At 50.7% G+C, this 140,292-nt stretch overlaps 4 protein-coding genes, 1 long non-coding RNA gene and 1 other non-coding gene across 13 annotated transcripts; 2 read left to right on the forward strand and 4 right to left on the reverse strand.

The window, feature by feature from the left end:
• Positions 1-3,502: 3,502 nt before the first annotated feature.
• On the forward strand, positions 3,503-6,837 carry LOC132332965 (uncharacterized). Its single transcript, XR_009488025.1, has 3 exons — positions 3,503-3,726; positions 5,628-5,888; positions 6,534-6,837. It is a non-coding gene; the product is annotated as an uncharacterized LOC132332965 (long non-coding RNA).
• A 6,004-nt stretch (positions 6,838-12,841) lies between these two features.
• KIAA0513 (KIAA0513 ortholog) lies at positions 12,842-36,817 on the reverse strand. Of its 7 annotated transcripts, none has more exons than XM_059857485.1 (13): positions 36,708-36,817; positions 22,732-23,236; positions 21,985-22,084; positions 21,492-21,565; positions 21,307-21,377; positions 20,621-20,828; positions 20,162-20,202; positions 19,626-19,704; positions 19,103-19,180; positions 17,571-17,600; positions 15,156-15,236; positions 14,802-14,896; positions 12,842-14,692 (listed from the first exon to the last, which is right to left on the reverse strand). In XM_059857485.1, the coding sequence occupies exons 2-13, from the start codon at positions 23,091-23,093 to the stop codon at positions 14,643-14,645; spliced, it is 1,269 nt and encodes a 422-aa protein (XP_059713468.1). In that variant the 5' UTR covers positions 23,094-23,236; positions 36,708-36,817; the 3' UTR covers positions 12,842-14,642. The 7 variants fall into 7 exon arrangements, with proteins under 7 accessions (XP_059713468.1, XP_059713464.1, XP_059713462.1 ...); XM_059857481.1 differs by lacking the exon at positions 36,708-36,817 and adding an exon at positions 35,829-36,320; XM_059857479.1 differs by lacking the exon at positions 36,708-36,817 and adding an exon at positions 34,858-35,093.
• A 4,767-nt stretch (positions 36,818-41,584) lies between these two features.
• On the reverse strand, positions 41,585-66,056 carry FBXO31 (F-box protein 31). 2 transcript variants are annotated; one of them, XM_059857487.1, is made up of 10 exons: positions 65,662-66,056; positions 58,280-58,351; positions 56,451-56,537; positions 52,952-53,028; positions 51,417-51,584; positions 50,681-50,755; positions 49,243-49,352; positions 48,430-48,583; positions 47,508-47,869; positions 41,585-46,281 (listed from the first exon to the last, which is right to left on the reverse strand). In XM_059857487.1, the coding sequence occupies exons 1-10, from the start codon at positions 66,038-66,040 to the stop codon at positions 46,059-46,061; spliced, it is 1,707 nt and encodes a 568-aa protein (XP_059713470.1). In that variant the 5' UTR covers positions 66,041-66,056; the 3' UTR covers positions 41,585-46,058. The 2 variants fall into 2 exon arrangements, with proteins under 2 accessions (XP_059713470.1, XP_059713471.1); XM_059857488.1 differs by lacking the exon at positions 56,451-56,537 and having other exon boundaries at positions 65,662-66,055.
• A 417-nt stretch (positions 66,057-66,473) lies between these two features.
• TRNAM-CAU (transfer RNA methionine (anticodon CAU)) lies at positions 66,474-66,546 on the reverse strand. The gene has a single exon. It is a non-coding gene; the product is annotated as a tRNA-Met (tRNA).
• Positions 66,547-75,643: 9,097 nt separating this feature from the next.
• MAP1LC3B (microtubule associated protein 1 light chain 3 beta) lies at positions 75,644-84,142 on the forward strand. The gene is made up of 4 exons (XM_059857501.1): positions 75,644-75,776; positions 78,286-78,341; positions 80,634-80,740; positions 82,628-84,142. The coding sequence occupies exons 1-4, from the start codon at positions 75,737-75,739 to the stop codon at positions 82,800-82,802; spliced, it is 378 nt and encodes a 125-aa protein (XP_059713484.1). The 5' UTR covers positions 75,644-75,736; the 3' UTR covers positions 82,803-84,142.
• A 138-nt stretch (positions 84,143-84,280) lies between these two features.
• On the reverse strand, positions 84,281-133,895 carry ZCCHC14 (zinc finger CCHC-type containing 14). The gene is made up of 13 exons (XM_059857489.1): positions 133,253-133,895; positions 119,705-119,828; positions 99,918-99,991; positions 96,883-96,954; positions 96,567-96,676; positions 94,538-94,632; positions 94,397-94,451; positions 93,650-93,923; positions 92,307-92,398; positions 91,254-91,381; positions 90,817-90,957; positions 89,281-90,747; positions 84,281-88,386 (listed from the first exon to the last, which is right to left on the reverse strand). The coding sequence occupies exons 1-13, from the start codon at positions 133,814-133,816 to the stop codon at positions 88,331-88,333; spliced, it is 3,252 nt and encodes a 1,083-aa protein (XP_059713472.1). The 5' UTR covers positions 133,817-133,895; the 3' UTR covers positions 84,281-88,330.
• Between the last annotated feature and the right edge of the window lie 6,397 nt (positions 133,896-140,292).

Here is a 140,292-nt window from a genome sequence, read left to right on the forward strand (position 1 = left end):
TTGCACAGCATTGAAACCAAAATAAATCCACGGAGGGAACTCAGAGCCAAGCCTTGCTCCTGACCACGGGTAAGAGGCAGACAAATTATAGCAATTAAAAAGAAGAAAGAGGCATGTGGACTTTCATATCCACAAACCTCAGGATGCAGCCGGTGGGGGAGAGAGCATTTCCCAGTCACACACAGGCAGCAAAGCCGACGCACATCACAAAATACTCCGTGTCCTCAGAGGCACAAGCTGTCCCTCCAGGCACCGGTGCCACCAGCGTGAGCACGAGGCTGGGACAGCCTGTCCCTGCACAGGATGGCTGTCAGCAGCAGGACACAGGCTGTATTGTCCCCAGAGCTGGAGATTGAATTGCAGGTTGGCCCTCCCCGCTGTGCACAAGCGCTGCCCTGATGGGAAACGAGAGTTCAGCCGAGATCTTCCGCTTTTTCCCTGCAGCTGCGGGCGGACAGGCAGGAAAACCACAGAGCTCTGCTCAAACGCTCACACCGAGCAGCTTTCCAGCCAGAGAAACGCTGCTGCTTCACCACAGGCTTAAATTGCATGTTGGGAGGGAGGAAATTGGCCACTATTTTCACCCCGAAGCTGTGGTGGAGCCAGGAGGTGAAGCCTGTCACACTGACGGTGAAATGGCTACAGCATCCCCAGGCTGTTTGTTCAACAGGAGCATCCCAAGTGGGAACAAGGCTGGATTGCACTCAGCATCCCCAGGAAAGGGAGGGAAGGGGGAGCAGAACCAGCAGGGGCAACCCAAAATCCCAGACACCCCCTTGCTGCTGCCTCTCCATCCCTCCTGGGGCTGTCCCAGCCCACCTGGGGGTATCCCCAGCACCCCTGGAGATCTGCAAAGATTCCTGGCTGCCAGCAGGGCTGTGGGAACACTCTCCTCTGCCTGCCATGCTGCAGGGACAGGGACATTTGGCAGCTGCCTGCCGGGAAGGTGTCTGGAGTGCAGTGGGAACATGAGTCAGAGCTCCCTGCTCTCCCTGACGTCTCCCTCCTGCTCATTTATTCAGCACATCAAATATTTGCCCTGTGGAGACCCGCGTTATCCAGGAGGGTTTTTTTTCCTTTCTGCTGGCAGTGACAGCTTCAAAAAAGCCACCACAGTGCCATCTTGGGAAACTTGACCTCCCAGCTAAGCAGTTCCAGCATCCTTTTCCTCGCCTGCTTCAGGGACCAGCTCCTCTTCAAGCAGCCATTGCCTCTGTGAGGGATGGAGGGGCTGGATGCCAAAACCCACAGGCTAAAGCAACAACCCATGGGGCTGCAGCAGGGAAAGGTCATTTCAGACCCACTTCCAGCACGGCCTGAGTGACAGCAAAGCTGGGAGCCTGCGGGAAGCAAGCAGTGGCCCTGCTGTCCCCTCATGTCCCCAAGCATCCTGCCTGGAAGCGGCACACGCAGTGGCAGGAGAGGCCAGCCAAGGAAAACTGCTCAATTTTGCCTCCCCTCGGCAGGGAAGTAGCTTTGCTGGCTGCCAGCCCCACAGCAATCCCCTGAGGACCTCAGCCTTTTCCTTTTTTTGAGCCACATCCCTGGATTTCTTGCTGAAAGGGGTGCTCACACCCTGAATTCCCAATCCCCAGGGAGAAGGAAAGGTGTTCATCTTTTATTAAAAGCTAAAGGCTGGAGAAGGTGACCTTGAGCAGAGGTAACACAAGAGAATCCGTGTTCCACCTGGCCCCACGGGATTTTTATCCCAGTGTTGCAGCCAAAAATGTCCCATTTCATGGAGAAAGTGCAGAAATGGCTCATAAAGCACAAGCTTGGGGATGCAGCTGAGCAGATCAGCTGCCAGATGAAGACAGCGTGCTCTGGGGGAAAACACACCTGCCTCCATCCTGGCTGGAAAAGGAGGAGGAAAATCTCCCTTCAGCCTCCATTCCCAGCAAGGACACACACAAGGCTTTCTTTCACCTTTTGCAAGAGCTGCCCAGGATCAGGGCTGGCATTTCTTGCTGGTGGGGGCTCCAGAGCTTTCTGGTCCCAAGCCAGCCAGCTCAGCATTCCTCCTCTTCCTTGGGAAGTCACAATGCATGGAAAAGCCTTAGGGCTGGAATAAAACTACAAAAGGCTTCTGCAGTGCTGTCAGAAATAGCACCAGGAGAGAAGGGAACTGCCTGGTGGGTTTGGCCCCCTCAGTCCTGCATCCTGCTGCATCCCTGAGCTCCATACCCAGCCAGCTCCAGAGGCAGAGGAATCATGCTGATTTCCTGGGATTTTCCAGCTTATCCAGTGTTTACAGAGCTGTCCATCCCTCTTTGCTTGTGGAGGGGCAAATATGGCTGAGCCCACGGCAAGGACTGCTGGCAGATGAGCTCAGAGTCCTTTGGGGAAACCAGCAGGGGAAAATCCAGCTCAGCCAAGACACCCCCTGTGTCTCCCAGCTGGACAAGGAGCTGCAGTGACCTTGTCCAAACATGGCCTGGAGTTGGAAGCGAGGAAGGAGAGGATGTGACTCACATCTGGGATGTGGCCACAGAGGACAGATGTGTTTTATTACTGTCCAGCTCCTCTCTGCAGCTCTGTCTCAGTGACTCAGCCTTGCCTTCGGGCCCTTCCTAAAGGAGCCACAGCACAGCCCTTCCCAGCAGCTTCCCTCTGCTGCAGTAAAACTGATTTGGGAAGTTCAGGCTCCTGTGAAGGGGAAAAAAATAAATTAAAACAAATCAAACTTATGTTTCTGCATGGGAATCTTCCAATTTCAGTGGTAAATCATTCAGAGAAGGATGAAATCAAATGTTTTAGTGGCAGGATTCATCTCTTTCGAGACTTTAAAGCTAAACGTGCCCCAATTCCAGTGGGAAGGACAGTGAGGACTCCCCTGGGTTTTCTTGGACGCATCCCACAGGGCAAGAGGAAACATCTGGAGATGTTCCATGTCTGGAGGGAGGTAAGGGGATTTCAGCAAGTCTCCTTCCTGCAATCCCGAGGAAACTCAGCAGCATTTAGTGGAGAGAGCCCCAAAGCCCTGAGACCAGGCAGAGCCACCATGTGTTAGACATCAGAGAATCTAAAGAGGGGAGCTCTGCAGCCAGCTGGGCTCAGCTCATCGTTTCTGGCCCTTCCTGGGAATCCCGACACAGCTCCCCCACCTTGGGAAGGGCTTCCCTTGCCACACCAACCCCCAGAGAGCCTTTGGCACACTCCTCTGCACTATTTACCCACCGCTGCCACCAGGTCCCGAGGGACACACGGGGTGACAGCCCTGCCCAGACCTCCCCTTCCCAGCTGTGCTTTTCCCGGAGGGAGAGCAGCTGGAGCACATCAGCCGGGCTTTTCCAGCCACATCCCGGCCTCGACGGCACCGGGAGCCAAAGCTCCGTGAGCCCCCCGGGGCCAGCGCTGCCCGGCCCGGGAGCCAGCGGTGCAGTTCGCCTGGCAGACACTGGATGGGGCTGCGACACCGGTCACCGGCACAGCTGGCACGGCCGGGGGGCACAGCGGCCCCTGCCAGATGTTTTGGGGTCCGTCTTTGCGGGTGCCAGGCTGGCCGGGTCACAGCTGCCACCACTCACTGCGCCGGGCACCAGGTGGCTTCAATCTGGGCTCCACCTCTCCTGGATGCTGAGTGAGTATCCGGCAGCACCTGGGGAGAGCTGGAGGCGTCACCTCCCGAAACTTTTCCATGTTCTGAGCACGATGATGGGAAGGGAGAGCGGGAGTCGCTGCCTTGCAAAGTTCTGATGAAGATTTCTGCTGCAGTGGCAAGATGAGGTGAGTTTCCTCCTTCCCACCTGCCCGAATCCCAGCTCTTTGAGGGACTTTGGACAAGGGCGCAGAGTGGCAGGACCGGAGGGAATGGTTTCACATTGTCACAGGGCAGGGTGAGATGGAATATCGGGGAGAAACTCTCCCCTGTGAGGGTGGGGTGGCCCCACAGAGCAGCTGTGGCTTTCCTGGATCCCTGCAAGTGTCTGAGGCCAGGCTGGATGCCTGTGTGCTTATCTCTGGCACTTCCACCTGGTTTTCCAGCACTTTCTTTGCTGTGCTGTGCTTTGCTCATCCCTCCTTGCTTAGTGCCAGCTGTAATGTGCCGAGGGGATGGGTGAGGGCCAGAACCTGGGTGTTGGGGAGTTCTGAGCTGGCTGATCCTGCCTGTTGGGGCCTTTGCTGTGGCAGAAGGGCTGCTGGCTGCACTTTGGCATCACGCCACCACAAACCCACTCCAAACAAAGAGCATTTTGTGGGCATGGAGCTGCCCTTTGAAGTCTCAGTGGTGGCTGTTACCAGGCAGGTGTTCTCGAGGGAGATGTTGATGCAATCACTTCCTGTCCCCAAGCTGGGCTGGCTCTGTTGCTTGGGGACAGACTGCTGTCCCCTCTACAGGGCCGTGTGCCAGCCCAGGGCATGCAGAGCCCCCTTTGCTTTGGCAGGGATGGTGGCAGTGACACTCCCAGCCTTGCTGTGATGCCATCCTTGTCTCTGCTCTGCCCAGCTGGGGCTGCTCTGCTCCCAGTCCTTGGGAAGCTGCTCCGTGCCCTGTTCTGGATCATTAACCATTTCCTTTCCATCCTCTCTGCAGCAGGGCCAGCAGCTCCATTGCTGCTGAGGGCAGCTGGGCTGGGAGGAAGGGGGTGTAGGGATGGGCAAGTGTCACAATACAACACAAATGAACGACACTCACATGCTGAGATGTCTGAGGCAAAAATGTGCGTTTATTTCTGGACCTCGATATTTATAGAATTCTAAAAGTGACTATGGATTGGAGGATGAAATTGCCACTTCTCTAACTACACTGATCAAACGAACAGTCTGTCAATTCTCTCTTCCTCCAGAAAGGAATGCAAAACAATCATTATTTACATGAAAAGTGTGTGAGAAACTCCATTACAAAAATGTAAACATCAGAAGGCTTAAAAGAACTTTAGAGGAACAGGGTGACAGGCAAGCTCTGCTGCCGGGGGTGCCTTGGGTGGGCAGAGCTGGGCAGGGAGCAGAGCAGCAGCCAGGGGAAGCCTTGGCAATGCTGCAGGGATGGCTTTGACTGCTGGGTTCCTGCTGGGGCAGCAGGATCAGAGCTTGTGGAGTGTTCTGGGAGACCTGGCTGTGCCGTGCTGGTCAGGGACGTGCTGCCTCCCCACGGTGTCCTGGGGACACAGCCGGTGCGGGCACCACGTGTCTTGCTTTGTCCCCTCTTTGGGAGCAGGATCAGCGGCCCGAGCCCCTGGGCTCGCTGTGGGTGCTGAGAGCGGAGTGGCAGCGAGCTGTCACTGCTGCTGGGCTGGGACACGATGTCTAGGGGACACTGGCACAGGACATGGCTCTGCCCCACAGCTTTTGGGGGACAGGCTGTGCTTGGACAGCCCGTTCTTCCCCATCCTCCCTGCCTCCAACAGCAAATTCTGTCTGCCTTGGCTCCCCTGGTCTGGACTGGTGGTGTTTGATCCATTACACCAAAGTGCCTGTTCTCGTTTGGCTCATAATTATTAACCCCTGTATTGTCTTTTGATCAATTATCAGAGCCTCAAATGCCCACAAAGACCCCCTGTGACATCAAGTAACCCCTCTCTGGGACTTAGGAAAGGGAGGAATTAACTCATCACCTACATCACTAACTGGGGATTCTTGTCTGTCATTCTAATTTGCTAAAAATACAAAATTGTAAATATTTACAGGGCGTGTTTTCATTCAGTGTGTCGTGCACGTAAGGATCCTTCTCGAGGGAACCCCTTTTTATCACCTAACCCAGTCTGGCTCACAATTTTAGCACCAGGGAAAAGTCACTGGTTCCTGGTGACTCCAGCAGGACTTGTGACACAGCTGCTTGGACTGGGCACCACCCTGCCCCCACCAGCCATCATTTTAAGATAAATTGTGGGTTCTTCATGGTGCTCCAGGAAACTCCAGGAGTTCCAGAACCCAGCCCAGGAATAGAGGTACAATAAAAGGCATTTTGTTACACCCATTTGTGGGTTTGCATTTGGGGTATTTTGGGTGGGAAAGGGGCAGAGGAGGTGTCCATAGGGGGGGTTTTGTTCTTCCCTCAGTGTTGGAATGCCAGCCTGTCCGAGTTCCTCAGGGAGAGAGATGAATGCAGGGGTTGAATTAAAGCCTTCAGAGAAATTAAGATGTATTAAGCCACACATATATGAAGTAGAAGTGTAAGTTTAAGTTTGAAGTTAGTGGAAGTTACAGTTTTAAGTAAGTAGAAATGCAATTTAAGTGCCTTAAGAACTAACTAAGGACTAGTTTAAAATTCTATAACTTAGTTCCAGACTTAACAAAGACGTGGCAGAACTTTGCTTGTGTCTCTAGAACAGATAGAACTGTATGTGTCAATAGATAGAACTGTTCCTGTGAGTGGATAAACTGATAGATGTGAATTTTAAGTAAGAAAACAGACAGTATATTTGTGTAAATAGATAATATTTTATATGTAGGTTTTAGGTAAGGACTGACACTACTTTTGCACATTAGAATTAATTTAGATTGGTTTAGTAAGAATGTTTTCGAATCGTGCTTTTAGATGATTGGATGATTTATGAATAAAAAAATAAATTATGTTTGTTATGTGTGTTGAGGTGTCTGCCATGGAGGAAGAAAAAGAATAAAAGAAGAAAGAAGAAGAAAAGGCTGTGGTTTCTGCTGCTGCTGCTGGGAACATTGGATTTTGTGCAGGGAACAACTTCTGCTGCTGTTCCTCACAGAGCCTGGGACTCTGTACCAGGGAGCAGCTCTGCAGCTGCTGCTGGGGACTCCAGCCAGAAAGATTTCAGCATGCAGTTTAATACTTCAGCATGGACTTTTAAACTTAGAACTCTTTGTCTTCGAGACTGATGTATTCATATATACTAAATATAGAATAGATTAAATTGTATAATAGAATAAAGAATAAATAATATAGAATTATATATTATATAAAAGATAAAATATAAAAATAAAATTATATATAAACAGAAAAATCTTTATATAAAGCAATTTTAATATAAAATATAAAAATTATATAAAATTACATATAAGCATATATTACATTATAATTTAAATATTATATAATAAATTATATATATGGAAATTCATTATATAATCGATAATAATATAGAGATGTATTATTGTATTATTTATTAATATATAATATATATAGAGATGTATTATTGTATTATTTATTAATAATATATAACATATATTTATATAATATAACATAATAATACATAACATATATTTACAAATATATATTATTATAAATAATAATATATAAAAATAATTATTATAAAAATAATATATAAAAATAATTGTAAATAATAAATAATATCTATTATAAATAATAATATATTATAAATAATAATACATAACATATTATAAATAATATATAACATATATTATTAAATATAATATATCATACATATAATATATGCAATATTTTATGTAGAGATAAATTTATAATATACATTAAATATGTATATTAAAATAAAAATAATTGTTAATAAACATACAAATATATGTATATTAATGTTTTATTTATTATATAATATATATTGTTATATATTATACATATTATATAGGTAATATTTTAATATGTATAAATAGATATAATAGATGAAAATATATATGTATATTAAAATAAATTTTAAAAAAATAAATATATTTATGAAATTAATAAAAACAACTTTATAGCAGCAAACAACTGCTCGTTTCTCCTTGAAGAGCCCAGACCCAAGCCCAGCTCAGCCTGAGGCCAGGGTTAACTGTTCCTCCTTGCACTGTGCCTGCATTTCCAGGAGTTGGGGTTTTTTTGTCTGATACTTGCAAGGTTTTTTTTTTAAATCTATTTAAAAAATAAAAAATGAGTGAAAATAAAGAATGGGTTCTGAGCTGGGTTGTGGAGTTTGCTCCCACAAGCAGAAGGGTTTGTGCTACTCCCTGCATCCCAGAGATTCAAGTCCCAGTCCTGTCAGACAAGGTTTTTCCTCACTGTTTTCCCAGCTCACTCCTGGTGCTGCCCCTGCCTGTTGAGGGGTGGCCCAGGGCAGAGTGAGCCCTCCCTGGGAGTGCAGAACCTGAGCACAAACCCCCCAGGACTCAGTGGCTGCCAACTCTGCTGCCAGCAGCTTTTTCCTGCTTATACATGGAAACATGCATCTGCAGAAAGTAAAGATCCCCCACATCTCCCCATTCCATTGAATAATAAAGCTTTGGTGCATCCTAACAGATAAAAAACTTATTTTATCATGGAAGAACTGCTTTGGGAATTCTGCACTGGTGTGCTCCATGCAGAAGTTGGAGAAAGGAGGGACCTGGCCTCCCTGTGGCAGCTTGGGAAGTGACTTTGTGCCAGAATTCTCATGGAGCCTCCCTCAGCAACAGCACTGGAATGGGAGTTTGTGCACTGAGCTCTTCCTTCCATTCTCCTGAGGTCACAGAGGTAACCTGGGGTCATTGGAATCCCTGATTGGGGTTACTTGAGGTCACAGGGGTCATTTGAGGTCACAATCGGGGTTACTTGAGGTCACAGGGGTCATTTGAGGTCATGATCGGGGTTACTTGAGGTCATTGGGGTCATTTGAGGTCACAATCGGGGTTACTTGAGGTCACAGGGGTCATTTGAGGTCATGATCGGGGTTACTTGAGGTCATTGGGGTCATTTGGGGTCATGATCAGGGTTACTTGAGGTCATTGGGGTCATTTGAGGTCATGGGGTTACTTGAGGTCATTGGAATCTTTTTTCATTCATCCAGGGGTTACTTGAGGTCATTTTGAGACCCTCTTTGGGGTTACTTGAGGTCATTTGAGGCCCTGATCGGGGTTACTTGAGGTCATTGGGGTCATTTGGGGTCACGATCAGGGTTACTTGAGGTCATTGGGGTCATTTGAGGTCATGGGGTTACTTGAGGTCATTGGAATCTTTTTTCATTCATCCAGGGGTTACTTGAGGTCATTTTGAGACCCTCTTTGGGGTTACTTGAGGTCATTTGAGGCCCTGATCGGGGTTACTTGAGGTCACAGGGGTCATTTGGGGTCACAATCAGGGTTACTTGAGGTCATTGGGGTCATTTGAGGTCATGGGGTTACTTGAGGTCATTGGAATCTTTTTTCATTCATCCAGGGGTTACTTGAGGTCATTTTGAGACCCTCTTTGGGGTTACTTGAGGTCATTTGAGGCCCTGATCGGGGTTACTTGAGGTCACAGGGGTCATTTGAGGTCATGATTGGGGTTACTTCAGGTCACAGGGGTCATTTGAGGTCATGATCAGGGTTACTTCAGGTCACAGGGGTCATTTGAGGTCACAGTCGGGGTTACTTCAGGTCGCAGAGGTCATTTGAGGTCACTGGAGTCTTTAAATTGATCTGGGGGTAACTTGAGGTCGTTTGTGTCTCCATTAATTGATTGTGGGGTCAAATGTGGACACAGGGGTTCCTCGGGGTCATTTGTGTCCCCATTAATTGATCAGGGGGTCAGGTGGGGACGCAGGGGTTAATTCTAATGAGCTGTGGCCAAACAAGAACAGGCACTTTGGTGTACTGCATCAAACAGTGCCAGTCCAGTCCAGGGGAGCCCAAGGCCTCAGGTGACACCAGTGCCCTGTGGTGTCACCCATCCTTTGCCCTCTGTCCTCTCTGCAGAGTGGCAGAGGCTGGTTATTAGCTTTATTGATATTTATTATTAATTTGTAGTGTTTGCTAATTTTATTAGCATTTATTATCATCTCCTGTAAGCAGCAGCATCTATGGAATTGGTGTTAGCTATTATACAATCATCAATAAATTCTACTGTTGGGAATGCATTATCAGTTAAATTATCTATTAATCTATTATCTAAAAATTATCTATTAAATCTATTAAATTCTATTTACAATATTGTCTTTTAGGATCCAGAAGTACAATCACCTATTACGACCTAAAACTATGATTCTTTCTTATAATAAACAGTAGATTTATTAATATTGGCAATTTAGCAATGTATTATTAGCTGCCACAGGGGTATAAATGCATCCTGTTGGAACCTCCATGGGATTATGGAATTCCTTTCCCACCCTTCTGTTTGTGGGAGCAAATTCCTCAACTCAGCTTTGAATCTTTATTTTCACACAGAAGGAAAAAAAAAAAAAAAAAAGCCTTGCAAGTATCAGACCAAAAAATTCCCAACTCCTGGAAATGTTCACACAATCCAACAAATTTATCCCAGACAAAGCTTTTGCTGGGACACCAGGTGTGGCAGGGGGACAGCTCCCCTCTGTCAGGGCTGTGCTGGGGACAGCACTGGACACCCAGGGGACAGAGAGCAGAGCTCCCAGGGTGTCACTGAGAGGGGTGGGACAGGACCTCAGGGCAGGCTCCTGCTCCTGTCCCCTCCCCACTGCAGGGCCAGGGAGGGGTTTGACCTGGGGCTGGCAATACCTGAGCACAAAACCCCTGGGGTGTCACTGACTGCTCTGCCTAATCTTGATTCTAAATGTGTGGGAGCTGCTGTGCAGTGTCCCTAAAATAAACCCAGAGGGGAGAGGGGAGCCCTGCCCCTCCCACCAGCACAGCTCCAAACCAGACATCCTAAATCTTTCCTGCTGGAAGAGCAGTGCTGGCTCCCAAAATCATCCCAGGGAACACAAAAACACAGCCTGGCCTCCCCAGCTCCAGCACCTCACAATTCCTCATCCTGTCCCTTATTCCTTGAGAGACCATCCCCACCTGGCTCCAGCCTTCCAGGAGGGTGCAGAGAGTGAGAAGGTCTCTCTAAATATCATCTCAGATCTCCAGAAATTCCCCTCAGGCTGCCAGAGCAGGCAGGGAGCCCTTGATTTGCAGCCTGATGAACCAGCCCCCCCAAGCCTACCCCTCAATATCAGCCAGCCAGCAAATCTTCAAGTTCCCTTCCCACCCAAACCACTCCAGGACTCTTTGCCAGCTGCATCTGTGGGATTTTCCCATGTTTCGTCCCCAAACCCGGGGAGGATGGGAAGATGCAGCCCCAAAGCAGAGGCTGAGCCCAGCGGGAGGCACAGCCCCGCACTGCAGATCCTGGCCAGCCCCAAATTCCCTGCAAGCTGCTGCCAGCCCTCCCAGCAGGGCTCTGAATCCACCCGGACTTCCCTGGCTCCAGCTGGCTGAACAAGCTGGCAGCAGCAGAAAGAGAGGCAAAGCCTCTTCTACTCAGGGAAAAAAAAAAAGATTGGGAGAAGTCTCCATAAATCCTGAGGCAGTTACTGGTGGAGAGGACTCCCCTCCTCCTGCTCCACGCTGCAGCACAAATTATGGCCCCAGCTTCTCTGTTGCTCAGTGATGAACATCTGAAAGGGCTGTGACAGATGAGAGGAGGGATGATTTAACAGCCATAAATCCAGCCAGCTTAGAGGTGTTTTTACAACCAAACCCATCTTGAATCCCCTCTGTTATGAATACTTATCACTCCCAGACACTGCCACAATGGAAAGATTTTTAACAGCTTTAATAGAGATGCAATAAAACCCCCAGAGCCGGGCGAGCAGCCGTCCTTTGATCCCTCCCGAGGGAGGGAGAGGGGCTGCGAGCTGCTGGCTGTGCTCAGCCTTGAAGGAGCAGAGCTGCAGCAGCCTCTGGGCTGACCCTGGCTTTAATGGATGGCTGGAATCACCCCGGAGCTGGATCAGCTTTCCTAAAGCTGCTGCATGGTGTAATTAACACCGGGCAGGGAAGGGGGACAGGGGACAGGCTGTGCCTGTGACATCCAGTACCTTCTCCAGGGCTCCTCCTGCAGTCTCCACCTGCCCTGGCCCACCCGCAGGGATTTAAACCGAGGCTGCTTCCAGCTGCGTTAATGACCCTCCTGGGTGTGGTGACACCACTTTTTAACTTTTTAGCAGTAATGACTAAATTGGCTCAATGGCCACCACCTGAGGATCAGGACAGGGACGCTGTCCCTTGGCACTTCCCAAGCAGGACAGAGACACTGTCCCTTGGCACTTCCTGGAGCTCAGGAGATCTCCCAGCTCCAGGGTAACTGGTCATGGATCTCACACCCTCCCAGGCTGGGATTAAGCAGCCCCAAATCTCGTCCCCACTTCCTAAAGTGCCCCTGCAGCCTCACAAAACAATTCTGAGCACCCAGCCAGAAAAACCAGGAAAAGGGAAGTGCCAGGGGGCACCTGCTGCAAAGGGCACCTGGAGCTGGGCAAATACCTCAGGAATAAGCCCCTCCCTTCCTATACACACAAACTTATCAGGCACAGCCGGCTGATAAGGAATTCAGCAGGTGGAGGGAACAAAACTGATCCCAGGCTCTTTGTTTTCCACAGCTGAGCAGTCCACACCCAGGGAAAACACCAGGGAAAACATCCAAGCTTTGGGGCTGGTGGGTTTCCCTCCTGCATGGGGGGGAATTCAATAAAAACGAGGACCAGGGAAAGCTCCTTCCTCAGAGAAGTGTGGCTACCAAGAGAGATGTTGGGCTAGCAAGAGAGAAACCAGTCCTGCAGGACAAGGAACAGGCTCAGCTTGGCCACACAGAGACCTGAGGGGACGTGGACTCTGAATCCTGGGTGGAATGTGACATTCCCAGCCTGCTAACCTAAGGGAACCTCTTTTCTTTTAATAAGATAATACTGAGTAATTGATTTTTAAATACACTGAAATCAAATGTCCCGAGGCCAGAGCAGGATCCCAGCTCTGCCATCAGCTCCGAGGCCGCTGGCAGAGATGGAAAGCACAAGGGAAAAGAAAATAAAAATGAAATCTCCTTCAAGTGCCTCTCTGGCTCCGGGGCAAATGTGAATATCTCTGTAAAAGGTACAACAATTTTTCTCTATTAAAAAATAGATTATCAAAAGGGAGAAGCTGGTGGAGGCACCAGGGACCAGTGAGGTCGAACAATGTGGAGAAAATCCATCTGCTTAAAAAACACAACAACAATTGAGAGAAAATATTCATTTCTAAGATAATTTATTCCAATCTCTCTCTCACACAAATCCCATCCTTCACACAGCCCCAGTCAATGAGGGTTTATGGCTATTTTTTATTGGATTTTAGTTGTTTTTATAGAAAAATACACATGCAAATAATATATATACTTCAGCACTGAACATTTCTTTTCATGTTGGAAAAAAAATAATAATAATAAAGAAATGAAGGAGGATTTGGGAAAGACCTGAGTGGAGACAGAGACAGGGATGGGATGCTCCAGGATGCTGAGTTGCTCATGGTGCAGCACATTTTATCCAGCAGGAAGGGTTTTTTTGGGATGAGCCCCTGACCCCAACAAAAACCCTTCTCCAGTGACTCTGCCCAGGTTTGGGAATGGCCAAGGAAAAATTGGTGCTGGATTTGTCCTTCCTACGAGACCCAGCACGGATCCCATCCCCAACAGCAAGGGAAGCCCAGCTTAGGTAAAAGCATCACTTTGATGCTTGAAAATGACACCAGAAGCCAAGAGCTACATGGAAAAATTATCCTTTTATGCTATTTCCTATGGGAATACAGCAGCACAGGGAAAATGGATTGATTGAAACCTGGACTCGTGTTTCAGGATGATTTTCTTGGGCTGAGACTGTTGGACCCTTGGCTGTGCAGGGCTGGGGGTTTCTGCCCCTGTGGGCTGCTCCTTGCAGAGGGGAGCAGCAATGTCCCCATGTCCCCAGAGATGTCCCTGTGTCCCCAGAGATGTCCCTGTGTCCCCAGCCTCTCTGCAGACACTGTGCCAAGGTCCAAGGGATAAAACAGAGCTGCTGCCCCTGGAGCAGAACAGGAGGTGTCCTTTGGACAGGGCTGTTTCAGGTTTGATGGATGAGCAGCTGGAGCAAAGGAGGGGGCAGAGAGGAACAGCCTGGGGAAGGAGGACATTGATCTACTGCCACAGGATGCCAGGAGGCTTTGGGAAATGTCACAATCCAGCAGCATCCCGACACTAACAGGGCAGCAGGGAGAGGGACGAGGTTTTATCATCTCCTCCCAAGTCAAGCAGAGCTCCTCTGCCTCTGCCTGCAATCCTGCCCAAGGCCATGGCTTTTTTCCTACTGATCCAGGCTAATGATATGGAGCAAACTGCTGTCCCTTTGCCCAGAGGTACAAACCCACACAGGCAGCACAGTGAAGGTTTCCCAAGGGAAGGATTTCCCTCCAGCTCCCAGGGAGGGTGGCAGCAGCGCTCTGCCAGCCCCACTTCTGCCCCCAGCGAGGCCCCACCCTGGCCACGTCCCCAGGCAGTGGTGACACCCTGGAGACAGCACAGACCCTGACTGAGTGGTGGCTGGGTGCAGCCCCAGCTCCTGGCTGTGGTCCCTGCCATCACCTCCTGCATCCCAGTGCAGCTCCAGCATCAGCGAGGGGACTCCAGCAGGGAAAGGCAGCCCTGGATCCCTCTGGATTTACCACCAGAGACCTCATCATGGGGGGGCTGCAGACACAGCACCTGGGGGCTGTACAGCCACGCTTTTCCTGCTTTGCCCTTGTGTTCTGTCTTGCTTTTTAACCAAATTCACTTTCGGGGCTGTCTACTCCGACAGTAGAGGCGGGAGGGTCTGGCAAGGGCAGGGGCTGTTTGGCTCCTATGTCTACAGGCTGCCCTGGGGCAGCTCTAGAGTTTGATGGACGATCATGCAGGTTTTATTGCAGCTCGTGTGTGTGGTTTGGTTTGTAGGTAGCCCAGCTGCAGTCTCAGGTAGCCCCGGGGTGGGCTCCTCTCCCCTCCCCACCTGTCCGGCCGCCGTCTCTCCGCCTCTGCCCGGCGGCTACTCCGTGGCCATCTGCTCGATGTGGTCACTGAGCAGCTTGTATTGCTCTGGGAAGGAGAGAGAGAAGGGCTCAGCGAGGCTGCTGAACCATCCCCTCCACACTCCATCCCCCAGAATCCCAGAAAGGGGCTGCACATCCCCCGGGCTCTCCCCTACCTTCGTCCAAGTTGCCGATGGTCGCCTGCTTCTTCAGGAAGTCACTGCAGAGCTTCTTGTTGAGGCCAAAGGCCAGCATGTTGTGGATGAAGGTGCTGAGGGAGGACAGAGATGCTCTGGGTGAGAAAATGGCCAGGCTGCCCCTTCTTGCCCCCACCTTCCTCTCCCTCTCCACAGCCCCTTGCAGCAGGCACTGGGATGATGCTCAGCTCGATCCCTTTGGATATTTAACAGAAGGGGGAGGAGCAGGTCCCAGGGAGAAGCATCAAAGATGCTCTGCACCATCAGGGATGTCCCCAGAGGGGGAACAGCTGGGAGGTGTCCCCAGGGGGGTGGTGCCCGTGCCCTACTCACCCCAGCTGCCCAAAGGTGATGTTCTCGTTGAAGCGCAGGCTGTCGTCACGCTCCTCCTGCGTCATGTGGCACCACTTCTCCCTGCAAGGAACAAGCCAGTCTGGCACCACTCTGTCACCACTGTCACCTCAGGACCCCCTGCCTGCTTCCTCTCACCCTGGGCCATGTTGCTGGAGGACAGGAAGGCACCAAGAGCCCCTTGGAGCACAGGAAGGCACCCAGAGCCCCTGGGTGTGGTGCTGGGTGTTGGATGAGCCCACAACATGGATCCAGCTGCAGAGCTCTTGCCCTGGAGCAATGCAAGAGATGCCCCAGGAAAAAACCTTACTCAGCTTTGGCTTTGCCTGGAAAGGCCCTGATTAAGAGCTAAAAATAGCATCGATCCCTCCAGCACAGAGCTCACCTTCAGTGCCACTATGGGCACAAGGAGGAAGCCGGGGATGGCCATCCCAGCAGGGCTCTGCTGAAGCCTCCCAGCCTGGGAGGGTGACACGGGGACACCAGGCAGCTGTCCCTCATCTGCAGCAAGGCTCCAAGTCCCCAAATCCCGAGCAAGGTGCTCCCCAAACGTACCTGCCCCTCGGACAGGGCGGGAGCTCCCACACCCCTCCCCGCGGGCCAAAATGCCAGCGGTGCCCTGAGGGTGCCCTGGCTCCACTCGGGCTCCCTGCAGCTCCAGCAGCACCTTCAGGGCTGGAGGGGTCTAAGCTCTGGGTGTTGGCAACCAGCTCTAGGCACGGGCAGAGTCCCCACCCCAGGAATGAAGCCTGTGCCACAGGGGTGTCACTCGGGGTGGTGGCAGCAGGGCTTGGTGCATGCATGCCAGGGAAACTCCAGCTCCAGGGTGAAGCCAGCCCCTTCCCAAGAACCAGGTGAGGTTACAGCCAAGGATAAGAGGAGGAGAAGCGAGGAAAAACAGGGATAGGCAGAAGAAAAATGGAGGAGAAAGAAGAAGAGAACACCAGGAGAAGAAGGGATGCTTGTAGCTGGCCAGAATACCGAGCAGGAGGGGGGAGCTGTGCTGGGGGGAAACTGGGATAGAGGGGATGGCACCCGAAATTCAGAGAGGCTGGCACAGCCCCAGGGTGGCTGGAACTGGAAGAGGATGGGTGCTCAGCCAGGCTGACCCCCCAAAAGGAGCCAGTCCCCACAAAATCACCCCAAATGTGCAAAGCTGCTGAGCTGAGCCTGCAGCCATCAGCTCATTGTTTACAGGGCTCTGGAAATGCACACAACATGTTTCAGGGGATTTTTTTAAAGAAAAGAAGGTGTAATTTCTCTCAGATAAAGCTTGGGATAGCAAATAAAACCCACAGCCAAATGTAGAGGCTGAAAGGAGAGGGGAAGAATCGAATTAAGGGGCTTTGAAATCTGGAAGCAAAACTTCACAGACCCCACTGGCTCACTTACAGAAGAGGCATGTTTGTAACTCTTTTCTTCCTGCCTTTTTATGATTTGGAGGGAGGAAGAAGGGAGAAAAAACATTATCAAAGTGCCCCCCCAAAAAATCTGGCCATGTTTCTGGCTTATTACTGGAGAGTAACATGCCTGGGAAGGGAGAAAACCCACATGTGGCTCCACTCAAAGCCTTTGATCTTCACCAGCAGGACAGGCCCAGGGGTGAGGAACCCCCTGGGCTGTGGGGTTGTATTTTGGGGTATCCAGGGAAGACTTGCTGTGCCTGGAAGTGCTGAGAACTCCCCATCAACTCTCTCCTCTTCCAGCAGCAGCGTTTCCCCCTGCACAGCAAACCCCAGCAGCGATACCTACACCACCCCTCAGCCAGGACATTCCTCAGCCACACAGAAAATTCATTGCCAGCCTTCCAAAATTCCTCATCCTCTTGCTAATGCCATCACCTGGAGGGATTTGCCCCCAGATCTCACACTCCAAGAGAGCAGTGACCGTTCCCAGCTTGTGGCCCCAAGGACACGCTCCCAATTGTGACATGCAGCCCTCCCCGTTTGCAATTTTAATTTTGTTAAGGGATGGCAGCAGAAAAGTGCATTAAAAATGGAAAAGGACCAGCTTTTCCAGCTGGCAAAGGATCCCCAGCACCTCTAAGTGGCAGCAGAAGCCAGGAGCGAGCAGGAAGGGCAGGAGAGGGGGATGCTTTCTGCACAAAGAGACTCAGTTCATGCCCAAAACCTGCCCAGAGGGATGTTCCCAGCGAAATATCACAGCTTGAAACCATTCAGGCTCCTTTTTAGGAGCCACATGAAAGAGGAGCCGGTGTAAACCCCTCAGGCCCTGGGGAGGGTGATGCTCACACTCAAACCTCCAGCAGCTCCTCCTCCATGCAGAAAGGGCCTTGCAGAGCCCCCCAAAACACATCCCCCCCGTCCCCAGGGCAGGATCTGGAGCTGAAGGGAGCACCAGCCTGTGGGCACTAAGGAAGGACAGGGACAGACACACCTCTTCTCCTCTTCCTCCCCAGTGTTCCCTCTGGAGCGGCGGCAGAAACGGGGCCCACAAAAGTGGCGCGTGAAAAGGTCATGCAAGACAGAGGGATGGAGGGGAACGGAGAGAGGAAGAGATGGAAGAAGGTTGTTAGAGGCAGAGAGAGAGGAAAGAGAGAGAAAAAGAGGAGTTTAGTTCTGATTCCTTCCCCCCCTCCCCTGCCCTCCCCACCCAGAGGAGGAAAAATCCTCCCCAGGTCTCGCAAAGGACAAAGCCCGGCCACCCCAGAGATGTCCTGGTCACCCCATCACAGAGGTGGCCTCAGCCCCATCCTCATGGATCTTCTGGGCATCTGCCATGGCCAAGGACAGACCTGGAATTCCAAACCCAGCCCCAGGCACATCCTCCCTGCAGGGATTTCAATCCTCAGCCAGGCATCCCAGCTCACTGTAAGGATTCTGCATCCTCTCCAGAGGACTCGGGGGGGTCACCACCAGCTCCCAACCCCCTGAGACACTCAGGATTCTCCAGGCTCCAGCCCCAAAAGCTCCTTTGGCAGCCAGGCTTGCTCCTGCAGCCGAGGCAGGCTCAGCCATCAGATTAATTGGGAGAGGCACTGGGAGCAGGGAGCAGCTGCCGGTGGCGTCTGTCCTTGTGAGGCACTCGCTGCTGCTAATTTGGGGCTTAATCAAGGCAAATGCAGTTATGGCTCCACTGCTGCTCTGTAGGCTCTTCCCGTGCTTGCTGGGAGAAAAAAGGAAAGCAATAAAGGGGAAGACAGGGATTGATCCTAGAGCTGAGCCTGGCACAGCGTCCCAGGGTGTGAGCCAGGGCGGCTGCGCTCAGCTCAGGGTTGGGGGGACACAGAGGGGGCTGGCAGAGCTCTGGAATGGGGAAAAGGGGCAGCTCGAGGGCTCCAAGGAGAGCTCAGAGCCTCAGGCACTGCACAGAGAGCAGGGGGGGCCGGCTGGGAGGGGGAAACTGCTGCCAGGAGAGGAGGGAGAGGCTGCAGCCCTCACACAGCTCCGGGCGCAGCAAGAGATGGGCACAAGCTTGGTGAGTGTCCCACCCACTTCTGCACCCCCCAGCGCAAGCAGCCCCTTCCCTGGCAGGTTTATCCCAATTTTGGGGGCTGGAAGTGCCACCATCCCCAGCTTCTCTCCTTGCTGGCTGCTCCTGGGGACAGCTGGGACATCCCCTCCATCCAGTACACCTCCCTGGTGGCTGCACCAAGCACCTCCCAGACCCGCTGGCAAACTCAGCACCAGCAGCCTGAGCCCTGGCTGGGATTTCTGGGCACGTCTCTAGGGTTTGGTTCCCCCAAAAATGCTGCACAAGAAGCAAGAAACCCTTCCTGCTGCCAAAGCCCTGCCAGGCTGTAGATCTCACCAGCACACCCCGCTGCCCAGTGCTCCCGGCAGGATTCCAGTGGGGATGGAAAGCACAGCATCTCCCCAGGGCTGGACGAGCTCAGGGCTGTTGGGAGGAGCTCTCTGGGGGACTGGAGGGGACACAGAGTCTCCTTTTCCCACAGGGACGTGTCCTACCTGGTGGTGGGGGACCTCTTCCTGCGCTCACAGTGCACGGCGTCGAAGAAGGCGGCGTTCCAGAAGCGGAGGTTGTGCCTGCAGGGAGGGAGGGAATGTTGGGAGAGGCTAATTGGGATTTGTAATTAGGTAGCACAGGGTGCCCAGAACAGCTGTGGCTGCCCCTGGATCCCTGGAAGTGGCCAAGGCCAGGTTGGACAGGACTTGGAGCAACCTGGGACAGTGGCAGGTGTCCCTGCCATGGCAGGGATGGGATTTAAGGTCCCTTTCAACCCAGACCACTCCAGGATTCCTCAATCTCACCCAGCCTGTCCCTGAGTCCTCCCAAGAGCCAGGGTGGGCCAAGCAAACCTGGCAGATTTCTGGAGCAGCCCTTTGGTGGCTGCAAACGCACTCTCATTAGCACAAGGGACGTGCCAAAGCCAAGGCCAGCTCTGTAAGGGACACTTGTGAACATCTGGGGACATGTGGCCAGCAGGACAAACCCTCCCCAGGCAGGAGCCAGCTCGCCCCGGGGCTTTACCAGATCGGCTGCTGCTTGAGGTGCATGTACAGGTAGATCTTCTCCCCTTTCTTCTCCTCCTCTGGGCTCTGCAGGGACACTGTGGGGACACACAGTCACACACCAGCCCCTGCGGGACCCCCAGCTTCCCAGCCACAGGTGGATTTTGTGTCCCCTCCCAGTCTGGTGGCTGAGCAGCCGGCGTGGATTGCAAACCAAACACATCCACAGCAATGGGAGGAGGAGCTCTGAGTGCCCTTGGAGGGCAGGGGTCAGCCCTGATGAAGGCAGGGATGTCCCAGGATTATCCTGGAGGGCCTGGGCTGCTGCTCTGGGAGCACACAGAGGTGCTGGGGCAGACTGGTGCACCACCAAAGCTCAAGGCAGTGGGTGCCCAAACCTCTGAGCCTGTGACACTGAGGACAAGATCCTCTCAGGACGAGAGTTGTGATGGGAATTTCAAACCCAACCCCAAGGAATTCCAGCATTTCCACCCCTCTCTCCTTCCCCAGGGGTGCCTTGGCCGTGCCTGTTTCACCAGTGCTGGCTGCACTCACCTGTCTTCTTCAGCTTCTCCTTTGGTTTGTCTTCACCTTCTCTGTGGCACAAGAAATCAATGTCAGCTCCACAAATCCTGTTCCCCCAACAGCCCATGGCCCCCTGGCAGAGGGAACCTCATTGGAGAGACCCCCTGATCCCATGCCACTGTCCCCAGGGCCAGAAAGGTGACAAAGAGCCAGTGGAACAGTGACATCCCTCCCCTCAGACCCAGCACAGAGATGATGCAGGAGATCACCAGCTTGGAACCACGTAACTCCGTGGCTGTCTCAGTTTTGAGACAAATCAGGAGGAATTAGGACAATGGCCAAGGGAAACAGGACTCCCAGACCACGAGGTGACAGTGACTAAAGCACGGGACCAGGCTCTGGTGGCCATGGCAGCCCCGTGGTGGCCACACACCCCTGGCTCGGTCATGGCACGGTGCCTGCCCAGCCCCCCAGGGGAGCGGTACCCACTCGCTCTTTTTGCTGCCAGGACCCTTCAGTTTGGTCTCCAGGCCCCCAAAGAAGCCCTTGACGTTCTCTGTCCTGGCTGAGGTGTTTTTCAGCAGCCTCTCTGCAATGTCCTTCTTCTCAGCCAGCCAGGTGTTCGCCGACTTCAGGTACGAGTCGATGCTGCCCGTGGGCTTCTCCTTGGCCTCCAGGGGCAGGGCCTGAGGTTTCCCTGGGGAAAATGTGCCAGGAGCTCAGTGGGCCCACAGCCCTGAGTGCTGCCAGCTCTGGGGACCTGCCTCCAGCTCCACGAGGCACCACCAAGAGATGGAAACACCCCAGATCCCATCCCACTTCCCAGAGGTTTTTATTTTTATCCTCCCCACTCCCATTTTGGATAGAAAATCCAGCCCCCCGTGGAGGAGCAGCCATTGCACACCAAACAATAAACCAGGGTGCTCCTGGGCTGGGGTGTTCACATCCCACCCTGGGGGCTGGGATCACCTGGGCGTTGTCACACACAAATATTCCTGGCTGGAAGGGAGCACAAAGCAGCATCACCAGCCCAGCAGGAGTTCTGCCAGGCTTGCATGGATTCTGGGCTCTTTTCCACCTGAGACACCCCTCCAACACCTTTCCCATGCACAGGACACATTTCACAGCAGCCCCCAGCACCAGCAGAGCCTCCCCAGGGGTGCAGGCTCCCTTACCTATGTAGTAATAGGTGAAACACATGGTCATGAGGTTCTTGGCAGGGCTGAAATCGTCCATCTGGTGACACCTGGCACAGAGGCAGGACTCGGTGAGCACACCCCGTGATGGGAGCCCAACAGAGCTCTGCCCTCAGGGCCTTTTGGGGGTTCCCACCAAGCCCCAGAGGGCCCCCAGAACTTACTCAAAGAGCACGAGGGCGAAGGACTGCATCAGGCGGTAGAAGGTCTGCTCTGAGACACACTTGGAGTTGCAGCGCTGCAGGGACAGAGCCCAGGGTTCAGCACAGCAGCAGGAGCAGCCTCAGCCCCCCAGGACCCCCACCACGGGCAGGGAAAAAGAGCACTCATGGCTGGGACTCCCCTCAGAGGCAGCGTTGTGTCTGTCTGGGTTTGGGTTTTTTTTTTTTTTTTTTTAGGGAACAGGATGTGTCTGAGTGCTGGTGGGATTTAATTTTAAATAAAACGAGTGAATTCTCTCCCACGTTGCACCAAGGGTGTATTTAACTGCTCAAAATGCATTTATTCGCTCCTGTACCTCCCTCTGCTGTGGTTCCTTGCTTTCCTTGAGTTCCTGCCTTCCAAAAATACTTCTCTGGGGTAAAACTCAATCCCCCAGACCCGAGGCTGTTGCAGAGCCCACGCAGGACCCCGCTGCCTCCCCAGCACTGCCCTTACCTGGGCGCTCACGTATCTCGCGAACCACTCCCTGCCCTTCCCGTCCTCGCTGCTGCACAGCTCCCCAAACCTGGCCTTCTCCTCTTGGTCCAAATCCTCTCTGCAACAGGGAAAAAAAAACAAACATCATTAAAGCCAAGGATGTGACCTGCACCCCCCCCCTTGGCATCAGCATCCTGGTGCTGGAGGAAGGCAGAGGAAGAGGAGGAGAGGAGCATCCATTTTGTCATCCCTCGCCTTGCGCTGCTCTTTTCTCCCTCCCTGGCAGGAGGGAAAGCACAGGCAGAGGGAGAAGGGAAGAGCCAAGGACAGTGTGAGCCGAAACTGAGCTCCAGAGACAGGCAGGGAGCCCCAGAGCAAAACCAAGCCCTGTTGCTGCTCCTCACGCTCCATTTGCTGCATCCAGCCTGACACGGAGCCGCAGAGTCCCAGAGAGCTGGGGGATGCAGGGCTGGGGGCACAACCAGGGGCTGCCACAGGGTCCCTGGGCATGTGTGAGCCACTGGCACTTCCCTGAGCATCACTGGGGAGAGGGGATGGGGACAGTGAGCCCCTGGCATGGGAATGGGGAGGGAAGGGAGGGAAGCCAGGGGTGGAAGATGGGGCCAGGAGAGGAGCGCAAGGCAAAAGCCACATCCCCGTCAGCACCAGCACCGTGCAGGGGAAGGACAAACTGCTGCTCCGGGGGTGGGACAGCAGCCAGATCCAGCCCCATCCCGTGGGATGTCCCTGGCCCTGCTCGCTCACCCCCCAGTGAAGATCTTCTCCACGTAGCCCCGGATGAACTCCCGGCGCTCGGCCGCGGCCTCGTCCCGCGGCGCCGACTCCGTGCTCTGGCTGGAGGAGAAGGACTCGTTGGAGGAGGAGCGGCGGGGGCCGCCCCAGTGCTGGGGAGAGTCCCCCATGTCATTCTCGCTGTCTGCTGACTCGGTGGCATCGCTCTCCTCGGCGGCCACGTCCCCTGTGTCCCCCACGAGGCTGTTGCCATCCCCCAGGTGGCCACTGTCGCTGGGGGCAGCAGGAGGAGCAGGCTCTGAGGGGTCACAGACGGGTGTTTCACTGTCAAAGTCAATGAGGTTCCCGACAGGCACATCCAGAGGGGCCTCCATGGCTCTCCCAGGGGATGTGGCAGTGTTGGGCACACTCTCTCCTCGTCCTTTTGTCCCTCACTGGGTTGTTGAGGCCATGGCTGGCAGGATGCTGGCTAAGGCAGGCAGGATCTCCTGGGGGGACACGGGTCACCACAGGACATCTGAAAGACACAAGGAGGACAGAAGTGAGGACAGGACCCCAGGGAGCCACCACCATGGAGCTTGGGCAAGGCCACCACCCACGATGTCCCCAAATGGCTGTCCACAATGCAGGGACAGACACAGCTGGCTCCTCTCCAGCAGCCACGTGAATCAGCAATCCCATGGGATGCTCACATTCTGTCAGCACTGCTCGAGAGGGTTTTCCATCCTTCAGCCCAGAAAAGGGACAGCCAGAGCCTCAGCTCCATATGTCACATTTGGGATGTGACATCTCGTGGCCTGATGGGCAAAACTGGGCTGGCAGGAGCCAGCAGCTGGCAGGACACTGGTGGCTCTCCAGGGCAGCCCTGACATCCTCCTGTCCCCGGCCTCTCTCTGCTCACAGCTCTGTCTGACCCCGTTGGGAAATGGGATCATCTCCGGGGTGGAGCATCCTGGAGTTTAACACATCCACTGAGCTGGGAATGGAAAGGGAATGCAGGACACCACAGGAGCTGGAATGGGATGAGGATGCAGAGCTCTGGACTGCAGTGACGGGGTTTGGCACCCCAGATTGCAAAGGTCCTGCAAAGGGATGGGGATGGACTGGGATGCTCCAGCATGTGCCCATCCTGGGCCGTGCTGCAGCAAAGAGGCAAAGACAGGGCCTCCCTGAGGCTGCCCCTGGGTCAGTCACTGCTGTACTCACTGAGGGTGTTTCTGACCCAGGAGGGGGCGAATTTTAGTGTCTGAAACCCAGCACACACTGCAGCATCCAGGCACAGGTGGGACAGGAGCAGGGACAGCAGCACAGGTGACAGTGACAAACCCAGGGCAGCATGACAGCAACACTGCCACAGCCCCGCTGCCTTCCAGGGAACCAATCCCAGGACACAGAGCAAAAATCCCCCCGAGGGCCGATGTCCCGTTCATCAGGCAAACAGGAGATCAAGCTGAAACCAAATCTGACGTGTTTCACCAAGCACAGCACAGTGGGAAAACAACCCCTGGGCTGCAGGAGCAGCTGCTCTTCAGCAGCATCATCCCCCTCCTCCTCCTCCTCCTCCTGCCCTCTAGGGACCATTTAGGGCACTGGACAGTGAGAGAAACACAGTTCCTTGAGTGGCTGGGACACTGTCCCCCAGGGACAGCAGGGACAGAGAGAAAAGTCACCTCGGGTGGCAGAACCCCTGCAGCCACCTCTGCTGGCAGCCTTCTGTGCCAGCTTCCCTCACACAGCCCCTGGCACACACCTAGAGCTGGCTACCAGCAGCTGCAGGGACACTGCTGAGCTCCAGGGGCTGGGCAGAGTTTGGCTCCTGGGAGAGGAGCAGCCCAAGGCTGCAGCACAGCAGGGGCTGGCAGTGTTCCCAAGGGGATCCAGCTGCAGCCTGGCTCTGTGCCCCTGGCAGTGTGACCCATCCCAAACCAGCCCTCCAGCTGCAGGGACCTCCATCCCTCCATCCATCCATCCATCCATCCATCCCTCCATCCATCCCTCCATCCCTCCCTCCATCCCTTCCCACTCCTATAGCAGCTGCAAATCCCTTTGGCACTGATGGAGAGAAGATTCTAGGGAGAGCTCAGAGCCCCTTCCAGTACCTAAAGAGGCTCCAGGAGAGCTGGAGAGGGACTTTGGATGGAGGCATGGAGTGACAGGACACAGGGAATGGCTTCCACTGCCAGAGGACAGGGATGGATGGGACATCGGGAGGGAATTCTTCCCCATCAGGGTGGTGAGGCCATGGCACATGGGAAGGAGGACCTGGAGTTCAGCCCATGAGCCCCAGCTCACAGGGGGATGGGAAAGATTTAATCCCTCACTGACCAGCTCATGGTAAGCCCTGCCCTTAAGTGAAGGCCACCAGAGGTGTCCCAAGGGGTTGGCAGCTGCTGGGGGTGCCCAGGCTCCCCCAGATGTTCTCAGCACGGAGCCCAGAAGAGCTTCAAACTCAAAACCAGCTGCAAAACCAGCCCCATCCCCACTCCCCATCGCTCCAGCAGGACAAATCCAGGGAAGGAGTAGCCAAAATTCCAAAGGAGAGCCTCAGGTCCCACAGCTGGCCCCATCCACTCATGGACTCAGCACAGCTGCACATCCCAGGCACGGCCCAGGGGGGTCCCATGCCTGGCTGGGTCCAGTCTGACAGTAAATGAGGGTTCTGCAATAAAAAGAGACTTTTAGGCTCATGATACAACATTATGAGCTTCAGCATCATCCTGAAATTCAGCAGATCTGGCTTTAACCACGAAACTCAACCAGACAAGTGGAGACACCAGCCCAGGAATAAAATCCATGGATGTGCTGAAGCCGTGCTGGGAATGCCACTGGAAGCCCATGGTGCCCTGAAACTTTGGAAAATGCCTGGTTTTACTAAAAAGAAATGCTGAGGTAGATGTGAATGATTCACCTACAGCTGCACATGTGTGCAAGCAGCTTTTATCCATGACCTGCCCTTGAATCCAGCATTCCTGGCTGGATCTCCCAGCATCCCTAAGCCCTGCATGGAGTTTCCCCTCAGGGCCTTTACCAGGTGCTGAGGTCAGATTTGCTGAGGGGCCTCAGAATTCACACCTGGGAAGTGAGATCCAATCCAATGGAAATCCCAGTGGGGAGCAGGATTTGGCCAAGCTGTGTCCCAGCTCTCCTCTGCTCCCAGCCTGTCCCCAGAGCTGGATGACAAACTGAGATAATCCCTGTTATCAGCTCAGGCTGCGGGTGACATCCCACATGGTGACACTGCTCCAACCCACACACTGCATCCTGCACGGAGACAGTGCTCCAGCCTGGAGCTGTCAGGGATGACTAAAAACTGTAATTAAAGCAAAGAAACCTCTGGCTGCCTCCTCCTGGCCCCATCCCTGCAGTCTGGCACCCAGACACGGAGTGCAGGAGCTCTGAGAGCCCCGGGGGCACTCAGCTCCGGGAGAGGGGAAAAGCCACAACCGATGTTCCTGCAGGGCTCGTCTTGGCAGCCCAGAGGGGACAGCTCTGCTCCTTTGGACAGAGCCAGAGCTCTGCAGAGAGCCCTGGCACCGTGTCCGTGCCAAGGGCTGCCTGCACCCGTGCCAGGGGCTGCCTGCATCCCGCTGCTGTGCGGGGGCGAGGGATGCTCACGTGGGCAGCACCTGGCCCCGGCCAGGGCAGGTTTGTGCCCCGTGCTGCAGCACAGGTGATCCCAGCACATCCCACTCCTCTCTGCCAGCTGTGCCAGGGCACGAATCCTTCCCAGCTTGCAGGAAAGGGGGCAGAGCGCTGCTGCCTCCTCCCAGCCCACGTGCTGGTGCCCTGCAGAGGAGACAGCCCCGGGGACACGCTGGGAGGAATTTTTGGGACACGCATAGAGAGTCACCGCTGCTCGGGGGCTGGCAAAGCGCCACTGCCCGGTGCTGGCACTTCTCCACGCTGCGGCCCTCGCTGGAAATCCTCCCTCGTCCCATCCACCTGGGGGCTTGCGGTGCCCCGGCACGGGTCTGACACGGGAGTGCCACCCGCTCCCGGTGCTGGCACTGCCCGGGGACACCGCCCAGCCACGCACCCGCACCCGCTGTGCCACCGCGGGCACGGAGCCAGCCCGGCCGGGCTCTGCAGGGGCACCCTGAGTTCCTGCCAAGGAAAACTCCCTGTGCCGGCAGGGAACAGCCTGTTTGCTCCCGGGAACTGGTCAGTCTTGTTCCCTGGGTCCCTCCCCCGGGGAGAACACGCCGGCAGCCGGGTCACGGCTCCGGGCTGCAGACCCGTTGAGTGCCAGATCCCCAAACGCGCCCTAAATCCGCGCTTACCCCCCTCCCAAGCACCCCGCGGATTTTAAACGCACAAACCTCCTTGTTTAAACACATCCTGGCACTTTGGAGAGCCGAATTCCCCCTGGCTGGGCTGGCCCGTCCCCGCCGCAGATCCGCTCTGCTCCCGGGGCCGGGACGCTCTCCCGGCTTGATCGGGGAGGCTCCGGCTGTGCCCTGGCCGAGGCACAGCCCTGCTGCAGCCCTGCCCACAGCTCTGCGACTCCCTAAAATCCTTCCCTGGATGCCGGGGCATACCTAAGAGCGGTGCCCAGCTGGGCTGGCACAGGCGGGGCAGAGACCGCACACGCTCGGTGCATGCCAGAGTCAGCTCCCAGAGCCAGCTCCCAGCCCATCCTAAGCCGCCACCGGGATCCCAGTCCCTGACGAGGGAGGATTTTTGGCGTGTGATATGTGTAGGTTTAGAGGATCTTTTCCCCAGCATCACCTCCTCTCCCGGCCCCAGTGCTGGGGCGCTGCTGCCTTCCAGGTGGGTCCTGCTCCTTCCCAAGCCCGGCTTTAGCTCACACGGGGCACTCATAAACCATCACCCAGCCCTCAAACCGGAGCCATTTCCCAGGAATCTGAAGCCCGGCGAGCTCCCAGCTTGCCCTGCTTCCCGGAGAGCCTTTTCCTTTCCCCCCGCTGCCATCAGACACCAGATGGCAGCTCCCCATTCGCCTGGGCTTGCGAGGAGAATTAAACGTCTCTTGAATAGACCAGAGCTGCGTAAGCCGGGCTTTTGTGCGAGCAGCGGTTTCTCCTTTCACACTTCCCAGCCGCACAGCTCCCACACACCCCCTCGGCCGCGGCCACATCCCCAGGGAGCCCCAAAACGGAGCTATTTATTCTGCAATTCCCATTTTTACCTGGCAAAAATTCCTTCCGGGGGCCGTACCGGGCTGTGTTTTGGAAATGAACCCCCCGGAAAGCCCACGCCGGGGGGGGGGGGGGGGGAGGTCCCTGCCCCGACCACCCCCAACCCCCCATTCCCACGGGAAATGCTGCTGCCAGCCCCCGCGGGGGGTCCGGGATGCAGCCGGCGCTGGGGACACCGGGAGCACACGGGGACCCTGCCCGGGGAGGATGGGGCAGGATGGCTGCATCCCCCGGGATGTGCTGAGCCCACAACCAGCTGGAAAAAAAAGCGGGGTTTCCCCTCCCGAGCGGGATATGGGGACAGAGGACGGATTAAAGCCCAGCCGAGCGCAGGCCTGTCCCCAGGCGGGGTCACGGCGCCATCCTCATCCTCCCTCCTCCCTCCTCCTTTACCTGCAGCCGGGAGCCTCGCAGCGCCTCGGCTCGACGCTGTTCCGGCAGCATCCGGCCCGGGGGTGGCCGGCAGGCCGGGGAACAGGCGATGGAGGGACGCGGGGACGCTGCTGTCCCTCCTTCCTTCCCTCCTTCCCTCCCTCCGTGCGGAGCTCCGGCGCTCCCGGTGCCCACGCGCGGCTGCGCGCACAGCGCCGGCTCCGGGAAAGCGCCGAGGAAAAAGCTCCCGGTGTCACCCGGCCACGCTGTGGTGGCTCCCCAGAGCCCTTCCCGCGGCACACAGCCAGCGTTTCACCCGGGGAGGGATCCCCAGCCGGGGAGGGATCCCCAGCCTCCCCCCAAACCAGCCCCCGTGTGCCCTATATTAAGAAATATTAAGAAGAATTAGGCGGGATCCCCGTCAGAGGGGAGATCTCCAGCCTAGAGTAGCTGCACGGGCAAATATGCAAAATATTGACCAAAATGATGTGGGGTCCCCATCAAAAGGAGGACAAATCATCTTAAGTCCCTGCACGTGCAGGTAGCCAAAATATCAAGGAAAATGAGGTGGGGTTTCCATCAAAGAGGGATTCAACCAGCCTACGTCCTGGCACATGCAGATATCCCAAATATTAACCAGAACGAGGTGGGGTCCCCATCAAAGAGGGATTCTCCAGCCCAGAGCAGCCCATCCAAGCCCCTGTGCACCCTGATATCTGGGACATTCAGCAAAATTATGCATGAGTCACATCAAAGACAAATTCTCCAGTCCCAACCAGCCCGAGTCCCACCACTTGCAGATATCCCAAATATTGATTCAAATAAGGTGGGGTCCCCATTAAAGAGAGATTCTCCAGCCCAAAACAGCCCAACTACCTGCACATGCAGTCATCCCAAATATTAACCAGAAGAAGGTGAAGTTCCCATAAAAGGGGGATTCTCCAGCCCAGAACTCCTTGTCCAAGCCCCTCTGCACCCTGACATCTGGAATATTAAACAAAACTAAGCAGGATCCCCCCCAAAGGGTAATTCTTCAGCATTTTCCTCACCTTTAGGTGGTTTTCAGGCCTCCCAGCACTCAGCCCCCTGAGGACTGTGAATTATCTGCCCTGCTCCTCCCCAGCTGAGCCACTCTGGGGGAAAAGGTGTCAGGTGAGATCAGAGGTGGGAAAGCCCCAGGTGGGGAGGAGGAACTGGGTGGGAGCAGCGCCAGGACAGGGGCAAAGCTCGGGGGAATTGCTGCCCCCTCACAGGGCACTGCTGGGCTCTGGATTCTCCCTGAGCCTTGGGAGAAAACTCCAGGGGTTTCATGGCAAGAGATGGGGAACAGGGCAGGGCTGAGCCCCTGGGAGGGGGGATGTCCCAGAGGGGGGTGTTACACACCTGGGGGGCAGCTTTGGGGTGCTCTCACCAAAGGGGAGTCTCTGACACAGAGAGAAGCAAACGAGCTTGGAGAGAAGGCCAGCAAGGCCTCCAGCTCTGTCCTTGCCAGCCTGTGCCAGGGCCCCTCAGCCCTCCCAAAGGACCCAGGCACTGCCTGCATTAACCCAGAGGAGTTTCCCTGAGGATTAGGCTGGAAACCCCCATATCAGCACGGCATCCCTGCTCCTGCTTATCCTCCCCACCCCAGCATCACCCCAACCCCGAGCAGAGCCCCTTTCTGTGCATCAGAGCCTCCCCCAGGGACAGGAGACAGGAGCTGCTGCCCCTGCAGGACCTGCAGTCCCACTCTGGTCCCCAGGAAGGGCAAAAAGCAGTCAGAGCCTCATCCTCCCCCTCTGGAGCAGCAGAGATCCCAGGGACACAGTGCTGGGGTGGGAAATGCAGCATCCCTGGCACAGCCTGGCCAAAGCTGAGCTCTGCTGCTCCAGGGCAGCCCTGGACAAGACCCCAGAGCCTCAGCTGTGTGGTTTGCAGTGCTCTGGAGGCAGGCAGGGGTGAGGGAGATGGGTGAGTCACTCCTGCCACGGAGCATCCTCATCAGGAGAGCTCCAACGATGGCAATTAGCGTGAAACTGCTCATTGTCCCCTCCATCCCACACAGCCAGATGGGATGCTGCACAGCCATCATCATCATCAGCCCACGGCTGGCCTGTGACACAGCCCTTGAGCTCAGCAGAAACCCAGGAGCATCCCTGACTGCCTGCCCAGTGTGATTGTTGTAATCAAGGCAGGCTTCAGGAATTGCAAGTGGCAGGAAACCCCCCCAGCTCCCCAGTTCTGACAAGGCACCCTGGGGAAGGTTTTGGTGCCTCCCCCTCACCAGTTCTTGGCTGGGTTTTCACGTGGATGCCTGGTCTTTGTTTATCTGGTTTTATCTGTTTATTCTGCTCTTGACCTGGGTTTGGAGCATGGCAGGTGGAAATCCTGGGAGTGCACACATCCCTGGCACCTGGAGATGTTCCAGGCCAGGTTGGATAGGGCTTGGAGCAGCCTGGGACAGTGGAAGGTGCTCCTGCCCATGGCAGGGGCTGAAACGGAGTGAGCTTTAAGGCTGAGTGAGCTTTAAAGTCCCTTCCAACCCAAACCCCAAATTCCCATGGCTCTGAGAAGTTTTGTGCCTCCTCCACCTGAGCTCACAGCCCTGCCTGGGAATTCTTCACCTTAGCAAGGAGAGGAGAGGCCCCAGGGAGAGGGGAGAGCATCCATGCCCTGCCTGCCACAGCAGAACCCAGGCTCAGGTTGGGTTATTCACCCTCCAGCACCCTCAGGAGACACCCAAGACTTCCCAAGAGGAAATCTCTCCATGGTGGTGCCCCCACAAACACCCTCCTGGGAGAGTGACCCCCTCCCAGCTCCGTGCCCAGCCCAGAACCATCTCCCAGTGCTCCCCTGGCACCTCCACACTGCCCTGCTCCCTCCTGAGAATGCTCCAGGGACACCCACAGCCCCCCTGGCACCTCCACACTGCCCTGCTCCCTCCTGGGAATGCTCCAGGGACACCCACAGCCCCCCTGGCACCTCCACACTGCCCTGCTCCCTCCTGGGAATGCTCCAGGGACACCCACAGCCCCCCTGGCAGCAGGGCCCAGCTGCAGCTGGCACAGGGACAGCTGCTGGTGACATGGGTGTCCCTCCCCGTGCTCCCATCCTGCAGACAAAGGCTCTGGGGGTGCCTGTGGCTGTCACACACCACGAGTGCCCTCTTTTCCATCCTTTGCCTTCCCATCCTGCACAGCCACAGTCACATCTGCCAGGGGTGGGTGCTGAGCACAGGGTGACACCCCCACCAGGGACAGGGTGACACACCCAACAGGGACAGGGTGACACCCCCACCAGGGACAGGGTGACACACCCACCAGCACAGGGTGACACCCCCACCAGGGACAGGGTGACACACCCATCAGCACAGGGTGACACACCCATCAGGGACAGGGTGACACCCCCAACAGGGACAGGGTGACACCCCCAACAGGGACAGGGCGATGTCCCCATCAGCACAGGGTGACACCCCCACCAGGGACAGGGTGACACCCCCAACAGGGACAGGGTGACACCCCCAACAGCACAGGGTGACACCCCCAACAGGGACAGGGTGACACCCCCAACAGCACAGGGTGACACCCCCAACAGGGACAGGGTGACACCCCCACCAGGGACAGGGTGGCACACCCACCAGGGACAGGGTGACACCCCCACCAGGGACAGGGTGACACCCCCACCAGGGACAGGGTGGCACACCCACCAGGGACAGGGCGATGTCCCCATCAGGGACAGGGTGACGTCCCCACCAGGGTGACACCCCCAGAACTCAGGGGAAGCAGATTTTGTGGAAGTTCCTGAAGCATTGGGTAATTTTTTGCCTCACAGCCCAGAGCAGCAGGGTCAGGCCCAAGGGCCAGGGGAGGAGCTGGCAGACCCAGGAAGGAGCCAGAGCTTTGATGGCAGAAGGACCCCAGAGTCACAGAATGTCTGAGCTGGAAATGACCCCCAGGGATCATCCAGCCCTGCCCAGACCCCCCAACAACCCCACCCTGTGCCTGGCAGTGTCCAAACCCTCCTGGAGCTCTGGCATTCCCGGGGCCGTGCCCATCCCCTGGGGAGCCTGGGCAGTGCCAGCACCTCTGGGGGAAGAGCTTTCCCTGAGATCCACCCTGAACCTGCCTGGCACAGCTCTGTGTCACTCAGGTCCTGTCCCTGGTCACCACAGGGGTGTCAGAGCTGCCCCTGCACTTCCCACTGGGATGTCAAATCCTGCTGTGAGGACAGAGATGACAGCTCTGATCAAAACCCCAAAGCTCTGAGAAAACCCCAAAACTCTGAGAAAACCCCAAAACTCTGAGAAAACCCCAAAGCTCTGATCAAAACCCCCAAAGCTCTGAGAAAACCCCAAAACTCTGAGAAAACCCCAAAGCTCTGATCAAAACCCCCAAAGCTCTGATAAAACCCCAAAGCTCTGAGAAAACCCCAAAGCTCTGCTGAAAACCCCAAAGCTCTGCTGAAAACCCCAAAGCTCTGCTGAAAACCCCAGAACTCTGCTAAAACCCCAAAGCTCTGATAAAACCCCAGAACTCTGATAAACCCCCAAAGCTCTGATAAAACCCCAAGCCCAGGCCCTGTAAGACCCCACCAGGGCCAGGCTGCCCTGTGCCAAAAGAGGGGCAGCTCCTCTGGGCAGGGCTGTGCCAGCAGAGCCAAGGCACCTGGAGAGGGACAGGGACCAGAGGCTTCCACAGCACCCAGCCACAGCACCAGGATGAATTAATTTGCATTCTGAAGCCCCCCAGCAGGAAACCAGCCCAGCCCCAAAGCACACTCACCCTCCAGCGTCTCAGGGCTCAGAGGTTTGGCTCAGCCTCCCAAGAGGAGGAAGATGCCGGTTCCTGGTGCTGAGCTGGGCTCTCTCCCAGCCCAGGAGCTCCTGGCTGCTCCCTGGGCCCTCCAACCCAGCAGCCCAGAGCAGCACAGCGCAACGGAGCGTTGCCACACCACGGCTGGTTGTGACACAGCTGCTCCAAACCCCAGTAAGCTGCTCTTCCAGACTGACCCTCTGCAAATCCCTCCTAATCCAATCTTGTTTGTGGCATTCAGCTGCACCCTCCCAGACTGGACACCCCTGGTTGCTCCACAGTGGGGAAAATCCTGGGCTTTTCTCAGTCCTGGGTGAAGATCTGATGAAGTCACCAGAGCTTCCTTCTCCTCATGTGTGGAGGTGTTTGGGGACAGGGAGCTGCACTGCCAGCTCCACATCCCCTGTGTGCCACCTGGGCATGGAAACCTCCCTCTGTGCCAGCCTGACACAGCCAGGACTTCTCCTTTGCTGGGTTCTTGTAGTTTAAAACTGAGATTTCTCCACCTTATCCCCACACAAGGGAGGAACAGGAGGAGATAAACCCTGCTCTGACCTCCAGCTGCCCCCACAAATCCCAGCTGGGGTCCAGGTCAGGAAACCAGCCCCACACCACCTCAGTTTGGTGTGCTCTTCCCACAGAAGGTGCCAGAGCCACGTTCCCCACCACAGCTCAGGGCTCTGCCCTCCCGAGGCCATCCCAGGATGGATCCCAGGTGAGGAGACACCGCCCTGGGGGTTTGCCCCAGGCTGTCCCAGCCCCACACCCCTGTGCTGCTGATGGCTTCAGGGAGGAGAACACCCTGCCCCTGTGTGCCCTGTGGGCTGCTCTGGGCCAGCAGACACCTGCCAGCACACCGTGGCAGAGCAGAGCAGCTCAGCCAGGAGGATGGAAGTGTTAGAATTACCCTCAGCCTCCCTGGAACCTGCAGGAAAGTGGTGACACAGAGAAGGAAATCTGTTCCAGCTTTCCTGAAAGGAAAGCCAAACCTGTTTATAAAGGGAGGCACAGGGGGAGAGGCTGGCACAGGCTGGAGCAGTGGGAACAGAGCTCCTTTCCCTCTGCTTCCCCTCCAAACAAGCCTGGAAGATGGGATGGGATGGGATGGGATGGGATGGGATGGGATGGGATGGGATGGGATGGGATGGGATGGGATGGGATGGGATGGGATGGGATGGGATGGGATGGGGATGCCAGTGCCAGCCACCCCCAGGTGACTATTTTCTAACACACACACACACCAAAATTTACCCAAACCAAGCTCTTTTTGAGATGAGGGGTGGAACGAGATGCTCTTTGAGGTCCCTTCTAACCCAAACTATTCCATGATTCTCTGATTTTACCCTCCCAAGCTGCTTCCCTGGCCAGGCCCCTGGGCTCTCTGGACGTGCCTTGTGTGTTGTAACTTCCCTTCCAGCCCCAGCAGTGACTCCTGGCTCTCAGTGTGTGCAAAGCTCCACCACGTGCCGGGGAACAGCCCAGCTAGGAATTCACAAATTCGTCTCTGGAGGCAGCAATTGCCACCGCAGCCATCTGTCAGAGCAGGAGCCAGGCAGTGCAGGGACAGTCCAGGGGATGGATGTGTCACTCAGTGCCACGGATGAGCCCCTGGGGGGGAGCAGCAGAGATGCCACAATTTGGGATCTCTGCTCACTAAGGCTTGCCCTCCTCACCACCCAAAATAATGCAAAAAGTTTCCAAACTACACCAAATTTCCCAACTTTTGCCATTCTCCCCCTCTCTGCTGCAGGCCAGCCCCCGATATTCCCTCCCAGCAGCTCAGCCTGCTCCCAGGGAACCCCAAATCCCCTTTTTACCTCCTGCCCCTGGGGCTGCTCCTTCCAGCGGCGATGCCCAGCCCGGGCGGGCACAGCCTTGCGGGACAGCGACAGGGACAGGGACACTCCCGCCGTCCCCTGCCGCCGGGCAATGATTAATTCCAGCTCCGGGTGACAAAGTGAAAGCCAAACAAGGCGAGGCCGGGATGCGCCCGCTGCTTTTCCCTGTCCCCGGGTGCCGCCCGCCGCTGGCAGCTCCCGGCGGCTCCGGCGGGACTGGAAAGACCTGTCGGTGCTCCTGCCGGGGCCACCGGGCACGGCACCGGCAGCAGAGGTGTGGCAGAGGCCAGCAGGGCTGCTGTCACCGCCTCTGGGGCTGTCACCCACACCCCGAGCCTGGCCAAGGGCTGGGGACACGTTGGGTGCATCCCACAGCCCAGAGAGGAACCCGAACCGGTTTCGGCTGGGCCTGCCCCGGGAGGGAACACGTTTAATCTGTCCTCGAGCCAGGCTGGGCCTGGAGGCTCCTGACTTGTGGTTGGGACCCTGAAATGCCCGAGGAGTAACCCCAGGGATGCCCCATCCCAAATCCAGAACCCTTGGGATGCCCCGAGGCAGCAGCTCCCAGTGCCCATCTCCCAGGGCAGCACGAACAGCACAGCCAGGGGGAGAAAACAGGGAAGAAAGTGGGGGAAATGGAGCTTTACTTCTCCCTGACATTTAATAACCTTTCTTGTCCTCTGAGCAGCAGTTTTTCGGCAGCACGGCTGGTTTTCCTCCAGGCTGGAAAAGCTGTGGAGCCTGGCAGCTGCCCCATCCCCTCACCCTGCACCAGGAACCCCAAAAGGTCCCAAACCAGGAGGAAAAGCTGCGGGATGCCGGGGTCGGGGTGGCCCTTCCAGAGCTCCCTGGGATCCCTGCTGCATTCCCAGGCTGCTGGGGGAGATCTTCCAGCACAGAAGATTCCGGGGATGCAGCAGAGCATCGGAGCCAGAGGATGAGGCACTTACCAGGCACGGGGGAGAGGCGCTGACAACTCGCAGGAGGCGAAAGGAGGAGTTAATGGTGCTGCAATTCCCGCTGCCTCCATCGTTAGGGGAGGAAAACGCATCCGAGCAGCCTCGCTCGAATGCACAAGGTAATTTGTTTCGGATTTAATGTCATCCTGCTTCCTGGAGATGGGCTGGAGCTGGGAAAAGCCTCTGCTTGTATCGGCCGTGCCCCGGGGAAGGTGGGAGCCAAGGAGGGGGTTCGAGGAGTTTTGTGGAGGGAAAAGCTCGGCTGGACCTGGGCAGGGCTGCTGCTGAGAGTACCCAAGTGAGACATCACCCCCAGGAGGTGCTGGCTAAAAAACGCCTCAAATCACCTTCCTATGGAACATCAGTGTTTTAGGAAGGGTCTCAGCCAGGTTTTCTCCTGCCAGCAAAAGCAGCATCAGCATGCCCTGCACGGGGCAGTGGCACCCCCTCACCCAGAACCAGGAGTTTGGGGGCAGGGCAGCAGAGGGAGGGGGAAGCCCAGTTTTCTCTGGGATTTAATCCTCTCTTGGAGCCCTGAGCTTTGCAGGAGGAGGTCAGGATTTCCCCCAGCCTGATGTGCTTCCTCCTCGGGGCCTCTTGTTTGTGCAGGCGGCTGGGAACGTTTCCTCCTCCCGGAAAAGCCCCGGAGGCAGCAGCCAGGATGGGCACTCCCATCCCTGACTTCCCCAGCCTCCAAAACACCTCTAATTCAGGAATCAAATCCCCTCAGCTCTCCCCTCCCTAAAACCTGCAGAGCTCCCCTGCACCTCCTGCTCCTGGCTTTTAATCCTGAGCCCTGCCAGGGCTGGGAATTCCAGTCCAATCTCCAGGTGCTGCTGCTGCAAGAGAGGAAAATAATCAAATACAGACCTGGGGGGGTCCCACAGCAGTGAAATCGCTGGGTTTTTCCTGCAGGGCTGGAACAAGGAAGAGATAAATCACGTTTGCTCCAGAGCACAGGCAAACAACTGCTTATCACCACGTTGGCAGCCCCAAGGCTATTGCAGGGTGTCAGAGAAGTGTAATTCCTCTCCTCTCCCGGGAAAGGTTCTATTTTTGGCCCCTCTGTCACAGGGAGCTGCTGCCTGCACCCGCCTGGGGCTGGAGGGGAGCCAGCCCTGCAGAGCCCCTTCCCTCCCCTGCCACCCTCCCAGGGAAGGGATGGACTTTGGGAAACAGAGGTCCAAGCTGCAGGATCACCCTGGCCTGGCTCACAGAGAAAGCTCCAGGGAGAGCTCAGAGCCCTGGCAGGGCCTGAAGGGGCTCCAGGAGAGCTGGGGAGGGACTGGGGACAAGGATGGAGGGACAGGACACAGGGAATGGCTCCCAGTGCCAGAGGGCAGGGATGGGTGGGATATTGGGAATTGGGAATTGCTCCCTGGCAGGGTGGGCAGGCCCTGGCTGTGGCTGCTCCATCCCTGGAAGTGTCCCCAGGACAGGGCTTGGAGCAGCCTGGACAGGGGAGGTGTCCCTGCCATGGGATGAGCTTTGAGGTCCCTCCCAACCCAAACCATTCCAGGGCTCTGGGATAACCCAAAGCTCAGCTGCAAAGGGGCAGAGCCAGACTTTGTGCTGGGTTCTCCAGTGACATTTTAGGGGTCACTGGTCATTTTCAGGCTGGAAAATGATGAATCCTGAGTCCCTGGCTGGGGGGTGGGACAGAAAAAGCCCCAGCTGGCCTGACCCAGTGCTGGTGAGAGACCACCGGGTCCTTCTGCCAGCACACTGGTGACACTCCCTGCACCACAATCCCTTGGCCAGAGAGGACAGACCCACCCATTCCTCCCTCCCTCCCTGGCTCCACTCCCCAGCCCTCACCAGCTCACCCCGGTGAGCTCCACCACTCCCCTGCACCAACCCCAGCAGCCACCACATGGACAAAGCCCATTTCGGATGATTCCCCTCTGCCCAAGTGTGAGATCGCTAATTGAGGGTAAAATTCCATCCAGGGTCCTGAAAATAGCCCGATAAATGAGCTCAGCTCTTTGCTGCTTGACTCAGCTAATCCTTCAGCTGCCGCCAGACAGCTTTGATTGTATCTTCTCTCCTTGGGCTCCCTTTAATGCCAAGGCCGAGCCGTGGCAGCTGCAGCAGCTCCCTGCAATTCATAATCTGCCTTTATTCCTGGCTGCACCACTGAACAGAGGTCGGCTCCCGCTCCTGCCTTGATTTATGAATATGGATTTTGTTGGTTAAGCCATTAGGAGCGGTGATGGAGCAATTCCCGGCACATCCTGCACCGCCGGTGCCTCATTTGCAGCCCGCCCCGCAGAACGCTCCCCCTGCAACGCTGCTCCTCATGCAGGGAAGATTATATTAAGGCTTTGTCTGTAATGCTGTAATTCCACCTCGCCTCCCTGAGCCCTCTCCAATGGGAAACAGCCCCGCTGCGGGCAGGGAAGCGCTGGGGAGAGGAGGGAACTCGTGCCCAGCGGGAGGAGCTGATGTCCCGTCCCAAAAGGCTTAAGGGAAAGTGTTAAACCGGCTGCCAGCCCAGTGGGGACCCCGCTCTGGCTGCTTGTGGTGCTGACCCGGTGCCTCCATCCATCCCTCCCTCCCTCCATCCATCCATCCGTCCGTCCCTCCTTCCCTTAATCCATCCATCCCTCCCTCCATCCATCGGGATGCTCCATCCGGAATAACCGGGGTGAGGGGGGGCTGATCCTGCTCTGCCCCCCTGGCAGCAGCCCAGCCCTGCAGGGCAGAGCCACCACCCCGGCTGGGGGCCGAGCAGGGCTCCAGGGAAGCCCGGAGGGGTCGGATCCCGCTCCCGAGGTGGCATTCCCGGTGCCGGGTCAGCCCGTCCCCGCCCCGCTCCGCAGAGCTTTGCGGCGCTGCGGAGGAAGAAACAGGCTGTGCCCGGTGGCCTGGCTGTGCAATTAGAGAAAACAAAGAGGGAGAAGGGAATTGTGTGAGCAGGGGCCGGGATACAGCTCCTGCTTCCTGGCTCCCAGCCGTGGCTTTTTCCCATCGCTTGTTTTGGAGAGGAGGAGGTTTCCCCTGCAGCTGCCCCCCCGGCAGGCAGCGCCCAGCACAGGGATATTTTGGCACCTTCTCCCTAAAAAAATAGCAGCAGCGGGGATGTGGTCATGGGTGAAACAAGCACAATGTCCATGTGGGAATCTTTGGGAAAGGTCCCAAGCAGAGCCAAGTTTTCCCTTCACAGCAGAAACGCTTGGAAAGGTGCACGAGTAATATCCAAGGCTTCTCTTTTCCAGAGCAGCAGAAAATTAAATTTCCATGTTATTTATCCAAGAACTCCTAAATGGAGCAGATCCACCCAGCTCATCACTCACCAGCATCCCCTGGCTTGGTTCTAATTAGCTGGAGCAGGCAGGGGCTGAGCCAGGCAGGTGACAGAGCTCAGGATCCTGGGAGTGCAGGAAAATCACCCCGACAGGCTGGGAGCAGGGCTAGGATCAAGGCACTGGAGCAGGGAACGAGGGGACACTGGCTCTGAGGGCTCAGGGGTGGTGCAAGCCAGGACTGAGGGACAGGGGACACACCAGGCTGCCGGGACTGCAGCTCTGGCTGGGCAGCCCTGGTGTCCCAGGGCAGGAATAATTTGGGTCCCTGGAGGTGAGGAGAGGGATGACAAGGTGACAGAAAGCCCCAGGGAGAAGTGACCCATGGAGGAAAATGCTTCCCAGAGAGGTAAGATATGAAGGGAGAGAGGGAGGAGAGGGAATTTGGGGTTGTCCCCCAGGTACTGGAGATGGGATGATGGGAACAGGTTCATTTGGGATCAGCTGGAGAGGGGTGGGATGTGGGACAGTGGATTGGGGCAGGAGCAGGGAAGGAGGGGCCGAGTGCCACAGAGGGGCCCCAGGGGTGCCAAGTCCCACAGGTACCTCCAGGAGTCCCGGTTTCAGCAGGTGGCCTCACCCAAGAGCCTCGGGGGGCAACATTTCACACGTCTGTGTGGCTCCCAGCCCCACGAGTGTCCACGTGGATCCTGATCCCGTGAGTGTCCATGTCCACATGGATCCTGGTCCCATAATTGTCAGCATCCATTTGATCCTCATCTCTCGAGTGTCCGTGTGGATCTCAGTCCCACAAGTGTCGGTGTCCATGTGAACTCCTGTCTGACACATGGACATATCCACGTGGATCCCCATCCCACGAGTGTCTGTGTCCATGTGAACCCCTGTCTGACACATGGACATATCCACGTGGATCCCCATCCCACGAGTGCCCATGTCCGTGCAGATCCTGATCCCACGAGTGTCTGTGTCCATGTGGATCCTGATCCCATGACTGTCCATATCCATGCAGATCCCAGTCCCACGAGTGTCCATTCCGATCCCAATCCCACTCGTCTCCGTGTCCGTGTCCATGTGGATCCCAATCCCAATCCCGCTCGTGTCCGTGTCCATGTGGATCCCCATCCCACGAGTGGCCGTGTCCGGTCTCCAGGCGCCCCCTGGCGGACACGGCGCGGCCCAGCCTCGCCCGGCAGCGGCTGCTCGGGGAGAATCCCTCGGGATGGATCCCACGGGACTGAACCCCCCGGGATGGATCCCGCGGGACTGAACCCCTCGGGATGGATCCCACGGGACTGAACCCCCCGGGATGGATCCCGCGGGACTGAACCCCTCGGGATGGATCCCGCGGGACTGAACCCCCCGGGACGGATCCCGCGGGACTGAAACCCCCGGGACGGATCCCACGGGACTGAACCCCTCGGGATGGATCCCGCGGGACTGAACCCCCCGGGATGGATCCCACGGGACTGAACCCCTCGGGATGGATCCCGCGGGACTGAACCCCCCGGGATGGATCCCGCGGGACTGAACCCCTCGGGATGGATCCCACGGGACTGAACCCCTCGGGACTGAACCCCACAGGATAAAATCCCACGGGACCGACTCCACGGGGGCTCTGGAGGGACAAGGTGACATTAAACCAGGAGCCAGGAGCAGAGCCCAGCACTCACAGAGGTTAAGGACGGCTGGGTCATGGCACGGGGCAAGGATTAGGAGTTCGTGCCTGAACCTGGGGAGTTCAGAGCTCCACGGCCAGGGTTTGTTCTCAAAAACAATCAGCAGCCAAGGAACTTACCAGCAAAACTGGGCTGCAAAACTCAAAGCACGACATTCCCTCCAGGAAAGGCAGGACAGGGAACACGGGGCTGGCACAGGACCTGCAGCAGGAGGAGGAAAAGCTCCTTGGTGGCAGCTGAGCTCATGCCACAAGTTCTCCCATTTCCACAGAGTCCCTTGGAAAAGCAGTGCAGAGCTGGAGTGGGTGTGAATTTGAAGTGTAGGAAACAGACAACTCTCAGTCTGATCCCACAGAGAAGGGGCTGACACCACCACCTCCCCCTCCTCATCCCTCGTGCTGGTTTGGTGCCAGCTGATCCCTTTCAGACCAAGTGGAAGGAAGAAGGGGGAAAAAAAATACCCAGGATTACCTCAGGCTTCCTTTCAGGAAGGGCAGGAGGCTCTGTCAGGGCTCAGGGTGCCTCTTCTGCCCCCCCAAATCTGCTGGGGGAGGGAGCCAGGCACCCCAGGAGGAGAGGACAGAAAACAGGGATAAGGCAAGAATTGGGATTTCACAGCATGAGGTGTGGGATGTGTCTGACATCTTCAGGAAATCAGAACTGCTCACCCAGTGCCCAAACAAGGGAGAAGGATTTCCTATCCCACGCTGAAGACAGGCAGCTGCACATCAGGAGGGTGGAACTGGCCCAACATTTTCCTTTGGGACAAAGGGGAAAAAAAAAAAAAAAAGGAAGCAAACAGAACTAAGTTCACAAAACTTTGCTTTTTATTATTTGAAACTGGAAAAGGCTCCTTGGGTAACAATGATCAGGTGTAAAAGTAACACACAGGGCTTGCTCAGCTTTCCAAAACCTGCAGTGAAGTAGGCCAGGTGTTGACATCCCATTCCTCTCAAAGCCACCAAGAAAAGAACAGGCAAAACCCCAGCCCTTGGGCAGGTGAGGTGGTTAAAATGCAATTTATCATGTTCCACATGGATATCTGTGGTGGTGGATGTCCAGTGGTTTCCCCCCACTGCCCTCTGTACAAAGCAGGGATTTAAGTTTCACCTTCATTTTTAATACTTTTATAGAGACTTCTCCACACTCAAAACCTACAGGAAATGCCCAGATTAATCCATCAGTGTCATGTTAAAGTGGTGAGTGCAAAATACACATGGGAAGGGGGAAGGGGGAGTAAATCAATGACAAAACCAAAGTGCAGATTGCTTTAATTAAGCTAATGAACACAGTCGAGCCAAGTGCTCTTTGCCTCAGAAGTTCCAAGGACTGCAATCCAAACAAAAACCAGAACCACACATTTCAGTTCAGCACCCAAAGGTCAGTGGCAATCACAGTCTGGTACCTCTTTCCTCCACTGCACATCCCAAATAATTCCCTGTCCCACTGGTAAGGGCAGCAGGAGCCTTTGGAGGCTGAACAGCACAGAGGATTAGTGGCTACGTGAGCAGCCAGCTACAAGACAGAGTTAACACATTATCATTCCCTAAACTAGCAAGTTGAGCCTAAACAACCCATTTCCACACAACACCCAACACTCCCATCAAGTTCCACTAGGTTTAAATTAATAAAAAGCAAGAAAAAGTCATCCTTGTTGAAAAGTGAACACGGAGCCAGCTGTGGTTGGGCTTTTCCTGGGAGCTGACACCTCCAGGCACGTTTGCACAGAATTCCCTTTTTCCCCAGCACACATTTCCTAAGGAGCTGCCCTCCCACTGCTGCTGTCCCATCCCAGGGCAGCTGTAGCAGCTCCACCATGGAGCTGACACCCAAACTCACAAACAATTCCATCCTTTTTCCTCCTCCTCACTAAACTCCAGCCTGACAAAGCCCCGTGGAGGGCAGTGAGTCCCCCACAGCCACCACACCCAGCACAGCACATTCACAGCTCTCAAACCAGGCCAAAAAAGGCAAAGTGGAGCTTTGATCTTCCTGTTTCCCAGCTGGCCAATCCATGTGTTCTGACAACACAGGCAGCAGGATGGAGGAGCAGAACCCATCCCCAGCACACGAACCAGACACTTGTCCCCAAGCTGTCCCCGAGCCAGAACTCGGCCCCAGGTCTTGCAGCGGCCACTGGGGCTCTGCAACCTCCCTGCAAAGGCTTTGTTCAATCCAAAAGGCTCCTGCCAAGAGTATTCCTACCCCTGACAAGTTGTTTTTAAATCCTCACCAGCACTTTCCACCCATCTGGGCTGAAGAAACCCAGCCAATTGTCCCCAAGATTTCCTGCAGAGCCACAAGGACGGGGAGATGGCAGCAGAGATTTCTCACCATCTGCAGGGCCCAGCACACATTATCCCTGTCAACAGCTCTCACAAAGATCCCAGGGGCTGCAAAACTGGGATCTGGGGAAGCAGAGGGGACTGCAGAGCTGTGCAGGGCTGGTACAGCCTGTACCCAGCACAGCCAAGCCCTGGCCTGGCAGCACTGGGAAAGCAGGAGCATCCCCCCCACCATGGGGGAGCAGATCCAAACTGCCTCCTCCTAATCTGTCTCCCCTTTCCCAAAGGTTCCAGAGCTGGGAGTTTTAACTCCATGTTATCCTGCCTTGCTCTGGGAGCAGTGACAGAGCCATGCACAAAGGAACAGGCACAGGAGCATCCCAGCATTCCCAAATCCATCTGCACTGGATGCTTTCCTCAGCTTTCCTCACCCTCAGCCAAACCAGAGGGAATTCTCTTCTGAAATGCCACAAAAGCCTGCCAGGCTTGGAGCAGCAGCAGGTGAGAAAAGGCATCAGAGGAATATTAATACAAAATTTGCTGTTTTCTTTGCTCCAGACAGAATGAAGCCAGGGGGACCAGCAGTTTTCCCTTTAATCAGGAATTATCCTGACATTTTGAGGCCAGCCAGGTGAGTTATAAATAAAAAGATGCCACTACAGGGGCAAGGCAGAGCTGGGAAAATTCCCACAGGGCATCAGCCTCCACCTTCTCTCCAGCCAGCCAAGCAGGTTTGGCCATCAGGAGACCCTTGGCACTGCCACTGGAAAGGTTCAGGAGAGCAGATGCACAAACTGTGCCAACAACAAACAGGTGACACCTTGCCCAGGTGACAAAGGACAGAGGCTACAGACAGGTCAGTACCTGGGAGAGTGACTCAAGCCTCAGGTACTTGCAGGGCAATCAATGCAATCTGGATTTTAATCTCCATTTTAAAAATCTGAATTGTAATTTAAAAGCTAAAAGCAAAAATTATCAAGTCAGTTGAGTAAAACTTCAGGATTTTTTTTTTTTTGGTGGGGATATTGAAGTGGTGAAGAATCTGCAATCAGAGCTACAGATGCAGCTGAAGAGCAGCTGGTTTTAGGGACAGACAATGGGAACAGCTGCCCAAGGGGACATCTCCCATCCCTTTGGGCTGTCAGGGAGAACACAAGGCAGAACTGCAGCAGCCTAACAGCAAGTTCCAAGACAAACAGGCCACTGAGATCCCAAATAAAGTCCTAATCATAAAATCATTTAGGTTGGAAAAGATCTCTGAGATTGAGCCCAACCATTAACCCAGCACTGAACATCTCCAGCTGTCCCAGAAACCTGCACCAAGCTGGAAACCTCTGCCTGCAGAGCGGGCAGGAGCTCTGCACAGAGCTCAGCAGCTGCAGCACAAGGCTCAGATGCCCAATTTCAGCTCCAGGTCCTCTCTCTGCCCACTCAAGGCACAGAGAGCAGCCCATCCCTCTCTCCCACACTGAGGGAGGCTTGCCACTCCTCACAAAGCTGCAGGAAACAAAGCAAAAAGTGCCCTAAATCACCTTGAGATTCCCAGAGGTTTGGAGAACTCCATCCAGACAGACAGGAATTAATCCTGTGAGTGACATGAGCTGCTGCTGGTTCTCTCTGCTGGAGCCTGGCCTCTCACACAGCTGAGGGAACACATGAGAGCCAGAAATGGCAAAAAGCCCTTGTGAGAGTGAGAATAAAAGCTGCTCACAGGCACTGGAACCAGGCAGGGACTGAAACTTCTCCACAGAAGGGGCCTGAAACCTCCCAGCACAGGTCCAGACCCATTTACAGACCTAAAACTGCAGAGCTGTAACAGCAGGGGTTTGTTAGACACTGATCTGGGGAGAAGAGACCTGGAGTTTGTCATCACAGCCAGAGGGCAGCCCCAACAAAGGGCTGAGTTAGTGCTGATGGTTTCCAGCACAAATCACAGCCTGGAGATGAGCACTGGCCAGGATTTTCCTGCACAGCTAAAGGGAATCTGCTCCCTGCCTGCAGCACACAGTTCCCACTGGAGCTCAGATCTGCCACAAAACCATCTGGGATCAAACAAGTGCAACTAGAAGGGGAAAAAAGGGTTCTTCTCTGAGAGGGGCAGCAGCACCCACCACTCCAGGAGCCACAAGAAGCCACACAATACAAGGACAACCCCTTGTCACTCTGCACTCTGAAGGGCAAACCTGAGCAGGAATGGCAGCCCTGGGGTCACACAGGACCAGGGGCACCTTGTGCTGCCCAGCTGGAGCCTACTGGGCTCATCTCACAGCTGGGTTTCTTTTGGCTCCTTCCTGTGCCTTTTCAGACCCACTCTACAAGAGAAACCTGGTACAAACCAGTCTGAACACATCAGAGCCTCTGCAGTTTACACCCATCTCCAGCTCCACAACCAGCTCCTGCAAGGAGAAAAAAATCATCTCTGGTCTCAGGGAGACACCCAAGCCTGGAGATCCAGGGACAGCACTTCCATCAAGCTCCAGAAGCCAGGCCAATGCTGCACACATTCATCTGCAGCAGGGATCCTGCCCTGGCTGAGGGAATTCTCCAGAGGAAACCACACACTGCAATTAGCAAGGATGCAGGTATCACACCAGCCTCTCCTGGCAGTGCTGCACCCACAAAAAGGTTCTGGAGAGGAGGATGTGCTTTGTCACTGCCTGTTCCTCTGTCCAGCTCTGACCAGAAGTTGGTTTTGTCCCAATACATTCCTTTTTTGCACTAAGGAAGGTCTGTTCCCTCCTCTGCAGGATCCTTCCACTCTCCAAAGCACAGCCTGGGAAACAAGAACTGCTGGGAAGCAGCGTGGAGTGGCACAGAGGAAAGGGCAGTCAGGGATGGCTGAAGTGGGATGTGTGTACATTTGGGGTAAAAAGGCTTTATTCAAAGTGCATGCTTCTATCCAGAGGTACCGAGAGCGAGGATCCCCGGCCAGCCCGGCTGGGCAGCGCAGCAGCCTTGGCCACCCCGAGCCCTGTCCTTCACCACCAACACCCATCAAGTAGCCAGGGACTGAATGTTCTTGAGCATCTCATCAAAGGCCTCCCGGGAGGGTGCCTGGGCGTTCTGGAAGGAGACCTTGATGCGGCTGTAGAGGCTGAAGGATTTCAGCTCCAGCCAGATGAAGCCGAAGCGGTCGTCGTCGAACAGGACGAACACCCCCGGCGTCCTCTCGGGGCTGGTGAAGCCATGGCCAGCAATGAGGCCTGTCCCGTAAAAACTGCCAGGGGATGAGGACAAAACAGGTGTGAGAACAGCCAGGATCACCCAGTGTCTAGTTAAAAATCAGCACAAAACTCTGGTGAAGGCACTCTGACAGAAGAGCGAGATTTACACTCGGTTTTGCTATTAACACAAGGAACTCCCCGTTGCTATTTGCAGGTTCCTGCTTTGGGTTATCCTACTTAGGATCTGCACACCAAAGCTGGGTTTTTCAGTAGTTCAGCCCCCAAACCCATCTGAGATTAACCTGAGCAACTCAAGGATCAGCACAGGTTCAGTCCTCCCAGGCATGTTGAGAGCACGACCAGAGAGGCAAAATTCAAGGGAGAGAAAAATCTAAAAAGCAGAAAAATCTACCAGGACCTGAGGAGGAATAAAGGTCAGTCAAAGCTCTGAGCAAGCAGCAGGGGGAGCAGGGCCTTATCCAAATACAACTGAGCTGTGACAGCAGGAGCCTTCTGGGATTAACCAGCTCTGGGTAGGTTTTTCCATGAGCACAGATGTTTGGCTGAAGGTCACCTGTCTAAGCCTCAGCTTTTGGGCTCTTTTTCCACACTTCATTTAGTGTGCTGCTTCACCAACTCCAGCTCCCATTCAGCACAGCTCTATGCATGCCTGCATCTCCTGCTTGGGGTGCTCAGCACCTGCCAGGGCTGCCCCAAGGCACCAGAGGCCAGGGAAAGGTGGGAGAGAGCACTGTGTTCCCACAGCCAAGGAACACAAATGACACACATGGGAATGGGAAGCAGCTTGAACAGTTCTAAATATATGAGCTGAGCAGCTCTAGGACATAAAACAGACCAAAAAAAAAAAAAAAAAAGGGGGTGTGTAGAATTCAGGAGAGGTGCCAGCTTCTGAAGTAAATCTAGCAAGGAAGTGGGATGGCAGATGACAGCGTGGTGAGAGAGGGAACAAACCAAAGCATGGGAAATTAGGCAGCAATGGCAAGAACCAGAGATGGTGGATTCCTGGAAATGTTCAAGGTCAGGTTGGACAGGGCTTGGAGCCACCAGGTCTAGTAGAAGGTGTCTCTGCCCCTGGCAGGGCTGGAACAAAAAGGGATTTTAGGTCCCTTTCAACCCAAACCATTCTGGGATTCTGTGAAATTTGAGCCCAAGGGGCTGGGAGATCCACAGGCAGGTAAAGGGCACACAAATACAGGACACACCTCAAAGATTTCCCCTTCCCTTTCAAAAATGAATCAGCCACAAAAGCAGCAGTTACCAGACTCGGCAGGTCCGGGGATAATCCTCATTCCTCGATATCACTCCCATGGGCAGCACGAAGGGCTGGGAAGCTGGGGCCTTGTCCTGGGTCCTCCCCTCTGCCCCAGCTGCAGTCTCTTCCCCCTCAGCACCTTCTCCTCCCAGGGGGCTGGCAGGCTGGGAGGCAGCCTGCTGGGAATGCTCCTCCTCCTCCTGCCTCTGCTCCCGCTCCTGCTCCTCCCGCCGGACCTGCTCCTGCACCTCCAGCACGATGCGGGAGAGCTCGCTGAAGTCACGCAGGGTCTCGATGTCAGGCAGCTGCAGGGGATGTGCCAGGTCTATCTCCACAGTCTGCTGTCCAGCTGGGATGTTGGGATCTCCCTAGGGACAGCAAGGAACAGCACAGCTGCAGACACCAGTGCTACAGAGCCACCACCTGAACTTGTTAATAGCTCACCCTGTTCTACAATCAGCAAGCTGGCAATAAAAAAAAGCCCTGCTTGGACCTTTTTTGCCATCTCTGTTTTCCCCTTCCCTGAATCAGAATTTTAAATCAAAAGCTGTACTTGCAAAGGTGAAAGAAAGTCAAAGCTGCAGCTGCAGAATCCCTCCCTGCAGGGACGAAAGGAGCTCCCCTGCCTGACTTCAGTGAAGAGCTGCCAACATTTGGTACCTGCTCCTCACACACACACAGGGGATCTCCAGTGACCTGCCAGCAGCTGCTCACAGAAACAGCTGGAAGGGAGAGGAAAGGAAGGGGGAGCCAGGAGCAACTCTGCAGGGCAGGTCCTGGTCACTGTGTGTGTGCTGAGATTCAGCCAGTGCCACCAATCCCCAGGGGGAACAGGGTTTGGGCAGCCAGCTCCCAAACAGAAACCTCTCTTGCACATCCACTGAGAACACCTTCACAAAGCACTTGAGAGACAGGAAAATGTACTCACAGTGATCTTGGTGCCCTTGGCTTTCTTCCCATGGAAGCTCAGCATGACAATCTCCAGCCCGTGGCTCCCATAGGTGCCTTTGAAGAGGCCAGGCTGGATGAGGTCCTCGGGGCTGCTGGGGGGGAGGTAGATGCGCCGGTACGTCAGGCAGTTGCTGTGTGAGACAAAAACATCACACAAGTCAGGGAAAAAACCCTCCCCAGCAGCAGTGTGTTTGCATTCTGCTCCTCCAGCAGCTTGGGGATGTTGTCAAGACAGGCAGGATCTGTGTTTGCAGCAAGCTCAGGATTTGATTTAGAGCTCTGCAAGCACTTCCTCCCTCCCTGTGCTGCTCTCCCCACCATCCTCGTGAGCACACCAGGAGATTCCTGCAGCAAGGAAACTTCCTCAGCCCTTGAGATTCCCTGAGAACCTGAGACTGAAGCATATTTAAACATCTGCTACAGTGAGGTGGCTGCTAATAGAAGCTTGGAGAGCTGGTTAAAACGCCCAGTTTCTCAGGAACTCTCTAATTCCTGCACTACAGAGCACACTGACTAATATGGATAATAACCAGACACTCCTTGGGATCACAGGTATTTGCTCTGCCTTCAAATTAAACAGAGTTAAATGACTCAAAAGCACCTTAGTGTGCACAGTTATTGTGTAGAACTTGGAATCCTATCCCTACTGTTGCCATTCCACCTCATCTCCCTGTACAGCTGGGAAGCACTGCAGAGACACATCATTCCTCTGGCTGTGAAAGCCCATGGAAAACCCCATCTTGGGGAAAAATGCTCCAGAGTGTGCTTGGGAATTTGCAGCAGCCCTTACTCATATTGGCTGGTGTAGATGAACTTCATCAGGATGAGCTCCTGCATGTGTTCATGGAAAATGTCTTCCAGAGTCCGACCCCACTCCTCCCTCAGCCACGTCCGGAATTCCTGCAGCACCAGGAGAAAAGGGGGAGGATGAGGTCACTTCAGTGATGTGCCCCAGGATGGCTTCAGTGGGTGACTCTATGACAGCACCTTTCACTGGCAGAGCCACAGACGGGGCACATCCTCTGCCAAGGACAGGGAAACGTGGCTGGATTAGGGAACAAGCACGTGTTGGCTTGGAAAGATGCTGAACAAAGAGTGATTATGGTGATCACACAATAAACAGGCTCCCCTCCAAATCAATCCCAGGTAGAAGCATAAACCTCCTCAGAACAAAGGCATGAGCATGGCCTGTCACTGCAAAGTAGCTCATCTACTTTCTCTCACAGTAACTCATTTGTGTGCCCACAAGCTGACTCCTGTGCCCTGTCCTGACATGCTCAACATAAAAGAAAAAAGCTTTTGAAAAGCACTGAGGGTTTAGGAGGTTAAATCCTGCTGATTTAATACTGATGCATCTAAATCCAAAGGGTGCTTTGAAAGCATCTCCTGAAGTACCCCAACTGCAGCTCTGACAAGTTAATACCCTGCCATGAGTTGGTGTGATAACAGCTTACACTGAGATAGCAGCCTGCCAAGTGATATTCCAAACCTGCCTCCTTTATCTTCCCAAGCCAGATCCTCCAATTTCCATAAAGCCACGCACACTCTACGCGGTGCTTTGAAAGTATTAAAGCATTTCTCATCTGCTCCAGCACCAGAAAACACTTAACTAAACCTTTCACCCAGCTGTTTCCCATTAGCAGACAGACATTTTACAGCATTCCTCAGAAAGCAGCTGAAACATCAGATTTGTCACGTGGAACCAGCTGGAAGCAAACAGCAGTACCTGGCACAGGTATTCATCCTGCAATTTATACCTGCATTTAAACACAGCTATTTCAGTCAGGAATCTGCCTTGCTGGGTAGGGCTGACACACACAGGAGAAACAACCAAATGCAGCCTTTAATCCCTCGAGCAAGGCGAGCAGTGGGAAGGTGCCTTGCTGACCAGCAGGCATCCAAGTGCAGCTGGTGCTCACTGTGTTTGAAAGATCTTAATTATACAGACAGCAATGGCTCTGAGATCAGAGCCTGGAGTGCTGCTGATGGCCAAGATGTGCTGCTGACCCTCCCTGGACAGGCCTGCTACCAAAACAGGAGGAAGGTGCTGGGGCTCAAAGAGCACTTTGACACAAAACTGCCTGAAACAGGGAATGAGCCAAAAGCTCCCAGCCTGGGGGTTCATACATGCCCAATCCCACAGAAATCAGAAGGGCAGCAGCTGAGAGCTGATCTCGGGAAGGGGACACACACAGGGGCTCAGTGCAGAGCCCTGGCAGAGCACTCACCTCCTGCCTGCCCCCTGACATCCGGTGGTGATCTGTCTGGTTGCACTTGGTGGAGAACTCGTCCTTCTTTACAATCTGTAGTTAGCAGGGAGGAGAATTGAACAGGTTACACACCTGTCTAGAGATGCTTGGGATGATGTAGCTAAGACTGCTCCCAGTAAATGCTTGGCAAAACAAACATTACTGGATTTACTACAAAAGAGAAATCATTCACTGCCACCCAGTGCAGCAGCTACAGAACAGAGAAATAAAAGCCATAAAACCTCAATGCACTCTAATGAAAATAAATAGTTTTAAGCTGCTTCCCTATTTCAGCTTCCTCCTTTAAAGAAAATCTGTCAGGAAGCTTTTCAAAACATCCAATGGATGCTGCATCCCCTTCTCCAGGTCTCACCCTGGAGAGAGCTGCAGAACAGGTCTGTGTCTGCCTGGGCACACTCAGCAGCTGCCCAAGGCTAGCTTACACATCCTCTCCCCTGCCTGTGCACATCCTGGTGCTCCCAGCCCAACAGAAAGCAGCACAACAGCCAGGCTGTGCCACTGCCAGGGAACAAATTCAGAGCAGGGAACAGCCCACACGACTTGTCAGACACATAATGAGTGTAAAGCTGCTGCCCACACACACAGCAGGGTGGTGAAAGCCATATCTCTGAAATAAAATTCCCCCAGCTTCCTGATGGATCCATTTCCAGAGCCAGAGTGCACACACAGTGCTGAGGGAGGCAGAGCAGCTCACCTGGATGTGGCCATTATGAGGTCCCTTGTGGCCATACATGCACTCCACCGTGGCACATTTCCTCTCCATGAGGTGGATCCTGAAGAGGGGCTTGAATCTCATGGGATCATCCACATGAGGGTCGTGAGGGGGCAGGTACATCCAGCCAATGATGAACAAACCATCCACCTGCAGAGGGACAGGACAGAGCCCAGGGGATCAGCTTTGCAGGATTCCTTAGGAGTCTCTCTGAGGCCTCTGATGGCCCAGGAGCTGCAGAACAGTTTGCTGCATTCCCAAGCAGCTTTCCAGCCATTAACCCAGACCATATGCACTCCCAGGGTGAGGAGGGTTTCTTTACAAGGCTTCCTGCACCACTGGAAAAAGCTCAGGCCTTTATTGCTGCAAATGACTTGCCTGGAGTGCAGGATCCACAGGGAAAGACCACACAGCAAGTCAGGCTCTAATTGGTTTGAGAGCTCCTGCTGGCAGATATTCTGCTTCCCATGACTAGCCCTGCTTTTTGGATGAGGCATTATTTGGTTTCATTACTCAGAGAACACAGGAAGCAACTCTCCTCTGCTGAGAGGCAGAAGGGGCAGCCCCCTTCCTGCACACCTACCAGAATCCTTTCCCTCAGGGCCTGCAATTCCAGGGGCAGGATATTCTCCAAAGAGAGAGACCTGAGACAAAGTCTTTATAAGGTCACAGGGGAAGCACTGATGCAGCTGGATGCCCTCTTACATCAGCTCATGCAACAGAATCTTGCAAAACCCAAAGGCCTGGTGATTTGTTCTGCTTCAGGCTGGCAGTTGGTGAACCCTGGTGCAGAGAGCTCCAGGGGCTCCAGGCAAACTCCTGGCTCAGCTCTCACACTTCAAAGTCAAAGGTTGTTCATTAACTGCTCTCCCAGCAGCACCAGAGCTGCCAGGCTCCACAGATCTTGCACCAGTGTCACTCCACACCTGCTGCACGAGTCCTAGGGCTGGGGTAAAGGTTTGCCAACCACACAACTGCAAAGCCCTTTGCAAAAGCTTCAGCTGCAGGCAAAGAAAATGAAGTAAATGAAGAGATTCCTGTGCCAGCCCCTGGAATATCAGTGTCAAACTCTAAATCAAGCCTTTCCCTCAAACACTGATCATGTTTTCCACCTGCTCCTGGGGCTGTTTGGTGTGGAGCTGAAATATAAAAACTGTCTGGAGAAAGGTGGTGATGATGAGAGTCCCAGAACCATTCAGGCTGGAAAAGAGCTCCAGGACCATGGAGTCCAGCCTGTGAGCAATCCCCACCCACAGCAATGAGTGCCACATGCACTCCAGGGATGGGGACTCCTCCCTGAGCAGCCCCCTCCTGTGTTTAACCTTTCCTGTGAAGCAATTCCTCCCAATGCCTAAGAGAAACCAGGAAAGAACCACAGAGCACCCTCTGCACCCAAATCACCCACTCAAGGGCTGACTGTTCAGACTGTTTAGTGGTCTGGGAATGGCTGCCAGGTGTGCAAAGTGTAAAGAAGCAGCTCCCAGCCCCAAGAGCCCCGGGATGAGGCCCTGACTCACCACCACGTTGAGCAGTCCCCCGTAGGGCCCGATGTCCGGCTGCCACAGTCCCAGGATGTGCCGGTAGCGGTGCAGCACTGGGGAACAGGAGACACTCCGTGAGCACATCCAGCCCAGAAATGGGATCTGGGGAATGAAATCCCTGCTGCCAGGCTGCACACAGCACCCACAACTGCATTCACTCAGGAAAAGTGATGGTGTGCAAGCTGAGCCCTCCCCCAAGCTCACACACATTTATGTTCTTTATTCCTGGCCCTGTGGAAGGGCAGAACCACCTACCTCAGCAGGAATTCCCAAAAAACTTTTGCAACACAGGCCCATTAATGCAAACCACACAATATAACCAGAGCTAAAAACAAATAAAAGCATCTGCTGCCTCCAGTTACCAAAAATGCACTCAATGCTTCACACTGCAAAGCAAAGGAAAATCAGGAAGGGCAGGAAGGAACAGGGAAATTGGAGGATTTTGAAAGCATTTCACTGCCTTGTGTAGACAAACTTGGCTCCAGAGTTAAGCATCCTTAGAAACAGCCACTGGGAGCACGGGCAAAGCACATGGATCACTCCACCTTGGGAATCTGGTGGTGTGGCCACATCAGTCACGGCCTTAAAAATTCTACAGAAGCAGCTGCACCTCAGCAGTGCCCAAAAGCTGCTTCCAAAACCCAGTCAAAATCTTCTCCAGCAGTTGAGGCTTCCCTGTTTCTCATCTGAGAGCCAGCTCTCCCTCCAATTCCACCCAAGCAGAGGAATATTTTCAGCAAGCAGGAAAAAAGGGTTTTTACAGAATGATCTTAAACCTCCTGTGGTGAGGAAAGTTTAGAGATGGGACCCACCTCCAGTCCTTACACAGCCATTCCTCCTGTCCATCTAATTCCCTTTTGTCCATCTGGTTTCCTCACAGGACCAGTAACCTTCACAAGAAGGGATTTTGGGCAGGAACAGCAGCATGCACATTGTTTGCACAAAGATATTTCACATGTCCATGGCCAACTCAGAAGCCACAGTAACTCATTGTAACCTCCAGGACTGGCTTGAATAACAGGGTTGGGTTTGCATTAATTTAAAAGAGGAATTGTGTTTCAGTGCAGCTGCTCCAGCAGCTTTGTTGCATTAATTACTTCAGACAGCAAGAACTGCAGGAGTGGCTTTATTCCACCCAAAGCAAGAAGTTTCACAGGAGTTAGGATGGCAGGGAGGGATGTCCAGAGCTGCTGCCAACTGGCCTGGAGGAGCCTTTTTCCTGGGCAGTAAACAATTTCAAACTGGCCTGGTTTCACCAGGGAACCAAGTGCAGCACAAACAACACTAAGGCAAGCAGGCAAACCCCATTCCCAGCTCAGTAATTACACATTAATTAATGGCATGAGCTGCTCCACCCACCACACTCTGCCTGCCACAGAGCTGATAAAACCCAGCCTTTTTTAACGCATTATTATTTTTTAGGACAGAAAACTAAGCTATCCCAGGGGGATGAGAATGTCCCTCCTAGCCCAGCTCCTGTTAGGAGCAATTTCAGAAACAGAGCTGAGTTCTGAACACAGCAGGCCAAAAAAAAAAAAAGCCATTCACTCCCAGAACTTACTGGGGAAAATGCTGGTGCTTGGCCAAAGGCCCAAACAAGTCTCAAAACACAGCTCAGTTTTCAAGCCTGGGCTGTCTCTGAGCTCCAGCAAAACAGCAGCTAATATTAATTGCAGGAAAACCTGATGAATTCCAGCTCTGGCTCCTCCTGGTAGGAGACAGGATGGATCTGGCAGCTGTTTCCCTTCCTGATCCTTGAAAGAAAACAGCACTTGGGTCTTTCTCCAAGCTTTTCCACTGCCTGTGCTCAGTCCTGGAGAAGCCTCTTGCCTATCCAAATTTCTGAGTCCACATCCTGCCAAATGGAGCAAAACCACATCCACTGGATGCTCCAGGACAGCCTTCACCCAGGCTGGATATTCCCCACGTTCCACAAGCAGCCCTGCACACCCTCCAGATGGGAAGGGGGCTTGAATCCAGCTGGGAATGGCCTTGAGAAAGCAGGGAATGCCAAGCTCCCCCTGACAAAAGGCTGCCTGGGGCATGTCCTGACCAGGAAAGACCAAATCCACTGCAATTCCCCCAGATTCCTGGGATGCAGGAAGGTCTCCAGAAGCAAAATGAGCTGGAGCAATGAAAGCAGCGCCCTGGTTGGTGACACCTGACCTGCTCGTGGGAAGAGCTCAGAGTAATCCAGGTAAGCTTAAACTCCTGGGGGTTTAATCCAGGTGAGTTTAAACCCCTGGGGAAAGTGATCTGAGCTCACCTGGCTGACCCTGCATGAACAGGAACTAGGGAAGAGTTCCATGGAAAATCCTGACAGCACAGGAGGGGAAAAAGGGGAAATGGGCCATTGCATCTTAAACCTCATGGGCTCAGAATCACAGAATAATTTAGGCTGGAAAAGACCTCTAAGATCACCAAGTCCAACCATCCAAGCTTTTCCCCAAGAGAAAAGGGGCACATCAGAAATTTGGGGATGCAGCTAAAGAAATAACAATGGAGGGAACAGCACTAAATGCCATTTAAGTTTGGAGCAAACATCCAGCCTCCAAAGGAATCCATCTTGCAGCTTGGATTTGCTTCTCCTTCCCATCCAGCTCCAGAACAGGCATCCCAGGTTGCCAGACCCCAAACTGTGTCCCACTTCCTGCTGCTGGCCTGTCCTGACTGGCATTAAAGCCACCACCTCCCCTGCATGGCCCCTGCTGGGATGCTTCCCTCAGCACAGGGAATTCTGCAGCATCCACTCACTGATTATTAATGTGTGAAAAACTCCATTCCCAAGCAGTGGGTTAGGAACTGGAGTCTGCCAAACTCTGCAGACCCAAAGGAGCATCAGAGACAGCTCAACACCCCCTCTAAATAAACACCAAACAGTCCTGGCTTCCTTAATTGATGTAAACTAATCAGTTCTTCCCCCTCAATTCCTGCTGAACACTAAACTCCAAGGGTTGAACTATTCCTCCCTCAACACAACACGAGGAGGGGAAAAAAGGTTATCCACAGTGAGGAAGGCAAATCACAATGTTTAAAACATTAGCAGAACGTTTCCTAGAGACAGAGATGGTGCTTAAAGGGATTGAGTGTGCAGGGAGGGAATTACTATGGGAACACTCAGCATTTTCCACTGGAAAGGGCTGTGGATTTCACTGTGGCTCACAAAGCTCTTGGCCAGTCCAGAGGGAGGCCTCACCTGGGTTTCTGAATTCTCTCCTCAAAGAAAGGAGCAATTCCCAAGGGGCAGAGTGAGAGATGCTCCAAGAAGCACCCCAAGAAAACCCAGCACCCCTCAGGGCCCGCCCTGCCGTCGCTGCCACCCCGCAGGGTCCCAGCGCTCCTGTGACACACTCCAGCCACCCCTGGTGGCACGTCCCTGCTGTCCCAGGGTCAGCCCAGTGCTTTGCCCCAAGGCAGGGCACAGTCCATGCAGCAGCCTGGCGTGCTGGGGGCAGCAGCAGCAGCGGGTACGTACGGCAGGTGTAAACATCTCTGTACTCCATGTGCTCGTAGTCGGGCAGGATTCTCATGAACCGCCCCGACTTCACCCGGGGGTTTATACCTGAACAGACAGAGCAGGGTGAGTGCCAGCAAACTCTGCTCCACTGGCACCAGCACACACCTCCATGGGTCTGCACCAACCACACAGGCAAGTCCAGCTCTCTCCTGACTCTGCTTCCAGTTGTTCCTGTCAGCCTCAGTCTCACTGGGCAGGATGTCTCACACAGAGCTGTTCCAGGTTCCCACAGACATTATTTACAAATGGCACCCAGGGAACTCCAAGTGGAATCAAAGTCCTTCCTCAAACTCTGCACTGCTGCCTCAAGAAGACCAAGTCACTCCATGGGCCTTGGATTAATTCTGCTTTTAGGCACTTGAGCTCAGTTCCCTTTCTTCCCCAGCATTTCTCACAGAAACACATTCAGGGAATGCAGTAATCCCAAATTAACTCCTCTGCAATTAAAGAGGTTTGTGGGACAGTAGAGAAAATGGGGTGACACCAGCAGGAAACTGCTCCTGGCACAGGGCAAAGTGCAGAGTCTGAGCAGAGGAGCTGAGATGGGGCATGCTGAAAGCCAGGAACAGCTTCCAAGCATTCCCACTCTGGAGTTACCATCCCTGCCTGGGATTGCTGAGTGGGTACAAACACTGACCTCACACAGAAGGGCAGGAAAAGCCACCTCAGGGGTGTGACCCTTTGCTAATGGATGCCATGGATTTGAAAACTACTCATGGAAACTTATGTGTGAGACAGATTCATTGCAGGTTATTAAATAAATAACCTGATTACACTCTAGAAAGCTGGAAACAGTGGGAATGTTTAGGAAAATATCCCAGAGGCTCACCCTCTCCTCAGCCTCCCTGCCCACAGCCACAGCTGGGAGATACTGGGCTGGAGAGTCACCACTGTGCTGAGCCAGTAAGGCCATTTTCACCACAACTTGTGCATAAAAAGCACTAAATATCACTTTAGTATCTCTGAACCATGGAAGATATGTAGTGAGAAGGACTACAGGTGATGAAGAGGTGTTGTGCCACTTTAAAAATGGCAATGAAGAGCCGAGATCTGACCTGGTATGTGTTGTGTGGCTGTCACCACAACAAGATATGGGATTAAATGGGAATTTAGGGAGGCCTCAAGGGTTAATGGGACTCCTTTGGGGACAGCTGTGTGCTGGCTCAGCATCACTCAGCCCTCCCAGGAAGGAAAATGAGCAGTTCTATCCCTAGTGTAGTGAAATAAGGAAAGAGAGATATTAGTGATGAAATAATTTTCCTGTGGATGCTCAGCAAGTCTGTTAAAGAGGGGATTAAAGCCCTTCTACCTCTTCTCTTCCCAGCTTTAAGATCAATGGGTCATTGCTATTTCAGGGCTCTAAAGGGTCCCACACCCACAGACATTCCCAAAACACACAGACACCTCCTGCCAGGCTCTCTCTTCCTTCAGGGAATGCTCATCCCTTTCCCACTCTCCTACAGCTATTTCCTTTCACTGAGATCAAGGCTTAGAAAAAACTACCTGTTAATTCCTTAGCAAGATCTGAAAATGGCAAAACAGGATGAAAACCCCTCAATAAACTTCATTTAAAAATGAAATTCCATCCTCTTTTCCCACCAAAGGACTGGGAGGCACAGAAATCTCAACTCCTGGTATTAAATAAAGCTCCAAACATGTCAACTTCCCAATGAAACCCCTTCAAGTCAGTCTGAACAACTTCTGCCATCAAAGTTGAATAAATATTCATCCTTTCTGTGCTCTCAAAATTGGTACTAAGCAAGATTTGGATTGGATTTATCACTTACGTTTGGCGTAAACATCTCGACAGGACACTCCTGTGATCTCCAGCTTCCTCAGGTTCTCACACACTCCATATTCTGCAACAACACAGCAAAAAAGGGTCACCTCTGGCACAAAAAGGTCTGGAGCCTTGACATCAACTACTGAGATCTGACCTGTGCTTTCCTGAAGCTGCCAAAGCAGACCAAGAATCTGATTTTTGCTTTAAAAACCGGATGCGATTCCCCTGCAGATTCAAAGACATTTCACAAGCAATGCCTGCCACAAACACACCATAAGGCACAAACACAGCCAGCAAAGTGCCAGCTGCTCACATCTCAGCCAGGAGGAGTGTGAAATGTGGGAGACATCCCCATTCCAGCTGGGATTGTGTGCCTGCTCCCAGCAAACCACTGCTGTGTGCAGCAATTATCTTCCCTCACTGAGGTACCCGAGAGGGAAAACTGCTTATTAGGATCCTGAAGGAAAGGTCACAGGCTGGAAAAAGAATGAAACACAGACATAAAACAGGCCCCAGCATGTACAAATATGGTTACACTGAAAGCAGATCAGATTGAGACAGGGCTGCTGTGCAGTCAGATGCCTTTGATTGCTTCCAGAACCCCCCAAAAACAAAGGGAGCTGGAGATCTGGGAGCAGCTTTGAAGCAGAAAATGAGATTCTATTCTTTCATTTTCAGGAAGTCAATGTCAAACTTCTAAAAAACTTCAAAAAAAAAAAAAAAAAGAAAAGCAAGTACTAATTTCTCTACGGCAGGAATTCTCAGAAGAGCAGAGGGAGGAGATGAGAGGAGGGAGATCCCAAAAAATCAGCAGTGACAATGCCACCCTGCTGCAGTGACCCCGACAGATCTGAGTACAGAGAAGCGCCCTGCTTGACATCAAAGACATGAACAGCACAGATCAAACAGCAGCTTTCCTCAGCAGCACAAACACCTGCCAGATATTTGACACAAAACTGTATCTCTGCAAACCCTCATCAAGCCATTAAATACAAAATTTATCCTCAGCCGAGCATCCTTGAATCAACAACTGTGGCTGTGAAGCACCACCTAATGCTGGAAACCTGCTGCAGGAGAGAACTCAGGTTTCAAATATGAGAAAAGCAGGAGTTTCCCTGAATTAATTCAGCCTCCTCCTGTCTATAAATGCAAGCAAAGGATGAGAGAGGTTTCCTGGCAGCCTGTCTCCAGGGAACACACATCCTGCACACCCTGGCTAAGCAGCAAGGGTGAGGGGGGCACAGGGCACCACAAACACACTGCCCTCCATCAAAAAATGCCAAGGGCAGTGGCAGAATTCCTGCTGACCTGTAGGCAAAGGCAGAGGAAGCTCTGAGGGCTCACAGCCCCAAGGTGGGCTGGGGAAGCACAAGGAGCAGAGCTGAGCTCACAGGAAGAACAGCCCAGCACAAACAAAGCACTCAGTGCTGGGGCTCTGCCAGCTGAGTGCTGCAGAGCCGTGGAACCACAGCTCCAGGGGAGCCTGGCAATGCAGAGCCACCCTGGCAGAGCCCTCCAGGCTTCCCTGCCCCCCTCTGCACGTGAGAGAGTGAGGGGTAAACACACCCAAGGGATGTAAACACATCCAAGGGATGCAGGAACAGTGTGGAATGTCCCCAGCTGACTGGAAAGTCCTTGGAAAAGGGCAGGAACAGCAGGGCTTGGGAGCAGGCAGCTCTTGTGCTCCTGAACAAATCTCATCTGGCCCCAGGGGTGCCTCAGGTTTTGGCTTTTCTATCTTTCACACTTGGTGCTGCTTTAGTGTGTGGGGCTGGGTTCACATCAGGGCATGGTGAGCTCTGTGCACAGAGCAGGGAGACAAAACAATTCCTGCTCCAGCTGGGCACCAAGGACAAATGATCCAAATCTCAGCCCAGGAGCACAAACCCCGTGGGCTGGAGAGAGAAAAACAAGGGTGGGACTGCCTGGGCTAAAGCTGGGCTGGGACAATGAACTGCAAGGTGCAAATGGAGCAGAGCTGATCCAGGGAGAGACCCCGGGAGCGCTCGTGCATTTTGGGGCCATTTTAGTTCATCTTGGGTTCATTTTGGGGCCATTTTGGTTCATCTTGGGTTCATTTTGGGGCCATTTTGGTTCATCTTGGGTTCATTTTGGGGCCATTTTGGTTCATCTTGGGCTCATTTTGGGGCCATTTTGGTTCATCTTGGGCTCATTTTGGGGCCATTTTGGTTCATCCTGGGTTCATTTTGGGACCATTTTGGTTCACCTTGTGTTCAGCCCTGGCTGGGCTCTTGTGCTGCCCAAGGTGGATCCATTGAGGAGATCCTTTCAATAAATCCCTGCTTTATTCTGTAGCTCTGTCCAGCCTTCCCAAGGCATCAGCAGGACAGGTGAGCCAAGCCCTGGGCACTGCAGGCAGAGAAGGGATTTGTACTGCCTGGCAAAGGGAGGAGACACCTGGAGGATCCTTCCCAAATGGAATCTCCAACAGGACCAAGAGTGACATTCCCTCTTCCCACAGTTCCCCAAAGCCTTCTCCCTAATCCATAAATCCCTCAAGTGAGTGCCATGGGAGATCCACCAGCAGCAGTTACCTCCAGATAACAGGCTGGGAAGGGATTGGATGTCACAGCTTCATGCAAGGGCCCCTGACAACCTGCAGTGAAATTTTATTAAAGGCAAACTGTTATTAAAGTGCTTGTAATTCCAATCTCACCTGGAAAGATTCAAATAAACTCCTTTAAATAATACAAGAATTGAGGATTTCTATATTGCTACACATGATTTTTCACTATATATTCAAAAGAGCATTATTAACGAAAAAAAATCTCATCCTAATGTGCTTTAAGACTCATTTTATAACTAATTCTTATCCTGTTTTGGTCAGCAAACAGCTACAGAGAGTGAAAATGCCACAGTGATGGCTGAGCTCCCTAAGTGCATTACTGCAGCTCTTCTGACCCAGCTGCTCACACCAGCATGGCCATTTTATGGGAAAAAAAATCAATCTTTTGGCTCACAGTGCCTAAAAATCCCCTCCAAATATCATAAGCAAGAAAGGCCACCTCCTTTGAACCCAGAAGTCAAGAGGGACATAAATTAACAGCAAGTAGGGCTTCAAGATAATGAGAGAAAAATAAATCTGGTAAGGTTTTCTTTACAGAGAACAGAAATCCCTTTCCAAGAAAGCTCTGAAGGGCTCGAGCTTCCTGGAAAATTCCATTTCAGTGCAATTAAATCTATTTTAAGGAAATGTATCTCAGTGCAAGAGCTCACTGAGTAAAGTATTTTTATTTTAAGGAGTTAATAGTCACCAAATTCACACCCTTGGAGAATGGCTACTTAATCCTGCTTCCAAAGCAAGGATGGAAATTGGTTTCCAGGTTCCCACTGACCAGCTGGAAAGGCTGCTGGTTCAGGAGGAGTGCTGATCTCCCAAACACAGGGACATGCTGCTGTTTCCATGGTCACATGCATGGGATTTGAAGGACTTGGAAAAGCAGTCTCCATTTGCTAGGAGCTGCACCAACACTTCTGCAAGGGGCATTTATGGCATTTATCCCCTGCCCTGCTCCCAGCACTCCCAGGCCTCACATTCCCTGCTCCTCCCCAAGAGAAGCTGTGTCCCCTTCACCCTGCAAGGACTAGTCTGGAGTTTAAAAACAAGCCAGGCTCTTCCATCCCAGGTTGGGAATAGCCCCTGTGCTCACATCAAAGCCCAATTCCTGCTTTTCTGCTGCCTTTTCCAGCACAGCAACCCCAGGGAGCTGCTGGAAGCTGCGTGTGCACATCCACAATTCTGAGGAAATGAGGATGTCTGGCAGAGCTTGATTCCCTTCACCATTACTGAACTTCCACTGTGTCCTGGCTAATCAAATCTTGCAATTATCCCTGCAAAAATGCACGTTGACAAGGCTGGACATAGAACAGAGAGGATAAAAACTTGCTGGATTATTCTAGGTACCACAAAAATGGGGGATTCTCAGGTTAGCAGCTCTGAAGTACCAGGTGGACAAATCTGGAATTGGCTTCTTGTTTCCAAAGGTTAAGCAACCACAATAAAACACACCCAGTCCTCTCCCAAACACTTCTTCCAGGGGAAGGCCTGGGGCTACCATCAAGGATCAGGAGATTTGATCTGCAATAAATGCACCCATTTATGGAAACCCTAAAGCTAAGGAGGGGCAGTTTCAGCTGCAGACAGGTCTGAGACTCTCTGAAGGGTGGCTGAGAGTGCTGAGCACCTGCCTGGCAGTGAGGAACAGCCAAACTCGGCCAAGCTGGGGTTTAAAAGCCAGAAAGGTCATCAGAGATGAAGAAAAGCCACAGACTAACACACCACACAGTGTTTCCACATTATACCAAGGGAGGTTGGAGCCTTGGGGCTCATGAAAGCCACCTTCACTAGGGCACAGCTCTGCAAGAAATGGGTCCTGTTGTGGCAGCATTTGTGCATAAAACTCCAGCACGGATGCCTTGCAGTCTTTCAAGAGCTGAACCCCACCCAAAATTCTCCTCACTGAGAGTACAAACCACATTTCCCACCCTTCTTTCCACACAACCTGAAGGTCACAAACTTCAGCACCTTGGCTGACATTTTCCAGCAGGCCCAAAAGCTGCTGGAGGTTGTTTTCACAAACAAAAGCCTTTTCTTCCAAAGCTCTAGAACTGGTTATTCTGCATTGCTGGTCTGTTCCAGGTGTTCTGCTGCACTTTACCTCTTCTGGTCAAAGATGAAAGAAATGAAAGATTAAAAATGGACTATGAGGTGGTAATCAAGGTAGGTCAGGCCACCAGCCAGGGTGACACGAGCTTTAATTCTGCTCCTGCTGCAGAGATCAGCAATCTCCTATTTATAGAAAACATGGAAGTGACTGCAACCCTCCCCTTGCCAAGGAAACAATCCAGAGACATTGTTTACCCCAAACAGTTGCAATGATAAAAGGACAACAGCTCTGCCAGCGTCATACAATTCCCCCTGCTTCATCCCAGTGCTCCACCAGCAGCAAAAGGCACCCCCTTTCAGGCAGACAAGTGCTCTGGACACTTGGAATAATCACAGCATGTTTTCAGACCAATCTACAGCTGGGCTGGCCCAGGGCAGGGCAGAGCAAGACATCAACACTGCAAGGACTGAGGGTTCCATCCAGTTTGGGGCACAGCCAGGCTGCTCCTGTCCAAGGGGAAGGGAAAAAATGGCCAAAACAAAGCACTGCAACAACAGCTTCTCCCAGAGAAGCTTCTCTCCGTTCTGATTATTTCAGGATTCTTGCCTGCCTCTGCACTGCTGTGCACTCCTAAAAACAGAAGTGGTTTTGCACATGCAGCTGACAGCAAGATGAAGTTTCCCAGTTACTCCTGGAACATCGTGCTGGGTTCGGATGATCCTTGTGGATCCCTTCCAACTCAGGATATTCTGTGATTCCATGATCATCAGGAGGCTACAGAGTGAATAAACCAGCAAGGCACACGTGCTCTTGTTCTGTTTTTAGGACATGCAGCCTCACAACAAGGCTCAGGCAGACACAAACACACACACTCAAACACTGAGCTCAGAGGGGAATTGGTTTTGGAAAACATTACAAAAAACAATGACATTTTATGTTTGACTACACAGTCACCAGTGTATGGCTGTGCAGAAACACAGCACAGGATATTTTAAGTTTTAAATGTGTATTTATTTACCAACACCTGACATTTACCTATAAAATAATGCTCATTTTTATCCTCGTGTGTACAACCATTCAAAGTTACAGCCCTTCCTCAGCAGAGAATGCAAAGCACCACAAACAGCTGAGAAACTGCTTGGAAAGCCAGAGCTGTTAAAAGGTTCAGAATTACTTTCACCATGGCCAGGAACTGCCCCTTATCTGTTCAGCACAGCTTGGGTACCTGCCTTTGGAACAGGACCCTCCTCAGCCACAGCTGCAGCCACCAAAGCACTCTCTGACACTGCTTGGAATGGATATGTTGGGAAACTGGAGAAATTACATGCAAAAAGAATCAAAATTTGGTTTATACACCTCTCACCTGGCAGTTAGCTAAGGGTCATAGACAAAAGTGTTGTCTTGAAACCTTCCCTTCCTGTCCAGGTTAGTTTTAGCCATAAAAATTCCACTGTTTCCTTTATTTCCTTAAATTTCAGCTGAGCTTTATCCATTGGAAAGAAAATCCACAGAGCAGACATGAATTTGATAAATAAATGTAAATCCCCATCAGACCTAATTCAGTAGGTCTTTTTTACAAGCCAACCTAGCCTAGAGTTAGAAGTGACATAAATTTCTATATACACATTTTGCCAGGATCATAACCTATTAAAATAATTAATCAGTGAAATTTTGCAAACCATTCATCAAACACACGAATCTCCACATCACTAGAGAAGTATAAGGAAAGAATTAACACCATTTCATTAGCCTGTCTCACAAAACCAGGGTTAAATTATTGGGGCAATGCTGAACTCTGGAATAATGCTTTGGTTTACATTTTCCAGGTGCAGCCTTTGTGCTGTCCAAAGGTTCTTGGATAATGCTGATAAGGCACAATTTCATTCCTGCAAGGTTTCAGGCATTCCACCAGATCCCACTGCAGGCAGCCACTGACATTCCCAAATCTCTCATCCCCGTGCCCTCACTGCTATTAAAACCAGAAAGCAAACAGGAAAATACACATGACTTCATGTGCTGGCAGCAGGAGCCCCCGGCAGGATGGCAGCGTTTGGAGACAGGATGAGCACAGCAAGGCAGACCTTGGGAGGTGGGACACGACTGAAATAACAAACAGAGGACACAGAGCCACGGTGGAAGGAGGAGGATGAGGAGTAAGGAGGGAGAACCGCAGCCTCACGGAGGAACAAACACCTCCCAGGCCTTCACATTACTGCAGCGCAGCACCCTGGCACCAGAGCATTCCTGGAAAACGCACAGCCGAACCTGGATGTGTACACACTGGCTCTGTACTTCCCCAAAGGATGCCCCTACCCAGGCCCGGCCTCCTCCGGACCCAGCTCCCGGTGTCTCCCCCCGAGGCTCCAGGAATCCCAAGGTCCCCCCTTTCCTCCTCGGTGCAGGAGCTGAGCATTCCCAATCCTCGGGATTCCCCAAGGCCATGCTACATGGAGGCATCACCTCCCATCTCATTCCTCCGGGGACACCCCCTGTGCCTCAGTCAAGCGCCACCACCAAGGGCCCGTGTCCCAGGGGACCCGAGACGTGCCCAGGTCTCCTCCCCACACACGTGGAGCCCTGCGAGCCAGGCCCCACAGCCCGCACCCCAAATCTGCGTTCTGCCCTGCACCTCCAGGCCCCAGCCCTTGAGGACCCGCAGCCCATCCCCTCGGGCACCCTCGGAGCGCTCCCGCACCCTCACGGCCGCTGCCGCGCTCCCCCGCAGCCCCGGGCCCAGCGGCCCTCGGGCGGGCGGTACCTTCGCGGCAGCGCCGCCGCCAGATCGTGTCGGTGCGGAGGATGCGGCGGAAGGTGGTGCAGACTCGGGCCAGGCTGGGTAGGTCGGTACCGGGCAGGGAGCCGAAGATCTGCACCAGGAGCTCCGGGGGCAGCTCCAACAAGGACAGAGGGGCCCGCCCGGCCGGGCCGGCCTCGACAGAAGGCGGCAGGGGCCGCCCGCCTTCAATGCGTTCTGCGGCTTCATCGTCCTCCGTGACGCCCCCACCTCCCGCTTCCTCGGGGTCCGTATCGGTGTCGGGCTCGCTGTCGGCGGCGCCGCGGCGTTGCTCCCTGGCGGCGCCGCGCCGGCGGCAGCCGCGGGCGGGCCCCACGCCGCACAACCGGGCACACACAGCCATGGCCGCCGCCGCTCTGACCGCGGCTCCGGGGCGCGCCACCGTGCCGGCCGCCGGCAGTGCCCGCCGCTGGCTCCGCCCACAGCAGCGCCCCGCCAATCAGCGCCGCCCACCCCGCCGCTAGGCCGCGCCTACCGCGCGGCTCCTCCAATCAGCGCCTCCTCATCTAGCCGCGCCACGCCCCTTCAGGTAGCGGACGCCTGGTCTATAACCGACACAACCAGAGCGCTCGCCCCCTAGCGGGCAGAGGGACCGTGCGCATGGCGGGGCCGGTGCCCGGTAACGGGGCGCGCTGCGGGCCGGTGCGGGGCAGGAGCCGCGTTCTCCGCGTCCCGTCACGCTTCCTGCTCCAATTCCATGAAAAAAACAGACACTCCCTTCCCTTCGAAGGTCTGGCTGCGGGAGAGAGGAGGAAAAAAAAGGAGGGAACCATATTTGCCCCGTGTGAGGATCGAACTCACGACCTTCAGATTATGAGACTGACGCGCTACCTACTGCGCTAACGAGGCTCCTCTATAACCGTTCCCGCGCGCACCGCTCTTGTTCCTGCGCCACCGCCTCCTGGGCCTTTCCTGGTGCTCATGTCTTCACCGCCATTCCCGGCATGCTGCCTGAGAAACCTCTTTCCTTACAAAAATCTCCTTTTCTGCACCTCTTTTGATCGCTTCGTTGTTTTTCCCCCCCATTCCTTCTTTTCCCTGCTTTTCTGCTAGCTAGACCTCTGATTTTTTGCAAATGGCTCCTCTTTCCCACAGTGTTCTGCAAGAAACATCTTGGCTTATGTCTTTTTTTGTATTTTTTTTTTAATTTTGAAAATGGCTCCTTTTTATTCCATGTTGTTCTGCAAAACAGCTGCAGAGTCCTTTGGGGTTCTTAAGCATCCTCATCCTGCTGGCCAGGAATAGACTGTGAGGGCTGTGCTGACAACAGGCTCACGAGGAAATCAAGTTGCTTCCACATAATTAACAAAAATCAGAGCCAGCCTCGTTTGCTGTGAAGAGACGCTGTTCTACTGGGATTTCTGCACTGGAATGAGCTCCCTGCTCTCAGAGAGTGCTCAGCACAAGAGGGTCCCCAGTGATGCTGGCTGAAGTGCTGCCCTGAATCCTAATGGAGGGGCCTCACCCTCAGCGAGGGTCCCATGGATGCAGTCGCCATGACAATCGAGCAACAAATCCCCAAACTGGCAGAAGACGGGAAAACGGAGATTTAATTGATGCAGAAAGTCTGAGAGCATCGCCCACGAGAATCGCTGCAGGGAGGCTGCTCTGCAGAGCAAGGAGCTGGCAGAGGATGGAGGAGGAACACCCCTTTGGACACTGTAGAATCCCAAAATGGTTTGGGTTGGAAAGGACCTTAAAATCATCCCATTCCACCCCCTGCCATGGCAGGGACACCATCCACTAGCCCTGTCCAACCTGGCCTTGGGCACTGCCAGGGATCCAGGGGCAGCCACAGCTGCTCTGGGCACCTCCCCACCCTCCCAGGCAACAATTCCTGATTCCCAATATCCCATCCAGCCCTGCCCTCTGGCAGTGGGAGCCATTCCCTGTGTCCTGTCCCTCCATCCCTTGTCCCCAGTCCCTCTCCAGCTCTCCTGGAGCCCCTTCAGGCCCTGCAAGGGGCTCTGAGCTCTCCCTGGTGCTTCTCCTCTCCAGGTGAGCACCCCCAGCTCTCCCAGCCTGGCTCCAGAGCAGTTTTCCCAGCTTTTGGAGCAGCTCCCTGGCTCCTCTGGGCTCTCTCCAGCAGCTCCACGCCCTCCTTACGCTGAGGGCTCCAGGGCTGGACACAGAGCTCCAGTGGGATTTCATGAGAGCAGACAGAGAAGAGGGGAGCATCACCCTCCTTGTCCTACTGCTCACAGTCCTTGAGTCTCACCAGACCAGATGAGATGCTTGAGCTGCCCACAGATTTTGCCAAGGGTCTGATGGGCAGTTCTTGTTGTCGGGGTCAGGACACCCTGATTCCAAGGATCTGGATATGGGATGATGACATGATGAGTCCAGGCTGCCTGGCTCATGGTACAAACAACACTGCTCCAGCCCTGGGATGAGTAAATTCTCAGCTTCTCCCAGGCTGAACCGCTGCATTCCACCCCCTGACTCTGCCCACGGGCAGGATGAGGTGTCATTTTCAGTGCTGTGCTCATCCTTTGGGGCCTCAGTGATGGACAAATGGAGTGCCCCCAGTTCTGATTACATTACAAAAAGCTGCTCCAAGCATCTAAACGGAGGCACATGGGCAGTGAGTCATGTAAAGCAAACATCAAAGCTTTGGAAAGAGGGCCGGAGCTGTTTTCCACCTGTAGGGAATCACGTGGCTTTTCCCACATTACATTCTGCTCAGCTGGTACTTAAAGGTTCTGACACAGCTTTCATGGCCTTGTCATGTCTGTTTGTTTAGGAAGTGATGGGTTCATGGAGGGGACAGGGGAAAGTACTGGTGGCAAGGATTTTCGTGTGAATGAAACAAAAGATGTCTTGGGTGACATTGCCTGGAGCAGAACCATGGCAGAATACAGCACGCACATGTTTTCCCCTCTTTTGCTTTTATATTTATATCTGAACTTCGTTTTTTTTCTCCTTTCCCGATGAATGCTCCTGCTGCCTAATCACCCTAGAACCTTCTCTCCTTTCCCTCACCCACCTGACCCCTATAACCTGACACCACAGTCTTGGCTCCGTGGGTGCTGAGCCACACTTCCCATCCATCAGACTTCCCTTGGCCCACTGACCCCCTTCCCAGTCCAAGCCAGCAGAAGGCAGGACTGGGAAGGGCTGTGATGGACAGCCCATCACAAATCCATGCCAATTCCCACGGAGCTCCATTGCCCCGTGCTGATTTCCTGCAGATGGGGAAGGGCAAAGGGAGAAGGCAGCGCCCACCTCCATCCCACACTGATGTCAGCCAGAGCCCAGCAAAGCCTGAGGCAAAGCTCCCAGTGCTCCAAGTGACTATATTTCCCCTTCTAACAGGACAGAGTGAGGGAATCCCAGCCCTTCATCACATCAGAGAGGAGAAACAATTGCTGTCTCCAATTTCCAGTGCTGTTCTTGTGGAGCATCACACAATAGCTTTGGAGCCTGGGCACGTCCAAGGTCACTGAGGCCCAGAAGGTGGAGACCTGGTGCACAACAGGAAGGTTATAACTGAGTATCACCTTCAACTTCAGTCATCAAAGTCTAAAAGTGCTGCTTTCTCCCCTGTCTTCCCAGATCCATTATCCGAATCAAGCAGCTTTGTTTGTGACAGTAGGGAAAACAGGAAAAGTGTGTTATCATCATCTCCCATCCTCTGTGGCACTGTCTGAGCACCTTCCTTGGAAAACATTCCCGAGTAATGGCCCGGAGCTCTCCAGTGCTGCTGTCTGAGGCAGGCAGCTCACAGCCCTTACCACAGGGCTCTTGGAAAAGGATGTAGAGAAAGGGGAAATGTTATTGTTTCATTTCCCCTCAGCAATTAAGGAGCTGATGCAGCTCTCACTGTAGTCAATTAGTCTTCACGCTCACTAAAGGGCTTTGGATGGGTCCCAAAGTTAGTGTCCTCATTTTCTGCAATCCTGGAAGTGTTTATGCCTTCCCAGGCTCTGAGCAGGGATGAGCCAGCTGATGGCATATCCAGCCAATTATAACCAGAACAGAGAGGGGAGAAGGATTTATTTTCCATTTGGCAAGAGGGACAGAAAAATATGGCAAGGCAGGCCGAGACAGATGAACAAACCCTGTCTGCAAGCCCTGTTTGCCACAGAGAGTATTTGCAGCATGTTTTCTTGGCGTGAGCCTACACTGAGATTTCTGCTTTGTAATAAAAAACAAAGACTGCTCCTGCCTCCTAAAAAACTGCTCCCATCCTTGGAGGGAGAACACATCAAAGAAAGAATATCCCAATAGAAAGGCTGAAGAGTTTTGCCTTGGTTTTTGTCATGTGTGTATTTTAAGCTGGAAAACAGCTCTTCTTGTCCTGGGACTATGATTTCTCACTTCCTTGCTTTGTGGACATTGATCTCACCAGATTTGCAGGATAAACAGCATTGGACAGGCTGGGCTCTTCAGGGAAAATCCAGAGCACTACAGAAAAGCTGCTGATGGCTCAGGAAATGGCCACCTCCTTCTGCTTTAGAGCAGAGCTCCATGCCCTCTCTTTAACTGGCTCCCCACTGCCAGAGGGCAGGGATAGATGGGATATTGGGAAGGAATTCTTCCCTGGGAGGGTGGTGAGACCCTGAACAGGTTCCCAGAGAAGCTGTGAGAGCCTCATGCCTGGAAGTGTCCCCTGGACAGGGCTTGGAGCTACCTGGGATAGTGGGAGGTGTCCCTGCCCATGGCAGGGGGTGGCACTGGATGAGCTTTACAGTCCCTTCCAAGCCAAACCTTTAAGATCACTTCCAATGCCAAACATCCCATGATTCTATGACTTATGGAGAAGGGTATGATCTTTATTCACCGTGCTGTCCTTGCTTCCATGAGGAATCAGTCAAAGGCCATGAGTGCCTGGAGTCACCCAGGACATCAATGCACCTGTACCACAAGCAGTTCTCGTCCCTCCAGCTTTGGCCCCAGTCCAGCCTGAACAATTTAGTTCTATTCAACACCTGGAGCAGCTCAGCTGGCAGAAGGATTCTCCTGCTCTAGAGGGCTCAGGTGTTGGGGGTGCTACTCCTGGCTGCTGATCCATGGTTGTGCAACCCCAGGCAGCTCATGGAACCTCTCAATGTCAACAAGGAGAGTGTTTCCTGAACCAGAGGCAACGTAGTGCTCACTTAATATCTGAACACGTGGGGGATTGCTTCAGTCCTAGGAGGAAGAATAGCCAGGGGAAGACCTTGTTCCATGCCGTGTTATTCCATAGTTTCCCTGCTCTGCCTCCTGCGCTCACGCTGTCGCTGCTGCTTGCCAAGATGTTATGGATTTTGTGAGTGAAATCAGTACACAAACACAGCTCAGTGCTGCTTACACCAACTGATTCACCGTGTTCCATCAAGCAACATCTCCCATTTCAAACCTGATCCTGGAGCCAAGAGCTGTTTGCTGGAACAGCAGGAACAGCAGGAACTGACGTCAGTTATGGTACCCAGCAATGATGTCTTGGGCAATCCTTCTTGCAGGGGGAGTGCAGGGAGTTTTTAGCCAAAGATTCTATGAAAATGATGTTTTTGTGATGACATTGCACACATCTGGGTGATAGCTTGGATTAACCATCCAAAAAAAGCGTGTCTAATAGTCTAGAACATGTGATATTCCAAAAAACAGTGTTGTGCTCCCACTGAGAGACGGGCTCAGCTGTTGTCAGACCTCAGAGAAAACCCACCCAGGCAAAATGTGGGGTTCCTCTCTAGCTTCACTTCTCTCAAATTACACTTTTCTACCCCTCAAAATAGATATCTGGCCATTCTCACCACTTCTTCCTTAAGTTCTCCTAATGCAGAAGGTGAAATTTGAAGTGTGGGAATTTGTTCTTAAGGGTAGCCACCATCTTGAGGCAAATTTAAGATGAAAACTTCCCAGAAGAGTTATTTTAAGGCACTGCAAACAATTCTCTACAGTCAGATTCTGCCTGAAAATCTCCAATAGCAGCTGGGTAATGGCTGCACACTTATAAAGAAACCAAACCCACATTAATCTTGAGTTGAGCTGGATCGATAAGAACAATTTGTGAGCAAAGAACTGAGGGGAGGTATTTTAATTCAGGTTGAAATGCAAGTTATTATCAGCACAGTATCCTTCCTTTTATTTTATGGGGCTTTTCTCTCTGTGTTCCTGGTGAATTTAATACTGCTGACAGCTGCTGAGCTCCCAGCCCCACACACTGAGTGCTGTCTTCCAGGAAGGGTGCAGCACTGCAGAGGAACAGCTTTGTCTGTTCCTTGGGAAAAAAAAAAAAAAAGCCTTTTCAGTCCTGTTGTACCAGAAAAATGAGGGGATGATTTATTATTCTGAATGTGAAATACACTTGTTTCATTGTGAAGCAGCTCATGTGGGAAAAAAATAGGAAAAGTGGGAGTTTTTCCCAAGGGAAATGCTGTGAATATCAGCCATCGTTTGAAGTCACTGTTCATACTGGATTTTTAACAAAAAAACTCCAACCTTGTGGAAGACAGAACAGCTGGGAAAACCTGTGTTGCTTTTTTTTTTTTACTTAGTATTTAGTCTGGTGTACTAGGTGCAGACAGGAGGATCTGAGCTGGAATCCAAACCCAGCCTGTGCTCTAACCTGCCTGGTAAATTTGGGAAATCACATTTCCCTTGCATCACGCAAAACTAGGGCTGACAGGGATTGCAGGGGATTATTTCCCCCATCCTTCTCCCTGAGATCAGAACGATTCTCCCTCAACTCTTCAGAGCAGATGTTTTACTAATTTCTCGTTAAATAAAAACATCCAAAGGTGATTATTCCATTTCTTTCCTAGGGAATTTCTTCTGGTGCTCAACAATTCTTACCCTTATTCCAGTCCCTAATTTCTGTGGCCTTTTCCAAGCCATAAGCTCATTATTTCTCATCCTGGTCCCACAGCAGGCAGGGAAGAGCTAATTCCCTCCTGCTCTGCAGAAACCTTTTGCATATTTGAAGACCATGTAATGTCCCCTTTGGGTTAAGTCTCCTCTTCCTCAGCCTAAATGCTTTGTAAAGTGTTCTAAGGCCAGGATAAAAACGAGGGCTCTGTTCCAGCACCATCACCGAGCCTGAAGCCAAAGCATTTTCCAAAGCAGAGTTTTCTCAGCAGGGCTGGGGAGCTGTGCTGAGGCAGAGCTGATCCCAAAGGCTATGTCCATGCTGTCATTCCAACTGCTCCTAACACCTTCCTCAAATCCAGACTCGCCAACTGTCTGTGCTGTCGACACGCAGACACGGGCGAGGGCTGAGCTGAGGAGAGAAAGGTCAGGCGAGTCTCGGTGTGGATCTAAGTTTCCTTCTCACAGTCTCTGCAGATTATTTATGAGAGGAGCATGTGATAGCCCAGCCTGTCAGCAGATACTCTGATTGTGGCTCTCCCCAAGCACCATATGGATGCTTTCAGCCGGAGCTGCAGCCCTGCTAACAGTCGGCTTGTGGATGCAAACCACACGGCACACACAGCCCGGGATTTCAGCCCTGACACCAGGACACCAGCACCTGCACGCCCCAAAAATAACATTATGTGGTTTCATCCTCCTGCCTTCAGCCCTCAGACACAATTCTGAGAGCATGGTGGATTTTCCTCAGCCTGGAAATTGTTTTTTTTTTTTAAAGGCAGGCATTTAAATAAAGAAGACTCCTGTTGACACAGAAATTTGGGATTGGTGTTTTAAGCTGCAGATGTATGTGTTCTGCTGGTCATCCATGTCTCACCTGCTATCCCTGCACAGTGATGTGATGGACAGAGCAAACACACACCTCAGGGCTGTATTTCCTTGTTAGTCACATCTTTAATGGCCTCATAATGACAGGCCACCGGAACTGCGTGACCCTGAATCACAAAATCAGGTCATGAACCCTCATTCCTTTGTGTGACTGCAGATTCACTCCAACTTCAATGCATCTCTCCACCCCTGCAATGCAAAAACACTGACAATCTCTAAGATGGTTGGAGAGCTGTCCTTCTCCCTGTTCCCCTAAGGACAATCCTGGTCACAGCTCCCTGTCCCTTGGATTGTTCAGTGAGATTTTGCCCTATTGATGCAAAATCATCCTTAAATTCAAACCATGGTGCCAGGAACGTATGTGAGAGAAAGAGAGAGAAAGAGAGATGCAGCTGAAAGGCTCCAGCCAACAGCTTGTGTCAGAAAGCTGCTAAGCAGGAAACAGTTGGGCAGTTTTACTCACAACGTGGTATCTGTGACTGAAGTTGTGATTTAATCAATTCCTCACAAACCGCATGAGACCGGGGGGTGGCTTCCAAGAGAATCGGAGCACCTGCTCCTGAAATTTTGTTCTTCCAATGTAAACTCTACCCATATCCATGACAACGTGAAGGCAAACTGGTGACAGATCATTGAACTTGCGCTTTTGCATGGAGAAAAGTGCTTAAGTGTTCATGTTGAAGGGGGCATTGTGGGCCACTCCAAGGTGGCCATCCTGCGAGTTCATGGAACAATGGAATAATGGAATACCTGGCTGGAGGGGACCTCAAGGATCAGCTGGCCCAACCCTTCTTGGCAAAAGCACCATCAAGACAAGATGGCTGAATCTTAAAAATGCCCAATATTGGGGAATCCACCACTTTCCTGGGGAGATTGTTCTTTTTTGTTGCTCAAGGGGAACATGGCATGGCACCAAGGTGGCCATGGCCGTGTCACTGAGGAGAACACGGCCTGGCACAGAGGTGGCCATGGCCATGTGTCACTAAAGAGAACATGGCCTGGCACAGAGGAGGCCATGGCCGTGTGTCACTAAAGAGAACATGGCCTGGCACAGAGGCGGCCATGGCCGTGTCACTAAAGAGAAGAGTCTGACACCGAGGTAGCCATGGCCGTGTCACTAAAGAGAACATGGCCTGGCACAGAGGCAGCCATGGCTGTGTCACTGAGAACACTGCCTGGCACAGAGGTGGCCATGGCCGTGTGTCACTAAAGAGAACATGGCCTGGCACAGAGGAGGCCATGGCCGTGTGTCACTAAAGAGAACACTGCCTGGCACCGAGGCGGCCATGGCCGTGTCACTAAAGAGAACACTGCTTGGCACAGAGGCGGCCATGGCCATGTCACTAAAGAGAACATGGCCTGGTACAGAGGAGGCCATGGCCGTGTCACTAAAGAGAACACTGCCTGGCACAGAGGCAGCCATGACTGTGTCACTGAGGAGAACACTGCCTGGCACAGAGGCGGGCATGGCTGTGTCACTGAGGAGAACACTGCCTGGCACAGAGGTAGCCATGGCCGTGTGTCACTAAAGAGAACACTGCTTGGCACAGAGGCGGCCATGGCCGTGTCACTAAAGAGAACATGGCCTGGCACAGAGGCGGCCATGGCCGTGTCACTAAAGAGAACAGTCTGGCACCGAGGTAGCCATGGCCGTGTCACTAAAGAGAACATGGCCTGGCACAGAGGCGGCCATGGCTGTGTCACTGAGGAGAACACTGCCTGGCACAGAGGAGGCCATGGCCGTGTCACTGAGAACATGGCCTGGCACCAAGGAGGCCATGGCCATGTCACTAAAGAGAACACTGCCTGGCACAGAGGCGGCCATGGCCGTGTGTCACTAAAGAGAACATGGCCTGGCACAGAGGAGGCCATGGCCGTGTCACTGAGAACACTGCCAGGCACAGAGGCGGCCATGGCTGTGTTACTAAAGAGAACACTGTATGGCACAGAGGCGGGCATGGCCGTGTCACTGAGGAGAACACTGCCTGGCACCGAGGCGGCCATGGCCGTGTCACTGAGGAGAACATAGCCTGGCACAGAGGCGGCGATGGCTGTGTCACTAAAGAGAACACTGCCTGGCACAGAGGCGGCCATGGCTGTGTGTCGCAGAGCAAGAACACCGCCAGGGCACCGTGACATTCCCCCAGCACGCCGGCTGTGTGTCACCGAGCGCCACGGCGGCCATGCCGGCGCTGCCCGTGCCACACTCAAGATGCCGGCGGGCCGAGGCGGAGCCCGGCTGACGCGCTGTCAGCTGACGGCCGAGCGGCCGCGGCGGCGCGGGGGGCGGGCGCCGGCACTCGGAGGTGTCCGCTGCCGCCGCGCAGAGCCGCCGCCGGGCCCGGGCCGAGCGAACGCCGCCATGCCCTCGGAGAAGAGCTTCAAGCAGCGCCGCACCTTCGGTGAGCGCCCCGGGGAGGGACGCGGCGGGGTGCGGCCCGCCGGAGCTGCCGGTGCCGCCGGGCTGCGGGGGGATCGCCGCGGTGGGGAGGGGAGGGGGCCGATGGCGGTGGGAGCAGCGAGGATCCGCGGGCGGCTCCTGCTGACAGCGGGGACCCGCGGGCGGAGCGGGCCCGGGGCCGTCCCGGTGTCCCGGCCTGCTCGGGTCTGCGGCGGAGTCCAAGCCCGGCCCGTCCTCCGGGGTTGTTTACCCGGGCGGTTCGGGACATGGGGGTTTGTGGTGTCGCGAGGCGTGCGGTGGCAGCTGTGCCGTGCCCGGCTGAGGAGATCTGCGCTTGGGGTGGGGAGATCTCTTGGTGGCATCGTCTGTTATCGACTGCAAAACTCCCAGGAGCCTGGAAACATCCTCGGTGTGTGTGCCAGGAGCTGGGCCTGCCCTTCCCTCCGGTGTCTGCTCAGTGTCCGGCGGCCTCTGCGCCAGTGGCAGCGGAATTAAAGCTCCGCTGGCAGCCGGTGCCTGGCGCGGGGAGAGGAATTCTCCACCCGGGCAGCCGCGACTGCACCGGGGCGTGTGGCTCCTGTCTCTGTTTGGCTCAGAAAACAAGCAGGGCATCGAAAAGAGCTGTGTAATGATGGCTGGGAAAATGAGATTAGTGCCTTCCGAGAAGGAGCAGCCTCGGTAGAGCCGCGGCACGCTTCTGTGTGTGCGCTCAGGATGGGACCGGAGCAATCAGAGGGCTCGGGATCTGCCCGTGTGTGTCAGGGAGGGAGGCTGAAGCGCTGCGAGGGTAACGCGAACTGGCAGCGTAACCTATTTCTGCATGAACTATAAAATCCTGTACGTGAGATGGAATTGGTGGAAGTAATTGATCCAGATTTTCCTTTCTTCCTGCCTTTGGGTTAAAGTCAAGCTGCTTAAGAGAGCTTTGTGATGTGCCCACCCTTGCCTTTGCTGTTGTGCTAGATGTGAGCTGCTCCCTGCAAGGAAGCGGGGAGGATGTGGGTCTGACAGAAGTCTGTGTTTATGCCACCCCTTTTCTCAGAGCCTTCCAAAACTGCTGTTGACCCCATGGCCTGTCAGCAGCCTCTGTTGCAGGTATTAAGTTCAGCTAGGATGGCAGCCAAGCAGTTGCCACTGCAACTACTGTCGTCAGAGAACAGTGTTTATCTGTGGCTGACTGGGGCCTGATTTTGAACACACCACACACAATAATCTCCATGATTTGCCCGGTTTATGTTCCTTCTACTCCGGGGAGTTCTGCTGAATAACATTGCTGTGAACAAACCTGTTCCAGCAGAAAAGTTAGTGCTTGCCAGGTGGATGGTTGGTCTCACTCTCTCCACGTATCTTTTGTGTTTTTGGTTAATCTTAAAAAGTATTTTAACGAGGTGGAACTCAATGCCCTTGAAGTGCTCCTGCTGGGCTGTGGGAATGTGGCTGGGGATGTGGGGTGGCTTTCAGGTGAAGGCTTTGCATGCTCCTTGCCTGAGTTCTGCTTGATTCACCTGCAGCTCCAAACGGTGATTCAGGGAGCTGCATTCCTAGGCGGGCTCCTGAGGAGGATGTGCTCCATGGGCACAAACACGGACTGAGGAGACCGAGGGATGTTACTGCTGAGTGTCCTGCCATTAGCATTCCAACGGGGAGCTGGCCTGAGTGCTTCTCTCCCTAGGCAGGTGTGTGTTCAGGCCGTGATGCAACACTAAATCATCTCTCTCGGAGCTGTCTGGAGCCTGAAAACAGCCTGGAAAGCCCCGTCCTGCTGAAGAACAGAGGCTTAAAATTGAGTTCACTGAATCTGAAAGTAGGCAGGGGACAGACAGATGAGGCAGCCCCTGAAAGCAGCCGGGCTGTTTACTCTGCCTCGTGTACTTTAGCCAGGTTCATGATATCTGTTCTATTAATATTTCTGTCTGAGGAGAGGTGAACTTTATCCTGAAAACTGGCACGGAGAGTGGTAAAATGTGTAGGTCCAGCAGAGCCTCCAGCAGTTCCTGCAACAGTGGGTGAGGCTGAGTCAAAATAAAACCTGGAATTCGGTAACAGGAGAGCACACAAGGAAAGCTGATGCTGCCAGCCTTGGGCCAGTCCCGGGGCTCAAATAATTGTTGACCATTTCCTCTTCTGGGACCTGACAGAAATAGCACAGGGTATTTAGTTGTTCGTTTGGGTGGTGTAATTTGAGGCCTTAACTGTGTGAGGTTAAATGTGTGCTTCAGTGGGCAGAAAGTGAGGGGTGTGGGGAGGGAAGGATCTCCTTTAACACTTTCTAGGAGTGCCAGGCAGGTGCACACAGCGCTTGTCACCTTGGGTTAAGGAGCAGGGGATCAGCTGTCACAGGAGAGGCTGTACTCCTGATAGCGCTGGCCCATTTGGAAATTGCTTTGCCTGAATTTCCTCTTCTGGCTTTTCCTGACACATGGTCCCTCTGCTCACTGGTGGAGAAATAAGGAAATAACAGCATTAACTGTGAATGTTTAAACAGATTTTTTTTTTTTAATCCCTTGCAGAACAAAGAGTGGAAGATGTACGACTGATTCGGGATCAGCATCCCACTAAAATACCAGTGAGTGCAGTTCTTTTAATTTTTTTACTTCAGTTTCCAGCCTCATGGTCTTTTTAGCAGTTGGAAAGCTGTGAAAGAGCTGTCCTGAGGGGACCAAATGAAAACCTGGCTGTTCAGGGTGGCTAAGCCTGGATTTCAGGAGCAATTCTCACGGTTGGTGTGGTGCAGCAAGGTGCTCACAGGAGCTGGAGGAAGTGGCATTTCCGGAGTTTTGCACTTGTGTTTTGTAACTTGGAAGAAAACCACACCCCAGCTGAGCTCTGAGATCCTCCTGAGCACTCAGCTCTTCTCTCTGTGGTTTTCTTCTCCGAATTAAGAGTCTTCAGAGGCTCACCAAGAAGAGTAGACAGGAGTGCAGAGGCAGATATGGATTTGCTCATCAGCCTGTGCTGGGAAGGACAGAAATGCTTTTTTCCTGGGATGGGCCAGTGCTTAGGTCTCCAGGAATGCTGCTGGGCTGTCCAGCTCACATTGGATATCACCCCTCACCCTGTCACTCCTCAGCTGCTCAGCTCCAAACGCTGCCCAAGTTTGTGTTTTATTTTACTTACATCCTCAAAGTGAAAATACAGAGAATATCCTGCAAGCAAAAGGCATGGATTGTGTTCTGTCACTGATGAGTTCTTCAGCAGAGGGGACTGGATGGGACCCTCAGCCTTTGGCTCTGTGATTTGGTGACCCCAGTGTGTGGAAATTTTGCTGTGAACCAACTGCTGCAAACTGTCCCCGCTCCCTGAGCAAGCTCACTGACAGAAGCTGCTGTAGAAACAGAAACTGAAAGGTTTTCAGCTTTTCTTGAGCTTTAAACTCCTTCCTTCACTTTGGGGCTGCCACTGCTGTTTCTCTGTGCAGTTGGGCAGAGGAACAAGGAATACTTCACAGCAGAGATTTTCTGAGTTTTTTGAAATGTTTCATTTTCCCAAAAGGTGCTTTCCTTGCACATCTGTTTCCTGACAAATATTGCTTTTTCCCCTCACCTTTCAGAGACCACTTAGCCATAGTCCCCAAGCTCTGTGACCACAGATTGAAAGCCAGGGATTTATGGCAAAACCCTCACTTTAAGTTAGTCATGGACAGGTTCCAACCAAAAATTCAGAGGTACCTAAGGAACTTGCTGGAGATGTGGTGATGCAAACTCCCAGCTATCCCTGCTGGGATCCCTGGAGTCCTGCTGGGCCAGTCACTGCCTCGTTATTGTCATTAGCAGTTCTGGATGAGATAAGGTGGCAATGTCACACCAGATAATAAATCCCTCCTGTGCTGTCAACATCCTCCTTTCTGCCGTGTAGAAATATCTACTGCTTAAAAATAGTGGGGCTTTGTTACCCAGAATGAGCCAGCATTTATTTCAACTGATGTAAGGCTCTTTCTCTGGTAGAATTCAATCAGCATCTCTTCACCTGTGCAGCTTTTTAGGATCAACACAGCCAGACCCCGTGAGCATGGAGAGGATCCAAGGCACTGGTGTCACGTAGCTCCTGGTGACTGGAAATCAACAAACCCCACATGGCCCTGGAAAAGGGAGCACACGAGTTCTGAGATCACTTCTCAAAAGCAGGAACTAGCCTCAGTTGCTGGGCAGGGTGTTCCTTAAATTGGGAAATCTGCAGTTTCTCTGTGAATTAAGTGGTTATTACACAGCAGTTCTGGCAGAGTTACCGGTTCCTGAGCATGCTTGAGGAAAGTTTCTCCTTAATTTGGAAATTGGAGGGTTTATACCCTTCCAAAGTAGCTTTTTCTCATGTATTGGAAGGAACCATGGGAGGTGAATGGAACAGCAGAGTCCTCTGGAGTGGTGGTTCTTAAAGAGATGGCCTGAAACTGGAGAAATTCCAGTGACAGCTGCTTGATCTGGCTGACTTGTACAGCAGCACAAACCCCTGGTCAGCCACTGCAGTGAGTCAGAGGGAAGTGGGCTTGATCTTTCCTTGGATTTCCGTGTTGCTGGGTAATTCAGTGCTGGGTTAAATGACTGCAGCAAAGGAACTCTCTTGAAATTGCACTGAAGCTGTGGAAGTGTGCTGTAAACTCCCCGTGTGTTACCCCTCTGTGCACTGGCTCTTGTAGGCAGAACAGAGGAGCACGTGAAGGTAATTAATTCTCATGGAAACACAGAATTGTTTGGGTTGGAAAAGACCTTTAGGATAACTGAGCCCAACCATGAATTGCTGCTTTTCAGACTGGAGATGCTGCATTCACAGATGAAGGGAAATGGAGCTGGGAGGGGAGAGATGAGGGCACCAGACACTGTTCCTGCCCTTCACATCTTCTGCTTTTTCTGTTTCTTCTCAGGTGATCATTGAAAGGTACAAGGGGGAGAAACAGCTTCCAGTTTTGGATAAGACCAAGTTCCTCGTGCCAGATCATGTCAACATGAGCGAGCTAATCAAAATTATCAGGTAGTATTGCTGGGATTCCAGTGTGAACTGATCAGCCTCAGACTGTGATGCTCTGTTAGTTCCTCCTCTGGTGCACTTGGGAGATCTAAGTGGAACATTTATCTCATGAGCACTAGGAAAAATCCAGGAGAAGGATTTCCTTTTGCTTTGCTGGAAAAACCCCACTCTGAAGAGAGCTGGTAGTCTGCCTCCAAGAGAAATAACATTCCCAGAGCTGTAGGAGGAGTGTGGGGCTGTGAATCCCTCTCTGGCTGCCAGGGGTCCTTCTGCCCAGCACTTCCTGCTTGGCTATTTTGGGATGCCTCCTCTCTTCTGCCACGGAGTCCCCTCGGGAGTGGCTGCCTCTTCCCACCCACTGGGAAGGGGAGTTTGGGCTCAGAGCCAGAGCTCTGCTCTGGCTGCTGCTTGGGGATGCTCCTGGGATCCTTTGGGAATTGAGGTTTCCCTTAGTGACAGCACTGAGGCCTGGGAAACACCAGCTCAGGCCAGAGTGTTTCTGCCCTGGCTGCTTGCTCAGCTTACAGGAAAGGCAGAGGGGAACAGCCCCGAGTGGAAGTTGTGTGGTCAGAAATTCTGCTAGAAGTGCATCTGCTGGCTCAGCAGCAGTGTTTGATTGGGAAGGGTTCTCCAGAAGTGAGCAGCAAACCAGAGCTTGTTTCGTGCTGGTCACGCTGCAGCAGGAGCTGGTTTGTGGAGGCCACGGGCTGTGGGACTTGTCCAGGGTATCCAAACAAAAACTGTCACAGGCAAATCCCAGCTCCTGCAGGAGGAAGAAAGGCAGAGAGGGCTCTGGAGACAGGAACCAGGTTGCTCAAGTCTTCCAGAGTTTCTCAGGAACATGAAAGCCCCTGGGCAGAGAGGTTAACTGCAGGCTGAAGGATTTTCTCACCTTTTTTCTCTGGCCTTACTGTTAATAAATAACTTGGTACTGGCCAGACTTGGGCCTCAGCCAGCTCCAGTGATGCACAGCAAAGCCCATCCTTCCCAAACCTTGGAGAGCTGCTGCCTTCCCTCAGCCTGCTGTCTCTGGAGTGATTAGGCTGCCTTTGGAAGGGTCTCTGTCTGGGCCTGTGGTTGGGAGCCAAATAAATCCTTGTTTCCAGCTTCTGCTGCCCCTCAGCAGCGAGTGGAAGCAGCAGGAAGCTCTTCTACCTATTCTTTCCTTGCTTTGGTGGCAGCTCCACACTCCTGACCTGCTGTAGCTCACTTGGTTTATCCAGTGGGAAGAGCTGCTCTCTGCAGACCTGCTCTGCAGGAGGCAGTTTAGCAGGAACACCCATTTCCCTGGAGCTGGAATGATCCAGGGGAAATCAGAAATCAGCTGTTTCCTGTGCCAGGCAGTTTGTGCAGCCTGTGGCTCCCTGCCCTTCCCACCATGCTTCTCCTGGGAGGGAGGGAGGGAGGGAGCAAGATGCTCCAAGGTTAAGCCCAGGCCATTACAGAGCTGGTGACAAAGTGAGTTTAAAAGTTGCCCAGGTTTTGCAAGGAAGCTCTGCCCCTCCTTCCCAGTCTTCCCAAGGATCTCTGGGTTTTCATTCCAGTGAGCTGCAAGCCAAGGGTCCCTGGTTATGCCCAGGGTGCTTCTTCCCAGTCCCTCCAGTTCAATGCCCTTCTGGAGTGCAGTTTTCCCCTGAGTGAGGCCAGTGGATGCACCTGCCTGGATTAAGCAGAGGAATTCAGTCCAGTTTTGAGGGACAGGGCTCAGGGGCAGGGTGGGGCATGCAGGGAAAGGTGCCCATGACAGAGGTTGGAATGAGACGAGCTTTATTTAAATCCTTCCACCCCAAACCATTCCCTGATTCTCTGCTATGACCTTGCTGCCATCAGTGCTGAGGACTGTCCGTTGCCATCTGTCCTTTGTCCCCCTTTCCCCTCACCCCTCCCCAGGCGACGCCTGCAGCTGAACTCCAACCAGGCCTTCTTCCTGCTGGTGAACGGGCACAGCATGGTGAGCGTGTCCACGCCCATCTCCGAGGTGTACGAGAGCGAGAAGGACGAGGATGGCTTCCTCTACATGGTCTACGCCTCCCAGGAGACCTTCGGAGCGCCAGCCTCCGCCTAGGACACGCCGCTGGGCCTAGCCTAGGATTTGGGTTGACCCTTGGCCATCACCCCCACTCTTCCCCACACACCCCCAGGGAAAGAACCGGATGTCACCTACGCTCTCAGTCCTTAGCATAGTCTTGCTTTAGCAGGTGTCTCATCTCACCTTGCCTTGTTTGTGACTATTAAACAGTACAGACGAGCACCTCCAGCTTTGAAACCTGCCCTAATAATATTCCACACAGGCACATTTACAGGTCTGGACCTGACGAAAGGAGCCCAATTGTGCACGTGACACTTGCAGAGAAAGGGACACTCGATTTACTTTTAACAAGCAAACAGGCACCAGGGAGGAACTAAAGTGTTTCCCGTGAGTTTGCTGGAAATTCTCCCTACGATTCCTTAAATTTTTTGTTTTAAATGGGAAGGTTTCTTATGAGAGCAAATGCATTTTAATGTTCCAAAGGGAGCTTTTTCTTCTGCAGCTCCATCAGACTCGTGTCAGCGCTGCAGGGAGTTAAGGCAAGTGCTCGGGGTGAGCTGGGGAAGGACAACTCTTTGTGTCTCCGGTTTTTGGGCGCCGCACGCTCAGGGGCGGTGCCGCTTTCTGGAATACTCATACCAAACACCACAGCTTTACCGTAGTTTTAGGAAGTGTCTAACTGTAAAATGCACACCCAAACAGGTAACACTGAAATAAACTCCAGTCTGTTACGAATTCCCAATCCCTGTGTGTTCATCTGAGCTGGCTTCCAGTGATCCATAGGATCCTGCCCCTGGCCCGGAGGTCGGCTGTTCCCGTGCCTGGCAGTCGGGAGGAGCAGCTCAGGGCCGGGAGCGGCTGCCCAGAGTTGACGAACAAACGATTTGTGGCACGGCTGGAGGCTCCTGTGTCCCGGGCAGGGAGCAGGCTGTGCAGAGGGGAGCTGTCCCGTGGGACAAAGCTGTGTTTCTCTAGTGCTGTCAGCGAGGCGTGGCGGGATCCCCGCGGTGTCCGTGTGTCCCCGGTGTCACCGGCAGCCCGGCTCTGGCGGGGACAGAAGCAATACTACAGCGCCTGGCACTGCGCGGGGTGCACGCGTTGTACCTCCTCCACCTCGTTCCTCCTCCACTCTTTGCATGCATCTCCTTTTCCCGGGGCCCCCTGCCCGTTTTTTATTGTCCTTTGTGTTTTTACTCCGACGTGAACTTTTCGATGCAGCTTGTTCTCTGTTTAGTTCTGTTCGTGTAAGAACTCGTTTAACTCATAACTGACAACTGTACTTGTAATTACGACGTGATCGACTGATATTCCTGTACAAATGTTGCTTTTTTAAAATTAATACAGTGCTGATATGGATGGATTACATCCCAACTTAATTCTGGCTCGTGTGGTTATTCCTAGGCATTTTCTCAGCGAAATAATTAAAGGAATTAAAAATAATTCCCTGCTACTGCCAAGCTGGAGAAGCCCCCACACAGCTGAATCCCTTTAAAAGGAAAGCCAATACCAAGGGATTCTGTTTAACTCTTTATTTTCCATACATTAAATTTACTCAGATAAAAACATTCTAAAAATGTACAATTTAACTTTTAACAAAGTATAATAAAACATAAAAATCCCAATACCAGAATACTTGACATTTACAATTCAAAATCAAATTAGCTGAATATTAAATATTTACAAAACTATTTAAAATATTTATAAAGTTACATGCAGAATTTGTAATACTAGAAGTGATCGAAGTAAAAGAAATGGCTCAAATGGAGCAGGAATTTCCTTCATTCCTAATGGAAAGTTATGTCCAAGAGAAGCTGTTAATCTGCACTTGAAAACACACGGGACTTGCTTTCTGCTTCAGTACCAACACAGTTCTTGTGTACATCAGGAAAATTTCAGGGAACAAATGGGTAATTCCAAGGGTTTATTACAAGAGCTGTGGGGCCTCAACCAGCCGAAGTGATTCCTACTCTCACAAACGCTCCATTACGTGGATTTTTGTCCAGATTTGCCCATATTCATCCCATTTCCAGGTGTTCCAGACTAGCCCGAATCCAGCGCTCCCAGGGTCCCTTTGGCACAGCTCTGCTGCCCCACAGATGTTGGGAGGAGCTTTGCTCTGCCTGGTGCCCCAGCCTGGCTCATCCCAAGATATCTCTGGGATCTGGGGGCATGGCCAAGGCCTGGTGCTGGACTCCTCCTTTGGGAATTCTGGTGCTTAATTTGCCAAGATTTAATGACCGTGGTAATGAAAGGTTTCACAAAAAGCTGAGCGTGACAGAGCTGGTTTGGATAAAAACCAGTTCTGATAAACTTTAGTAATGGTTCAAATGTGGTTTTCAATAAAAGTCAGGTGGAACCCTCTGATCAGTGTCTCAGTTCCCTCTTCTCCTTCTCTGCACTCCCTGTTAGGGTCGAGCCCAGAATATTTATTAATGCTTAATTTGCAGCGTGAGGAGGAGTTCACTGGAAATTCCATCCTATTTTGTCTTTCCATCATCAAATGGAAAATGCAGCTGGAACTGCCCCACCCGCTGCTCCCTCCCCTGGGAAAGGCTCCTCACTGATTCTCCTGCCCCTGCAGGGAGATCACTGGGGATTCCCTTCCCTCTTACACTGAAAAATCATTCCCATTCCACAGTGAAATCCACCTGGAGAATTAATTCTTTTTATACTCGCAGGACAAAGATAGGGCTAAATAACATTCTTTGAAATCTCCATCTTTCAATGTACAAAAATAGGGTTTAAGAACTGGTTCCTTCAGGCAGGGCAGCTGGAACTCTACTATTCCAACCCAAGCTGCCTTGCATTTTAGGGGTAAAAAGATGGATTTGTGCCTTTGAAGAAGAGATTAAGGATAATTTTACGGAATTAAGGTGCTCTGTTTGGACTTACCAACTTTGGTTGTTCTGGGTACAGAGTGGAGGGTGGTCACTGGCAGGTCTGAAGCCCCAGCTCGCTGGGATTTGGGGAAGGCTCTGAGCTTGCTGCTGGCTCACCAGATTTTCCTCTCGGACACTCGTGTTGCCTCCAGGTCCTTCTGGATTGGATCCTACTCCAAACCCAGACCCAACCGTTCCAAAGCAAACACAGCCAAGAGCCACTTGAAGAAACATCAGCCATAACTTGACACAAAGGAAACAATCCCAAAGAAAGGAATGGCACAGTTTGCTGGAAACATCAGCCTGAACTCTACACACAGGAAAGGATCCTAAAGAAAGCTCTGGAGAAAGGAATGAAACAATTTGCTGGACAGACATTCAGTTTTACAGTCCTTTTGATATGATTTTTTCTGTGAGGAAGATCAGACACAACTGTGCCCAGCCCTGGGCAGTAAAACAAAACACAACTGGTACAGAAATGACTTTTTTTTTTTTTTTTTTTTTTGCTGCTGCTGTTTTTTTTGCTGTTCAAGAGGGTTTTTGAACACTCACATGTGTGTTGAAATACAGTTTCTTTAAATACAATTTTAAAATACTGTTTTTAAAAAAAGTGAAAAAAATAATAACAACAACAATAATAATAACACTAAGTTTGGCTTTCAGCACATGTTCCAGGCCACTGGAGAGACCCTCAAAGCTGCAAATAGTAAACATGGAACTGCACGTTTTCCTTGGGCATGATGCAGTGGGACAGACTGTTCCTACCATTGTCTCAAGCTCATTAAGGCAAAGTAAATTGCATTGTCAGTTTTCATCCCTTTAGTGTTGTAGGTCTGAAGGTTGTTCATGGGAACACAGGGAACGTCCTCAAACCAGGCAGAGCCAACAGGGAGCGGGAGCTGGGCTGAGGATACACAAATCAGGGGGTTCTTATTGCATAGCAATAAAAGTATCTTTTGTTTGTTTGTTTGCTTGTTTGTTTATTCTGCAAATTCAGGTTTTGGATCCCTCCCTGGGCCCAGTTTGGTTCTGCCCACCCGTATTCCCGAGGCTCTCCTGATGCTCATGATCCCACGAGGCTGAGGCTGCCCTTGGGGAGAGACAGGGACACAGGGATGGCCCAAAATGTCCCTTTCCTATGAACGTGGCCCAGGAAGGGCTGAGCTCCCTCCTCACACAGCCCCATCTCCTGGGGGCAGCTCCAAACCCTCCTGCTCCCAGAAGACTTCCCAAGCCACTGCTCCACTACAAATCCTATGGATTCATCCTGCTGTAAGGAATACCTCCAAGTGTAAACAAGGCTTCAGACTTTAAAGGTGTCTCCCAAATTACAGGATGCAAATTCCTCTCTGTCAGACACTTTTACAGAGGAGGCCTCACCCATTTAATGCTGTCAAATTCCCGGGGGGGGGAGCCATGAGGATTAGGATCTTCTTTCAACCAGACAGGACCAAAGTGTTTCAAATTAGCAGTTCGAGATGGGTTTGGCTTCCTCTCGAGTCCTAATTTAGATTTGTCACCCACAAATGATGGACTAAGTAGTTAACACCAAAGCTACTCATCTACAACCTACTGCAACGAAGGAGGCCGACAAGAAATCCTTCCAAGTCTTGATAATAATGAAGTTTTTACTACCTTTTACATGTTTGACTCCCACCACTCCTGAATCCTGGGGTAGGAGCCAAAGGGTATTTTATATAAAGTAAAGCAAAAGCTTATCAACTCTGCTGCCAGAGTTCTTAGTTTGATTTTTTTTTTTTTTTAGGATGGTTTAAAATTCATTTACAAAAGCAGAATAATAAGGTTTCTGTGAAAGAGACCTATATACAGTAACAGGACGTAAAGGTTTTGTGTATTACAGGAAAATATCCTTGAAGCCTTTATGACTCTGGAGTCTCTGGGACTTGGACCCTTGGAAACTAAGTTTATTCCAGTGCTGGGAAGCCAGCACTAGCTAGTAACAGGTGAGACAATGAAGCACAAGTTTGTTTCCAGAAGGAACCGAAACTGCCGTGTGTGTTCTTTTGGAAGGGAAAAGAGAGACTTTTTAGGATTTTTATTGTGGAATTAAGTCCCGTAAGCCTGCTGGTGCCAATTTGTAAAGGTTGGAACTTCTTTGCCTCTTGCACTGGTCTCAGAGTGACACTGTCTGCTAAAAGTGCAGAAAGCTTGAAGAGTTTTACATTCTTCTGTAGTGCAATCCTTAAAAATCCCAGAGATTAGTGCCTGATCACTTTTGAAAAAAAGTAGACATTTTACCTAGCCCAGGGGTGCCAAAGTCCTTCCGGCCACTCCTACCTTCCACCTCAGAACAGAGCTGCCCTGGAGTCAGGCCTTTCACCTTGGAAAAGTCCAAATGTAGCAACATTCTCCAGCCAAAAAAGTACAGGGGATGTTGTACTTCCAGCAGGCACTGCAGCTGGCCAGCTCCACCATCCATCCATCCATCCATCCATCGGTCCGAGGACACGGAGTCAGGAGTTCCAACAACAAAGCTTGAATTTGGCAATCAAAACTGGGTTGGCTGCACCCCTAAACTAGATTTTCTACCTAGTCTAATAAAGTAAAGCACCTTTGGATTAAAAAATACATTAAGCTTAACAGCAACTGGACGTCTCAGTTTTGCAGTTCGATCTCCGTCGCTCTCCATGGCTTTACAGCATCGTGGTGCCAGCTGGGGGAAGCTCAGTCTGTGGAGTCCAGACTTTCCGAGGGAGGGGCGTACTTCAGCCTGAACGTACCTGGGACAGGGACAGGGACACAGGGGTTACACATCAGTCACCTCCCACGGCTTCCCAAACCAACCTGCTGCTTCCTACCCACGGAATGAATCACTGGAGCCTGGGTGCAATTTTAGGGCTGGCACAATTTTGGTTCATGGAATCCCACAATGGTGTGGGTGGGAAAGGACCTTACAGTCCATCCAGTTCCAGCCCTGACACTTCCACTAGTCCAGGGTGCTCCCCCAATGTCCAACCTGGCTTTGGACGTTTTCAAGGATCCAAGGGCAGCCACAACTTCTCTGGGCACCTGTGCCAGGGCCTCCCCACCCTGACAGGAGGGTTTGAACTGCAATTCTTCATTTAGGTTATTGTGCTGGGAGGAAGGGAAGAGGAACAGAGATTCTAGTTTCTAAAATTCCAGGGGAACTTGGGAATAATGACCAAAGCTGACCTGGCTGACAGTGGCAGCAACAGCGGTTCTGCTGCAACCTGTCCACAGCAGCTCCCTCCCTTACTTGATGTTTCTTCCCTCCCTAAAACATAGTGCCAACCCCACAGAGCATGCCTGAGGGCCTCATCTGAGCCCTCCTCATGGGGCTGCCTAAAATCTGCCAATAGCTCAGACCATCAACTTTTAATGACAAAATATTTTTACAAGCCAGAGATTCCAAGACAGCATCAGACCCCAGGGGCAGGTCTCAAGGCCACACTCTGGACTGGATCCTACTCCAAACCCAGACCCAACCGTTCCAAAGCATCATCCAAACACAGCCATGAGCCACTTGAAGAAACATCAGCCGTAAGGTGACACAAAGGGAACAATCCCAAAGAAAGGAATGAACCAGTTTGCTGGAAACATCAGCCTGAACTCTACACACAGGAAAGGACCCCGTGTGTCCCCCCAGCCTTTACCTTGCCGATTGAAATCCATGGGTGGCTGTTTGCAGTCCTGAGCTCTGTGCCCGCTGGCCCCGCAGTTGTAACAGGAGAGGTTCCCGTTTTTTTTGTGACTTGACCCGTTGCCATTGCCCATCATCCCCTGTGCCTGGTACACCCCGGCCGTGCCCGCCATAAAGTTCTGCATGGGGGGCACGGCGAAGGTGGACTGGCCGGCCATGACGGAGTCGGGGGCCAGGCCGCTGTTGTAGGCCGTGTGCACCACGGGGAACGTGGTGCTGCTGTTGTACTGCTGCGTGTTGATGTAGCCGTTGCTACACAGGGGGTTGAAGGGCAGGAAAGGGAAAGTAAACATGGAAGGTCCTGAAAAGGGGTGCTGGAAATAGTTGGCGTAGCTGACGGTCATGCCGCTGGAGCCGCAGTTGCCGCTGCAGCCGCAGGAGCTGCACACCATGCAGCCGGGGGGCTGCGGCGGCGGCTGCTGGTGGTGGTGGTGGTGGTGGTTCTGGTTGGGGACGGGGATGCTCCCGGCCGAGCCGCTGCTGCTGCTGCTGCTACTGCTGCTGCTGCTGCTGCTGTAGAAGTTGTTGTCGGCGCCGGAGGAGAGCGTGGGGCTGGAGCTGGGCGCGGGGCAGCTGGGCAGGTTGGCCATGGTGGTGAAGGACGGGGATGGGTGGCTGCTGGAGGAGGCCGCGTTGCTGTTGGCGCAGAAGCTGCCCTGCATGGGCGCCACGGGCACGCTGCTCATGGCAGAAAAGGCAACTTTGGTGTTGGCTGTGTACAGAGCAGTCCGGGGGTTGATTATTGCAGGGGACACCGTTATTTGCATATTACTGGAGCAGGAAGTCTGTCCAGCCATGGCGGAGTCGGTGGGAAGAGACGACGACACCAGGAGTTTGATGGGCGGACGAGCCACGTGGAAGACTGTGCTGGACGTCACCGTGGCAGCAGTGCTCGTCTCCACTATGAGTCCTGGCTGCTGGGCTGGTTTGATCACTCTGTCCAGAGTGGAAGCGTGGACGACTTTGGTGCGAGGCCCAAAGTTCATGGTGGACGTGGGGGAGCTGTTCTCAGCACCCCCCGACAGCACCTGCAGGGGCTGGTGCGGAGAGGACGCGGACATGACATCCACCACGGCGTTCCCAAAGCCCTTCTCCATCTTTATGCTGCCCCTCGAGCCGGGAGACACTTTATTCCTTTCTTCCAAAGACAAGAGGGAGTGCACGGAGGACGAGAGCAGCTTCATGTCGGCGGAGCCGCGCTCCGGTTTGTGCACGGAGCCGAGCATGCGGATGGGGGCGATGTGCGACGGGCTCGGGGACAGCATCTGCATGGGCAGCGCGTGGTGGCCTCCGGGGCCCGAGCCGGCGTCGTTCTGCACGGGCAGCACCTGGGCCGTGGGCCTGGCAGAGCTCGAGGGGAAATGGTTCAGCAGCATCACCGGCTTCTCCTTGTCGGAGCCGTCCAGGTGGAGCTCCAGGCCTGGGGAGAGAGGGGCGGTGAGGACGGCCCTGGGCGGGGCAGGGGGCGCGGCCGGGGGGCTCTGCTTACGTCTCTCGTTCTCCTCGGCGCTGTCCGAGCTCTCCTCCCGTGCCTGGATCCCCATGGGGCTGGAGCTGGAGCTGGAGTACTCGGAGGAGCTGCCCTCCCGGGGCAGGGGGTGGGCTGGCTGATCCACGTCCACTCGCAGCTCTGCAGGGACAGGGGACACGGAGGTGACACTGACAGCACCTCAGCAGAAGACGGCCACGCTCAGCATTTACAGGGATGCATCACAGGTGGAACAGAGCAGCTGCCCGTTCACACCAGAGCCATGGAAAAAAATCATTTTTTATTGCCCCCAATAATCACCAAAATCAGACTTTTTTCTTGCTCCCTGTTAAGCCGATGGCTTTTGGAAGATAAAGCTTGGAGAAGCAGCAGCACAGGAATGAGGTGACCCTTGTGCAGGCACAGCTGGGCACAGCAGTGTCCCCTGCTCCCCTTACCTGCAGCGTGGTTGCCCCGGATACTCTGGATAGGCCCCACGTGGGAAGTGGGGGGAACCCTGGCCACCCCACTGCTGGTCACTGAGGAAGGTGTGGAGGGGTTTAGGCACCGTTTCTCTGACTTCTCCCTACAGGGTGATGGAGAGAAGCATGAAGAGACAAAAACTGGCTAAAACACAAATAAATAAATCCATTTCTAAATGAACCCAAAGCAGACAAAGCCCATTGAACAATCCTGTGCCCATTTCAAACGGAAACACTTGGAAATCACAGCAGTGCTGACCAGAACTGCCAGCACTTAGGGCTGGACTATCTGCCATCTGATTACAACACTATGCTCTTATTTGTCCAGGGTAAAACATCACCAAACCCTGATTAAACTCTAAAATTCGATCACATATTATGTCAGCACATCCCAAACCCAAAGAGAAAACAAACACAGCCCCAAGTTTTCCTTTTCCAAACAAACTCTGGAAAAACTAAGAGTGCTGATAAACGCTGCCAAGGAGCTCTGACAAATGGGCACAGATTTGGATTTCTAATTGCTTTTTAAGGAACAGCAGTAGCTGCAGAATAAACTCTTTCCTGGACGTGGAGATGCAAAAAGCAGGACAATCTGTTGCATCAGTGTCCCCAAAGGGCTGTCACAGCTGTCTGGGGTCACCATGGGACACTGAGGCAGCTCCTGAAGTAGCTGTGCTCCATCCACAGGGATTGGAGCCAGAAAATTGTCACTTCTTAGAGAATAAAGGCCTGGCTTTGGGAGTGCATCCCCTGGGCTTGCAAACCCAACAGCTCCCATCAATGTCAAGTGGATGGGAAGCCCAAAATCTTTGCAAGAAATGTGATACAAGTTTAAAAAAACCTAAACACAATGTGTGTCCTTATCACAACCCTGACCAGGCAGCAGTAAACCACAAAGTGCTAACTATTGTTTAGTAATGGAGATAATAATCATCCATATCTCCAGCTGGGAATCATGGCAGGTTTGTGCTCTGGGAAGTAAAATTTGCATTTTTTGACCTTAAAAAAGTTCACCCAGCCCTCACTTACTTCTCCAGCTCTAGCTGGGTCTTGAGCTTCTTCTTTGCTCCCATGGTGAGGGACTCAAACTTATTCAGATCTTCCTCAGTAAGACTCAGAAACTTGGAAAGAAAAAATATGTTTAGTTTTATATCCTGAAATGTTCTTATTCCCATTTTTAGTGAAGAGCAGTTCCAAAAGCCAACTTTAAAACCATTTTTAAATTCAAAGAAACTCTCTACTCCAGTTTTCAATTATAGTGTTAAAAGGAAGGTGTGGGGGACAGGCATGAAAGGAAGAACACCTGCAGATTTAATTTAATTAGGTGTGTGCTTGTATTAACCAGTCCCAATAAAGATGAAATAACTCGTGTACATATTTAAATAGAATTAAATTAAAATAGAACTTGGTGCTATCAGTGAACTTAAGGATCTTAGAAAATCACTTCAGTTTTCCCAGTGTGTCATTTACCACAGAAGTGCAGTAAAAATATACACCAATAGTAAATTTAATAATAAAATATAGAGATAGATACAGACATTTATATTATAATGTAATTAAAATGAAAGCCAGTGAAGTATGCATAATAATATTTACTTTTTTAAAATACACTGGAATATAGAGTTTTACTACTTTATTAAAGAAAAAAAACCCCCAGTATATTTCCCTTCTTATAATGAAGAAAATTAAATCAAGAAGCCTCTGGTAAGAGACTGAAATGAAATCCATGAAATATTCCAAAGCAGCACAAAGCTGAGCCCAAGCCCTCCCTCCACTGGAGGGCGTTCCAGGCCAAAAGACAGAGGACAAGGAATCCCACTGGAGCTGGGAAAATGCTCCAAAACCTTGAGATAAAATCCATCACACAGGTGTGATCTAGGACTCTTCCAATGCAAAGACATGAGAGATGATTTTTCCACAGGAATTTCTGCAGGAAAAAAAACTCACTCACTCATGCTCATATTCATGCCACGAGTCTCTGAAAATCTAGTTCTTAAAACGAGGATAACCAAATATTTTGGGAAAAAAATCAACCAAGAAGCAGAAATCATGAGAAATCAACATATTTAGGTATCTGCAGCACACAAAGGGATGTCCAGGAGCCAAGTAGAGCTCCTGAGGCAGCATCCCAGCTGGATCTCCAAGCACTCCATGAGGAAGCCTGGGAGAAGCAGCAGCTGTTGGACAGCCCCGGACACAAGACAGAGTGAGAACAGCAAGAAGGTTTTCATCAATTCATTCCTGCTTTCAGAAAGTGAAAACCTCCCCAGCACGTGCCAGGAACTTGTGTGATCCTCAGTGCAGCTGTTCCCAGCCTGGAGAAGGTGGGGATCATTGAAAAGCTGGCTGCCTCCCTCCATTTCCTGCCCTACCTTTTCCATGGTGAGCTGTTTGAAGACGGGGTAATACTTGTGCAAGCGCAGCTTCCTGAGCCAGTCCAGGATCCCGTTTTGCTCCTGTGTCTGAGGGGTCTGAGGGCTGGAAGACATCAGCATGGCAGGGGAGGAGCTCTCCAGCTGGGAGCGATAGCCCAGCGAGGAGCCGGCGCCGCCGGAGTGCGAGCAGTGGGGCAGAGCCACGGGGGCAGCGGCCGAGTGCTGCACGTGGTTCTGGGAAGACTGAATTCCAGCCACCCCACATATAGGTCTGCAAAACAGGAACGGGGTTGGGTTTAGGTGGATGAGCTGTGACACCCAGAGCTCAGCTGCTGAGGCCACAGAAATCGGGAAAAATTCACAGAAATTCTGGGGAAAACTGCCCCGTTGGAGCCAGGGTAGGGATTTGTACCTGCCCTGCTCCACAGCTCAGTAAAACAGGGCACTCCTGGCAAAGGGTGAAGCTGATCTTCACCTTCAACAGAATTTTCCTTCAATAATCACAGATCTGAAATATTCTGCTGTCTCTCTGTGATTTAAAAAAGCTTCCAACAGAGTGGCCTTTGCATTATTAAAAAGAAGTAAAGATGCCCAGATATAATCCCATGGACATTTTTAATCTTTCCATATGAAAGTGGCAAAAGAAGCCACAATACTGGCTCCTTGAAGGGGGTCTGGGTTTTGTTGGAGGACATGAAAATTGCCTCTTAAGAGAATGAATTATAAACAAGACAAATATTTCACCTTCCAGATGTTCCCAGCGTAGTTCCTACTTTATACAGGGAGGGGTTGCCAGGATCTGGAAACAAGGAAAAGAGTCACAAATGGCTTCAGTTGATGAAATGCAGTACAAAAAAATATTTTTTAAACTTTATTTCAACTCACTTGAGCTCTGAAGTTGCTGTGAGGGAGATGAAGTGCTGAAGAACTTCCTGACGTGGTCGTTTTTCACCACATGGGAAGGGAACGGGGCCAGGTACCTGCAGCAAACAAAGCCCCTGCTCTGTTAGAGCCTCCCAAATCCACCAGGACTGCACTCTGGACAACACACTTGGAAATCAGACTGGAAATTTAAAAGCTGAAACACATCATGCAATTCTGAATTCTGGAAATTTATGGATATTCTTATTCTTAATACCAAACCCTGTTACCCCGGGTTGTTTTCACTCTGGTGAGTGTTTCAGCAAAGATCCCTCATTCAGCAACCCTGAACACTTCTAAGGCAGAAGATGTTCAAATGTAAACTTGAAAATTGCCTTTGAAATGCAGGAACCTGAGGAATATAAAATAGAGAAGGATCTGTTATTGAATTTCCTCCTCTTGGAGATAAACAGCAGATGCAGAGTCTGGCAGTTTAGGGCAAAACTTCTGTCACGTTTTCCCTGTGCCTCTTTTAAGGGAAAAGAGCCCTTTTAGCAGCATTCCAGGGCCTCCAGGGGGCTGTGGGACAAGGGATGCATGGACAGCAGAAGGAGGGACAGCTTTGAGCTGGAAGAGGATGGATTTTGATAGAATACTGGGGAGAAATCCTTCCCTGGCAGGGTGGGCAGGCCCTGGCACAGGTGCCCAGAGCTCCTGTGGCTGCCCTGGATCCCTGGCAGTGCCCAAGGCCAGGCTGGACATGGGGCTTGGGGCAGCCTGGGACAGTGGAAGGTGCCCCTGCCATGGCAGGGCTGGAATGGGATGAGCTTTGAGCTCCCTTCAACCCAAACCACTCTGGGATTCCACCAAAAAAAGCCAATTTCCCAAAACTTCGCACCTCACACACCCAGAGGTGTTTCCCAGCTGGAAACCCCAGAGTTCTCTGCTGAATTTCACAGCTGAGCAGCACCTTGGAGCAGCTTCTTCCCTGCTCCAGAGCTGCAGCTGAGCTCTGGCAGGGCAGTTGCTGCTCCATTAACCCAGATTTGCAGAGGCTGTTGTTCCCAAGCAGCAGCCACACACATTCCCTGCAGCCTCCCAAACCCTTGGAGCACAGCAAGGCAGTGGGAATGCTGCCTGCCATGAAAAACAACCCAGGCTTGCACCTGCTGGCTGCTGCCTATGGAAAACCAGCATCCACCATGGCTTAGGGCAAAAAAAGTGGAAAGGAGAAGCTCTAATAAAGTGAATTAATATTTTAAAGCGTAATTTAATTTTATAATAATAACATATTAGGATCAGAATAATATTAATATTAGAATAATCTCGTTTTGTGGAGATAAAGACAGTAGCAGCTGAAAGGAATTTAAGTCACTGCAATTTTCTTAGGAATATCATATTTAGAAAGAGAAACCTGATGTGATCTGCCACAGATCATGATATTTAAAATACTGGTTTATATTAAATAATGGCCAGATGGTTTGTGATAATTTAAGGAGGTACAAGACTTCAAAAAATTTCTTAGCTTTTAAAGACTTCCAAAATTGTAACAATTTAATAATATCTAAATACATACCTAACCTTTTAAAATTAAAGTAAAATGACAACCTGAAACAACTGAGAAAATAAAAACTCTTTGAAAGGAGAAAAAAATCCCCACAACCCATTCCTCAATACAGATGGATGAATATTCAGGCTTCTATTTTTTTCCTGAGTTTTGAGGGGTTGTTTTAACCAATTCTGGTTATTTTTGAGTCCAAAACAAACTTTTGCAAAGCCAGTGATCCTCTATTAGTTCTTCACAAGGAATGAGGAAATATCAATTCTTCAGGAAGCTTAATACAGAATATTATTACCATCTGTATTTCTCAAGAAAAATTCCTGAAAAATTGTTATGCACTGGAATTAATGGAACATCCAGGAAAAAAACTTAGGATCAGGCTCTAATTTCTTTGAAGTAATTTAGAAGATGGATATAATATTTCTATTTCCTGTTTTTTTTTTCTTTTTCTCAGTGGAAGAAGCCCAGTGTCAAGATAAAAACCTCACAAACCTCAGGTCTGATTCCAGGTCCATGTGGTTCCGTTCCAGGTAAAATGAATCTGGACCAGCTAAGCAGGGAATGAATTTCTCCAAGTTTTCTTCTGGATACAGCTGAGACAGCTAAAGGGGGAGGACATGACAAATTAAAAGTGAAAAGTTTTGTTATTTCGATGAGATTCAAGCCACTGCCTGTTATAAATCAAATATTTTATGAAATTCACTCTGAATTATCTTGGCACATTTTGAGAAGTATCACTGAACAAAATTAGAGAGGGACAAAACATTTTTTTTTTTCCTTTTCCAAGTGTTCTTCTTATTGCCTTTACCTTTGAAATGAATTCAGTCACTTCAGCAGAAGATTTGGTTACCAACGTCACCGAAGAATCAGACCACAGGACCTTGGGGAGGAACAAGAAGGATTTGCTTTAGTCATTAATTTAATTTGGGTCCTCAAAATTCAGTAATTGGTATCAACCCTCCCTCACAGATGTTGTGACAGGTGACATCAAAAAGGAAACACTTTTTTTTTTGTGCAGAAGGACAAAATTGCTGCCCAATTCTTGCTGGTTTTACTTTTAACAACTGCTCTGGATGCTTGGAAAAGCCCCTCAGAGTTTACACAGCCCTTACACTCTGCAGACATCCAGAGTTAAGCAAGCAACCACGGAGTAATGGAATTTTTTCCCCTCATTATTGTTAAAGAAAACAGCTGGTTTGTAGGATCTGCTTTCCAGCAGGAACAGCTCCCCCCACACAAGGCTGCCTATTGCTAATTAATCAACTCCATATGCCACCAGAAATTGGGAATGGCAGCAAAAATCCAGGCAAAACCTTCCCAGTGAAACCTGCAGCTCCTGCTCCAGACTCCATCTTGTCCATGCTCTAAAAAATGGGAATATTCAGTATTTCCTCCCACACAAACAAGTCACGACACCCTCGGATATTGAAGCATTTATTGCTTGGGAGATGAAGTTTAATCAAGCCAAAAATCAAGATTTCTTGGCTTGAGGAAAATCAGCATGAGACAGGCCAGGGATGAATCCCTATGGATCCAAAATATCCACTGGAGCATCTGGGAGGCAGCTGGATCCATAGGGAAGGAGCTGGGTGGGAGTTGGGGATCACAGAGCAGCCTCTCACATGACATTCGTTTCAATGACAACTCCAAACATACACAAAGTTTTTCCAGCCATCCCAAAGCTGCCAAAAAAGAGTGGGGAGAGGAGAGGATTTCAAAATATATTACATAAGGGAGGAATTTCCTCTCAGCAGAGCTGTTACACAAAAAAAAGGGGGGGAAAAGAAGACAGAAACTTGAGCAGTTTTACCATGTTTGTGGGTTGGGTTTTTTTACAGTTTGTGGTAAATAAATATATTTTTTTTAATTCACAAAGAATTTCAGAAAGTACAGGAAATATTCTCTTTTTTTCTAGTTCTGTAATAACTCAGCAACTGTCAGGACTTCTGTTTTAACTTGAATTTTCAATACTTATAAAACAATAACGTGAACTGTAAATGGGGGGAACAATAGCACTGGGCAAACACTAAATTGTCTCATCCATTGATCTGCTATTCCCAAGCTCCTGAACAGAACAAAACCATTCCATAATTGGGGTTTTAACCCAGCAAACAGCAATTTATCAACTCAGCTGAAGTCTCTGCTCTTCCTTCAGTTCAGGCTGTTGAGGCAAACACTGGGTACAGTAATTTCTGTTATTTATAGAAAAATTTGTAATAGGAAAAGAAGTTTCACGAGATCTTAATTGGAGTGGAGACAACTGCAGGCTTCATACAGAGCTTGAAAAGCCCTTGGAAAAATCCTGTCTATGATGGATGACATTTGGAACAATTGGGGATTCAGGAAATTTGGGACATTCTCCATGAATCCGGTCCTGCAGAGGTTAATGCTGCCAAAATCCCAACAGATGCTGAGGAGTTTTAAGGAATAACTTGGTGAAAGTTGTGGATAACTGGGATTCTCCCACCTGATTCCTTCTGGGTTCTCCTTTTCTCACCCCCCAATTTGTTTTATCAAACAAACCAAAGCCGTTTTCTGGGCTGTGCATCCCAAATTTTGGAATGTTTCACTCCAACTGGGAGAAAAGCAATTTGTCAGCTGCTCAGCAGCACCCATTTCCACTGGGTGCCATTTCCCAGGGCTCCAGGGGGTGAACGATGAACTCATCCCTGCAGTGGGATGGGAGCAGAGCCCAGGCTGCAGCAGGGGGAAGCTGCTGCTGCTGGGCTGGCTGCTGAGCCACACCATGCCAAGCACTGCTCCCACTGCCACCCAGGCCAGCCTGCCTGCAGCTCACACAGCACCTCCTGCCCTGCCCTTCCTGCTGGATGAACACCTCTCTGCTGGGAAGGGTTTTATTCCCTTTGGAAACACTTTCAGACCATGGTCAAAGTCCCCTTCCAGTCAACTCCCCCAACTCCTGCTCCACAGAGGTTTCCTCACGTGTAGGAATGTGCCCCCTGTTGATGGAGTGACTCAATTATTCTTTGTCTGCTTAAAAAGGCAAAAAGCCCAGAACTTTCTCTCCCAAAGACACCTCACAGGAACTTTGGGACTTCACCTCACACCTGGGGCTGCCAATTGGACAGAGACCAAGAGGTCCCACCTAGGTAATTCACTAGAAAAGGAGAAGAACAAAGGAAATATTTGCTTTTGTGGGGTGTTCTAACAGGAGCAAGAACCTCTTGCCCCTGGCTTGGTTTTTCTCTATAAGAGCTTTGTTATTTTGCCTTTTATTAAACCTTTTTCTGTTTCCACCACTGCCTCAGAAGCCTCCTGCTGATTTTATGCTGTTTGGGGTAGCTGGGCTATCTTGGGTGGGATGGGTTCCTCTGAGAGCTCCCAAGAGAAACCCAGCACTCAGCCCTGCAGAGTTCCCAAAGCTCTTCTGTACCCTCCAACCTTTTGGAATCACATTCCATCAGAGACTCCCTCTCTGCCTCTTTCCAGCAGCTGTGCCCTCAGAGCCCACATTGTTCTCTGTCCAGATTAAGGCTGAAATTCCCTCTGGCTTCTGCATTCCAGCAGAAGAATGGATATTGGATATAGATGTGGATAATATCCTGTAAGTGTGGCATCACATTTCCCCCTAAATAAACACTGCCAAATTTTTCCTGCATTAAAATGTTTTTTGGGGTTTTTTTGCCAATCCCCACCTACCAACCTCTGCATCATCCACAGCCATTTATGACTTTCAAATCATTGATTAGAAACTATCAGTCCCAAAGGAGCTCTGCTTTCACAAAGCATTTTTGGGATCTAACAATAAAGTTTGAAAATGTCCTCAACTCTTCCTTAAGTATTATCCTCCCTTCTTTCATAGGAAAGGAAACCCAAACTTACCTCAAAGGAATACTCAACATTTCTTTCATTCTTCTTGTGTGCCAGCCCCTTTAATTCCACTTTTTCAACGCTCACTATGGAAAAACAAAGAGAGAAGAAGAATGAGGAGGATGTTCCTAAATACAGACAGAAGTGATGACTTTTGGGAAGTGCCAGGCCCTGTTTTGGGAGCATCCCATGACCTGTGGAGGTGTTCCAGGTGCCCAGTTCCAACTTCCTCCCTCAGGAATGCTGGTACCACCACGTCATGCTGTTTTCCAGACTTGGGAAAGCTTCATTCCAAGCAGTTTCAACCCAAATAATCCATTCCAAGCAAAGCCCTTATCACCCCACTCATCCCTGTAGTAACACACTACAGACAGATGGAATTATCTCAATAACATCAAGGAATAAGCACCATCCCTCCCAGGGATGAGGAAGAACTCTCCATGTTTTCAGGGCCTGGTTTTACAAGTTCAGTGTGGTTTCATGGCTCTGTTCACATCCTGACTCCTCCCTTCTTGCAGCTCCACAGAAAACTTCAGCCTCCACTGGAATAAGGTGTAAGTAAACCAGGATCTGAGTGTGGGAAGGATGGAATGCCAGGACAGGTCATCTTGCACATCAGATATTTGGTGTGCTGAGTTCTTGGAGACTCCCACTTCCCAAGACACCCAGATCAGGAATTCACCATGAAAAACCTTTATTTCATCAACTTTCTGTTCTCTTCTAAATTCCTCCTGCCTTCTGACTGCACATATGGGAATACACAAACGGATTTTTCTTATAAAAAGCCAATTTACATTGGCTTAAAACTCCAAAAGCAGAATTCTCCCAACCCACAGTCACCAAAATTTCACCTGTGGGGGCCAGGTGCCTGAAGGGACACGTGCCATGCATGGAGTGTTTTCACTGAGCAGTCCTAACAAGGACAGCCCAGAATTCTGTCACTTTATTTCCAGAGAATCACCATTTACAAGCTGTTAACCTGCTTTCAGGACTATTTATTATTAACTTTTTGTTATCAGTAAGACTCCAACCAATGTTTACCACATGGAACTTCCTCCTGAGTGCCCAACAAAACACTGCAGTGAAATTACAGCAGCACCATCGCAACAGGGACCTGGCTTGTGTCACCTCCCTTGTCCCTGTCCCCAGGGAGGCTCCACCCAAAGCCCATCTGGAGCTTGAGCTCCCTCTGTTTCCCAACAGTTGTGGCCTGAAGGTTTCATTGAGACCTTTTCAATTTTTTTATTGTGTCCTCAGAGAATCCCAGAATGGTTTGGGTTGGAAAGGACCTTAAAGGCCTTAAAACACCTCCCACTGTCCCAGGGTGCTCCAAACCCCATCCAGCCTGGCCCTGGGCACTGCCAGGGATCCAGGGCAGCCACAGCTGCTCTGGGCACCTGTGCCAGGGCTTGCCCACCACAGGGAACAATTTCTGCCCAAATCCCATCTAAATCCACTCCCAGGCAGTGGGAGCCATTCCCTGTGTCCTGTCCCTCCATCCCTTGTCCCCAGTCCCTCTCCAGCTCTCCTGGAGCCCCTTCAGGCCCTGCAAGGGCTCTGAGCTCTCCCTGGAGTCTTCTCCTCTCCAGGTGAGCACCCCCAGGTGTCCCAGCCTGGCTCCAGCCCTGGAGCAGCTCCATGGGCTCCTCTGGACTCATTCCAGCAGTTCCTGACTCTGGACACAGCCCTGCATGTGGGGTCTCAGGGGAGCACAGCAGGTCCTGCTCGTTTACAAATGCTGCCCCCTGGGTCTTGGCTGCTTAAAAATCTCTTCTTTGAGTCTTATTTCCAGTGAAAATTTTGGAAGCCCCCAAATTCAGCTCTACAGATGTTTGTGGCTGTCTTTACATGGAGAAATGGAACATTCCTGTTCTGATCCTCACAACTGTTCCTCCTCCATGTAATTCCCAATTACAATTACATCAATCCCTGGGTTTAGGAATAATGTCAATTCATTACTTACTGCTTTCTCCTGCACATTCTGCTTTTTGGAGAGGTTTGTTCCTTTCAAAAGATTTCACTGGGTTCCTCTCACACTTCTGAAATGATTTTGTGCCACATGCTGAGCACCACAAGGATCAATCTGCTCACCAGACATTGCTGAGCCATCCAGACAATATTCAGTGGTATGAAGGTTTGAACATGAAGATTTGAAAAGGTTAATTTTAAAAAAATCTACCTCAGTACATTTATTTAAGAGAATTCACTGAGTTGTGATCAGAGCTAAAATAAACGGAATATTGATTGCAATTGTGAGTACTGCAGGATTATAATGAGGAAGAATGTGTAAAATGGGTATTGAGAGGGGGAATGTGGTGAAGCAGCTGAAAGATGAGCAAATAACTTGCAGAAATCCTGGTGTCAACTGCTGCAACATCTGGTTTTGAAAAACACAGCCAGTGTTATGCAACATTTGTTGTTTATAGCAAACCCAGCATCACTTTTCTGCAACTGTTCTTATCGTTTGGCATTTCTAAAGGATTCAATCCCCATCTCTTCCAGACATTCATTTTTCATCTCCAGCAATTCCAGCAGAATTGGATTACTCAGAGACATAAAACCAAGCTATTCCTGTTTTACTCTGTGGGTTAATAACAAACCTTAAATCACCCCTGGATTTCGTGGTGCTGACAGTGCCACAACCTTTTCCTGTTCAAAGTCTGGGCTGAACTTGCCCAGTGAATAAAATCCACTGCAGTGAATTTATCCATGGAAAAGGACAGCAATTAGAAAAATGGACCTTTAAGTAAAGATTTCTGCACTGATCTTGCAAGATGAGCTCTGTTCTAGAGCAGGAAATGCAGTTCATGTCCTGCAGGACAGGCTTTAGGAACAACCAATTGCATAATTCCTAATATTACACAAAGAGCTCCAGGAATTTTCTCCCAGCTAGCTAAAATACCATGAAAAACATCACCTGCCTGAAGAAATCTTGTTTAATTTATCAAGTTGTATGTTTGTGTTCTGTGGCCTCTCACCTACTCAGGGTGTTGTTTAACTTCTGGCTGGTTTTATTGAAATAACCTTCCTAAACCTACCCTGAAGCTTAACTTTGTTCAATCAGTGCTACAGAACTCCAGAAGAAAAGGTGCCATCCACCAAGCACAAATGGGGGAAAAAAAAAGATTTTTATTTATTGCTTTTACTCTCAAAAGCTCAAAGAGCTGACTCTACTCAGTATCCCAATAAATGAGTCCAGGAGCAGAAAACCCTTTGGACAGAATTAAGGGCACATGATACTGATGGCTTTCCAGGATGCTGAATTCAGCAAAACTCCAACTTCCCAACCCAGGGGACACAAAAAGTTAAAAGTTCCTAATTCAGGAGATTCCCAGAGTATATCTGCACTGGCAAAGGGGCACACGAGGCCTTTTGCTGGGGAGATTCATCCAGAAATATCTGGGAGATTCCAGCAGGTGAGTGGAACTGGATGAGATCCCCAGGAGAGGGGCAGAGGAAAACAAAGAGGGTTGGAGAAGCTCAGGGCTGCAGGAGAAGCTCCAGCAAGGCTGTGGCACCCTTGGTGCTCCCAGGACCTTCTGGCATCATCCCTCAAGGGGGTTTTTAAAATTATTACTATTATTATTATTTGCTGCTTTCTCTAAACACAAGAGAAGCCTTTTCCATGTAGTTGTGGAGTACATTTCATTGGATCCAGCATGGAAGGCTGAGTGTGGAATCCTCCAGCACTGAGGCACAGCCAGGAAGCAGAGCCAGGACAGCAGCGACGTCACCTCGTCTGCTCCTCCAGCCCTGCCTCCCACCCTGCCCCAGCAGCCAGGGAAAACAGCCAGGGAGCCTGCAGACATTTTATTCAGCTCTGCTTTCCTAGTTTTCCTATTTCCTGGGGGCTTTTTTCCTGGTTTTCTCCTATTTCCTGTTTTCCAGCCAGAGGTTTTCACCCTTTTGGCTGATATTGGAGCATTTCTCATCTGCTCACTTCAGTGCTCCTGTGAAGGGACACAGAATCCCCTCTCTCTGCTCACACCAGGTGTTAAATCCTCTGCATTTCTGGTCTCCCTCTCCAAAAAAGCAGGAGCTTGGATCTCCTCCTCTTCCCAAAATGTCAGCAGCTCCACAGAGCAAAAGGCCAAATCCAACCCTTCAGGATCTGCCATTCCTGGCTGGTAAAGGTCAGGGTAAAACCTGCACTGGATGTGGGCAAGGGCAGAAGAGACATTTTGGGAAGCCACATCAATCAGATATTGATCTTTTTATAATTCCCTCTTTACAGCTTCTGGATCCATCCTAATAAAAGGATTAGATAGATCAGTGCCTCAATCTTGAGAATTTTGTTCTCCTCCTAAAAAAGTGAAGTAATTCAAGATAAATCAGGAGTGTTGACTGTGGCCCAGCCCTTTCCCATAAAATCCACTATTTCACCACTCCATACCTAGAGGATTTCCTCTGATGAAATCCCTGGATGCAGGGTCAGTTTGGGTGGGATGCAGCATGGAAATGCCACTCCCCAGGTGGCAAAATCTGAATCTCCTGAAACTGGGTTGAACATTTTCCTTTGTGGTACTTGACCAAAAACAGCAGAAAGGCACCAAGTTATTTTTAAGCTGGAAAAAAAAACCCCAAACCTAAGTAAAATCCTTTCTATAGGAGGCCATAATCATAACTGAGGCCTCTGGACTAAAAGATTCATTAGATTTTCATTCATGGAAAGAGGCATCAAACACCATGACAAGCAACTGAGTTTGTGTTGAAAAAGTGGAACAAAAGGGACCTCATAAAATCCTTTCCACATCCCTGTTTACACACAAGTGGGCAGAAATGCAGCACCACCACTTTCACAAGGCATCATCTCCTCTTTGTGCTGAAGAAATGCTTCCAAAGCAGCATTACCCAATCCCTGCTGCCCAGCAGATGCCAAAATCTGGGAACAAAATCCCACAGAGGCTCCCCACAAACCCACCAGGATTTATATTCCCACACATACAGGCAGGAGGGAAGGAAAACAGAGAAAAGAATTTATTTGCTCCATGCAAAGCACATTCATGGCAACAAAAGACCAGAAATTAAAGGGGTTTGTGGGACTTTTGTTTGGGTTTTTTGACTGCTTGTAAGTATCAGCTTCAGAGAGGAGTTTTTAAGGCTGTTTTGTAGAAAACTTCCTGCTTTCACTTTTTCAATCTTTCTAAAGCTTTTTATCCAGGCTATGATAAAAATCCAGGATACCCTCTTGTTCCCAGCACACACACTGATCCTCTTCTGCACAAACACACAAGGACGAGTTCTCTCATCACTAAATTTGATTTCCCTGTCTCCTCCTTCTCAAAACTTCAATTATTCTTTTACTGGAATAATGGAGGCCTGAGGAAAACCTGCAGAATCAAATATGAGGGTGTGAGTCTGTAGGATCAGAACTGAGATCTAAACATGATCAGCATCTTTAGGGTGCCAAGAACTTGGTGTTGGTGCATCCCAGGATCACTGAGGTTGGAAAAGAGCTCCAAGGCCATCAAACCCAGCCTGTGACAGATCCCACCTTGTCACCAGCCCAGAGTGCCACATCCAGTGATTCCCTGGACACCTCCAGGGCTCAGATCAGGTCAGACTTGTGTTTATTTACTAGAACTCCTTTAACAAACCACAGAATGACAATATAATCTTTTAACAGATATTCTAATAGATCTTCTAATATTATCTTCTAATTATCTGATCTGTCACTAAAACAAGAAAGAGCTGGCCCTGCTGAGCTGTCCCTGAGGTGATTTCAGAGGAAGATTTCCCTGGAAGAGCATCCCAAAGCCTCACTTGCAACTTCCAACCCTGCACCCAGCAGGCTCTGAACACTCAGGATCTGGAGAGGATGGCACTGAAACCTTTCCACCTGAACTCTGCTCTATTCCACAGCCAGCAAAAACACACCTTGGGGTGCTCCATGACACATTAACTGCTGCACAAACCTCCCCAGAGATCTCTGATCTGCATCAGCTGATGGGCCAGAGTCCAGAGCAGAGGGCAGGAGCTGCTCTCTGCTGTGGGAGGGCTGCAGGTACAGAAACTGCTCTGGGGAGGCAAAACCACCAAACACACCCTCACATGGAACTGCAGCAAACAATTAAATGTATCATTAACTTAAGTGACAAGCCATGAGCTTGTCTGTGGAGATGCCAGAGGGGAAAATGCTCCCACTTAACAGCATGAAAAAATATTTCAAATATTGAGGGAAAACAGGCAAAGAAACAAATGTTTCTTTTTGAAAATCATCTCATTTTGATATTTCTAGAAAAGTCCAAAGTAGGAACAGATGAAGCAATTCTCTCTGCAGTTCATTGCATTGAGCTGTCAGGTGAAAATGACCTGTTGTTGTTATATTAGTGATCTCAGACCTCTCCAGAAGGATAATTTATAAAGTTATTAACCTGTTTTCACATCCTGCAGTGGTTATGGATGGAGAAAACACAGTGTGAAGAGGCCTAACTGGGACACTGAAGTGATCCCAAATACTTTCTGCAAATATAAAGCTGCTGCTTGTTAAGAAATACTTAAACTGAATGTTTAGATTGAAAACAAAAAATTAAATTTAAAATTATTGAAGTTCTACAGCAAAAGGAAGATACAATTTGAGTTGGACTCATGTGGATCCTGTTCAGCCTCAAAACAGCATCCACCATCCAGTTTTCTGCTGCTATCCCTTAAAACTAAAAGTGGACAACAGTCTTTCCATGGAAAAGGAAGTGCAGCTGGGAAAAAACTTGTAAGCAAACAGAACAGTCTCACTAGTTAGCAAGAAAGTCTTCTGGCTGGCTGCTCCTCAACAGGAAAACCCTGGAAATTAAAGTTTCATGGACATAATTAAAAATTTCTGTCAGCAGAGGAAAGCTCTCAGATCTGGCATTTTCCTGTGTGAAAAATAAGGGTTCTTCCAATGTACAGAATATTTAACACCCAAACCAACACTTCCCTCCACCATGAGTTCAGGACACAAATCAATGCTGCTTTAATTGAAGAGCAAGGCTATGAAGTGCAATATTCCACAGGAAATAATTACAGAGATTTTTTTGAAAACCAAGGCCATGAGCTGAGTTTTGGCAGCCCAGAGAAGCAAGAACAGGCTGGGATTGTATCACTCACCCCAATCAAACCAGGACTTCTCATGTCCCTGCTATTTCCTCACTTGGGCTGATTTAAGCTGCCAACTAAGTGACCTTCTTATGTTTCTCCAAAACAGATATTTAAAATTTAAAAAAGCCGATATAGCTCAGCTTTTAACTGAATTCATGCATTTTTGGAGTAATCCTGAATGATCCTGTCAGCACTTCAGCCAACCACAAAAGTCAATCAACCTAAAGATGGCTTGTGCAACTTCCCTGGATTCAAAAGCTTCCCAAAACCCCAAAGTGCCTCTGCTGGAGGCTGGAGAAACTCCCATCTGGACAGGAAAATGTAAAACCCTGAAGAACCACTCAGCTGCTCTGAAAAGAACTGAGACATGGCTTCAAACCCTGTTTTGAAGGGTTTTCTGCCCAAATCCTGGAGGCCAGGAGCACTTTGCATCCCTGCTGCCTCCTGCCATGGCCATGGAGCACACAGCTGCCTGATGAGTTGCCTTTTTTTGTTTCTTTTCTGAGACCAGAAGAAGCTTTTGCAGAATGAAGTGCCCAGAAAGGGCTGCTGGATTGGCCAGATTTGTGAAACAGCTCCTAAATTTGAGCACCAACACACAGCACTGGCAGGTGCTGGGCCTGGGAACATCCCCCAGGATCTGCTGTGGAATGTGGAATGGTGCTCTGGGTGCAAAACTTGTGGATAGAGCCAGAAAAGGCTGCAGGAGTTAGAGATCAGGCACAACCCAGCAATATATTCCTTAATTCCAACAGCTCTACCCAAGGATAGATGCAGATCTTTGGGATATCAGGCAAAAGGAAGGAAAAAAGAATCCTGAAGGATGGGATTTGATACCATGGCATTTTCAAGCATGATTTTAGGTAATTATGTGCAACACTGAATGTTTAAAGGTATTCAACAACAAATTCAGAGAGATCAGCCACACTGAGGTTCAACATGTGCTCAGGTTCTGTGCCTTGTGGGCTGCATTTTTAAATGGCTCCAGGAATTCCATTTGCACACTGTATTTACTGCCCAATTCCACCTGGAACTGCAGCTAATCAGCTATTTGCACACGAGTGAGAAGTGTAAGTTTTGGATGTAGCTCTGGACCTCATTTGCTCAGTGACTCATTTTCCTTCTCCCAGTTAGCTCAGAGACATGGAAAAGAATTCCTGCAAAAGTGAGCAAAGCCCCAGACTCTGGGGTAAAGGGCAGCTCCAGTAACCATTAACATCAGCCTTGTACAGGCAATTTAAATAAGCAGGCTGCCTGTGTTGAATTTATCTAACAAAAACATCTCTGAAATCAAGAGAAATGTTCAACTTTGGATATAAATAATTTTACTTTCTGGGTAAGCAAGATGCAGTTGTATATTTAGTCTGGTTTTATCTGATGGAGTGCTTATTTTATTTACTATTCTTAGAGCACTTTCAAACAAAATGTTGGCTTTGTTTCTAATTCTTAAGAGGAGCTTTGCTCATCATAAAGAAATCTCCTGCTTTTCCCCAGAAAGGATTTTCTTTGGCACACAGAATTCCCTGAGCCCCCTCAAACCCAAGGTGAGCCTCATGATTAATTCTGATCTGAAAGTTGTTTTCACCTACAAAATCACATATGCAAAGTCAGTTTTCCATGGAAAAACTGACAGAAAACTTTGGGTTTTTGCTAAAGGGCAGCAAAGCCCAGGAATCCAGACTTCCCTAAATCCCAAATATCCCAACCCAGCTGAGCTGAAGGCTTTGAAGTTTGAGGTCTGCATGGAGCAGCTGCTCCCTGAGCTCAGAGAGAGGATTCCAGCCTCAGAAAGGAAACCAGAACGGGCAAAAAGTGACACATTCAGCTGGTCACCACAGCTGGGGACCTGAGCTGGGGCTTGAAGTGTGGAGCAGTGTCCTAAATACCAATGGACAAATGGAGTCTCACAGCAACACCCAGGGAAAGGCAGAGCACCTTTGGGTGCAGCTTGAACTAACCACAAACCACCTTGGCTGGAGCTGAGCAAAGTGGCAACTGAGCTAAAGCTGTTACTACCCATTAGTTTCCCTCCATCACCCAAGATTTTATTCACTTCATGACTGAATAAAGATTTTTAGACCACTCAGTTAATCATAACCTTTGTTGCTCTATTAAAACATCCCACATGAACCCAACCCCAGCTGCATCTGATGAGGATTTGCCCGTCAGGATTTCAACTCTGAGTGCTCCATATATAAATATACATTTCTCCCAGCACAGGGGGTTTGTTGTGCAGCCTGAGGGTGCAGTTTGTAACCATATATCGGCATGGCTGGAGCCCAGAGGGAGGGGATGAGGCTGCAGCTGCTCAGCCAACGTGCCCTGGCTCGAAGGGCATCTGGTGCTAAAACACCACAGCCCTGGGATCAGATGGCTCCAAGGATTCCTGCCCCTACCCAAAGGAGTTAAGGGATTCCAAGTGCAGAGAAATGCAGCATTTCAGCCTCCAAGGCAGATGAAGGAAGCAGCTTGCCTGCTTTGGAAGGGCTGCTCCAGGCCAGCAGGGTTTAATGCTCCTGTAAATAAGCACGTGCTGTTTGCTGCATTTTTGAGACCAGGCTCAGCACTGGAAACTCATGACTAAGGCTGCAATAACAGGCAGGAGCAGCAAGGACAAAGTGATTTTATAGCAGCTTCAATTTTTATTTTCTAAGGAATTATAGCCTTGTTAACAACAACAACAAAAAAATTCTCTTAGCACGCTATGTAAAAACACCAGACTAAGGGACTCATGTGGAATAGAAAATCCTTGAGTACAGACAGTCTTGCCAAGAGCCACAAATGCATTCAAGGGCTCAGCTCAGTGAGGAACAAATATCCCTGCTCAGTCACTTCTGTGAGGTTCCCCTTTTGTGGCAATTTTCATGTCTCTGTTCTCAGGCTTTAATATTCTTCCTCCCTTTTCTACTTTTGTTCAACTCATTGTTCCTTCTTTCTGGATCCCAGACAAGATTCGACCAGTGATTCAAAGAGGCAGAAGGAAGTTCTAATTTAGCAGTTAAACTGATTTGGAGACACCACACAACTACTGGATAACTGTAACACCTCTATGAAACAAGCACAGGAGGGAAAAGCCCAAAGTAGATTTTATTGCCAGGGCAATGAGAATGCCCAGAAACTGAGCTAAGAAGAATGCAAAAAACACCAGACCCCATCCACTAAAAATCTCCAAGTCCCGAATCTCTGAATCTCCACACTCACCAGCAGAACCTTTAGCAGGACCTACAGAATGGAACAAACACCACTTTAAGCAAAAACTCACGTCTAAAGCTCCAGGTCCCCACCTTCTTTTGCAGCAGTTGGATATCCAGCAAATCCCTGAACTCCTTAATAACAGGGACAGGGAGGAATACAAACGAGGAGCTCTCCAAACCACTGAGACCTATTTCATACCTGCTGGTTTTGCAGACAAATTATTACACATTTCCTCGGGCCTGTTCACAAGAACTGATTGTAAACAACTCTGCTGGAATGATACACCTGGAATAATTCACCCCCAGGAGTGGAAAACACAATAGGGAGAAACTCCAAAGGCCCTGTGGTGTTTTCTGCCATTTCCTTTCAGCTGGGGATATTAATGATGTAATTTTAGCAGGGCTGCCCCTCTGAGTGATGGTTAAAAATAGCACCCACACCCTCCACTGATGAAATGCATCCACTCCAGGCAGGGAAGTCATGCAGCACAGCAAGCCCTCTCCTTCTTTTTTCCAGGGAGAAATAAAAGAACAAGCCAGAAAGCAAATGAAACATTAACCTTTTAGCTTAGCATTTCTGTGCTCCCAAGAAAGAAAATCTACTTTAATCAAAAGCATTGTCTTGCATAATTACAGCCTGTGACTCCCCAGCTTAAAAGAACAAAAGACAATTAAATTAGAAATGAAAATTCAAAGCACCTAAACAATGCCAAAGTTGACTGTTTGTCTCCTCTGCTTGTGTGGCACAAAGGACCAGATCAGATCCACAATTCCATGGAAGGCTCCAGGGAGTACAAGGGACCACGTTCAGACGGTCTGGGGCAGTAGAGCCCCTCAAACGTTGAGTTCCCACTGGCTGCAACCCACAAATGGGATTTCATTCTCATGTTAGTCCCTACAATCAATCCAAGAACAGCTCCAGATGCTTCCCTTCCCCAGCAATCTCTTCATGCAGGTCCCAGGATCAGGCTCTGCTCTGGCACTTCCCAACAGACACCGTTCATCAAAACTCCATTAAGCTGTCATTGAACATGAGAACACAACTTCCTCTAAACAACCCCAAAATAACTGAATCCATGGGCAGAACTCCACAGCTTGGACTCTCCTCACATTTGTTCTTTAGTATCATGGAATCATGGAGTGCTTTGGGTGGGAAAGGACCTTACAGCCCATCCAGTGCCACCCCTGCCATGGCAGGGACACCTTCCCCTATCCCAGGTTGCTCCAAGTCCATTCCAGCCTGGCCTTGGGCACTGACAGGGATCCAGGGGCAGCCACAGCTGCTCTGGGCACCTGTGCCAGGCCCTCCCCACCCTCAGAGCCAAGAATTCCTCCCTAATATCCATCCCAAACCAACTCTCCTCAGTCTGAAGCCATTCCCCTTGTCCTGTCACTCCAGTTCCTGAGGAAGAGTCCTTCCCCAGCTTCAAGGCAGGCTGAACAGCCCCAGTTTCATTTATTTCCAATTCCCAACATCACCCATTTCTCCAGTCCGACAGTATTTGGTATCTTTTCCCTGCTGCAGTCTGATTCTTTCCAAAATCACAGCCTCCCATGTCTGCAGAGAAAAGCCCCCAGTGAGAATTCTAATGCTGACATCAAAGACAAGCAAGAAACCTCAGATTTATTTTAAATACCCAGAAATTTGCAGGTCTGGACCCAAAACTATGTGAGAGATGACACCATTTTTAACTTGTATATTCAGATACCTCTAAAAACTCCAGCTACCTATTGAGAAAATTATTGTACTTTAAGCCTATTACCCTCAGATATGGAGGCAAGAATTCATCTAAATAGAAAGGTAGATGGAAATGAAAAATGTGCTTGGGAAAATGGGGGGATTTAGGAATAAACTGTTAAGGGAAGGAACATTTACCAGCTAACAACTAACCAGCTGTAAAAGCTTCCTGAGCATGACATGCAGCAGAAAATTGCCATTTAGTCATTAGTACAGTGGTGACAGTATGTAAAATGGGCAGGGATGTGCTGGATTTCTAGGAATACATGTGAATCACTCCTGGTTTCTTCTCTGAAGTGCCAATTTTTATCCAATTTTGTTTAAGGGCTATGTGGGCCTAGATAGGATAAGCAAGCCATTTATTTTAAATTCTTTCTTAAATTCTTGCATGGTCCTGCTTAAGATGGCAGCAAAATGGGCTATTTCAGAAATGCCCAGATGTTCCAGGGTGCTGCATTCTGAAGGCACAAGGAACAGCTGAGCATTTCTGAGCATTTCTGAGCATTTCTCACATCCCTCTCTCCATCTGCAGGCAGCAGACACAGCAATGTCCAGCCCCACTGAGCCACTTCCCTTCAGGTTGCAGCAGCAATTTGCCAGGAGGCAAAAAGCAGCAGTTAAAATGTACCTTCTTGGGGTTTTTTTGCTTTTTTTTCCTCAGTCTTGAATTACATATTTGTTATCCCTCAGTAATTTCTTAGATTTTAAATTCCATCTCCTGCTTTTAATTAAGGATTTTCAGTAATAATGCATGTTTAAGCATTAGTTCCACCACAGGAAAAGCTCTCCCAACACCTTTTTGCTGCCTCAGAAGATGGGCTGTATGAAGCCATTACCATTAAGATCTGAGAAAAACTGGTTTTCACCATTTAATGTGACTTTAATTAAAAGCTGAAGTTGCTTTGTTGCTTCCATTATGGGAAGAAGGTCATGCTGCTGCTTCCAGAGCTGTTGAGGTAATGACCAATAATTTCACCTTCATTAACAACTCCTGGGCCACTGAAGGCACCTCTAGGACTCCAAAGACATGGAAATGGGAGAATCCTTCTAGGAATGCACATGCTGTGTGTGGCCTCCTGAGAGAGCCATGGAAAAAGGCAAGTATTTGCCTTCAATATTAAATATGAGTTTATAATCTCAGAGTAGATACTGGTAACTACACTGTCCTTACCCAACATCAGGAATGTGCCTGAGGATTGCATTACAGAGAGGTAAAATCCTTGGCACAGCTGGATTTACCAGCATCCTATTCTTAGAATTTAATTTTTTCCAAGTAGCTTGACTAAACTAATTATAAACAAAAGTATCATCCAGCTCCCACTGAAGCCAAACTGAATGGACTCCTCCAAATTAAGTGTTCTTTGTCAAATCCTATTGTAGCAGAAAACTGCTCATTTCCTACTGTTTAATAAGGAAATTATATTGCCCAGCACACAAATCTTTCTTTTTAACACAAGGATAAATAAAAGCAAGATGAATGATGGGGCTCTGAGTGACCTGGGCTAGTGGAAGGTAGCAGGGGTAGAATGAGATGAGCTTTAAGTTCTCCTCCAACACAAATTCTGGGAGTTTATGGATTATCAAGGAGCAAAACAAAGTCTTATTTCCCACAGATCCAGGCTGTACCTCAGCTGTTCTCACTTCTCCTGGAGGAAGCATGAATGAGTCTCTTCTATGCAGACACCACTGTAAATAAAATCTCTAAATACCTTTGTCAAATTTGAATGAATTTAATCAACAGGCTCAGCAGTTAATTAGGCAGGGACCAAGCAGAGCAATTCCACCTCCTCAGTGAGGAAAAACAGGCAGGAAGTCCAAACAAGACCAAAGTTAGAGAATCACTCAGCAGCTTCAGGATAAGGCCCTCAGGTTAAATGCTTGATATCCATTATTTAGGGGAATATGGGATCAAGGCAGATGGTGTAGACACAACTAAAACTGCTCAGAGGAAATCAAAGAATGCTGTGTGAGATGAACTCCAGAAGAGGCACAGGAAAACCCACAGTGCATCCTTCACTGCAGCTCTTGGTGTGCTGGGAGTGCTCCCTGTGGAGCACAAGGGGAAGGAATGGGGGCCATGGATCCCAAACCCAGCCAGGAGCAGTTTCAGGGGTGCAGAAGGCTGTGACAGACCAGGAGCCACCTTCCCATCCAGCCAGAGCAGTGTCTGTGCTGCCTCCTCTCCCCTCCCATCCTATCACAGCAATCCCAGATCTCTCCTGACAAGGCTCGTTACAGGCAAAGGGAGGCAATGAGGGTGACAAAGAAATACTGATTCCAACCTCGAGAGAAGATAAAAGTTAACTTATTAACAGCTGATAACATCAATTTGCCAGAGTCCAAGTGCAGCCCCAGCATGAGGAGCTCCACTCCCAGCTCTACAACAACCACTCAGCCTGGCTCTGGGGACATAAAATGGCCTTCTGTAAGCAGAGGACAAGTGAACTATCAATAAAAACATGAGGTGAAATGCAAAGTTTCTGATGGTTTTTTGAACCCTAAACTTGAGTATTGTCTTTATTGCAAAATCAAACCTCCAACCTGAACTGAACTCTCAACTCCACACTGAGCAACGTGATTTATGCATCACCAAAAAATTCCTTACCATACAATAATCCTGTAGCACAGGGGAAAATATGCAACACCAAAGATGTTTTTATGGAGCACACTAATCCTTGGGTTTGACTTCTAGAATTCACTCTAAATACTTGATATTCCTCAAACAACTCATGTGGCAGAGACAGAAGGTCAGGAATGCACTGCCTGGTGTGTGATCTCAACCTACATTGCTCAAGTTTAGAAGCAGAGCTCTCCCTTCAGAGGGAAAATGAACAAGGACATACACAAACAGCTGAAAAATTATATACAGTTGGGAGAGGGAGATTTTTCCTGAAGGATTATCATAGCCTAAATATTTCTTTAAGCCCTACCCTACCAGTAGTTGACCCAATATTGTTGGAGATGATGCAGTTACTTAAAAATAGAATAATCCAGCTCCACAACCGATGCAGAACAAGGCAGCCTAAAGTCTGGACCTGAACAAAATAGATTTCAGAGCTTTTTTCCCCCCCTCCTCCTGTATTTTCTGCCTGCCTTCAGCAGGCTGGTGTCAAACATTTCAAGAGGAAAAGGCTGTTGGTCACCATTAAACTGGGAGAGCTCCTGCAGCCTGGTTTCTTATGGAAAAAGAATGAGTCAAGGAAGTGGGAGAGAAAAAAAAGGTGCAAGACCGTACAAACACATTTTGCCAAGGAAAACAGAGCAGCAAAAATAGTGGTGAGAAGTTCTGGGAGGCTGACATCACCCATTGCTGCTGCCTATTGTCATGAAGTAATTCAGATACCAGCCCAGGCTGCATGTGACAGCCACCACAGGCCACCTCCAAGTGATCCCACCTGGGCTCAACTGGATTCTGCAAGCAGGGACAGATGTACATCCCAACATTGATTGAAAACTCACTCAATATATCCCTGAGATGCATTTAGAGCTCGTTTTCCTTCATGCCCACAGACTTTTATCCAGTCAGCCATGTGCTTGCTGCTGTTCCATGTCCAAGCCTGGGACACATTGAGGCTTTCAGGACCTTGAGTGAGGACCCAGAGCATCCCTTCAATTAAGCAATTGGTTTTCCTGTGCTCAGCAGAGCTAAATGGAGAAGAGATTGTAGAATAAAGGCTCCTGCCCCCATTTTCCATCTCAAAGCTTTACTCCTCACTCTGCAGAAGCAGTTTGTGCCTATCCTTAGATCCTGTGTTGCAAGAATTATGATTCAGCTTCACTCTAGAAGGATCAGATTTCAACAGTTGCCTCATTTGAAATCAGGCTGGCGTGGAGACAATTTGGAGGGTTTTGTGTGGCAACACAGGAAAGGCAAGATAAATATACAGGAAACACAAGAATAGGAGAGTTCCTGTCACTTTGCAGAAAATGAGACTTGTTCACTTGAGGAAATCACTGTCCAGGCTGCTCTGGGGAGGGACATGGCAAGGGCCACCTGCAAAATGAACAGGGATGAGCAACTGCTACACCTCCAGTGCAGGAAACTTCACCCAGAGGCTGTGACAAATCAGGATTTGATTGATTTACTGAGATTTTTACTGATTTTACTGAGAGCACAGGCAGCATGAAGCCCGCACAGTCTCTGTCCTGGGATGTTTCTAACTTATGCTGTCTTTATAATAAAGCTGCTTTTGTTCTGCACTTCAACATCTTGTCTAATGCATTTAATTCCTCTGTGCTTTTGGAAAATATGTTGTGGTCACTGAGCATGTTTAATACATTGCTAAAATATGTCACATGCAGAGAGCAGGACTTGCCTCTGCTGCTCTCCACCTAACGGCCAAATCCTTGGAACCTGACAGCAAAAGAGTAATTAACAACATCTCTGGAGCATGGAAAATTCCTGCTGCTTTTTTGAACAAATAAAAATAAGCTGATTTTTTCAGTCAGCTGTGATAACCAATAACTGCTCTCTTTTGGGAATTACCCCAACTCTACATCCACAGGCTTGTTAAAAATTAGCTCTGTGCACGGGGCTTCCCATGGGTCACACAGCTCCTCCTGAACTTTGGAATAAAAATGGAATTTCTTGAATTTCCCTTTGCTACCAGCAGAGGATTGCTTGCAAAACAAAACAGTGAAATGCAATTTTAACTCTTGGCTTTTTTTAACCACTTTCTACAGGGAAAGGCTGGAGGACAAAAAATGCCCAACCTTTATTTTAACTTATTTTGTTTAAATGGTGTTAAAACCATTATTAAAACCTGACTGCATTCTAGGAGCAGTGGGAAGAGGGACAGAAAGCAACAGATCTCTCTTGGAATTTTAATTGTATGTAACCCAAGAATGTGTGTTTATCTCTGCCCTGCTTGACCAGTGAGATCTGTCAGTGCCTCAATACCTGTGAACAAGCCTGACTGCAGCTTCCAGCACAACTGCAGATCCTGAGAACAGGGAAAGCCTCCACCTCCCAAAGTTACCTCCAGCTAAAACAATTCCCCATCTGTGGAAACAGCTTTGAACAGCCCTAAATCACTGGTCAAAACAGGAATAAAAAGCACAACTCACAGAGCACGTTACAGTTGCTGGATTTCACAAGAGCTCCACATCCTTCTGTCAGAACCCATCTGTATTTTTTTCTTGACTTGCATAAAGGCAAATTTTTCAACTTTATTTTATAAAAGAAAAGCCCAGATAGAGCACAGATCCCCAAAACATTTATGTCAGCAAGCACAGAACTTTCTAATGCCAAAACTACCCCTTGGAAGCAATGTCCTCCTGGTTTATCCCATTTTACCACAGATATGTACACAGGGACAAAGGGGTTCAGCCTGGAGAAACAGCAGGAAAAAACTGAGGAATTTTAATAAAAACCCAAGAGTTTGCTGCTCACCACTCTCAACAACTTGAGTATTGCAGCACAGATCCAGCACCTGGGCTAGTGGAAGGTGTCCCTGCCCATGGAATTAGACAATCTTTAAGGGCCTCTCCAATCCAAATCATTCCACAATTTATGATTTAATGCCTGACAGTGCTCACACAGTGAGCTGGGCCTCTGAGGTAAAAGCAAAGGTTGGTGCACTTCTCAGGCTGACACTCCTGTTATAAATGCATTTCCTGAGGCAGCACAATTCTGGTGAAATTACACCCAGGTATCTGACAAGTCTCTGCATGAAGCTGTACAAACACTCCAGGTCCCACTTCCAAGAGCACACACACTGCCACTGAGAGATCCAGCAGAACGCTCCTCTCTCTCTTCCTGCCTCCCTCCCATGTGGGAACTCCAACATCTGATGCCAGAAGTGGTGGATTAAGGAAAACACAGTCACTGAGAGCTTTCAGGTCCAAGCTACTACAACCCTACAAGCCCAGTCTCTGTTCAGCTGTGGAGAGTAAATTAAATTACTGACAGGTCTCCAAATCAGGATTAAAACATTCCCTGGGTTAATACAAGCTGTCTCTAATCCGGCTAAGCACAACAAATACTGCACCTTTCTCATTTTTCTTTTCTTTCTCATGTTTCAGCTCCAGCCTTTTTAACTGAGGCACTTCCAGCTCCAGGGCTTTGCCAGGAGAGGAATGATGACCTTGGGCAGCTCATTACTTCTGGGGAGAAATCCTGTCCTGTCAAGCTGCCTGAAACCAGGCTCACTAAAAAATAACAACATGAAAATCAAGCATCCCGTGCTTTCATGACAATTTTATGTGCTCCAGGTTAAGAAGTTGGTGGGTCCTGCCAAATTAAGAGCTGTGTGTGCTATGAAAATGAGGAATGTAAGTCAGGAACAGTGGGCTCAGGTGGCAGATAATCCTAAATTGCACTCCAAGCTGAAGAAACAGAACCCCAAGACCTCAAGGAGAATTCAACACCGCTGGTGAAGCAGAAAGCAGAGTATCAGTATTTGTTCCACACCTCCTTTTCCCAACCATCACTGAGGCAGTCTGTAAATTAAACTGAACACGAGGCAGGTATTCTATAAGAGAAAAACAGATCAGAGCAAAACCTAATTAATTTTCACAGCGTACCATGACTAATCTTAGCATATATGGTACTGGAATAGCAATCAGTGAGTACAAATGAAAACAGTGTTGAACCCTGTCCTATTTTTAATCAGATGAAAGCCACAAACCCAGCCATGCTTCTGCTTAGTGCTGCGTTTTCTTCTACCCTGATGGTTTTTACAGCTGGAGAAATGGCTACTTCCAGCATTACTGGGCTGTAAAAAATGACTGCTCCTTCTACTTCTGGGATTACAGTGGAGTGTGTCACTGAAGAGGAGGGCTGGTGGAGGCAAGTCAACATTTCCTGGGACATTTAACCCTTTCTGAGCTGAATCAGAGCCTCTGAGTGAAGATGTGCTTTGAAATTCTTGAATTCCTGTGGTATCAAACTGTATTTGCAAAGTTCTGTAGGAAGCCAGTGGAAGAAAAGAGGACAAATTCCAAATTAAAAAATTTAGACGGTGCCTGACAATATTTTTGATGATATTTGAAGGCAATATGTGAGGGCAGATATTTCCCCTGATTAATTCTGCCCTACAGGGCTCCCAAAAGCTGTTCTGCACAAAGAGCAGCTCCCAGTTCAAAGACTTTCCTCATTACCAGTGATTTTTAAAAATTAAATAAAAATACTGGCAGTATTTTTATTTAATGCCATTATTTTTATTTAAAAATTAAATAAAAATAATGGCATTAAATAAAAATACTGCTAGTCACATTTTAGCCTGGACATTTTCATATTTGCAAAGAGAGCCTGGAGTGTGGAAATGGAATAATTGACCCTGATTTGCTAAGGCCAGTTTTTAGCCAGGTCAGCATCCAATATAGCATTAGAAAAACCAGATTTATTTTGTAACAGAGAAAGGTGCAAGATCTCTCTCCTCTCCTCCACTTCTCTTCACTCAGTTTCCCACTTGGGAAAGCAAGAGAAAGGTGGAAGTGGCAGTCAAACTGTTTAAATGCCTTTTCCCTTTGAGAAACACCCAACACCACAAGACAATCTGCTAAGAGGTGGAATGTCCAAGAGACCCACTCTTGGAGAATGTTTCTTGAAAGCAAAGCTGGTATTTCAAAAGAAGGTATCTCAAAACACCTTCTTATTTCCTAATGGAAAAATCAGGATACTCCTCTCTCGCTGGCCATTTCTCCCTGACACTCACACTTCCCACAAACTCCTGGGTCACTTGGCCCAAGTCAGAAGTAAAGCAGAAAATTCCAGTCTCCAACCCAAATGAAAATAAAGCTGAGCACCACCAAGGATCTGAGGCAGCAGCACAAGGAGAAGGACACACCTTTGGAGTGTTTCCCCGAAGGCCTCTTGGGTAGTGACTCCTCCATGGAATGTGTGGATGTGTGGAGCACATTTTCCAAACTGTTACTGACACTGTTGATGGGGGTCTCCGACCTTGGAGTGACCTGGAAGGAAAAGAACAAAAATCCATTAAAATAAACGGAGGGAACACAAACATCACACCTTCTCTGGAGTGAGGGATCCCCTGGGAAGGCACTCGGGAGAAGCTGGCTTCTCTCAGAACTGAGGGTGTTACTCCTGATATTCCCCAAGTAACAGTTCAGGGAAGTGCTTTCAGTCAGCAGCTATTCACAAACTGAGATTATCTTGGCTAATCTAAAAAGCTACTTACAGCATAATTCTTTTTTAAACAATAGTCACCCAGCAGTCAACTGGAGAGAGACTGCAAGACCTTTAACCTCTGCACACCACAGATTTTAACTTTTCCACAAGAAAACTAGGGAAAAGGGCTCTTGGAAAATGTCACTTTTATGTTGTGACACTGAGCAGGTTTTGGGTGGGGTAGTGTTAATTTTCTTCACAGTAGCTGGTGTGAGGCTGGTTTGAATTTGTGCTGGAAGCTGTGGATAACTCAGGGATGTTTTGGTCACTGCTGAGCAGGGCTGACACAGCCGAGGCCTTTTTGGGTCCTTATCCCACCCCACCAGCACAGAGGCTGGGGGGACACAAGGGGGGGCTTGGGACGGGGACACAAGGGGGGGGCTTGGGACGGGGACACAAGGGGGGGGGCTTGGGATGGGGACACAAGGGGGGGGGGGTTGGGACGGGGACACAAGGGGGGGGGGTGGGACGGGGACACAAGGGGGGGGCTTGGGATGGGGACACAAGGGGGGGGCTTGGGACGGGGACACAAGGGGGGGGGTTGGGACGGGGACACAAGGGGGGGGGCTTGGGACGGGGACACAAGGGGGGGGGCTTGGGATGGGGACACAAGGGGGGGGGGTTGGGACGGGGACACAAGGGGGGGGGTTGGGACGGGGACACAAGGGGGGGGCTTGGGATGGGGACACAAGGGGGGGGCTTGGGACGGGGACACAAGGGGGGGGGTTGGGACGGGGACACAAGGGGGGGGGGTTGGGACGGGGACACAAGGGGGGGGGCTTGGGACGGGGACACAAGGGGGGGGGTTGGGACGGGGACACAAGGGGGGGGGTTGGGACGGGGACACAAGGGGGGGGGTTGGGACGGGGACACAAGGGGGGGGGGGTTGGGACGGGGACACAAGGGGGGGGGCTTGGGACGGGGACACAAGGGGGGGGGTTGGGACGGGGACACAAGGGGGGGCCCTTGGGACGGGGACACAAGGGGGGGGGTTGGGACGGGGACACAAGGGGGGGGGGGTTGGGACGGGGACACAAGGGGGGGGGCTTGGGACGGGGACACAAGGGGGGGGGGGCTTGGGACGGGGACACAAGGGGGGGGGTTGGGACGGGGACACAAGGGGGGGGGGGCTTGGGATGGGGACACTGGCACAGCTGCTCCAAGGGATATTCCAGGCCTGTGGCATCATGCTCAGCATGGAAAGCTGGGGGAAGAAGGAAGCAGGGGATGTTCAGTGACCCCAATACTCTTCCCCAGTCACTGTGACCCATGAGATTCCCTGGTATGGCCAAACCCTGCCCATCCATGGGGAATTGATTCCTTTGCTTGGCTTGCATGTGTGGCTTCTGTTTTCCCTATTAAATTGTCTTTATCCTAAGCCAGGACTTCCTCTGTTTCCCTCTTCCCACTCTCTCCCCATCAGGAGCCAGGGGAGTAAAGTGGCTCCATGGGGCTCCATTACCTCTCCAGGGAGGAGACTCAAGGCAAATTGCAACGAAAAATTCTTAGCAAGCCCCTGATTTTCTTGTCTTTGCCATTTAATAACCTGCCATGATCATATTTCAATGGAAACTTCTACACTAACAATGTCCAAGCAGAAGGTTGAAGCATCAAAACAAAAAAGGGTTTAAGAAACTTGAAGAGGAAAAGATGCTTTAAAGAGGGAGCTGAGACCAACAAAAACACTCCCAGTAACTACTCAGAGGAACTGTGTGACTTGAAATTCAATTGTTACATCTGGAATCAACCTGAGCTGCTGCTAGGGAGAGCTGTAATTAGAATTCCACATGGATTTTTAGCCTGGCACAAATCACAGGAGAAAATGTGCATCTTGCCATAACAAAATGAGTTCTCCTTCACTCAGGGTAACTCAAAACCAGCAGGTCCAGGTCCCTGTAAGGGAAAAGGCTCCCTCAGACCCTGCTACCTTGACACAGTGCCCTGAACTGGGACAATTTTGCAGAACACAACACTTTGCACACCCTCCCGTTCCACGCTGCCGTCAGTCAGCACACACAATGCAAGTCAGAAATAGCACAGCCCCACTCCATACAATTACCTATTGTAAGCTCCATTTTAAGACTGACATTTATAGATTTATACACACTTTAAGGCAGTAGAACAAGTGAAAGGCTCTGTGTACTTGACATCCATAAAAAAGCTTCTATGTATAAAGAAATCAATCCAGGATGGCAGATGAGTGTCAGGAAAAAAGAGGGTTACAGGGAGCTGCTTTCCTTTTCAGCACTACTTCTTGACAAAAAAATAAAGTTTATTTTCTATATATAAATGCAAAAGTGTTATATTTATCTAATTATACACTATTTCTTCAGCACAGCTTCCCACCAATAACAAAACTTAACACCAAGCTTTCCCTTGGACCAACCATTAAACTCCCTGCTTGGCAGGAGGGTGGGGAAGAGTTTAAATTTCCTTTGCCAAAGTCAGTCTTTAGCTGAGCTTATCTCACACAGCCTCTCTCCTGGAGCTCATTAAACTCTCCCTCCAGCCCAGGGCTGCTGGGAGGAAGTTCCAGAGGGCTGAGCACCATCCTCCTGGCAAAGGGACAGCCCAGAGGAGCAGGCTGGGAAAGGAGCTCCGGCAGGGCTGCGTTATCCTGGACAACCAGGTTCCAAATATTCGGAATAATCAGAAATATAAACACTCAGAATGATTGAAGCTGGGTAAGAGCAGCCACACAGCTCCAGAAAACCTCTGAACAAGCAGTTTGTTACAATTTATTGCCTCTTATCTTGTATTCCCTCCTCTCCACTCTCCTTACAACAAGCATCGCGTGCAGCTTATAATTTGCATTTTGTTTATACATAACCTCCATTTTTTTTCCATAAAGATTTAATTTTCCTAGACTTGCTAAGGATTAATTTAGCCCATATGTCTTGTCTGCCTGAGCTCATACTATCTGATCCCGTCGCACATCAAAGCGGTTCCAAATTGGCCTAGAAAAATCACAAAGCTCTGATTAGTTCCAAATGGAGCACTTTGTTAGGGAGCTGAATGGTGTTAGAACCACTGAATCCCACTGCTTAAAGCTTCCATTCCAAATTTTGAAATCATTTTTTCCACTGACTTAAACATCACGATACTGACACGGTTTGGATTTGTTTAGGGAAAGTGAAATAATGAAAAGTGGTTTGCAAATCAAAGTTCCAAAATAGTAACAGCATTTTTTTTCTCCTTCTTTCTTTTTTTTTTTTCTTTCCAACTTGAGGCCAAGCCAAACAGAGGAACAATAACCCATCAGCTCAGAGCTGCAGGAGATACTGTCCTGGGTTAGGAGAAACACTGGGAAAAGCTTTACAGGAAGAACCTGTCCAAATTCAGCTGCAGAAATTGAACATCAAGTAAATTCAGGAAGGAGAGTTCTCCATATCTGAACACTCCTGAAATCCCTGGTTTAGGCTCAGCACAAACAGCTACTCAGGAGAAACTGGATTTGGAATAAAGAATGAGGCATTCCAGGGAGATAAGGGTTTGGAGAAGCAGGGAGCAAATTGCTTTGGACCTTTTAGGAGCTGTAACACCTCTGAGAAAGCCAAGATGCCATTCAGGAATAAACATCTGCAGCTCCAGAACTGTTCAAGGCTTGTTTTCTGAGGCACTAACAGGCCACAGTGAAGATGGATAAGTTGGCATCACAGGAACCAGGAATGTTCAGGCCATACATCATAACAAACCACAGGAGTGACAGTTTATAAATGCAGGAAAAAAAACCCCATGAATCACTCAAGGTCTAAGAAAAAACAGCATTAGACCCTTGAATAAAAGACTGGATTTTTTTACAGAAATTACTTGAGAACATCAGCAGAAACAGCCCATAAAGAGCAATCCAAACCAGCAGCAAGCCCAGAGTTAAATATTCTGCCTGATTTTACCCCAGCACAGCATTTCCAGGGAGAAGGAAAACCCTCTGATGCACCTCTCCATAGCTTCACTGCATTGCTCAGGAATTCCTTCCACACCACAGTGGCCTGAAGGCTCCTTCAATGCCTCTAAAAGCTGAAAGTGGGTGCAGAAAAGATCCTTACAACTATTTTTACTCCACTCTAATGTTGCATCTTTGACTGGAGCTGGTCTAGAGGAAGGTGCTCCTGCCCAGGGCTGGAATGAGATGAGCTTTAAGGTCTCTGCTAACCCTGATGATCCTGGGACCCTTTGATCTGCTCCCTCCACAGCAAAGCATCTGGCTCACAGATGGACTTCTGATTTTCCAGATGCAAACCCTGCTGTCTCCTGCATTTCAAGTTAAAGGCAGAATTGAAAATAACAAAGAAAATTGATCACTGCTTAGTGACTGAGGCTCAGAGGGAAGAATTCTCTACCTCACTCTCCATTGCAATGATGACAGGATCAAAACTGGTATCAGCTACTGAAAAGTGGATCCTTCCCAACACAGATTATTCACAAGGATCACTAAATGCTGCCCTGGAGTCATTCACCCCCAGGACTTACCAGGAAGAGAAACAATTGCTTTGACCCAGGGGTTGATGACAAATGTCCCAAGGGAACAGAATTCCTTGCTAGAATTTTGCCATTATCACATTTTTCCCATTTTCACCTGCCATCATCCAAACCAACCTTTCTTCCCCCCAGAGTGCAGTGAGAGGTTGGCCTTGAAGATCTCCAAGGTCTTTTCCAGCCTACTTAATTCTGTGATTTCCTTCCCAGCACCAGAGAGGTCCCAACAGGTTCAGATCTTCTTGGGACAGCACAAGCAGCTCTAGAAGCTCTCCTAAGCTCTCAATCCATTAAAAAGCACACAGGAAGACAAACCCAGGTGCTTCCCAAGGTGGTGCTGCTCTTTCAGGCACTGCTGCCTGAAGTGGCTCTGTCCCAGGCAGTGGGAGTCACTATGGAAAATGGGAAATCTGGGAAGCTGGGTAACTGTTAGCTCTGCTAACACTGAGCACAGCAAAGTCTTTCATAAGAATAACAAGACTGATAGGAGTCAAACTTCATGTGGTCAGAGTTTTACCAAAACAGCAATTATCTGTTCCTTTGAAAAATAAACAGAGCACAGAAAATACATGGTTTAATAGCAAAGTATTTGCTGACTTAGTTTGAAGTGGAGCCAAAAATACTAAAAAAAAAAAAATAAAAATTCAACAGAGCCACTACCCAAAGCACCATGGACACATGGAACAATGACACAGGATCTGAGGGAACAAAATATGGATTTCTACACCTGGTTAGGTAAGAGATTTAGGTCATGTATTACACAGGAAAAGCAAACAATATATAAGAGTAATGAGGTGAGGTCCTGGAGCTCCAAACCACACAAACACATTCTCCCACTGATCACACAGGAAAACTTTCCCATGTTCTCGACAATGGGCAATGATAAACTGAGAGTCCCACAGAGAAATGCTTCTGTCCATGCTGGCTTTTGAATTCTCCTTTAAAAAGGGGGTTTTTAGCTATAAACTGCCCTCCAGGAGAAGGTAACATGTATGAGTGAGTCCAGGAATTGGAACAGTGACTCCAGGGGGTAAAAACCACTCAACTCCTGTCCTGCCAGGTTCATATTACTGAGTATTAACAGCAGCTTATTTGAGGTTAACACCAAGGTCTTTAACATGGTGCAATCCTGTTGGCAGCAATGCTCCAGGAGAAATTTGATGGCAAGGACACAGCCCCTGCAAGCTCAGGCTGATTCCCACCAAAGGGACAAACTCAGGGTTTTAAGTAATCTGAATAAAAATGCAGTGCTGACACTCAGCTGTCAGGCTGACACCACGTGATTGTTCATCAGGCTAAATCCAAGTGGGAGATGAGGGCAACTAATGCAGGGATGTGGAATTCCAAATGCACTGAGACAAGCCCAGGAGGGGTAGGACGGAGCCAACACCTTCCTTTTGGTAGTAACAAGGCAGTCTTGTGAAACCACTGCCTCAGGCAGCAGTCCTGCATTTACTCACGTATCCAAACTCCTGACTGCTCTCCCATCAGAAGAAGAAAATTCCAACCATCTCCTTTGGAAGATTCAGGCTCTTCCATGAGGATGTTTAAGAAGTGCTCACAAACACCCCCCACTCTCCACATACCCAGTAAAGTGCTCAGCACTTGAATTTGCACATATTTAGTTGCTTTGTTGGACTGGGACGTGGATGCAGCTGGAAGTGTTTGGTTTGTGTTAAAATTCAAGTGGTTCCAAGAGTCCAAATAAGCTGAAAGAGCCAGGTGCCTCCATGTTTCAGCAGCTACAAAAGCCACCTTTTCTCCTAGAGGAGGAACACAAAGGGTGAAGAGGCAATTCCCAGGGAAATGGGATAATGGGTAATTGATCAGATGGTTTTGTCCTGGGAGACTCTCTGGAATGAAATGAGGCATGTGGTACTCAAACACCACAGGACAATCACACACCTGCTCCAAGGCTCCTCATGAATTCAGGAGAACAGATGGACCAAAATAAGTCTGGGCTGGATTTTATAGACTAATTTCCACTAAATGCCCTTTGCTTAAAGAATGGTGAACACTGTTAATAATAGGAACATAAATCTACCATGGAGGTACTGGACTCATCAAATCTGAATTTTACAAACCAATCATTCAAACCACCTCAAAATCAAAACAAATCCCTGCTTCTCAGCAGACCTTGGAAGAGACACTGCTGCTCTACACCCCAGCACTGCTGAAGAAACTTGATCCTGCTTCTTCACCTGATGCCACCAAAAGCCAACCACCCCTGTCTCTCCTGCAACAACTCACAAAGAAATCATCTGACAGGTCACAAATCCACTGAATCCCAGTTCTCCCTCCTTCCCCTCCTCAATATTCACTTAAGTAATGGCTTGAGTGTAATAGAACTCCACAGAATCATGGAAGCAGAGTCATTAAGGTTGGAAAGGACCTCTGAGACACCGAGTCCAGCCATGATCACCACCAAACCATATCCCCCAGAGCCACATTCATACGTTTTTTGAGCACTTCCTCAGATGGTGATTCCACCACTTCCCTGGGCAGCCCATTCCAATGCCTGAACACCTTTTCAATGAAGCATTTTTTCCTAATATCCAGCCTAAACCTCCCCAAGAGCAGCTTGAGGCTGTTCCCTCTCCTCCTGTCCCTGTTCCCTGGGAGCAGAGCCTGTCCCCTTCTGTCAGGGAGTTGTGCAGAGCCACAAGGGCCCCCCCTGAGCCTCCTCTTCTCCAGGCTGAGCCCCATTCCCAGCTCCCTCAGCCTCTTCTGGGGCTCCAGCCCCTTCCTACCTCCATTCCCTTCCCTGGACACCTTCCAGCCTCTCAATCTCCTTCTTTCTTCCACTCATGGTGATAAAAGAAGGCAGCAGTGGAGAAGAATTCATAATACACATGAAAAGTGCTCACTTTCACTATTTACCATCAAGACTTGGCAGGTCTGTAATTAAAATTAAGACCTTGCTCTTAAGTAACTGATCTGATTATTTCTGGATCACTTCAGCTATTCACAAAACCCCTGAAACTCTTTACAGCCTGAACACCTGTTAAAAGGTTTATCCCTCCCAATGCTGGTTATTGGATAATTATCCCCATGGAATCAATGGAAAAATTCTGCTTCAGCATGAGGCAAGAGCACGGAATTTAGAAGTTTGTTCATTACAAACCCCATGCAAGGCAACACAGATCTGACCCATATCAACATCCTTTTGCTTGAGTTAATACCCATTTCAAACCTCAGGAAGAAACAGCTTCAATTCAACTGGCTCCAAGACTGAAGTCAGATTCGAGTGGAAGTATGACAATGGTTCTTGTTTCCACAGACAAATTAGATCCAGCATTTCTATAATAAAATTCTGTGGGCTCTGAGAAATCTTATCTATGTTCTTGGGACTATATTTGCTTTTCTTAGGGATAAAAGGCACTCCAGAGCAAGTAAATGGAGAGTGGAGTATTTAAATATGAAAGCTGACAGAAGAAGCTGAGCTCTGCCCTGCCAGGAAGGGGCAGGGCTGTACCCACTGTCACTGAAGGTGACAGGATCTCTGTTCCAGCAGCTCAAACATTTACAAACCCACTGAACCAAATGGTTAAACACTTCCAAACAAGGCTGCTGTTCAGGACCTTTGAAGTCAGCCCCTGGAATGCCTGTGAGGTGTGGTTAACTTCTGCTGGCTCTGCTTCTCCACTCGGGATCTGCTGCAGGATCTCCTCCAGCTCATGCACTGATTCCAGACTGATCCACAGTCTGGATCTGGTACAGTCCAAAACATCCAACACCTTCCAACAGGAACCTTTACCCCACAAGAGCGAGGCTCACTTCAGTGTTTCTTCACTGACAACTAACAGTTCTGAGGTAATTAGTAGAAAAAAAGAGTAAATTTTAAAAGTGAAGTGGAATGCACTCTTTAAACAAAAACTTCATTCAGCCTGTGCAAAAATAAATGGGAAAACAGTTCATGGAAAAAACATCATCATTATTAGCTCAACACAGATTTTTTTGGCTGCTCTGTTCCTGATGTTTGGGTGCACAGTGCATCTCCCAAGCAAACTCCTTTAGGTTCCTAAACTCAAATTCATCATGTATCATACGATTAGGCAAAGTGAATTTGGTGCTAATTAATATTGTTACTGCCCAAGACCATTGGTGTCCAAGGATTCCTTCATATGTAAAGCTCATTTCTGAAAATATTGCAGGTTTGAGACTGAACCATTTTATCACATTCCAAATGAAACCATGAGTAAGAAAAGAGCCAGAAGGGGAAGCCTCACACTTCTAAAGTGGAATATCTAGAGGTGTGTGCAATCCATGCTGCCTGGAGTACCCAAAAACTCTCAAAGGATATGCAAAAGACACGCAGGGCTTGGCAATGTCACCAGCTGGAAGCTACAAGACCTGTCCCTACAGCTCCTGAGGTTGGATTCATGTGGTTTGGAAAGTGAGATCATTCTGAGATAGCAACTCCTGATACCAGTGAGTAAACACCCCTAATCCCAGCCAGCAACTGCTCTCAACATGGTCATTTGTTGAATCCATGAAACACCCTCAAAGAGGCTAAAAATTAAGTTTGTCATTATTTATTCTATCCCTACAAAGGTCAAAAAAAAGCCATAAAGGCAGCTGACATAGATCATTTAATAGCTGCACTGCTGTCTCTGTGAGGGCTTGACAACTCAGTTTCAACCCAGCAAGTGATGGTTTTTTATAACTCATCACTCCATTGGTGAAATAAAAATATCAGAATATTTCTCAATGGAGTTATGTCCATTCATGCTCCTGAGGCAAACAGTGCAGACAGGTGAAAGTGTTTGAAATGGAACCCTCAGAGCAACTCCATAGCTCCCAGTACACAGCCTTGAGTTCTTTGGAAGTTTTAGAGGAGCCTATGGAATTAGCATGAGTGAAAAATAGTCCCTTATGCTATAAACTTGAAATAGCCATTGGTGCAGTATTTGGAAGCTGACTGGGCAAGAACCCTCCTTCCCATTCACAAGATACCAGCCCAAAACAACCACATAACTATGGGGTCACTGCCCCTTATTTCTCTTCAGCTGCAAACAAACTGCACTCAGGGTGACTATTTCTGACCCTGGCTCTGCAGCTGAACCCACAACCAGATCAGAATCATCATCACAGAATCATGGAATGGTTTGGATGGGAAGGAATCTTAAAGCTCATCTCATTGCAGCCCCTGCCATGGTTGCTCCAAGCCCTGTCCAGCCTGGCCTTGGACACATCCAGGGATCTGGGGGCAGCCACAGCTTCTCTGGGCACCCTGTGCCAGGGCCTGCCCAGCCTCAGAGCCAAGAATCCCTTCCTAACATCTCATCCAAACCTACAGCTCATCACCCTGACTGCACTGAAGAGCTCTTGTCACAGCAGAGCAGGTGCTGAGCACCCAAAGCATTCTCTTGTTTCCCTGGTTTTACAGCACGATCTCAATGAGGAGATGAAACACCTCCAGGAAACAGAGTGACAGATTCATGAATAACCTCCCTAGCTCTCAAGTTCTGTCCTTAGAGTTACTGGCAGTAGAGTTCTTGAGAAAGAAAGTCCATGCAGAGATTCATACTAAGATGTCCAGCATCCATGTAAATCACAGAATTCAAATGCAGATTTGTGTTTCCATCTACTCTGGCAGACAACCACAGAACCACTGAGCTTGGAAAAGACCTCCAAGGTGATCAAGTCCAATCTGTGACCAATCTCCACCTTGTCCCCAGCCCAGAGCACTGAGTGCCACCTCCAGTCCTTCCTTGGACACCTCCAGGGATGGGCACTCCAACCCTCCCTGGGCAGTTCCCATCCCTGACCCCCCTTTCCATGGGGAAATTCCTGCTGCTGTCCGACCTGAGTCTGCCCTGGCCCAGCCTGAGGAGCTGGACTCAATGATCTTTGTGGGTCCCTTCCAACTCAGGATATTCCATGATTCCATCCTCACAGAGTCCAAGGCAATGTAGAGAGGGCAGCATTTTCCCTCCTGTTCATAAAACGTTCATTTTATACCATCAGGTAGAAACCATCAATCTAATAATTACTGACCTACTTAAAGCCAGCCACAGCCACCTTTTCCTGCAAAGTTAAGGTTCAGATAAGAGAAGAAGCCTCTGAAAAAGCACAAAAAAGACATGGGCAGCTGTTTTAAGCCTCCTAATAGTCAGCAACTGCAGACAGTAAAAGGAAACAGCAAAAAGCAGTTTGCATCACTGACCACCTTCAGCTGTGTTCATCCACCTCAAAACAACTTGAGGAATCATGAAATATTTACAGTCAATTTGTATCAACTGTTCAGTCTCCTCATTATTAAACACAATTTGATCTTGAGATATTTCACTGTTAAATGTGAAAGAGGAGATAGAAAAAGGCATGCAAGGTCCCATCCTCTGGAAAAACTTATAGCTAATATCAGGTTGGGGCATATTTTAATAGGGCTGGCTAGGCAGAAGCAGCACATTCCCACTGGTTTCTGCAAGGAGAACAAAGAGCACTGCTCAGATTTCTGTTGCATCTCCCCGACTAAACAAGTTAACCATAAATCAGAAATTGTAGCAGCAGGGCAGGTACAGTTACACAAGAGTTACACCCTATTCCCACTCTCCCAAGGGGGAAGCTGAGGATAACTCAGCCAGTTCACAACCAGCTCCCTGTTTGCAACCCATCTCACATCCACACCATCCCAGCTTCCTCAAGTTTTTCAGGACCTCAAATGGTGAGCATTTCTCCAGCTCCTTAAGGATGAGCTCAGAGAGGAGCAGAATTCCCCCATTTAACACCCAGCTTCCAGCACCAGCTCAGCGTGGCTAAACCTGGAGTAAAGCAACAGGAGCCAGGAGAAAGTGCTGGCACCAGGGAGGGAATTCTCCAATTCCAAGGAGGAAGAGCAGCAGCCCAGGGCACTCACATTCTCTCCACAGCCACATTGTTTTTTTCTAGGTGATGTTAAAGCACAACATCACTTGGTAACACCTCAAGGACTCGGTGTTGGAATTTATTTGTGCATATTTAAACAGGGCTGAATGGAGAGAGAGATTGTTTTTTCCACTTGCTTCATCCAACTCCTGGTTTAAGCCAACTGCTTCCTCTAAAAGTAACAGAATTACCCAGTTAAGAACAACAACAACAAAAACAATCTTAAGGAAATCTGCATCACTTCACACAAAATGCACATTCAGAGACTGTGAAGGCAAAGTCACCTTTGTGTTCCCTCTCACTACTCTGTACTTAGCAACCAAGATTCTTCAACACAGAATCTATAAAAATGTGCTTTTCAAAGAGACAACCCTTCAGTGAGCTCAGAAGAAAAGAAAAATCAAATGATCCTGGCTGCCTTATTCCTGGCAGGAAAAATGGCAGGATGGATTCTCCGTCCATCTTAGATTGACATAAATAGTGCTGGAGTTCCTCAGCTCCATAAATCCTGCAGCTCAGAAAGAAGACTCTCAAAAACCTTCCTGCCTGCCTGATTTTATCTTTTTTTCTTGCTTGTCTTATTTTGGGGGAACTTGGATATGATTTACAGTGTGTCCTTTCCAACCCAGGGTCGCTGCATCATTTGAATCAGGGAAGCTGCAAGTAGTGAAGTATCTGAAAAGAAGCTTTTTTCTGGTTTGAATTATATCCTTCTACATCCTGTGTGAAATATTCTTTCCAGCTATATTTTATCCACATGGAGGTCTCAGCTGAATGAAGAGGCTCTCCCATGCCTTGTTCTTTCCCCCTTACTACAGGAGATTAGGAACAAGATAGGAAGGGAAGAAGAAGAAAAATATGAAGCTGAAAATATCTCAATTTTACAAAGCAGAGGTATTTAAAGAAACATGAAATGGGAAGGGAATTAGTATTCAGGGGAAGACTGTGCACAGATTTCTGTCTCAGTCTGGAATTCAACACTCAACTTAGTGAAATCTCTACTGAGCCCTGAGAAACAGCTTTATTTAGGGTATTATTCCAATCCAGGGGTTTTCACAGCTTTTAGGTATTCCCCACCTTTCCCAAGAGCAGGTTAACACATCATCCACTCACCCTCAAAGGCTGCAGCCTCTCACAAGCACCCTCTGAGCTGGTGCTTAGGTTGAACTTTCAAGAGGGTTAAAATCAGGCACAGACACTTTGACTCCCTAATTTGTAGCGGGCTGAGAGCAATTAAGCAGTCACATATCTAATGCCTTATTACATCTTAAAACGCTCCTGTCAGGTCTAACTGCTGGCAACTGAATGAAAGAACAGCAAGTCAATGACGGTGAACCCTGACACCAGGATCAATACCCGAGGGATACAGAGTGACAGAAAATGACAACATTTCTTAGAGCTTAACACCAGCAACTCCAAACGTTTGCCATCACATTCTTCTAAACAAAACCCAGTCTCACCAAGATGCTTTGGACACTGGACAGCTACTCCTCCTTTCCAACTTTTTCCAGGGGGAGCTTTCAAACAGATGCTTTTATCTAGAGATGCTTTTATTCCCCTTCCTAAATCACCGGTTTTCCACGCAGCTGGCAGGACTGTTCCCCCAGCAGATGCTCTGAGAAGCAATCAGGGAGGGCTTATATTGCTGCTGGTGATCTGCTCGTCAACCCCTTCTCATTTAAATGTCACAAGCTCGTAAAAACTCCATCCATCCTCTCCCTGTGCCCCCAGCTGACCATCCCCACCATCAACCAAATGCCTGCCTCTGCAGCTGCCATTCAGCACTGTGCTAAAGCACGGTTTAAAATGAGAGCCGAAGACAGAGCCCGGTGCCATTCCAGCGCACAAAAAGCGGGACACCCACCTTATGGCAGCCAGGATAGGTTGCCATGGTGTTAAGGGTAGAGGTGCTGGGATTCTTGCTGGTGCTGGCCATGAGGCTCTGGATCTGGGTGAGCTCCTGCCTCAGCACCTGCTTCTGGTGGAAGCTGAACGCCGGGTGGTTGGATGCCATGGTGAAGAGCAACAGGAACTCATCCCCCGTGCGGCCCTCATTGAGCTGCAGCCCGTAGTTGTTGATGACCGAGTCGATGTGGGTGAGGGTGCGGAACAGGACCCCGGCGGCCTCCCGGTGGGCAGAGCCGAGCAGGGCGAGGGACACCAGGAGTTTGCTGCGCACCACCTCGTCCGTCAGGTTGGTGAGGCTGCCCAGGTCGGCGGGGTTGTTGGCCTTGATCTCGGAGTCGCGCAGGGAGTGATAATCCTTGCGGGCCAGGTCCTCCAGGCAGGCGCCCAGGAAGCGCAGCTCCAGCGGGATGCACAGGTCCAGGAGGCCGCACAGGAACTCCACGCGCTGCGGGGAGGGCAGCTCGGAGAACCAGCGGTACACGCCGTCCCGCTGCAGCCGCGGGCACCGCTTCTCCACCATGGTGCCCCGCGCCGCGCACGCCCCGGCCGGGGCTCGCACACCCGGCCTGGGGCAGCCCCGGGCGGGCAGGGCCGGGCCGGGCCCCGCTGAGGGCGGCGCAGGCCCGAGCGCTGAGGCGCGGCCTGGCCGCGGGGTCCCCGCCCGCCGGCGGCCCCGAGGAGGCCGCTGCGCTCCCGTTCCTCCCTCACGGGGCGGCTCCTCCGTCCCTCCGGCGGGCGCCCGGTGCCTCCATCCCCCGGCCCCGCCGGGGCCGCCCCGCCGCCGCGACCGCGGGAAATAATCCCTCCCGGGCGGAGGGGCACGGAGCGGCGCGCACACCCCGCCGGCCGCTGCGCGCAGGCGGAGGGATCCCGCGGTGAGGAGGCTCGGCCGCGAGCGGAGCGGGAGGAACAGGGAGCGACGGGCGCCTTCACTCCCGGCCTGACCCCGCGGCGGGACACGCCCCCCACGCCGCTGATTGGCCGAGCCGCCAGCTCGCCCATGGCGATTGGCTGCGGCCGCTTCTCCCTGCCCCCTTCCGCGCTCTCCGGAGCGGGGTCTCGGGGGCTTGTCAATCCTCCCAGTTTAGCCCCGCCCCTGGCGCTAATTGGTCAAAGTGTCCTTAAATAGGAGAGGGGCGGGAAGGGAGCCTATTGTGTGTGGCTGCCCGCGGGGGCGGAGGGGCTGCGGCTGCGGCCGCCTCTGCCCCGGGGGGCTCTGAGGGGCGCTGACCTCGCTCCGGGCACGGCTGTGCTCCGCCCTGCTCCCGCTGACCCCGCAGAGCTGTCGGGTTTGGGCCCGGGGCTCCTGTCCTCCCCGCAGGCTGGAGAGGAGCCTCGGGGTGCAGCCTGACAGCCCAGATCGTGTGTTTGCACCTTCCTCCATTCTGTCCTTCATGGCCGGTGCATTTTGAGTCTGTCCCCCGGCTCCGAGTGCTGCCTGTGCTGTTTGCTGCCCACAATGTGGGCAGTTTTCCTGCCTTTACAGTCCAAGCGCCTCATTCCAGCCACGAGGAGCCCGTGGAGTAGCAGCGGGAATGGCTGCGATGCTCTCCTTGCTCAGGCGTTGTTTTGAGGCTGACAAAGAGCCCCGGGGATGCCGCCCGAGCTGGTGATGCCAAAACCCTGATAAAGCTTTTGGCAGCGGCGCTTGCCTGAGCCGCCACCAGCCCAACCCGCAGCCAGTTTGGCACCTGACTCCAGATTGTCTTTAAATACAGTGTGGAAACAAAAGAGACACCAAAGACCTCTCAAAATGATCATTTTTTTGGCCCCCACATTCCCATTCTCCATTCTAAACCATTATTCTGGCTGACAGCAGCGTAGCAATGCACATTTTCTAGCAGGGTTGTGGCTGCAGGTTTGCACGGATGGCATTGGGAGGACACAATTTCTGCTTTTCGTGGTGTTTTTCCATGGGACTCGGCTGTTTGGCTGTGGTAGCCCAGTAGCCAGACTGCGCATCGGCTGGATAAATGACACGGGTGAAGATCTTTAACTGGGACAAGCCAGGAATAACATTTTAAATGCAGCCCCAGGCAGGCAGCGAATGAATCCAGGCTTGGTTTTTATGTGATGGTAATCTTGGAAGATGGACCGTGGGTTTTATTTTCACAAGTGCAACGTTGCTGCGCCGCAGATAAACAAAAGACCCAACATTGGTGCTTTTAAAGGCAAAATTGCATTTTGTCTCGAGTTGATCTTTATGGGATGTGCAGATGCCCAAATGTGGGCTCTCACATGAGTTGTGTGACCACTCGTGCTGGTATCACAAGCAAGAGAAAGTCTGGTTCCTCTGGGTGATGGTTTATTGGAAATCTCATTATGCACCTTGCTAAGACGAACTGCTGCACCACAAACATTCCAAACGCCGGTAGTTTATCCTTTTTTATTTCCCTGTGGAATATCGTGGGCCATCCACCGCGTTTATTGGAGCCCCAGTGAAATGCAGGAGTCAGCAGGCAGAGAACGCTGGCTGGGGCTGCATAATGTCATATATTGTAAAGAGACACAGCCCTGCTTCTGGGGCAGGCTCCTGCTGTGAGAGGGTCCTTGACAGCCCCAGAGCCTCTCTGTGTCCTTTCCTTGCAGAGATCCCTCATGGAGTGCAAACCATATGTGCTTCCCTTTCCTGCCGTGCCCGGCATTGTCCGTGGGAGGAAGGGATGTGTGGAAAACAGAGGAAGTGCTCTCACTCCCTTAGGAAAGGTCTGCCTTGAGTTCTAGCCCAGGGCAGGCCACTGGCATGGGCATGATGAGTTCTTTGGTGGCCTTTCTGCTTATGTTATGTTTTTATCCATCCTGAAAGCACGGCCTTTACCCACTAATCCATCCTGAAAGCACCACCCTGTGCTCAAAGTCAGGTTTCTGTAGCAAGGTGAAGAAGGTTGAAACTTTCTGCTTGGGAACCGGGTCTAAGACTGAGTCTAAATAAATGTTTGAATGAGAATTTTGTTGCAAAAGAGTGATTCTGTAGTTCACAGACAGAATTTTTTTGTGTTTGATGCCAGATAGCAAAACAACGCCTAACCTGAAGTATAATAGATGAACTGGGAACCTTTTCTCTGATTAGAAGTAGCTTTGGGTGAAGCCTGAGGAAACCAAAAGGGGCATGATGTAATTCTGTCACCAAGAATTCCTGGCTGTCCAGGGGCAGAGCCAGGAACTGCTTTCAGGGAGATAAATCAACTGAGTAAGAGCTCGAGTTACCACCTGTCCAGGCAGTGGGCTGGGAGTGAAGGTCGTTCTGGGGTGCCTGAGCTGCCCTGCTCCTCCTGCAAGCACAGGACACCCAACTGGCTCCTCATTTCATCCCCAATCATCCCCTTTCCTGCCTGTTCTCTCTGACAATTCTCTTCGTGCATGCTTGGCACAGCTGGGGAAGATTCCTTGCTGGAGTAATCAGCAAGCAATAACTAATATTCCTCTTTTTGTATTTTCAGAGCATGCAGAGGCTGTTGTTGGATGTTGCAGTCAGCTGAGGACTGAGAGAGGGTCCAGCCCTTCAACCCCTCAGACTTCCCTGCTGTTGTAAGATCTGAATTCTCCTGTTTGGATTTCCTCAATCCTGTTAAACTTGGAGCTTGGTTTAAGTACTTCTTTCCCTCCAAGCAGCACCTCAGAGCCATTGTAGCCAAATCCTTTATCACAGGATTGATTTATCACATCCTAATTATCACAGATAATTCCTTCCTGTGAGTTTGACTCCATGCAACACAGAATGGCCAAAAGCCTATGAAAATTAACTGAAATAATTCAGTGTGAGGCAGGTGACTGAGTCCACTGTGAGGGGAGATTATTCACTTCTGTGTCCATCCACAGAGACAATGGGAATGAGAATCTCTACCCTGGAAAATGAGGAGATTTATTTGGGAGGCTGCTGGATAAAAGACCAGTTGAGTTACCCAGATCCATCAAGTGCCCAGTGCTCCCAGCCCACAGAACTCCTCCACAGGGACCTTCTCAGAGCTTTCTCCCATCACATTTAGGAGACTTTGGGAGGCTGTTCAACACTTGCAAAATCCTCTGCCCATTTAATGGCGGGTTTGACATTTTAAACCTCCTAAATGTGGCTTAAATCTTAGCACTCCTGCCAGAAATCCAGCCTGGAAAGCCCAAACCTTCTGCCCAGATGACTCTCGGAGCCAGAGGTGGACCCACTGCTGTGCGGGGAATGAGTCAGCTGGGATGGGCAGCCTTTCCTCCAGTGCCAAAGCAGCTTTTCCTCCTTTGGGGACTGAATTGCCCTCCCAGGATGATCCAATCTGAAAGCCCACTCTGTACATGGATGAGCATAAAACCTGACAGAGCAACTGAGTGTTCAAAGTGGGATCTCGGTGCTTTTCCCCCCGCAGCTGCCGGCTCCTTTGGAGACACTCCTCGCCCTATCGCACCTCCCAAATTTCCCGATGCTGACCATCCCCTGCCTGTCCCCTCATCCCATCCTGGCTGTTTTGTTCCAAACCTCCCTCCTCATGGCCGTTCTGCCCTGGCAGCTCTCCCAACCCGCCCCGAAATCCTGGGATCCTGCGGCTCCTCCCTGTCCTTTCCAGCCGGGATGCGGTGAGCGGCAGGAGCAGCAGCCTTGCGTGTCTGCGCTCCGGCCCACGGAAGGGGAAGATAAATATTGCCCTTGCATGTTCTCTCAACTACTTCTGAGCCCACGGGTTATTTCCTGTCGGCTTTCACGCAGATGCTGGAATTGGAGCTCTCGGGCTTGAAAAAACAAACAAACCCCAGCTTTGAAGCGTAGAGAAAAATATCACGTGGGCTTTGGGAAGAGAGGGGGAAAAAAAAATACCCAACCCAAAAAGCGGCCAGCTGTCGGGTCTGCAGCATCCCTCGGAGTTTGATTTTCAAGGATGAAGCCGGGTTTGGTTTGGGCGGGGTGGGGAAGGTGTCCTTGCTGTGACAGCGGATGGATTGAAGGCTGCCAGGGCTGAGCTGTGCCTGCGAGTGTCACTGCCCTCTGCCGATGGCTCCGGCACGCACACAGCTGCCTGGAAATACGGATTTTCCAGGGGTTTTTCCAGCTGGAGGCATAAAAGAGAGGCTCGCCTCTCCCTCAGCGAAGATCCCCACTCAATCACGCTCTGCTTTATCTGCCACCTTTCAGAATTCAAAGCCTGAGCATCCCTTGGCCCGTGTGTCCCCCGTGTCCCTTCCAGCAGAGCTGGCACGTGTCTCCCTGGCCCCAGAAGCCAGGATGCCCTTCTGGCTTTGCGTGGTTCCCTGGGGGACTTCCTTCAGAGAGAAAATCCCTGTGGGATTTCCTTCAGAGCGAAAATCCACAGTGCCTGGCTGCCAAAGCCAGTGCCCAGCTCCCTTCCCTTGCTCCTCATCTGCTGCCACAGGAGCTCCCCTGGGTTTCCCTGGGTTCCCTGTCCCTGCCCCTCCTGCCTGCAAGGACAGGGATGTCTCAGCCCTGCCCCATCACAGGCCAGCGATTTCCTTTGCATTCCTGTTTGGAATATTCCCTTACTTAAATCTTACCCCACCAAAGCCACACTTTGGGTGACTTCACCAGATTTGGGATGTGCACAGCCCAGCATGGAGTTGTCCTCTGTGATCCACAGGCTGATTCCAGCCCTCGTCCATTGCACAATGTCAATTTAGTCCTTGCTGAGGTCAAAACACTTCAGAGCTGGAAAGGAAAATCTGGAAGTATTTACTTGATTATGCCAGTGCCATTCCTCGGGGTGTTTTCACATCCTATCCCTTCTCTCACTGCCTTGGGTCAGTATTCCAATAACCAGCTAGATCCTTTTAAAGTGCTGGAGGAGAAAGGATGAGGAAGAAAGGGAAAGTGCCCAAGTATGTGCTGAATGTGGGTGTGAAGTTCAGTGTTTCTTTGCAACATTTGAGATTCTTGCTGCAGTTGGTTATAGAAAATCAGCTTGGGTAGAAATGAAACAATGGTTTGGGTTGGAAAGGACCTTAAAATCCATCCCATTCCACCCCCTGCCCAGGGGGCTCCAGCTTGACCTTGGGAACTTCCAGGGATCCAGGGGGAAGCCACAGCTGCTCTGGGCACCCTGTGCCAGGGCCTGCCCACCCTCCCAGGGAACAATTCCTTCCCAATATCCCATCTGTCCCTGCCCTCTGGCAGTGGGAAGCCATTCCCCCATTTCATGTCCCTGTCCAAAGTCCTTCTGGAGCTCCTTCAGGCCCTGGAAGGGGCTCTGAGCTCTCCCTGGATCCTTCTCTCCAGACTGAGCAGCCCCAGCTCTCCCAGCCCACCTTTGTAGAGCTGATATCACCTGTCCCAGCTGCAGGTCCCACACTTGAACCCTTCTGTGCAAATTCCCAATATTTACATGTTGGGATGCACGCTGGAATCACACACTGGGGATGATTTCCTGAAGAAACCCACAAATAGCTCCTGAATGACAACCAAAATGAGAAAATTGGGATTGGTTCACAGGCAAGTCATGAATAGAAAAAGAGATGAAATTAGCTGAATGAACTGTTCATTATGCATTATTCATCCAGCTGTACTAATTAGTGCCTTAAGGACTGTTCCTGTTCCCACTGCAGCCAACTCTGAAACTCCTTTTGATTTCAGTGGGAGCAGGACAGAGCCCTCAGAGAATGGGCCTGGTGCCTGCTCCCTCTGCAATGCCTCATGTTTTCTTTTCCTTTTACTATTTCTTACTGATTCCAATCTTTTGTGGCTTCTATTAAAAAAGCTTCTGAGGTGTCCTGCGTGGTGATCAGTTAATCACAGGGACAGAAATGTTCCCTCAGTCCCACGGCGTGTCCTGTGCCTGATGTGTTCTCTGAAGGGAAAGGTTTTTCATGTCTCTTGCTTTGCTTTTATCCAGAGGAGGAGAGAAGCTTGAAAACCTTTTAGAAAACACAATCCATCCGGAAATGTCACCAGGGCAGGAGGTGCTGAATTAAATGTTTGCACTCTGAGCCCAGAAATTGCAGTTGGGCTTTTTTTTTTTTTTTTTTTTTTTTTTTTTTTATTTCTTCTGTATATGGATAATATTTGTG

The sequence above is a fragment of the Haemorhous mexicanus genome, chromosome 12 (genome assembly GCF_027477595.1).
Source record: "Haemorhous mexicanus isolate bHaeMex1 chromosome 12, bHaeMex1.pri, whole genome shotgun sequence".
Taxonomy (NCBI): domain Eukaryota; kingdom Metazoa; phylum Chordata; class Aves; order Passeriformes; family Fringillidae; genus Haemorhous; species Haemorhous mexicanus.

What these genes read in the sequence shown, in the direction of transcription:
- MAP1LC3B (XM_059857501.1), top strand. Translation starts at nt 75,737, where the DNA reads ATGCCCTCGGAGAAGAGCTTCAAGCAGCGCCGCACCTTCG. An exon ending in CAAGCAGCGCCGCACCTTCG is followed by an intron (nt 75,777 to 78,285) that starts GTGAGCGCCCCG and finishes AATCCCTTGCAG; the next exon opens with AACAAAGAGTGGAAGATGTA. An exon ending in GAGCTAATCAAAATTATCAG is followed by an intron (nt 80,741 to 82,627) that starts GTAGTATTGCTG and finishes ACCCCTCCCCAG; the next exon opens with GCGACGCCTGCAGCTGAACT.
- FBXO31 (XM_059857487.1), bottom strand. Translation starts at nt 66,040, where the DNA reads ATGGCTGTGTGTGCCCGGTTGTGCGGCGTGGGGCCCGCCCGCGGCTGC. An exon ending in CAGAGATGTTTACACCTGCC is followed by an intron (nt 53,029 to 56,450) that starts GTACGTACCCGC and finishes CCTGTTCCCCAG; the next exon opens with TGCTGCACCGCTACCGGCAC. An exon ending in CTCATAATGGCCACATCCAG is followed by an intron (nt 50,756 to 51,416) that starts GTGAGCTGCTCT and finishes TGCTAACTACAG; the next exon opens with ATTGTAAAGAAGGACGAGTT.
- KIAA0513 (XM_059857485.1), bottom strand. Translation starts at nt 23,093, where the DNA reads ATGGAGGCCCCTCTGGATGTGCCTGTCGGGAACCTCATTGACTTTGAC. An exon ending in CGAGATACGTGAGCGCCCAG is followed by an intron (nt 21,566 to 21,984) that starts GTAAGGGCAGTG and finishes CTGTCCCTGCAG; the next exon opens with CGCTGCAACTCCAAGTGTGT. An exon ending in CTCAAGCAGCAGCCGATCTG is followed by an intron (nt 19,181 to 19,625) that starts GTAAAGCCCCGG and finishes CCCTCCCTGCAG; the next exon opens with GCACAACCTCCGCTTCTGGA.
- ZCCHC14 (XM_059857489.1), bottom strand. Translation starts at nt 133,816, where the DNA reads ATGGTGGAGAAGCGGTGCCCGCGGCTGCAGCGGGACGGCGTGTACCGC. An exon ending in ATGTTGAGTATTCCTTTGAG is followed by an intron (nt 96,955 to 99,917) that starts GTAAGTTTGGGT and finishes TTCCTCCCCAAG; the next exon opens with GTCCTGTGGTCTGATTCTTC. An exon ending in TGACTGAATTCATTTCAAAG is followed by an intron (nt 96,677 to 96,882) that starts GTAAAGGCAATA and finishes CTCCCCCTTTAG; the next exon opens with CTGTCTCAGCTGTATCCAGA.